Raw genomic sequence first — 144,179 nt, forward strand, 5'->3', positions numbered from 1 at the left:
ACTTGAGACACAGTGCCACTTCCGGCTTTTTTTTCTGCTTATGTGATGCTGAGGAATCAAACCCAGGCCTCATGCATACAAGGCAAGCACTCTACCACTGAGCCACCTGCTCAGCCCCTCAAATTTTTTTCTTTGGCAGTCAGAGAGCTTGACTCAGGGCTTGCCCCTGTTCCTTGAGCCCTTTTTGCTCAAGGCTAGGCCTCTACCACTTTGAACCACAGGTCTACTTCTGGTTTGCTGGTGCTTAACTGGAGAGAAGAGTCTCACAGACTTTCCTTCTCTGTGCTGGCTTTGAATTGGGAATCCAAAGTCTCAGTCCCTGAGTAGCTAGGATTACAGGCTTGAGCCACTAAGGCCTTGCTTGTTTAGATCTGATTCTACAGTGGAGAAATGTAACCACCTTCATCGCAGAACCTGACTCACATTCCCTTAATGCCATTTCTCCAGGTTCACCCATTTCCCTGAACATGCCATCTTCCTCTTTCCGATGGATGAATAGAATTGGATTTTTCCTAATACATGATAGACAGTAGGAGAGTATTTCCAGTGGTCTGAATGCTGGATGGAGAATGTTGAGTTCCCTTGGCAATGAGCAGGCCTCAGTTTCCTAAGCCTGAGCCTCTGGATGAGACTCAGGGAACATACAGGATGAAAGATGCCCATGTGTCTATGGGGGTGATTCTCTTAGCCCAGACTGTGGTTGGGTTTGTGGGTAATTTGTATCTTCTCTCCAATGTCTATTCCTTTCCTGCTTGGGGAACAGGATGAGAGCCACAGACTTGATTCTTAGGCACTTAATTGTGGCCAACTTCCTAAGTCTTCTGTGTAGGGGTGTTCCCCAAACCATGGTGGCTTGGGGCTGGAGAAATTTCTTCAAAGATGGGAATGCAAAATGGTCTTCTATCTTTATCGATAGCACTATCGATCGGTAGCACTTGCTCCCTGAGCATCTTCCTTGCTGTCAGCAGAAGCCAGGGGGACTACAAGTGGGGAGAGCTGAGGAGAAGAGCCCACAAGCACATTGTCCCAAATGTCTATCTCAGCTGGGAGGTCTTCCTGTTGGTGAGCATTGTTTTTCTCATGTACATGACTGGACCCAAAGCACAGTACAACATGATGAGCTTAAACGCCTATCGATACTGTTCTTCCGTGCTTCACGACCCATCTGCTGATGTGCTGTACAAGGCCATGCTCTCGGTGCTTGATGTTCTGTGTCTGGGGCTCATGCTCTGGGCCAGAACCTCCATGCTCTTCATTCTGTACAGACACAAACAGAGAATGCGACACATCCAGAGGACCAGTGTCTCCACCAGAGCCTCTCTCGAGGCCAGAGCTACCATAAGCATCCTCCCCCTGGTGGTTACCTTTGTCTCCTTTTACACCATGTCCTGCATCTATCAGATTTCCTTGTCTGTGATTTACAACCCCAGCCCTGTGTTACACCATATAGGGGTGGTTGCTATGGGCTGTTTCCCATCCATCAGCCCTTTCCTGCTCATGAGCAGACACTCCACTTCCTGCAGCCTCCTCTTCACCTGCACAAAGAAGAAGAAAGTGGTCCTCCCCTGAGGACCACCAAGCTTGCATCTCTGCTGAACTTTGCTTGGCCATTCAACAATCTCCACACCTAGATAAAAGTCATCTGTTGAGAGATAGAGGTGTGCACACATGTCCACACCTGTGCATTTGTGTGCTATATATCTGTGTGTGTGTTCATCTGTCTCTATTGTGCTGGCCCACAAAATTATATGAAAGTGAAAATGGTAGATTTTGAAATAATGCTTATTACATCATGTCAACTTCCTCCAGAGAATCTGCTCCATTAAGTGGTGGTCGTGTCAAGTTCAAGATAAACGTTAAACTCACCTAACATGTTTTCCTAATTCCATTTTAAGTCTTTGATTTTTGTTCTTTCTGTCTTTAATAGTTCCCTATGCAACCAGGCAAATCATTCTTAAAGCCCTTTCTGTTCTGGAGAGGAAAGTAGCTCGAAAGAAAATAGCAGCTGGCTGGTGGTGGTTGATGCCTGTGTTCTGAGTTCCTGAGGAGGCGGGATCTAAGGATCACAGTTCAAACCAGTCTAGGCAGAATTCTCTGAGCCTCTCATCTCCAATAAACCAAAAAAAAGATGGAGGTGGGGATGTGGCTGAAGGTAGAGCACTAACCCTTGAGCAAAAACCCAGGGATAGAAAGGAGGCCACAATTCAAGCACCAGGAGTGGCACAAGAAGGAAAGAGAGAATGAGGGACACAAACAGACAGACAGACAGAGACAGACAGAGAAGAGAGATGGCAAGCCAGCAAAGAAGAAGGAAACAAGAAAGGAAGGAAGGAAGAAAGGGAGGAAGAAAGGAAGGAAGGAAGGAAACAAGGAAAGAAGGAAGGAAGGGAGGAAGGAAACAAGGAAAGAAGGAAGGAAGGGAGGAAGGAAGGAAGGAAGGAAAGAAGGAAGGGAGGAAGGAAGGAAGGAAGGAAAGAAGGAAGGAAGGAAGGGAGGAAGGAAGGAAAGAAGGAAGGAAGGAAGGAAGGAAGGGAGGAAGGAAGGAAGGAAGGAAAGAAGGAAGGAAGGACGGAAGGAAGGAAGGAAGGAAGGAAGGAAGGAAGGAAGGAAAGAAAGGGAGTCCTGGTGTAGCTCTGACTACAAACATCAAGGCTCCTTCCTGACAGTTACTCCCTTAGTCTTGTCTGTGCTTATTTCTTCCACATAATTTATTTTCACATCTCTTTATTTTCCTTGTCGCTTTGTGTTACATATCTCTATACTCTCTGGTAATTCAACAAGGACATTAAGTGTACTTTTGAAAAGCACATTTTTAAATTTAAAGTTTAAAATGTAAATGTAAAGGTTCCTTGAGAAAGTCACTTGCTTGGCTATTGTGTCATTTCCTGCAGTGCTCCTCATGTCCCTTGTTATGATGTCACTTTACCACAGCCTCTGGGGTGCAGGTGGGGCTGCTGTGCTGAATGACAGGAGGAGCCTCCTGTCCAGGGCTCTCCACCCCCACCCTTCTCAGGAATGAATTGCAGGGTGACAGCAAGCCAGAAGTAGCAATGATGTCCCAGAGACAGTCACCAGCCCTGAGTACAAAAGCTCAGGGATAGGACCCAGGCCCTGAGTTCAAGTCTTGGGACGGGCACAGAAAAGTAAAGCAAGCAGATGGCAGGCCTGCCTCCAGGAGCCATCCAGGGACTATGCCAGGTGATGAGTGGACTGTTGGCTCTGAGCCAGGCGCCTCCTCCTGATCCTGAAGTTCCCACAGCCACCCCACCACAGAAAGGCTTGAACCACAGGCCCCACCGTCCCTGCACTCCCTCCCCCCACACTCGCTTTAGGCAGATTCCCTCCATGCCCCATGCCCTTAATCTCGCCCAAAGTCATTCCATCCAGCACAGGCGTGCACTAGGCTCCATGGAGAGCTGTCTGGTGTAATCATTAACCTCATGCACATCTGGTCCTCTCCTGACCCCTGGTGTTCCTGTCCCCAGAGGACCTCCCCGTCTGTGTCACCTTCGAGAGCATGGATGTGGACTTAGCCTCCTGACCTAGGGGCAGAGTGTGTCTTCCACCAGCTCACTGCCTTCTGAGAAGAAGCAGGCTTTCCCTGCCCCCACCCCACTCCCTCTCATCACCTGCTCCCCTGAGGACCCCATGCTCTACCCACCTGACATTTTGTCTTGAGCATGATCCAAATCCAAGACAACCCATGCCCCAAGCTTCCCCTCCCCCACGGCACTCAGCAATGCTCGACGTGCTTTTCCTCTTTTTTTTTCTTTGCTCAGCCATGGGGCTTGAACTCTGGGTCTAGGCTCTGTCTCTCCCTCACCTCCTCAGCTCAAGGTTAGGCTCTGCACCCCACGCACCCCTGCAGTCCACTGGAAGCACAGCCTCCCATCCTCACTCTGACATGAAACCCTGCCTGGACTCATTACTTCTGGAGAGTTCGCACAGTCAGGACATCTCTCTCCATCTTTGTCTCCTCTTTTCTTCCTGAGCACCCTCAGTTCTGCGCCACCATCTTGTACAATCCCTTTGCTGTTCCCTGTGTCCTTGCCACTTGGTGGCCGGACCCCCCGACTCCAGCTCCCCCGCTGCACACCTGCTGGCCAGAACTCATGCTAGCTCCTGACTTGGCTTCATTCACTGCAGCACCTGGAAACTATGCTCAATATGAAGGAGAGATGAGACACGCTCACCTCTCACTCGTGGGGATGACTTGAAGCTCCTGACAAATCCTTCCAGGAAAAATGGGTTGTGACACAAAGGTGCGACTCAGCTTGTGAACCGGCTGGGAGGTCAGCTACCCCCCACACACACCCTGCATCCTAAGCACCCCTTGTGCACCTCCTGAAGGTAGAGCAGGCCACACTGTGGTCACCATCCTCAAAAAACCATCAGTCTGGCGAATTGCTGCCATTCCAATCAAAACAGCAGAATCCAGACCGGCCAAGAAAGTCCTGGGGAGGTTTTGGGAGGAAGTGCTCAGGCCAGGTCAGATCTGGGAGTAACCATTCACTGACACCTAGCACAGGCGCCATCTGACTTGTGTTCCTGGGTCACACCCCAGTCCTGGCATGATGGTGGCCACTATTGTACACTGCACACACCTTACCTTGTCAGGTCCCTGCCAGACTGTATCTACCTTCCCATTGTTTCTACTTCATTAAAATCCCTAACTACTCACTTCTTCTTACAGCTGATAGTGCCTTGGCGGAAAACCTTTAAAGCAGACAGATCCTTGTTATAATGACTTTTTTGGGGTGAGGGGGCAGCAGGAAATCAGTAGTGGGGCTTGAACTCAAAGCCTGGGTGCTGTCACTGAGCTCTTTTCCTCATGGCTAGAACTCTACCACTTTCAGCTCAGGGCCTCTCCCAGTTTTCTGGTAGGGAATTGAAGAGTCTCCTGGACTTTTCTGCCCAGGCTGGCTTTGAACTGTGATCCTCAGATCTCGGCCTCAGTTGCTAGGATGACAGATGCAAGTCACAGGTGTCCAGGGACTTACTCTTCAAATTGTCCAGGACTGGTTGAGCAACACTTGCAATTTTGGGTGGAATGTAACGTGGGCATGGTGCATGATCTTTCAACGTATTGTTGAAATTACTTGCAGGTATGTTATGAAATATTTTACATCTGTGCTCTTCGAGGGAATAGGTGTCTAATCTTGTCTCTAGTCTGTTCTCCTTTTGGTATGAGAGGGAGTTTGGTAGCCTTCTTCCTTTCCTAGTTTTTGAACCTGTCTGAGGAGCATTGGTGGTAACTCTGAACACCTCGTGGAACCTATCAGTGAATCTATTTACTGCTTGATTTCAGATATAGTTAGGTGACTAAAATCATCTTGGATCAAACCTGAGGGCTCCAACATGCAAAGACGTGAATCCATTTCTTATATATTTTCTAATGTGTTGGATGAAGTTTCTAATATACTTCCCAGTGACAACTTGAATTTAAACTGTTATGACATTCTAGTTTTCTTAGTTGATATCTTCACTGTTCTTGGATGAAGGTTTGTCAGTCTTAGCTATCTTACCAAGGAAAGTTCTTACCTTCCCTCATTTTTTTGTCAGTCCTGAGGCTTGAACTCTGGGCCTGAGCACTGTCCCTTAGCTCTTTAGCCCAAGGCGAATACTCTATCACTTGTGCCACAGTCGCCACCTCCAGTTTTCTGGTGGTTTATTGGACATGAGTCTCATGGACTTTCCTGCCTCGGTTGGCTTTGAACCATGACCCTCAGATCTCAGCCTTCTGAGTAGCTAGGATTACAGGCCTGAAACACCAGCGCTCAACTTCTTTCACAGATTTTTTTACATTGTTCTTTTAATCTCCATTTTTTTTCATTTTTACCCTGATTTTTTTGTGTGTATTTGTGTGTGTGCTTACGTGTGTACCTGTCCTAGTGCTTGAACTCAGGGCCTGGGCACTGTTGCTAAGCTTCTTTAGCTCCAGGCTAGTGAGCTACCACTTGAGCCACAGCTCTGCTTTGTACATTCTGGGGATAGTTTATTGATAATAAGCCTCATGGATATTTCTGCTGCCTTTGAACCACAATCCTAAGTTCTTAGCTTCTGGAGTAGCTCTGATTAGTGGTGAGCAGCCATCAGTGCCTGGCTGGCTCTATGCTGATTTTTATGATTATCTCTCTTTACTGAGGAGGGTCCAGTCATGGGGCCTAAACTCTGGGCCTGGGCACTGTCCCTCATCTCTTCAGCTCAAGGCTAGCACTCTACCACTTGGGCCACAGCGCCACTTCTGGCTTTTTTTTCCTGCTTCTGTGGTGCTGAAGAATTGAACCCAGGGCCTCAAGTATACAAGGCAAGTGCTCTACCACTGAGCCACCTTCCCAAACCTTGTGATTATCTTTCTATCCACTGTTCTGGGTTTGCTTTTAGACTGTGCTTCATCGTTGATTGCATTTGAGACACCTGACTGTTTTCATGCCAGGCCCGCACAGCTGTAAATTCTCTGAGATTTTGCTGCATCCTAGAGATTCTCGAAAGTTGTGGTATGGTTTTAATTCTTGAATTTGTAAACTTGTTCCTTCATTTGATCCTTAAGTCTCATGGCTGACTTTGGGCTTGACAGCCTATCACTTCATGAGAGGGGGTCTTAAGCCAACATTCTAACTTGGCCTGGACTTATGGATCCATGGCATCCAGTAGTACTAGTTCATGAAACCAGGGCAGCAGTAGGCATCTGTGTGCTGGCTTGCTGTGTGTCAGAAGAGGGTGACGGTCTTTAGCTCATCAAACTATCTTGAGTTTGATGTCTCCCCTGCTCTCATGGGACAAGCAACTGGGGCTCCCTTTCAGGTCAGTTCCCATTTGCTTGGGACAATTTTCCACCCTGAACTCTCAGTTTTCAGTCTTGTCTGGTGAGGTGTCATCTCTATGCAGTGTTGGTTTATAACTGGGCTGGGCCAGCTCTCTCTCCTGGCTGACAGGCACAGGGTAGAGCCAGGACACTGCTTTACAGTTTGGGCAGGTGTATACAGATTCCGAAAATACTGTCAGCTTTATGCTGTATATCAATTCCCCAACACCAAATAGGTCCAAATTTTTAATATAGTATCTATTGTTGACTACTCCTTTCTATCTTGTAAATTTGTCTGTTCTGCTAAAAAACAACTTTCCATGAAGAACAAAGCCTGGCACCTGCAGGAAAATGGATGGAACTGGAATTCATCATACATCTTGGGAAGGAAAACAAGCCAGACAAGAAACATAAATATGTTTTCACAGGTGGAATCCAGACTTTAAGAGACACAAACCTAGCCGTGTGCCGGTGGCTCACTCCTGTCATCCTAGCTACTCAGAAGGATGAGATATGAAGATCATGGTTCAAAGCCAGCCAGGGCAGGAAAGTCCATGAGACTCTTATCTCCAATAAACCACCAGAAAACCAGAAGTGACTCTTTGACTCAGGTGGTAGAGTGCTGGCCCTCAGCTGAAGAGCTGAAACACAGCAGCCAGGACCAGAGTTCAATCCATACAAGTAACCAAAAAAAAAAAAAAGATATAAAGCTGTAAAGGAGACTCACACTGATGTCCTCTACCACAGGGACCTTGGGCATACTTGCAGTACCCAGTGGGAAACCCAGGCTTTGATAAAATACTATGTACTCATCAAAAAATGGATGATTTTCCCACAGCAGAGGTGTGGCTCAATGAACAGTAAGAGGACTTGAGCAGTAGGAGGATGTGAATATTAGGAGGATGTGAACAGTAGGGCCTCCACAGGCAGCCGTGGTCCTTGGCCAGATCTGCCACAGCAGGCAGCATGCCTAGGGGTCAGAACACCCAGTGTGAGTGTTTAGGACTAAGTCTCCTCACAGAAAACAACAGAGACCAAGGCCCCAAGACATTCCCCCCAACCCCCACTAAGACCTGAGGGCCAACTGTTTCTATACCTTTATTTCTTTGTGAAAAGAGGGAAAAATGGAATAAAATATAAACAGTACAGTTGACACAAATAAACCACTGGGGTGGGGGTGGGGGGGAGGGAAAGAGAGGGAGGTGGGAGGGAGGTAAGGATGGGTTTCCCATCTCAGCAACAAGAGGCAGTTACCTGGATGCTCTCTTCTCTCTCTACAGGGCAGGAGTGGTGCCTTTCTCCTGGCTGCTGTCCATCCCACAGCGTGTCCCTAAGCCTTTGGGAGGGGGCCAGGTGCCGTCTCCCCAGGCAGCACAGCGAATGTGCATGAGGCCAGGTCTGGGATCAGGCCATGCACAGGGAGGGCTGTCAGCAAAACAGTGGGTCCTTGAGGGAGGAGCTCAGGGAGGGCTGAGTAGAGGGTGGGCCAGAGGCCAGGCACTGGAGGCCCAAGCACTGGCTTTTCTTCCAGCATCAGGCAAGAGACAGAACTGGAGGAACAGGAATGGGCCCCACCACCCCACCACCCTCTCCCTATCCAACAGCATGTCTGGCCCCCCGCCCCTGACTGGGCACTGCAACCCTCTGGCCCTCCCGGGCCCCTGCCCAGGCACCACCACCCCTCCCACCTGCCACCACCCGCCCACCACCATCCTGCACCCGACAAGGCCTCCTGGGCAAAGTACTTGATGTCCACATCCTGGTCCTGGGTCAGCTTCTCCAGGACCGGCTTGACCTCGCTCTGCAGGATGCTGGAAGCAGAGGGGAAAGGGCTGGAGCAAGAAGCTGATGGGGCCCACAGCTGGGAAGTAGGTTCAGGTTGGCCACCCCCTGCCGAATTACAACTTGCATCTCCAGATTGCTAGCAATGCTGAGCCACCCTACCCCTCCCTTCCCTTCACACCCCCCTCCCCATAAGGTTCACCACCACCACTGCTGACTCCTCAGTCTACAGTGAAGCCAACACTGGGAGGAAGCAGCAGGGAGCAGTGGCAGCTGAACACAGGGATGCACATCTGGAATCCAAGCCACTGAGGAAGCCCTAGCAATAGTGGGCATGGTGGCACCCGTTATCCTAGTGGTGTGAGCCGCATGCACAGACCAGGCAGCCTGGGCCTACACATGCACTCTGTGAAATATAACCAACGCAAAAAGCGCTGGGGCATGGCTCAAGTGGCAGAATGCTTGCCTAGCAAGGTCAACCCTTTGTATCACCACGAAGGAAGAAACAGTGTAGCTGGAGAGGAGCATAAGAACAGCGAGTCCCAGCTCACCTGTTGTGGAGGATGGGCCCGATCTTCAGCAGGGACTTGGCCACAGTGAAACGGAAGTTGGCGATGGGGTCTCCTGCCATGTGCACAACAGTGGGCAGCATGTGCTTGGTGGTGATGTCCTGCCTGCACATCTCCTACAGAACTTGGCCAAGCACGGGCACACAATCAGTAGTCAGTGCCTGGCACCTGTGCCCAGGTGGCGAGTCTATGCCAACCCTCACTGGCATCAAAATGGCACACACAACTGACCCATCCTCCCCGCAACTATGATTTACAATGAGCTCAACTCTGAACATGCAGCCAATGGTGTGTCTAACACCAGCTCAACCATGCCCAGGCCAAGGGTCTGGGAGGCCTGGAGCATGTCCAGCTCCAGATGTGTACCGCTGGCCCTGGCCCCCAGCCTCTCCACTCCCAAGCCTGGTTTCACGGCATGGCCGTGTTGCCCATCCCCTGGCAAGCTGGCACCTGGGTGCAGGTGTGGTGCAGGCCACACTCATGTTTATGCAGAAGAGGGTGGCCATGCAGTGCAGGTAGTTGGGGTGTCCGGAGATAGCCAGCACCTTGGGGATCATGGTGGCATGTGCCCACTCCTTCCCAAACTTCTCCATAAGCTTCTTGAGGTTGCTGGTGGCTGCCTCACGGATAGCATAGACTGCAAGGGGGACAAGAAGGCCATGGGGGGAGTTTTAAAGTGGGTCATGGCTCAGCGCCAGCTTCCCCAGGGTTCCAACAGTGGGGTGCAAGGCACAGACAGAACAGCTGCATGGCCCCACCCACTGGCTGCCAGCTCCTTCTGGCAGGACTCACCATGGTCCAGCAGCCAAGTTATGCACAATGAGTTGAGTTTCTCGTCAAAGAATTCAACTCCCTGACAGAGGAGAGAGGTGGTGAGGGCTCCGAGGGTGAGGGAGGCCAGCCTGCTTCCTCTCCCCTCCCTGCCCTACCCAGCATGCCCTGGATCATGAAACAGCTGCCCAGCCAGCATGGGCATGTACTCGATGATGGCCAGCTACACCCGCCACTTGGCATCCTCAGCTAGCTCCATGATGGCAGGCAGCAGCGACTGGGACAGCTGCCGGATGCCGATCACCTCATTCACGCAGTCCAGGTTGGAGATGATATTCAGCCGCACTGCACCTCCACCCTGAGCCGCCCTCCTCAAGGTAGGGTCATGGGCACCCACCTTTCACCTTGTGGGAGGCCGGAGCCCTCACCTCTGCCTCACAGTCCTTCATCAGGTTCTGGAAGGCAGGCACCAGTTCTGTTTTGGTGATCTCAGGCCCCACTGTTTTCTGGAGCTGGAAACCCAGAACCAGGGAGAGGCAGGGTGTGTGGAGCAAAAGGGGGTCTGGCAGCCTCTCTCAGCTATTGAGGCCAAAATCTAGGCAGAAGTGGTGCAGGTGTGGAGACTGGGCAGGCTGCTCTTCCCAGAGCCAGCGCTCATCTCCAGCAGTGTGCGTGGAAACCACAGACCTTAGTTCACGTTATCCCAAGTGGGGCTTTCTGTGACCTGATCCAAAAACATGCCCATGAAGAAGAGTCTCCCGCTTTTACATTTATACTACAATATAGTGGGCTGAGACACTAAATGGGCAGGGGAGGTAAGGAGAGACTTCTCAGAAGAGGGAAGAATGGAAAAGAAACACAGGAGGAAATGCTCATCATCTCTGGGCATGAAGGAAGTACAAATCAAAACAACCCTGAGATTCCATCTTAATCCAGTTAGATTGGCCAGCATTGTGAATTAGAAAAAATGCTGGTGGGGATGGAGAGAAAAGGAGCCCTACTGTGCAGCTGGTGGCAATGTGAACAAGTGCAGACACTCAGCAGTCTGCAGGTTCCTCCAAATACTAAACACAGACCTACCACCCACTCCTGGGCATCTTCACTGAGCATCATGACAAGAACACCTGCACACCCATGTTCACTACCACACTACTCACAATAGCCAAGACATGGAAACAGCCCAGATGCCCCACAGTAGATAAGTGGACCCACAAAATGTGGACAATGATACTTTACACAGTCATTAGAAAGAATAAAATAATGTCATTTGCAAGGAAATGGATGGAACTAGAACAAATCATGAGCAGTGAGGTAAGTCAAGACTGGAGATTAATGGTGCACGTTCTCTCTGATATAAGGAAGTTAGATCTAAAATGCACTGGGATATGACAAATGCCACAGGATTCCAGAGACTCACACACAGTCAGACCAAAGGAGAATAGTCTTAGGAGTGAATCACAAAGGCCCAATGCCTAAGCGTCTCTTCATATTTATATAAAACATTACACATACTAAAACAAAACCCAAGATGTGGAAACATACACATATATTTTTTGGTTTTAGCTTTTGATACACTGTGTTCTTTATCTGATAAAAAGTCTGTTTTCATGTTATCTCTGGGAGGGTCTAGGGAGGGAAAAAGGATAGAAAAAAATTGCATCCATGGAGCTCACAGGACATTGATGAAAGTGAACTGCACAACTCGTGAGTAGAGATGGGAGGAAGGGGCTGGGAGGGAATGAGAGAACAGCAGACACTCACTGTACAAAAGGAAATGTCCTCATTCTCTGACTCATGCATGCCATTGTAATCCCTCTGTACATCCCCTCTATACTAACAGTACACATGAATAAAATCGGCTGTGCACAGCAGCTCACACCTACAATCTAGCTAGCTATACAGGAGGCAGAGTTAGAAGAATTGGAGTCCAAAGTTAGCCTAGGCAAAGGTGGAGATCCTAGCTGAAAAATAAATCCAAAGCGTAGGGCGTGCCTCAAGAAGGGGGGCACCTGCCCAGCGAGCACAAGGCCCCAGTTCACAGCCCAAGTTGCCAGGATGAACACATGTCTGGACGAATGTTTGCCTAGTGACTCTGTGTTTTCTTGGTTGCCAGAGATGCCTTACGTTTGCTCCTGATCACCGCTTGCTCCTGACCACCACCAGCGCCAATGGGTCCACACTAAGGGCACACACAAGGGAAGCCCTCCAAGAGCCTCATGCTCTTTTACCAGTGTAACTGGTATGGTGTGCTGGTGGGCAGCCCTGTTTCTACCTCAGCTCCTTGTCTGTCTGCAGCTTCCATCTACCTCAGCTCCTTGTCTGTCTGCAGCTTCCACTCCTGGGAAGGACAAGAGTCTCCCTTGGAGCCCAGGACAGAGAGCTTCACTTTCCCACCTTTCCAGGTCCTTGCCGTGTACAAAGCAGGGCGAGTGACAGCTTTCCAGTGTGAATGTGCACCCCTGACCCTGCCAAGGTCCAGCCCTGGCTTCTCTGCCCACGGACGTCAGGCTGCCCGCTCCCATGCAGGACAGACACGTGTCCCTCTTCCCTTCAGCCTTGGCCCTGCCTGTGCACTGCAGCCCTCATGCACCTCAGTGAACTTGTTGGCCCCCATGTAGTGGACACGCCAGGACTTGTCCTTGGCCACCTGGTGCAGTGTGGGCATCAGCAGGGCCTCCAGGTCCTCCTGGGGCAGGAGGTGGACAATGTTCACACACGCCTCCACCACCAGCAGCTGCAAGGTGTCCTTGGGAGCAGAAGGGGTGCTGAGTGTCCATGGGGCATAAGGGCAGAGGGCCCAGTGGTGGGATGGGGGGAGTAGCCAAGGGGGGGAGGAGGAAGGTCCGAGCAGGGGCCCAACTGCTCATCAGAGGCTAGGTTGGAGAACATGGGGATGATCTCATTCGATGTTGTCCATCTCTAGGACCTTGGTGAACTCCCCTAACTTGGAAGCTGTGGGCCACCACACCATGGGGATGTCATCTGAACAGAGGTTTTAGAAGTACATGGAGATCTAGAGTGGCACTGGGCAGGAAGAACTCAGGAAGCCAGGAGAGATCAGAGGGCGTGGACCCTTGGGTGCCATGGTTGTTGCCCAGGACATAGGAGGCTTCACTCAGGATAGGAGGAAGAGGAGGAGGGGGCCTTCGGCCAGGGCAGCTCAAGGGAGCAGCAGGTAGGGTTACTGCGCATTCAAGCACCCATGGATGGGGAGGAGACTGCCACTGAGGCCCAGCAGGTGAACTGACCCAGGGGACAGGACAGGGGCAGTTGGGAAGGCGGTGGCAAGGGAGCCCCGGACTCACTGTTTTCACAGCGCTGGACTCTCGCGGGTAGCAGACGGAGAAGAGGCTGCAGGCCGAGGTGGGGGAGGTAAACTAGAAGCCCCCGCCAGCTGTTTCACCAGGGGCACGAAATGGGCTTCGAGGTCAGAGGGTGAGTGCTCATGGGAAATGGCCCGCAAGGATTCCACTGCCTTGTCCCTCAAAACTGTCTCCTCCACCGTGGCGAGTGACTCCAGTGGGGGCTGCAAGGGCAGGGCAGGCTGTGACACTGGCGATCTCTGGGATTCTTCCTTTCTGACCTAGAACTCACCACAAGAAGTGCAGCACCCAGGGCTCAGAGCACCACCTCTAGAATCCTGACACTACACTGCTGTCCTTTAAGATGCCAGCCTCACATTTTGCTCTACCCCACGATCATGCTACAGTAATCGCTTACAAAACCAATCCTGCATGTTCTGCTGGCGTGAGGCTGAGGCTCCTGCTTTTCTGTCTGGACAGTATCACCTTTTCCCAAAGGACACTGCACCTGCAATGTGCAACTGGAGAGGCTCCCAGGCAGCAAGTCCAAAGAAGGGACCTACAATCCCTTGTGGCTCTGAGGCTACATGTCTGGATACCCAGCTGGATTCCCCCATGCCAAGCCCCAGTTCTTTTCATCCAGGCAGGCAGAACATTGTCTGATGAGACTGTCCTCCCAGCCAACACTTAGGTGTTAAACAGACTGAATGTTCTCCATGTCTCTAGTACGAGTCACATGACTGTGTCATGACTGTGTCCACCTGGCAGAACCGGAGCCAGGTCTCAGGCTGGGAGTCTCACTCTGGGTATACAACTGCCTTCCAGCAGACTTCTGAGAGGACATCCTGCCTCCACCTTCCTCTTCCTCAGCCTTCCCCTCAACACAGTCCTGCAGTATATAAAGCTTGTCTACCTGCCCCTCAGCCTCTGTACCCCATCATCCAGGGCCCCTGCCATGGGCTTCCCTTATTAAGCAGAAGCCATCTCCAGGCATCCCCACTGCACTGTGCCCCAAAAGTCCCCACCTGTAAGGAAGAGGAAGAGTTCACTTCACATCTTTTCCACTCTAAGGGCCAAGGCGATGGTGGACAGCTTCTTGATGTTGTTGAGGTGAAGCTGAGGAGAGAACAAGGAGGGAGAATGTCAGTAATCCCAGACTCAAGGGAGCTCTACAGTGCTTGGAGCAGACGCTCAGCACACCCACCATGCCCTCCTCTGACCTGAAGTGCTCAGTTCAATAGAAACAATGCACTTTCTGAGTTCATGTAAGATCACACATGCTGCCCACTACTGGCTACTACACCACCTACTCCACTTAGTAGCAGCCGCTTCATAGGATGCACGCTTGCATGCTCTGGGCCAGGCCCTAGACAAGGCACACACACCTGTGACGTCACTGAACCCTCAAAGAAATTGTACAAGGTGGAAAGCTGGCTGACAGCGTCAATCCTGTGAGGCGCATCATAAGGCAGAACCTCTGGCCAGCTCACTGAGGAAAGAGGATGGCTGGCAGAGCAGGGATTTAAACACAAGACTTGTGGCTAATGGTGATGATGAGAGAACAAAGAATAGGATACCATTACTACAAAAACAAAAGTCAGGTATGCTGATGCACACCTGTAATCCCAGTACTCAGCAAACTGATGTGGAAGAATGGTGATTTCAAAACCAGCCTGAGGTACATAGTAAAATCTTTTCTCAAAATAGCAATGACAACAGAGGGGCAACCTCAGCCGTGTTGTGGGCAACACCATGGGTGAACAAGAACCTGAGACTGTACAGGTGGTTCTGGATGCACAGTTTGTGGCTCATTAACTACCTCCAGAATGCAGGCCATAGAACCTGAGATTTGTTTCAGAAGAGGGCCATGGTAACTACTGTGCCCAGCATTTACTTCTCAGAGCCATAGCAGCAGAATCCTGACCAGTGTCTGATGGTATATCCCTAGACACATTACGGAATAGGTCCAGGACCACGTGACAACAGGAGGGCCACAGGGTGCAGGTGGAGGTGCTTCTAGGCCCCCAGCCTGGCCCTGTGAGCACCCCGTCACACCCTTTCTGCTTGATCACACTTTGAAACAGTCTTTCCCATCCAATGAAGTCTGCATTTAAAAAAAGAACAAAACGAGAGGTTTTGGAGAGCTTCCAGAGAGCTGAAGATGTGAGGGTTCATGGAGCGTAGGGGGTGTAGACAAGGCTCTCAGCTCTCGGGGCCTTGCCATACAAATCTTTTCAGTAGCATCCTTTATGGTGAACCCGGGAGGATTCGTCCCCGGTCCTGATTCCTTCGAGCTGATCAGCCCCACATGGGGGCAGAAACACAGGCAAGCAACCTGGGCCTTCACATCTGTAGCAGGGGAAGTTAGGGTGAGAACTGAACCAAATTAGAGGGGCCGGGCTATGTCTGCTGTTGCATAAGGAAATGCTCTGGTGGTAGAGCACCAGCCAATGAGCAAAAGCATCAGATACCAAGTTGAAGTTCTAATCTCAGATTAAAAAAAAAAAAAGAAAGAAAGAAAAAAAAGGAAATGCTTGCTTGCTACTGGGGAGAAATGATCACACTTTTCAGAGCCAAAGCTTTTCTGCTGATTGTGCTGGAAATGTGGAGAAAAATCAGGGAATTTTGTTTGTCTTTACACATGGGCTGTAAGCTATTTCCCAGTCCCAAGCCCGTGCTGGTGAACAGGAAAGTAGTGTCTGTGGGTGAGTGTTTCAACATCCCATGATAAGTTCACTCTGAATTGAGGGTCGGTCCTAGAGCCAACCACAGTGTCCTCCTAAGCACCCAAGCTGGTGAAGAGTCAGTACACAGAGGGCACAGCCTGGGAACAGAGACAGGGGTTGGTTGAGGATACATCCATAAGCCCAAGAAAATCAAGAACCATAACTGGGCCTGAAGTGAGGAGAGGAGCTCAGAGTGGATCCCAATAAAAGCTGTGAATGTAAGCCACTGTGTGAAGCTATTTGTCCCAGCAGCCCCAGAGAACAGGTGCATCAAATTCTCGTCGTGTGTTCACATGAAGGAAAAAGCAGAAGTGAGACCCTCGCTCCCCTGAAGAAACCAAGCTGGGAGCAATGGACACCCGCCTAGGCCAGCATGGGTAGACAGGGCCCTAACCCCAAAGGTCTGATTGTGACTACTGCAGTGGACTGCAAACCTTCCCCTTTTTGCTTCTCCTGCCTAGCTCCAGTGCATGGAAAAAAATGACATCACTGAGACCAGCTAACCCTTGTGGGCACAGAAGGCCTCCTCCCCCAGGGCATGGCAGACCAGCAAGCTGCACTGAGGTGAAGAGTAGGCCCCTCACCCCAGGAAGGCGAAGAATGACTGAGAGCTTCCCTGCAGATGAGCCTCTCATCAAGGCATTATGCATCTCTTTAGGATCACAATGGAACTGATGAACAGTTAGGTAAATAATGCAGCTGGGCTTAGTGATGTGCACCTGAAATGCCAGCAATAAGGAGGCTGAGGCAAGAGGATACTAGGTTCAAGCCTAGCCTGGACTACACAGTTGACCCTGTTCTCAAAAGCAAAAAAGGGACTGGGAAGGTGGCTTAGTGATAGACTGTTTTCCTTGCATGCAGTAGGCCCTGGGTTAGATTCCTCAGCACCACATAAGCAGCAAAGGCTGGAAGTGGCACTGTGGCTCAAATGGAAGAGCCATAGCCTTGAGTTGAAGAGCTGAAGGACAGTGTCCAGGCCAAGTTCAAGCCCCATTACCGACCAAAAAAAAAAGAATAGAAAATGAGGGGCTGTGAAGGTAGATCAGTGGTAGACTCATTGCCTTGCATGCATGATGATAAGGGTTCAATTCCTCAGCATCACCTAAGCAGAAAAAGCCAGAAGTAGTCATGTGGTTCTAGTTGTAGAATGTTAGCCTTGAGCTAAAGAGCTGAAGAACATCACCCTGGCCCAGTGTTTAGGCCCCACAACTGACAGAAAAAAAGCACAATAGAAAATGAAATATGTAGGCATATTGTCAAGAATATGTAGGTCCTTGAACACCATATCTACTGTGGCAATATTTGCCACACCTACTCCAGTGGAGTCTGCTTAGCATGGGAAACCAGATTTCAGACCTGAGAATGGGGCTTCACAGAGACCTATCTCTGAGAATGGGATTTCACTGAAGTCTACATCAGAGAATAGGGCTTCAAAGAGGCCTGCCTCCTGGAAAGGCTGGCAAACCCCTGGGAAAGATGTGTTTCTGTCCCTGCTTTTCTTTTCTTCACTGTATGAGAGTGCCTATTAATCTTTTACTGTTTCTGCTGTTCATTGTATTTACTCATGCTCAACGTTCCCTTATTCAAATCTCTTTCTTAAGAGTGTTGACGACTCCAACATCTGATGAGTGTCTTAAAAATATGACTAACTCACCAGAGTTAAGTGCTACCCTGAAAGCTCCTCTTATGGAGGCTAGTAGACAAGTCATAAGTAAATATAAAAGTATTGGGGGTTTCACGACACCACTTCAGCAGAAGGAATTGTTGGTAAGAGATTTGCAAGAAGCTGTAGGCGGGGCTAGAACAGAAAGAATGTCTGGCAATTGCTGAGATAACTACTTAGGAGAAAGAACTTCCTGTTACTCTCTTTCATTTACTAAGAGACTTGCTAGATCTAGGCCTCCGTGGTGCTTACTATTAAAGAAGGAAAAGGAAAGATCATATGGGACAGTTAAGGCCTCTATAAAAAAAGGTAATGGTTAATTGGTGATAAATATTGAAACCCATTGTATTTCTTAAAAATAGAGATAAGCCGGAAACAAGTGCCTATCAGGCGACCAGCTGGTGACCACCGAAGAATGAAGCCATGCAGCAAGAGTGTGTAACCTTTTGCCCTTTCTCATGAAGACTTTTGCTATAAAAGTTTGTTATCCTCTGCATTAACTTGCACTCAGCATCCACTCCTCTTGTGTGTGAGTTGTCTGTTTGCCATCTCCCCACCTATTCCAGTTCCTCCCCTAGGTGTCCTCCGTTGTCCCGACAGAGCCAGTCGGCGGCAACTATTCACGACAGCCAAGAAACAAACCAGAAGCTCCATGGTGTCTGCAGAGAAATGAGTGACACTGAACAGCAAAGTCAGCCAGGTTCAGAGCAGTGGAGTCGCAGGTTCAACTGTGGAAGAATGCATAAAGAAGATATAGCCTAGTCAGTCAATGCAAGAGTCCCGGGCAGAGGCGGGATCTTGAGATCCCACCCCTCCGGGTGCCTCTGAGGACCTTTCATCAGGATTTTTCTGTCTGAGGCACAGTTCAGTGCCCAGGATGATGAATGTGGACATGGATGTTGATGCTGAAAATCAGATGGAACTGGAGGAAAAAGCATGACATTAATCAAGTGTTGGAACTCCAACACACACTTGAAGATCTCTCACCAAGAGTAGATGCAGTTAAGGAAGAAAACCTGAAGGTAAAATCAGAAGACCAGGTTTTTGGACTATATATAGAAAACCTCATGTCTGCTTCTAGTGTTTTCCAAACAACTGGCATGAAAAGCAAAAGAAAGTAAGGGAGAGAGAGTTCCGGGAAGATGGCGGAGGAGAAGCTGGAATCTGAACAAGCTCTCGCATAGAAAGCAGTTTTAGAGTTCCAGTGAACAGTCCTAAGCCAGAGAATCACACCAAGTGTGCCATCACAGGACAGAGAGTTAGACAAGAGAGGGGAAGCCAAGACAAGGAGACACATCTGAGCGCCTGCCAGCAGCCACCGCGGCGGCGGCAGGGTCACAGCAGCGACTGCAGCCCGCGGCCATACCTGAGCGCTCACACAGAGAGTCCGGGACGAAGGAGCCAGACACAGCAGGAGAGAGGATTCTACTCAACACCAGCAAGAACCGACAAGGAGCGGACATCTTCATCCTGCAGTTTGCAGACAAGAGACGACCCAGAATCCAAGACTTGGCGTGAGTACAAGCCCGACGTCCTCACTCCTTCTCAAGGAGCAGAGGAGGGAAAGCCACCCCTCCCCCCCCAGCACCAGTGATCTCCTTCTTGGATACCGACAAAGCTCGGAGGAGCTGCTAGCTCCAACTCAGGCCTTGGAATAAAACGAGTCATTTAACAGGTCACAAGAACTTAACGGCGAAGTGACCTGCCAGACTCAGCTCCATCCAGGGAAAAGTCACCCAGCTCAGGCGCCAGCCATTGGAGTGGCTTTCCTCACTGGGTAACCAGAGCCAGAGGCTGCCCCTCCTTCTAGCAGCCTCCACAATCAATTGAAAAACAGAAACCCTGAGAATGGCTCCAGGCTGGGCTCTGTGAGTTTTTCACAAAATAGCCACAGCGAAAAGCTACTGTTTGTTGAAAGTCCTCAACTCTACCCAGAACCTAGCCTCATCACCCCTCTTTTGTGATTCTCAAAGCAGATCACCCTCCCATTAAACTAACCTGGGAGGGGGATCTCAAAATCTTGGGTAAAGCCGAGCATTTTTCTGCCGGTTCGAACAAACTGACTTAAGAAACCAATCAAGCCACAGGACCTCAAGCTGACCAGAGACTCCAACAAGAGGCTGGTTACAGACAAAAGGGAGATACAGGATTCTTCCCAACCCTCCCCACCCCAAAAAAATCAAAGAACTTTTTTTTTTCTTCTTTTCTTTTTTCTTTCTTTTTTTGGTACCTTATATATATAAAATTTTTTTTTCCTTTTCTAAAACTTTTATTAATCTTTAATTTTTGCCTTTTTTGAAAAAATAATTGTTTTCCAGTAACTTTTTTTCCCCCTCTTATAATGTTTATTTTAGGAATACGTGAATGTGCGTTTTCTTTCATTTCTTGTCTTCTTTCTCTTTTTCTTTCTTTCTTAAATATCTTTTTGTTTTTTGTCTAGCTCTACTGAACTTCTGATCTTTTTTTTCTCGCTTTCTTATCCTTTTCACCTTTTCCTTTCTTTTGTTCTTCTGTATGTGACTTAACTCTTGTCCTGCACATTCTCAGATAAACCCGTAGTTAACTAGTAGACCCTATCCCCAATTGTGTACACACTTAATCCACAAATTTATTACTCAATCCAAAACCTCTGAGACTTAAATTCCTTAATATCAGTACTACCTCTTTATACCTATATAATATTTTAAGCATTTTTTTAAGTTTTTCACATCTCCTCTATCTCACTCCTGTTTTCTCAATATATTCACATTCCTCTCTAAATAGATGGTCTTTCAATCTCCATAACTATATTAATTTTTACGTTTCTAATTTTTTTCTGGTCTCTTTTTATTTGCTTCCCCTTTCTTCTTTTTCCCTCCCTCTCTACTTGCATCCTACCCAACCTATTTCCTGCATTGAGATTAGGACATAGTTAACTCTCCCTGTGCCTCCCCATACCAATCTATTCTTTTTCTACTCACATCTCTCCCTAACCCTAAAAATTTCTGGTTTTCCAAATTCTTCTCTGCGGTTCGAAGCCCATTAACATATAGTTGTTTGATGTTGAATAGATGTATCTGTTGAACTAGATTGTATCTGTAGAATATTGACTGTATAAATGCAAACGTTGGTTGATGGTTGCCTTAAGATAGTGTTCTAGCACAAAACTGGTGCTATTTTCATCTCAAATGGGCAGAGTAAGCCGGAAAAACACAAGAAAAATGGCAAATCCGGGTATCTCAATTCCCAATCTTGATAATCAGGGGTCAGATCAGATAATGAACAATTCAGAGGAGAGTTCCCAAATAGCTCTACAAACACTGGTGGCAAACATGATAAATGAAAAGTTTGACAACTTACAAAGGACTCTGTATGAGCGTGATAGGGAGAGAGAGGAGGCATCCCAAAAGTTTATACAGGAATATCATAAGCGTGAGGAAGCTACTCAAAAACTGATACAGGATTTGCGTGAACAACTTGAGAATACTCAAAGAGAAAGGGAGGAATGGCGTGAGCAGGCTGAGAACACTCAAAGAGAACTGCAGGAATCTCACGAACACAGGAAAGAGAACTATAGGAATCCCACAAACGGGAGGAAGCTAATCAAAGAGTAATTCAGGAATTGAGAGACCAGGTAGAGAATACACAAAGATCACTAAAGGCATTCATGGAATCCATTAACAAAGAGCTGAAGGAAGTCAGGGAGACCACAAAGGGAATGCTGAATGGAACCCAACAGAAGGAATGGGAGTCCAAAGAAACCATAACCAATCAACTAAGTGATTTGAGAACAAACACTGAACACCAAATTAAGGAAGTAAAGAAATTCATACAAGACCTAAAACAGAGCTTCAACAAAGAACTTGAAGCCATCAAAGCTGACCAATTAGAAGGAAAAGAGATAAAAAACAAAATAGAGAGTCTTGACAGCAGGTTAGACCATGCAGAAGATCGAATCTCAGGGATTGAAGATAGCCTAGATATTATAGAGAAAGAACATACAACCATCCAAGACAAGTCCAAGAAGTATGATAGATCTATCCAACAACTGGAAGACACCATCGGAAGGCCTAATCTAAGGATAATGGGTGTACAAGAGCACCTAGAAACAGAAGTTAAGGTCTAGGAAATTTGTTTAACAGGACCCTAGCAGAGAACTTCTCAAGCATACAAAAAGATAGGCCTATTCAGATACAAGAAGCTTTTAGAACCCCAAATAGACCAGACCAGAATAGGACATCCCACCTTCACATTATAATCCACACAGGATCAACTCAGACCAAGGAAAAGATCCTTAAAGCTGTCAAGGAGAAAAGGGTAATCACCTATAAAGGGAAACCAATTAGAATCACCTCAGATTTCTCAGCAGAGACAATCAAAGCAAGAAGAGCCTGGAATGATGTATACCATGCCCTAAAAACAAAAAACTATCAACCAAGAATACTGTACCCAGCTAAATTCTCCTTCATAAGTGAAGGCCAAATAAAAACCTTCCATAGCAAAGAAAAATTGAAACAATACATCTCCACCAAACCAGCCCTACAAAAGATTCTTAAAGATGTCCTACACATAGAAAACCAACAAGACTGCAACAAAGGCCAAGAAACTGCACCCAAACTGAGAATCCAAGAACCATAGGAAGAACCCAGTTTTTGCAGCCCCCAAGAAGGTGGATAACATGGCAGGAACTCCCAAATACCTCTGAGTCCTATCTCTTAACGTTAATGGACTGAACTCTCCAATTAAAGGACATAGACTGTCTAGTTGGATTAAAAAACAAGACCCTTCTATCTGCTGCCTGCAGGAGTCACATCTTGACTGTAAAAACAAACACATTTTCAATGTTAAAGGCTGGAAGAAAATCTACCAAGCAAACAGCCCCCATAAACAGGCGGGAGTTGCAATCCTAATATCAGATAAAATGGACTTCAAATTAAAAATCGTGAGAAGAGATAAAGAAGGTCGCTACATACTAATTAAAGGATCTCTCCTTCAGGAGAATATTACAGTTCTGAATATCTATTCGCCAAACAATGGAGCACCCGAATTTATCAAAGAAACACTACTTTCCCTCAAATCCCATATAGATCCAAAGACATTAATTGTTGGGGATTTTAACACACCACTCTCCCCACTAGATAGATCAACTCGGCAAAAACTCAACAGAGAAACGTCAGATCTAAACAGCTGCATAGATCAACTAGACTTAACAGACATCTACCGAACATTTCACCCAGCAGCATCAAAATACACGTTTTTCTCAGCAGCACAAGGAACGTTTTCTAAAATAGACCACATTTTAGGCCACAAAGCAAACTTGTCTAAATTCAGAAACATTGAAGTTATACCTTGTATTCTCTCTGACCACAAGGGAATATAATTAGAACTCAACACCAAAAGCCACCAAAGAAAGTCCGGTATCACATGGAGGCTGAACAACACACTGCTGAATCAAGAGTGGGTCATGGAAGAGATTAGAAAGGAAATTCAAATGTTCATGCTATTCAACAAAAATGAACAAACATATTACCAGCTCCTCTGGGACACAGCAAAGGCAGTACTCAGAGACAAGTTTATAGCTCTGAGCTCCTACATCAACAAATTGGAGAGATCTGAAACTAGCAATTTAATGACACATCTAAACCTCCTTGAAAAAGAGCAGCAAGATAAACCCCAATCCAGTAGATGGAAAGAAATAATAAAAATCAAATCAGAATTAAATGAATTAGAATCCAAAAAAAAACTATAGAAAAAATCAACAAAACAAAGAGTTGGTTCTTCGAAAAACTTAACAAAATTGACAGACCCTTAGCAAATCTTATCAGAAAAAGAAGAGAACACACTCAAATGAATAAACTCAGAGATGAGAATGGAAACATCACCACGGAAACAACCAAGATTCAGAACATTATAAGGGAATACTTCTCAAAACTTTATGCTAATAAGTATGAGATCATGACAGAAATGGACATTTTCCTAGCAAATATTGACATGCCCAAACTAAAACAAGGTGAGTTAAACCAGCTTAAAAGGCCCATATCAAGCATTGAAATAGAAACAGCAATAAGAGACCTCCCAGCTAAGAAAAGTTCAGGACCAGATGATTTTACAGCAGAATTTTACAAGGCCTTCAAAGCAGAGCTCACACCAATACTCCTCCAACTCTTCAATGAAATTGAAAGAGAAAGCTCACTACCGAACACATTCTATGAAGCCATCATAACCCTCATCCCAAAACCAGGCAGGGACTCATCAAAGAAAGAGAACTATAGACCCATTTCTTTGATGAACATTGATGCAAAATTTCTTGACAAAATGTTGGCCAATCGACTTCAACAATTTATCCAAAAAATCATACACCATGATCAAACAGGATTCATTTCAGGGATGCATATCTGGTTCAATATACGCCAATCAATTAATATTATTCATCACATCAACAGGAGTAAGAATAAGAACCACATGGTTATCTCAATAGATGCAGAAAAAGCATTCGACAAGACCCAACACCCCTTTATGATGAAGGTTTTGGAAAAATTAGGAATCCATGGAACATTCCTCAATACAATAAAGGCTGTATATGACAAACCTACAGCCAGCATTATACTCAATGGTGAAAACTAAAGCCATTTCCTCTTAACTCAGGAACAAGACAAGGATGCCCACTCTCTCCACTTCTCTTCAATCTAGTATTAGAATGCCTAGCTACAGCAATAAGACAAGATGCAGACATAAAGGGGATCCAAATAGGGAAAGAAGAAATAAAACTCTCCCTCTTTGCAGATGACATGATCTTGTGTTTAAAGACTCCCATAAACTCCACTCCCAAGTTACTCAAGCTGATTCAAAACTTTGGAAAAGTAGCAGGTTATAAAATTAACCCCCCAAAATCAATGGCATTGCCCCATTTGTTATGAAATGGAAAAACTTGGAAAAAATTATATTAAGTGAAGTAAGCCAGGCCCAAATAAACGTAGGTCCCATTGTTTCCCTTATTTGTAATATCTAGTATATGTATGAGTCAAGCGGAAAAGGTCAGATAATGTGATTTCAGGAAAATGAACCCTTAGATGTGTATTTTAATGTTTTTTTCTTTCATGCATGTGTTTCTAACGCATTTATAAGATTATCTCTTTGTTGCTTTGTCTGTCCCTCCCCCACAGCATAACCCCTGCTTTCACTATATTTGATGTCAGTATAACTTGTGGAGGAGATGGGGAAAAACCAGTTGTTTAAGGATACAGGTGGACCTGTTGCAACAATGAGAAGTACAAGTTGTCATGTCCAAAACGAGCTTTACAATGTCATTGCGGGGGGTGGGGTGGAAGGGGGGGAAGGAGAGGATTGGGATTTGGGGGGGAGCGGGGAGGCTGGGAAGGGATGTGAAGGGTAAACAAAGGAGGAGGGTGCAATGTTTGGTAAGAAATGTATGCATTATCCTGCCCATGTAACTGTAACTCCTTTGTACAGTATGTTCACAAATAAAAGAAAATAAAATAAAAAAAAGTAAGGGATTGAGTTCCCTTCTCATTTACGGAATTGCTGCTTCTCTCTCCCTCTCCTCTCCCTTTCCTTCTCTCCATCCCTTCCCCCACCCTCCTTCTCTCTTCTCTTAAAAACTTGGGAAGATTCCAAATGTTACAGTACCTTTGTTTGTGGCTTCATTGAATGTTTATGAAAATAATTTCAAATCTAGGTAATATTAATTGTTTAACGGGAGACTTTCATGAGTCTGTATATTATGTTAGTTTATGAAAATGTGCAGATGTATTGTAGAGACTTTATAATCAGAATTGCATATATTTATGAAACTTGAAAATGAATGTTTTATTGAATTTGCTTTGATATATAGGCTTAGTCTTTTATTACACGCGTACTTAGTAAGATATAGAAGAAAACAACTATGTTGTTAAAATGTGACCAAAATCATGTACTAAATGCACAGCTTTATGTATGTACCTGTTCACCATTGTGTGCCTCGCCTCCATCTGCCTCATCCTCCCCATTTACCTTCTCCTAAGTCAAGATAGTTTCACATTTGTAAAAGTACTTGAGTAGTAATCACCCAAGAGTAATCTGATCTGTAAGCCCTGAAGTTAACCAATACCTTGCCTAAAGTTTGTCAGTTGTACTTTCTAATAACAAGATAGGACTGATGGTTTCATTAACTCATTTTAAAACAGATTTGGGCTATAAAGAGGATTTTAAGTTGAAACTAAATTATGAAATTGAGATCTGCTTAAAAACAAAAAACCAACTTGCTTTTGCATGAATTAACCCACTTACTATCTGAAAAGATAAGAATTTTGGTTATGGGCTTTGAAAGTGTCTCAGTGGTAGAGTGCTTGCCTTGCAGGTATGAGGGCCAGGGTTAGATTCCTCAGCACCACTTAAGCAAAAAGGAAAAAGCCGGAAGTGGCCCTATGGCTGAAGTTGTAGAGCTCTAGCCTTGAGCTGAAGAGCTGAGGGATAGTGCCCAGGCCCAATGACCGGACCCCCCCCCCCTAAAAAAAAGAATTTTGTTATGTATCGATTAGAAGTAGATAGTCTGAGAGGAATACATAGAAATAGGTAATAAATAATGTGATAAAAGTAGCAACCAACTCCAAATGTTTTCACTCCAGATTTGTATTGTCTCTGGCACAAAACAGATCTTCCAGGGAATCTATAAATATGAATATATGAAAATGGGTTAAGTTTGACTGATCTTACATACACCACATGCTATGCTCTTCCAGCTCTAGGGTTTGGTTGCAAGGTTTATTTGTTGTACCTAGTCAATTAACTGTTACCAAATTCCTTGAAGAGTGTACAGGTATTAGAATCATGAATGAGAGAATTTTATATGTATAATAATAGGTAAGCTCAGTATTCTTATCTCACTCTATAAATTTAACTAATTGGTCGGTAGAATTTTAGTCATTCTCATAACAATTTCTAAAAATTTAGTTCATAGATTCCATTTGGTAAAGGAATCAATATCAGAGGTAATATTAAGATATTATACTAGGAAAGGAGATCCACTAATATAGCTTATGGTTATTAGATTTGAACTACTTTAATCATGGGATAATCTTATGTGTTAGTATAAGATTTCATAAATGACTTTAACTATTTGAAGAGGTAATAGTCATGCTGCAAACATCCCTTTTGCATCTCTTTTGTGATTTAATTTTATAAATATTTAAAATTGTGTGGCATTTCTGCTTTGCTGTTTAAGAAAAAGATGTTTCACACACACAAAAAAAAGATGTAGCCTATTTCTATCACAAAGTACGACTAGACCAGGAATAAGAAGGAAATCCTGTCATTTGCTGCCACATCTCTAGAACTACAGATTGCTGTGGAAAATGCAAGAAGGCAGACACAGAAAGGCAAATGCATGTTCTTGAAACAGACAAAACAGAGCAGAGGAATTGTCAGCAAAACCAGAATGGTCCAGGTGAGGAACCTAACACCCCTTGGAGCTCTGACCCGACATGTCTGGATCCCCAGCGGCTCTTGGTCTGACACTCCCACATTTCCCCCATCCACCACCATGTTCTTTCCATCCAGGCAGGCAAAACATTGTTTGATGAGACTGTCCTCACAGCTGACACTTAGGTGTTAAATGGACTGAATGCTCTCCATGTCTCTAGTATGAGTCACATGACTGTGTCCACCTGGCAGAGCCCGAGCCAGGTCTCAGGCTGGGAGTCTCACTCCAGGGTTGCCGTTGCCTTCCAGCAGTCTTCTGAGAGGACATCCTGCCTCCACCTTCCTCTTCCTCAGCCTTCCCCTCCACACAGTCCTGCAGTACATAAAGCTTGTCTACCTGCCCCTCAGCCTCTGTACCCCATCATCCACGGCACCTGCCATGGGCTTTGCTTATTAAGCAGAAGCCATCTCCAGGCACCCCCCACTGCACTGTGCCCCAAGAGTCCCCACCTGTAAGGAAGGTGAGGAGTTTACTTGAGGTCCTTTCCACTACAAGGGCAAAGGCGATGGTGGACAGCTTCTTGATGCTGTTGAGGCGAAGCTGAGGAGAGAATAAGGAGGGAGGATGTCAGTAATCACAGACTCAAGGGAGCTCCACTGTACTGGAAGCAGATGTTCAGCACACCCATCATGCCCTCCTCTGAACTGGAACCCACAGTTCAATAGTAAGAGCGCACGTTCCGAGTTCTCGTAAGATCACACTCGCTGCCCACTACTGGCTACTACACCACCTACTCCACTTAGTAGCAACGGCTGCATCTGGGCCAGGCCCTAAAAAAGGCACAAACATCTGCGACCTCAGTGAACGCTCAAAGCAATTGTACAAGTGGCAAAGCTTGCTCACAGCATCAATCCTGTGAGGTGCAGCACAAGGCGGAACCTCTCACCAACTCAGGAAGCTAAGAAGATGGCTGGTGGAGCAGGCATTTAAACACAAGGCTTGTGGATAACGGTGATGATGACAGAATAAACAATAGTATACTATTACTACAAAAACAAAAGTCAGGTATGCTGATGCACACCTATAATCCCAGTACACAGCAGACAGATGCAAGAATTGTGACTTCAAAACCTGCCTAGGATACATAGTAAGATCATGACAACAGAGTGGCATCCACAGCCATTCTGTGGGCAACACCATGGGTGAATGGGAACCCGAGCCTGTACAGGTGGGTCTGGGTGCACAGTTTCTGGCTCATTAACTCCATCTGGAATGCAGGCCATAGAACCTGAGCTTTGTTTCAGAAGAGGGCCATGTTAACTACTGAGCCCAGCGTTTCCATCTCTTAGCCATCTCAGCATTATCCTTACCAGTGTCTGATGGTAGAACCCAAGGCCTGATATGGGACAGGTTCAGCCATATATGCCAACAGGACAGCCACAGGTTGCAGGTGGAGGTGCTGCTAGGCCCCCAGCCTGGCCCTGTCTGCACCCTATCATGCCCTTTCTGATTGATCACACTTTGACACCGTCTTCCTCATCCAATGAAGTCTGCATAAAAAAAAGAACGAAACATATATTGACATGCCAAAAATAAACTAAGATGAGTTAAACGAACTTAACAGGCCCATATCAAGCATTGAAATAGAAACAGCAATAAGAGATCTCCCAGCTAAGAAAAGTCCAGGACCAGATGGTTTTACAAAGGAATTTTACAAGGCCTACAAATCAGAGCTCACACCAATACTCCTCCAACTCTTCAATGAAATTGAAATATAAAGTTCACTACCGAACACATTCTATGAAGCCATCATAACCCTCATCCCAAAACTAGGCAGGGACTTATCAAAGAAAGAGAACTTTAGACCCATTTCTTTGATGAACATTGATGCAAAACTTCTCAACAAAATTTTGGCCAATCGAATTCAACAATTCATCCAAAAAAACATACACCACAATAAAAAAAACTCATTTCAGGGATGCAAAGCTGGTTCAATATATGCAAATCAATTAATATTATTCATCACATCACCAGGAGCAAGAATAAGAACCACATGGTTATCACAATAGATGCAGAAAATGCATTCGACAAGGTCCAACATCCCTTCATGATGAAGGTTTTGGAAAAATTAGGAATCCATGGAACATTCCTCAATTCAATAAAGGCTGTATATGACAAACCTACAGCCAGCATTATACTTAATGGTGAAAAACTAAAGCCATTTCCTCTTAACTCAGGAACAAGACAAGGATGCCCACTCTCTCCACTTCTCTTCAATCTAGAATTAGAATGCCTCGCTACAGCAATAAGACAAGATGCAAATATCAAGGGGATCCAAATAGGGAAAGAAGAAATAAAACTCTCCCTCTTTGCAGATGATATGATCTTGTATATAAAGAATCCCACAGACTCTACTCCCAAATTACTCAAGCTGATTCAAAACTTTGGAAAAGTAGCAGGGTATAAAATTAACACCCCAAAATCAATGGCTTTTCTGTATGCCAACAATGAGAAAAGTGTGGCTGAAATTAGGAAAGCAACTCCATTCGTAATAGCCCCACAAAAAATAAAATACCTAGGAATTAACTTAACCAAAGAAGTGAAGAACCTCTATGATGAAAACTTTAAAATCTTGAAAAAAGAAATCAAAACAGAATTTAGAAAATGGCAAAACCTCCCATGCTCCTGGTTTGGAAAGATTAACATTGTGAAAATGGCAATATTTCCCAAGGCTATCTAGAAATTCAACACGATACCTATCAAAATTCCAACCTCATTCTTCAAGGAAATAGAGGAGGCAATCCAAAAATTCATATGGAACAATAAAAGACCCCGAATAGCAAAAGCGCTCCTCAATGGAAAGAACACTGCTGGAGGAATATCAATACCAAATTTCAAACTCTACTATAAAGCCATAGTAATCAAAACAGCTTGGTACTGGCATAAGAACAGACCTCAGGACCAATGGAATAGAATTGAAAACCCAGAAATGAACCTACAGACCTATAGCCATCTAATCTTCGATAAGGGAGCTAAAATAATAGAATGGAAGAAAGACAGCCTCTTCAGTAAATGGTGCTGGCAAAATTGGTTAACTACATGTAGAAAACTAAAGCTAGATCCTGATATATCATCATGCACTGGAATCAACTTCAAAAGGATCAAAGACCTCGGAGTCAAAGCAGACACTCTGAAAACATTACAGGATGGAATAGGAGAAACCCTAGGTCTCCTTGGCACAGGCCGAAATTTTCTTAATAGAGACCCGCAAACACAACAAATCAAAGAAAGGTTGGACAAATGGGATTACATGAAGTTGCAGAGCTTCTGCATGGCAAAGGACATAGCTAGCAAGATCAATAGAAAGCACACGGATTGGGAGAAGATCTTCACTAGCCATACAACAGACAAGGGTCTCATATGTAAAATATACTCGGAACTCTAAAAATTAAATCCCCCAACAACATATGCTCAAAGAAACAACTGCCCAATAAATAAGTGGGCGAAAGACTTAAAGAGAAACTTCTCTGAAAAAGAAAGGATGGCGAATAGACACATGAAGAAATGCTCAATCTCCCTAGCAATAAAAGGAATGCAAATGAAAACAATATTGAGATACCACCTCACTCCAGTTAGAACAGCAAAAATCAAGAACTCTAACAACAACAGATGCTGGAGGGGATGTGGACAGAAGGAAACCTTACTTCATTGTTGGTGGGAGTGTAAACTTGTTCAACCACTTTGGAAAGCAGTATGGAGGTTCCTCAAATGATTTCACATAGAGCTCCCCTATGACCCAGCAATCCCACTTTTGGGCATTTACCCAAATGTTTACAAACAAGACCACACTAAAGCTACCAGAACAACTATGTTTATTGCAGCATTATTTTCCATAGCTAAGATATGGAACCAACCTAGATACCCCTCAATAGATGAATGGATCAAGACAATGTGGTATATGGAGGAGATGGGGAAAAACCAGTTGCTTAAGGATACAGGTGGACCTGTTGCAACAATGAGAAGTCCAAGTTGTCATGTCCAAAACGAGCTTTACAACATTGGTGCGGGGAGGGGGGAAGGGGGAGAATGAGAAAGATTGGGATTGGGGGGGAGGAGGGAGGCTGGGAAGGGATGTGAAGGGTAAACAAAGGAGGAGGCTGCAATGCTTGGTAAGAAATGTACGCATTATCCTGCCCATGTAATTGTAACTCCTCTGTACAGTATGTTCACAAATAAAATAAAAAAAGAAAATGTGGTATATATACACAATGGAATTTTATGCCTCCATCAGAAAGAATTACATTGCCCCATTTTTTAGGACATGGAAAAACTTGGAAAAAATTATATTAAGTGAAGTAAGCCAAGACCAAAGAAACATACGTCCCATGGTTTCCCTTATTTGCAATATCTAGTATATGTATGAGTCAAGCAGAAAAGGTCAGATAATGTGATGCTAGGAAAATGAACCCTTAGATATGTATTTTAATCTTTTTTCTTTCATGCATTTGTTTTTTTCTTTTTTTCTTTTTTCTTTTGTTAACACACTGTAGAGAGGGGTTACAATTACATGGGTAGGTTAATGCATACATTTCTTATCAAGCATTGCAGCCTCCTCCTTTGTTTACCCTTCACATCCCTTCCCAGCCTCCCCCCCACGCCCCCATCCAATCCCCCCTACTCCACCTACAACCCCCCCCCCCCGCACCAACATTGTACAGCTTGTTTTCGACATGACAACTTGCACTTCTCATTGTTGCAACAGGTCCACCTGTATCCTTAAACGACTTGTTTTTCCCCATCTCCTCTACAAGTTATACTGACATCAAATATAGTGAAAGCAGGGGTTATGCTGCTGGGGAGGGACATACAAAGCTACAAAGAGATAATCTTATAAATGCGTTAGAAACAAATGCATGCAAGATAAAAAACATTAAAATACATATCTAAGGGTTCATTTTCCTAACATCACATTATCTGACCTTTTCTGCTTGACTCATACATATACTAGATATTGCAAATAAGGGAAACCGTGGGACCTATGTTTCTTTGGGCCTGGCTTACTTCACTTAATATAATTTTTTCCAAGTTTTTCCATTTCCTAACAAATGGGCAATGTCATTCTTTCTGATGGAGGCATAGAATTACATTGTGTATATATACCACATTTTCTTGATCCATTCATCTACTGAGGGGCATCTGGGCTGGTTCCATATCTTAGCTATGGTAAATAATGCTGCAATAAACATAGTTGTGCTGGTAGCAAAGAAAAATTGAAACAATACATCTCCACCAAACCAGCCCTACAAAAGATTCTTAAAGATGTCCTACACATAGAAAACCAACAAGACCACAATAAATGCCAAGAAACTGCACCCAAACTGAGAATCCAAGAACCATAGGAAGAACCCAGTTTTCACAGCCCCCAAGAAGGTGGATAACATGGCAGGAACTCCCTAATACCTCTCAGTCCTATCTCTTAACGTTAACGGACTGAACTCTCCAATTTAACGACATAGACTGTCTAGTTGGATTAAAAAACAAGACCCTTCTATCTGCTGCCTGCAGGAGTCACATCTTGCCCGTAAAAACAAACACATTTTCAATGTTAAAGGCTGGAACAAAATCTACCAAGCAAACGGCCCCCATAAACAGGCGGGAGTTGCAATCCTAATATCAGATAAAATAGACTTCAAATTAAAATTCGTGAGAAGAGATAAAGAATGTCGCTACACACTAATTAAGGGATCTCTCCTTCAGGAGGATATTACAATTCTAAATATCTAATCGTGAACAATGGAGCACCCAAATTTATCCAAGAAACACTACTTTCCCTCAAATCCCATATAGATCCAAAGACATTAATTGTTGGGGATTTTAACACACCACTCTCCCCACTAGATAGATCAACTCGGCAAAAACTCAACAGAGAAACCGCAGATCTAAACAGCTGCATAGATTAACTAGATTTAATAGACATCTACCGAACATTTCACCCAGCAGCATCAGAATACACATTTTTCTCAGCAGCACATGGAACATTTTCTAATAGACCACATTTTAGGCCACAAAGCAAACTTCTCTAAATTCAGAAACATTGAAGTTATACCTTGCATTCTCTCTGACCACAAGGGAATAAAATTAGAACTCAACACCAAAAGCCACCAAAGAAAGTCCGGTAACATATGGAGGCTGAACAACACACTGCTGAATCATGAGTGGGTCATGGAAGAGATTAGAATGGAAATTCAAATGTTCATGCTATTCAACAAAAATGAGCACACAAATTACCAGCTCTTCTGGGACACAGCAAAGGCAGTACTCAGAGACAAGTTTATAGCTCTGAGCTCCTACATCAACAAATTGGAGAGATCTGAAACCAACAATTTAATGACACATCTAAACCTCCTGGAAAAAGAGCAGCAAGATAAACCCCAATCCAGTAGATGGAAAGAAATAATTAAAATTAAATCAGAATTAAATGAATTAGAATAAAAAAAACTAAAGAAAGAATCAACAAAACAAAGAGTTGGTTCTTTGAAAAAATTAACAAAATTGTCATACATTTGTTTCTAATGCATTTATAAGATTATTTCTTTGTTGCTTTGTATGTCCCTCCCCCAAAATATAGCCCCTGCTTTCACTATATTTGATGTTGGTATAATTTGTGGAGGAGATGGGGAAAAACAAGTCGTTTAAGGATACAAGTGGACCTTTTGCAACAATGAGAAGTACAAGTTGTCATGTCAAAAACGAACTTTACATCATTGGTGCGGGGGAGGGGGAGAGTTGGGGGGGGAGGCTGGGAAGGGATTTGAAGGGTAAACAAAGGAGGAGGCTGCAATGCTTGATAAGAAATGTACGCATTATCTTGCCTTGTAATTGTAACCCATCTGTACAGTATGTTAACAAAAAATTAAAATTAAAATAAACAAAAAAGATACAATCATATAGTTTATAAAGAGATGTATATACACTGTAAGAGATTAAGACTAAAGATTGATAAATTTACAAAGAAAAAACAAAAATAAAAAATTGCTTCTTCAAAAAAAAAAAAAAGGAACAGAGAGGATGGGAGATTCCCATGTGTCTATGGGAGTGATCCTCTTAGCCCACACTGTGGTTGGGTTTGTGGGTAATTTGTCTCTTCTCTCCCAGTATCTATTCCTTTCCTTCATGGGGAACAGAATGAGAGCCACAGACTTGATTCTTAGGCACTTAATTGTGGGCAACTTCCTAAGTCTTCTGTGTAGGGGTGTTCCCCAAACCATGGTGGCTTGGTGCTGGAGAAATTTCTTCAATGATGTGGGGTGCAAAATGGTCTTCTATCTTCACCGAGTGTCCAGGGGGGTGTTGATCAGTAGCACTTGCTCCCTGAGCATCTTCCTTGCTCTCAGCATCAGCCAGGAGGACACTAGGTGGGCAGGGCTGAAGGGGAGCCCCACAAGCCCATTGTCTCCACTATCTACCTCAGCTGGGGGGTCTTCCTCCTGCTGATCATTGTTAATCTCATGTTCATGACCGGACCCAAAGCACATGACAACATGATGAGCTTAAAGGCCTATGGATACTGTTCCTCCGTGTGTCATGATCCAGCTGGTGATGTGCTGTACATGGCCATGCTCTCTGTGCCTCATGTTCTCTGTCTGGGACTCATGCTCTGGGCCAGCAGGTACATGCTTTTTGTCCTGTACAGACACAAGCAGAGAATGCTTGTCTCGTGTCTCCACGAGAGCCTCTCTCGAGTCCAGAGCCACCATAATCATCCTCCTCCTGTTGAGCGCCTTTGTATCCTTTTTTACCATGTCCTGCATCTGTCAGACTTGCTTGACTGTCATTTACAACCCCATACCTGTGGTGAACCATATGGCGGCATTTGCTATGGGCTGTTTCCTAGCCCTCAGCCCTTTCCTGCTCATGAGCAGACACTCCACTCCCTGCAGTCTCCTCTTCACCTGCACAAAGAAGAAGAAAGTGATCCTCCCCTGAGGACCACCAAGCTTGCATCTCTGCTGAACTTTGCTTGGCAATTCAACAATCTCCATACCTAGATAAAAGTCATCTGCTGAGAGATAAAGGTGTGCACAGACATCCACACCTGTGCATTTGTGTGCTATATATCTGTGTGTGTGTTCATCTGTCTCTATTGTGCTGGCCCACAAAATTATATGAATGTGGAAATGTGAGATTTTGAAATAATGCTTATTAGGTTATGTCAACTTCCTCCCGAGAATCTGCCTCATTAATTAGTAGTCATGTCAAATTCAAGATAAACTGTTTAAACTCACTTAACATGTTTTTCTAATTCCATTTAGAGACATTTCATTTTTTTCTTTAATACTTCCCTATGCAATGAAGCAAATAATTCTTAAAGCCCTTTCTGTTCTGGAGAAGAAAGTAGTTGGAAAGAAAATAGCAGCTGGGTGTTGGTGGTTGATGCCTGTGTTCTGAGTTCCTGAGGAGGGGGGATCTAAGGTTCACAGTTCAAACCAGTCTAGGCAGAAAACTCTGAGACTCTCATCTCCAATCAACCAATAAAAAAAATAAAGATGGTGGTGGTGCTGTGGCTGAAGTGGTAGAGCATTAGCCTTGAACAAAATCGTCCCAGGGATAGATCGGAGGCCCAGAGTTCAAGCACCAGGAGTGGCACAAAGAAGGAAAGAGAGAATGAGGGACATAGACATAGAGACAAATAGAGGCAGACAGAGAAGAGAGATGGAAGGCCAGCAAAGAAGAAGGAAGTAAGGAAGGAAAGAAGGAAGGAAGGAAGGAAAGATTGAAGGAAGGAAGGAAGAAAGGATGGAAGGAAGGAAGCAAGGAAAGAAGGAAGGAAGGAAGGAAGGAAGGAAGGAAGGAAGGAAGGAAGGAAGGAAGGAAGGAAGGAAGGAAGGAAGGACAGAATCAAGGAAGGAAGCAACGAAGGAAAAAAGGAAGGGAGTCCTGCTGGTGTAGCACTGACCACAAACTTCAAGGCTCCTTCCTGACAGTTACTCTCTTAGTCTTGTCTGTGCTTATTTCTTCCACATAATTTTCACAACTCTTTATTTTCCTTGGCGGCCTATGTTACATATCTCTAGACTCTCTGCTAATTCAAAAAGACATTAAGTGTACTTTTTAAAAGCACATTTTTTAAATGTAAAGTTGTTTTTACAACACAAAGGCTCCTTGAGAAAGTCTCTTGCTTGGCTATTGTGACATTTCCTGCAGTGCTCCTCATGTCCTTTGTTATGAGGTCACTTAACCACAGCCTCTGGGGTGCAGGTCAGGGCTGCTGTGCTGAATGACAGTCATGGCCCTCCGGTCCAGGGATCTCCACTTCCACCCTTTACATCTCAGGAATGAATTTCAGGGTAACAGCAAGCCAGATGTAGCACTGATGCCCCGGGGACAGCTACTAGCCCTGAGCACAAAAGCTCAGGGATGGGCTCCAGGCCCTGAGTTCAAGTCCTGGGACCAGCACAGAAAATGAAAGCAAACAGATGGCAGGCCTGCCTCCAGGAGCCCTCCAGGGACTATGCCGGGTGCTGAGTGGACTGTGGGCTCAGCCAGGCATCTCCTCCTGATCCTGAAGTTCTCACAGCCACCCCCACAACAGAAAGGCTTGATCCACAGGCCCTGCCATCCCTGTACTCCCTCCCCCCACACTCGCTTTAGTGAGATTCCCTCCATGCCCCACGCCCTTAATCCAGCCCTAAGTCATTTCACCCAGCACACGCATGCTGGGGTCTCCTTGGGGAGCTGCTGGTGTCATCATTAACCTCAAGCACACCTGGTCCTCTCCTGACCCCTGGTGTTCCCTTTCCTAGAGGTCTTCCCCATCTGAGTCACCTTGGAGAGCAAGGATGTGGACTTAGCCTCCTGACCTAGAGGCAGCATGCATCCTCCACCAGCTCCCTGCCTTCTGAGGTGATGCAGCCTTTCCCTGCTCCCACCCCACCCCCTCTCAGCACCCACTTCCCAGGAGTACCCCACCCTCAACCCACCTCATACTGTCTTGAGCAAGATCCAAATCCAAGACAAACCACGACCTGTGCTTCCCCTTTCCCACAGCGCTCAGCAATGCTCCAAGTGCTTTTCCTCTTTTTTTTGGTCTGCCATATGGCTTGAACTCTGGACTGAGGTGCTGTCTCTCAGCTCTTCAGCTCAAGGTTAGGTTCTGCACCCCACACACCCCTGAAGTCCTCTGGAAATACTGCCACCCATTGTCATGCTGACATGAAGCCCTGCCTTCTTCTGGAGAGTTCGCACATTCAGGAAGTCTCTCTCCATCTCTGTCTCCTTCCTTCCTGAGCTCCCTCAGTTCTATGCTACCATCTTTAAGAATCCCTTTCCTGTTCCCTGTGTCCTTGCCACGCGGTGGCCAGACCCCCGACTCCTGCTCCCCTGCCCCACACCTGCCGGCCAGAGCGCACAGCCAGCTACTGACTTGGTGTCATTCAAAACAGCACCTGGTGACTATGCTCAATATGAAGGAGGGATGAGAGACGCTCACCTCTCACTCCTGGGGATGACTTGAAGCTCCTGACAAAGCCTTGCAGGAAAAATGGGTTGTGACACAAAGGTGGCACTCAGCCCGTGAACTGGATGGGAGGTCAGCTCCGCCCCCCCCCACTCCCTGCATCCTTAGCTTGGGGGCTCTGGGCCCATCCCTTGTGGACCTCCTATTGGTAGAGCAGTCCACACTGTGGTCGCCATCCTCACAAAACCACCAGCCTAGTGAATAGCAGCCATTGTGATCAAAACAGCGGATCCAGAAGGGCCAAGAAATTCCTGGGGAGGATTTGGGGGGAATCGCTAACGCCAGGTCAGATCTGGGAGTAACCATTGACTGACGCCTAGCACAGGCACCATATGACTTGTGTTCCTGGGTCACACCCGAGTCCTGGTATGATGGTGGCCACTATTGCACACTGCACACACCTTGCATTGTCAGGTCCCTGACAGACTGTATCTATCTTCCCATTGTTTCTACTTCATTAAAATACCTAATTACTCACTTCTTACAGCTGATAGTGCCTTGGCGGAGAAACCTTTAAAGCAAATGGATCCTTGGTATAATGTCAGCATTTGTGTCATCTGAATGAGCCCACACAATCCTAACGCAATGGTCAGGCAACCAGCAAGATTTACTTTCTTCCTGTGAAAAAACACAAACATGTCCTCGACTCCAAGTTAAAACCTTATTGGGCCCGTGCCAATCACCTGTTAAAGAATCCTTCCACTTAACTTGGGCAAAAGCTCTTTGCTCTCTTTTTTTCCCAAAACCGCTGTGCTGCAGAAAGACTGTTACAATCTAAGCTTAAAAAATTTAGTACAAATAAAGCATGAGAAGAATATTCAGAGGAGAGAAGGGGTATACTTCCCTCATTTTAATTGAAAAATTTGGTGTTTTAACAGCCCATTGGCTTGTTTAACAATATGTTATTCTTGAGGAATTTAGGGAATGGGAATATCTGTAGAGTGAAAAATCTGGTAAGATTTACAAAGAGTTTGAAAAGCTTGTCCGACATATTCCGGACCATTATCAGTTTTAATATGCTTATGAAGTGCCATAGTGGCAAAGCACTGTATGGAAAGAGCAATACAATGTTTGCTAGTCTCCCTGGCAAGAGGAGTAGCCATAATAAAATGAGAGTATGTATATAGTAACATGGACAAAGTGAAGCCATCCAAAAAATGGAATCAGGAAGGAGTTTAGTCTGTTTTTTCCACGGTGGATGTGGTCAGGGTAACAATGTAGATTTTCTCCAGGTGACAGTAAGGCTGTAGCAGGAGCAGCAGCAGGGTCTCTCAGTGGCTCCAAGGGACTGTCACACCTCGTGCTGGGCTGTAAATTTCTACACAGACTGGTTAAGGATACAAGTAATATATAAGCTTGTCAGGCTGTGTCCCCACTAGTTTTTAAGACTATTTTGACAATAGCCCAGGATAATCTACCAAGATGACAAACTTTTTAACCAGATAGTTCTTTTAATAGGGCTTATTTTCTAGGCAGATATAGAGGGCTCAGGCCTGTACTACTATTTTCCATGCCTTTTGCTTCTGTCTATTTTGCCACATTTTTTTTTATGACTCTGGTCCCTTGTTCTAAAAAGGGGATTTAAACCATCGCCCACATTTTATAACTTTAGCTTTATAGTACTATCACTTGCAGGTGGTCAGTGGCATTCTCATCTGGCTGCGAGTTCTCCCTGGCAGTCCTTTTATGTTATTGTTAGATCCTCCATGTTTTTCACCCCCCACACCGCCCCCCACTTCTGGATCCAGAGAGGGTGGAGGAAGTGTCAATGAAGGCTAAAAAAAAAGGGGGACAGTTTAAAGTGTAAGTAAAAATGGAGCTAGAGATAAACAGATATTAAAAGGGAGTTTTAGCCAGTCTCCTCCAGGTTCTCGCATCAGGATGAATCTGAGAGAAGAAACATTCCAAGAATTCCAGAATACATACACATGAACACTGAGACAAAAAAAACATTTAAGCATGTGCGTTGTAGACTGTCAGACAGAAAGTGCCTGACTACAGATGGGCCCAAATGTCCCCACTTGTGGATAGTTTACCCTGAATGGGACCCGGGGAACGTCTCCCACCAGCCCAGTCGCCTGTCTTATAGCGCTATTGCCAAGACCTCTTGCCAACCCCATTACAGAACCTGCAGGGTACACAGATACCAGACAATTACAAAGCAGCAATGTTTTAACTTACAGGCCATTTGCATCATAGTGTCCTTGAATCCTTTTTTTCCATTTTTTTTTTTTTTTTTGCTAAGTTTCTAAACTAATGGTTCCTTCCTCCCGGAACATTCTAACTGACTTTGTCTAACTTTCACTCCTTGAGCGTGAAGCACACCCTTGAGAGCCTGCACATACAGCGTGTGGCTGTTAATTGCCCCATAATTTCTTACTCCCGACTATTCTCTCTCCCGCTCTCTATTTTATGTTTCTGGACATCCTCTTACCTTAGTGGAGTCCTCTGCATTGATCCCAGGTTTTCAGGTCCCTGTTCAGGTGCCACTTTCTGGAGACTGCCGGCAACAAAAGGGATTCCTGAATTAGGGGGGTGAGGATGCGGAAAAATAAGGACATAAGACAAAGCATGGGGTCTGGAGGTCTGCAGTTCAAGACTGCAGCAACGTTTATTTTTAACTTTCCCTAACATATATTATTAGAGGTCAACAGGTAACATAAGGTTACATTAGTCCTGAAAAACAAGGAAAATTTCAGTAAAAACAGAATGCAATAAAAACAAGACAAGGTCAACTGGTAGAAATAAAACAAACTCTGCAGATAGAGCAAAGCAATCATGGGTACCTGGTGTTTTGTACGTGCCTTTAAGTGAGCATCGGGGTTAAGATGACCTTTAAACGTTGCTGTCGGCTCCCAACAAGTGACACTGGACATGGTTGTGTGGAGCAAAGTCGGCCAGGTTCAGAGCAGTGGAGACACAGGCCCAAATCTTGATGAATGTATAAAGAAGATGGAGCCTATTTCCATCACAAATACGACTAAACCAGGAACAAGAAGGAAATCCTGTTATTTGCTGCCACATTTGTCGAAGTACAGATCGCTGTGGAAAATGCAAGAAGTCAGACACATAAAGGCAAATGCATGTTTTTGAAACAGACAAGAACAGGGCAAGGAATTGTCAGCAAGATCAGAAGGGTCCAGGTGAGGAATGGAGTCACATACAATGAGGTAGAGGAGAAACCCAGGGTAAGGACTCACTACTGATCCTCTCCTGAGCATAGTGACAAATTCCTGCTTCAAAATCACCACTGATAATGATGAAAATGAGTATGGACTTAGAGATTGAAGTTAACTCATCATTAAGGACCAGGCATGAAAAGAGATCGCTCGTCCCTCTGCTTTCCGGAATATGCATGAAATGCTTACCTCTAATCTCCAAATGAGGTCTCTAGGAATGAAAAGATTTTTTTTTAAATGGCCATTATTGCCAAAGAAATTCCTGCATAGAAATGTCTTATTCTATTTCCTTTCTTTCTTTCTTTTGTTCCAGTCCAGGGGTTTGAAATCTGGGCCTGGATGCTGTTGCTGAGCTTTTTTATTCCAGACTGGACTCTACCACAAGAGAGTGGAGATAAGAATTGGAGATAAGAATCTCATGGGCTTTCTTTACCAGGCTGGCTTTGAACCTTGATTCTCTGATATCAGGCTCCTGAGATTGCATCAGTACAAGGTTCCATTTTTGTTTTCTAACAGCATATATGATGATTAAACATCATATATGAGACTGAGATGAGGAGGGCTGGGAAGGTGACTCAGTGGTAGAGTGCTTGCCTAGCATGCATTCAGCCCTGGGTTCAATTCCTCAGCAGCACATACATAGAAAAAGACAGAAGTGGTGCTGTCCGCTAATGGTAGAGTGCTAGCCTTGAGCAAAAGCAGCTCAGAAACAGTGCCCAAGCCCTGAGTTCAAGTCTCAGAACTAGAAAAAACAGGGAAGGGACACTTTGGGTAAGAAACCTTGGGGACACATGGCTTACACACCGCTGAGGTTGTGTACAGACAGTCATCTCAAGTTGAGCCCCAGTGTCTCCTGTCGGCCTACTGGGATCTAGGAGAGGTAAGCGACTGCACCACTCCCTTGCCCCCTGGAGAAGCAACCACGAGAATGTGAAAAGTGTCTCGATAATTGTCACATGGGGGAAAAGAAAAAGTTTATTGAGAACTTGGCTTGCCACCTCAGGTGTAGGGAAAGTCACCAATCCCGTGGGAGACAACCTCAGCTACCGACCTCCTGGACCCCTATCTAAGGAGCCCTCTGAAGATCTGAACTTCCCTTGTGCATCTCAGAAATGACCCGCCCTGCCATGCACATCCTGAGAGAAGAGGTGAGCCCTTGGGTTCACTGCCACTGGAGAGGCGTAGCATGCAGGACAGACCCCAGGTTCCACACTCTGGGTAAGGGATCACCTTAGGAGCAGGGATTCCAGCTTGAAACCGGTTGCGTCACAAAGAAACAGGGAAGGATAGGAATGGGCTAGGACAGTGAAAAGAACTGGGGTTCTAAGTTCCCCAGCCCCAAGCCCTGTTGGTTTCTATCTTCCTCTCCCTCATAGAGTCTGTCCTGGTTTATGACAAGTGAGGAGGAATCCTTGTTGTCCAGGGGCTGGGGACCATGTGTTCACATCAGCGACTCTAGAATGGCATTTGAACCTAAAATTGAAACTCTCAGTCTCTGTCATCTACCTCCGCTTTCACACCCACCATCCCCACCACAGACATGGTTCACGTTCCTGGTCTTTCTTTTGTGAAATGTGGGCTCCATGTTGAGGAAAGGGTAACACCTGTGACCCACTCCTGCAGCCAGTGTATTGAGGTATAAGTGCATGTTACCCAGGGAATGTGTCATGCATGTTTCTAATTTATTTTTATTCAGTCAGAGAGCTTGAACTTGGGGCTTGCCCATTATCCTTCAGCCCTCTTTGTTCAAGGCTAGGCTTCTACCACTTTGAACCACAGGTGTCCTTCTGGTTTGCTGGTGTTTAACAGGAGAGAAAAGTCTCATTTGCTTTCTTTCTCTGGGCTGGTTTTGTATTGGGAATCCAAGGTCTCAGCCCCTGAGTAGCTAGGATTACAGGCCTTAGCCACTAGGGCCTCTCTTGTTTAGAATCTTAGATCTGATTCTACACAGGAGAAATGTAGCCACCTTCATCTCAGAGCCTGAATCACCTTCCCTTACTGCCATTTCTCCAGGTACACCCATTTTCCTGAACGTGCCATCTTCCTCTTCCAGATGGATGAATAGAATGTATTTTTCCTAATACATGAGAGACAGTAGGACAGTATTTCCAGTGGCTTGAATGCTGGATGGAATATGTTGAGTTCCCTTGCCTCTGTGCAGGCCTCAGTTTCCCAAGCCAGAACCTCTGGATGAGACTCAAGGAACAGAGAGGATGGGAGATGCCCATGTGTCTATGGGGGTGATCCTCTCAGCCCAGACTGTGGTTGGGTTTGTGGGTAATTTGTCTCTTCTCTCCAATTGTCTATTCCTTTCCTGCATGGGGAACAAGATGAGAGCCACAGACTTGATTCTTAGGCACTTAATTGTGGGCAACTTCCTAAGTCTTCTGTGTAGGGGTGTTCCCCAAACCATGGTGGCTTGGGGCTGGTGAATTTCTTCAGTGATATGGAATGCAAAATGATCTTCTATCTTTACCAAGTGAGCAGGGCGTGTCATTCGGTTGCACTTGCTACCTGAGCATCTTCCTTGCTGTCAGCATCAGCCAGGGGGACTCCAAGTGGGCAGGGCTGAAGGGGAGAGCCCACAAACACATTGTCTCCACCGTCTACTTTAGCTGGGGGGAGGGGTCTTCCTCCTGGTGAGCATTGTTTTTCTCATGTTCATGACCGGACCCAAAGCACACAACAACATGATGAGCTTAATGGCCTATGTATACTGTTCCTCAGTGTGTCACGACCCAGCTGCTGATGTGCTGTACGTGGCCATGCTCTCCCTGCCTGATGTTCTGTGTCTTGGGCTCATGCTCTGGGTCAGCACCTCCACGCTCTTGGTCCTGTACAGACACAAGCAGACAATGCAACATATCCAGAGGACCAGTGTCTCCCCCAGAGCCTCTCTTGAGTCCAGAGCTACGATAAGCATCCTCCTCCGGGTGAGCTCCTTTGTCTTTTTTACTCGGCATCCTGCATCTTTCAGATTTGCTTGTTTGTGATTTACAATCCTAGCCCTGTGTTTTACCATTTGGGGGTCTTTGCTATTGGCAGTTTCCAAACCCTCATCCCTTTCCTGCTCATGAGTAGACACTCCACTTCCTGCAACCTCCTCTTCACCTACACAAAGAAGAAGGAAGGGTCCTCCCCTGAGGACCACCAAGCTTGCATCTCTGCTGAACTTTGCTTGGCCATTCAACAATCTTCACACCTAGATAAAAGTTACCTGCTGAGAGATAGAGGTGTGCACAGACGTCCACACCTGCACATTTGTGTGCTATATATCTGTGTGTGTGTTCATCTGTCTCTATTGTGCTGGCCTAAAAAAACTATATGAAAGCGAAAATGTTAGATTTTGAAATAATGCTTATTAGATCATGTCAACTTCCTCCCAGAGAATCTACTCCATTAAGGGGTGGTAGTGTCAAGTTCAACATAAGCTGGTTAAACTCACCTAACAGGTTTTCCTAATTCCATTTTGAGTCTTTGATTTTTTTTTGTTCCTTCTGTCTTTAACAGTTCCCTATGCAATGAATCAAATCATTCTTAAAGCCTTTTCTGTTCTTGGGAATAAAGTAGTTGGAAAGAAATAGCAGCTGGGTGTTGATGGCTGATGGCTGTGTTCTCATTTCCTGAAGAAGCGGGATTTAAGGATCACAGTTCAAAGACAGTCTAGGCAGAATACTCTCTGAGCCTCTCATCTCCAATAAACCACTAAAACATAAAAAGACAGAAATGGTGCTGTGGCTGAAGTTGTAGAGCGCTAACCTTGAGCAAAATCATACCAGGGATAGAATGGAGGCCCAGAGTTCAAGCCCCAGGACTGGCACAAAGAAGGAAAGAGAGAATGAGGGACACACACAGACAGACACAGAGAGAAAGACAGAGGAGAGAGAGGGAAAGCCAGCACATCAGGAAGAAAGGAAGGAAGGAAGGAAGGAAGGAAGGAAGGAAGGAAGGAAGGAAGGAAGGAAGGAAGGAAGGAAGGAAGGAAGGTAGGAACAGATGGAGGGAAGTGAGGCGTACTGCTGGTGTAGCACTGACCACAAACATCAAGGATCTTTCCTGAGAGTTACTCCCTTAGTCTTGTGCTTATTTCTTCCACATAATTTATTTTCACAACTCTTGATTTTCCTTGGCGGTCTATGTTATGTATCTCTAGACTCTCTGCTAATTCAACAAGGACATTAAGTGTACTTTTGCAAAGCATATTTTTTAATCTAAAGTTGTTTTTAAAACACGATGACTCCTTGAGAAAGTCCCTTGCTTGACTATGGTGACATTTTCTGCAGTGCTACTCATGTTCCTTGTTATGAGGTCACTTTACCACAGCCTCTGGGGTGCTGGTGAGGACTGCTGTGCTGAATGACAGGCAGGGCCCTCCGTTCCAGGGCTCTCCACCTCCACCCTTTTCTTCTTGGGAATAAATTGCAGGGTGACAGCAAGCCAGAAGTAGCACTGATGCCCAAGGGACAGTCACCAGCCCTGAGCACAAAAACTTAGGGATAGGACCCAGGCCCTGATTTCAAATCCTGGGACCGGCACAGAAAAGGAAAGCAAGCAGATGGAAGGCCTGCCTCCAGTAGCCATCCAGGGAGTATGCCAGGTGTTGAGTGGACTGTGGGCTCTGTGCCACGCCCCACACTTCCCCTCTCCCACATCGCTCAGCAATGCTCCATGTGCTTTTCCTCTTTTTTATTTTTGGTTGGCTGTGGGGCTTGAACTCTGGGCCTAGGTGCTGTTCTTCAGCTCTTCAGCTCATGGTTAGGCTCTGCATCCCATTCAGCCCTGCAGTCTGCTGGAAGCACAGCCTCCCATCATCATGCTGACATGCAGCCCTGCCTGGACTCGTTACTTCTGGAGAGTTCACACATTCAGGACATCTCTCTCCATCTCTGTCTCCTCCTTTCAACCTCAGCTCTGTGCCACCATCTTGTTTTCTGTCCCTGTGTCCTTGCCATGCAGTGGCCAGACTCCTGACTCCTGCTAACCCGCTGCACACCTGCTGGTTAGAGCTCACAGCCAGCTCCTGACTTGGATTCATTCACAGCAGCACCTGGTTACTATGCTCAATAGGAAGGAGAGATGAGACAACCTGGGCAGGATGAACTCGGAGCCAGGTGAGATTAGAGGGAGTAAACCCTTGGGCGCAATGCTTGCTGCCCAGGGCATAGGAGGCTTCACCCAGGATAGGAGGAAGAAGAGGAGGGGGGCCTTCAGCTACGGCAGCTCAAGGGAGCAGCAGGTAGGTTTACTGTGCATTCACACACCCGTGGGGGTGGGGAGGGGACTACCACTGAGGCCGAGCAGGTGAGCTGTCCCGAGGGGACAGGACAGGGGTGGTGGTGCAGACAGTGGGACAGGAGCCTGGGATTAACTGGCAGAGCTCTGCCTTCACAGTTTCGGACACTCCCTGGTAACAGATGGAGAGGAGGCCTCGGGCAGAGGTGCGAGAGGTGAACCAGTTGCCCCCCGCCAGCCATTTCACCAGCAGCATGAAGTGAACTTCGAGGTCAGAGGGCAAGAGCTCGAGAGAGATGGCCCACAAGGTGTTGGGAGACAACAGTAAAGTTTAAAGGTCATCTTGACCCTGGTGCTTACTTGAAGGCACATACAAGGAGCTGGCTTTCTTGAAAAACACCAGGTGCCCGTGGTTGCTTTGCTATGTCTGCAGAGTTTGTTTTACGTTCTACCAGTTGACCTTGTCCTGTTTTTACTGCACTCTGTTTTTAGTGAAATTTTCCTTGTTTTTTTCTGGACTATTGTAACCTTATGTTACCTCTTGACTTCTAATACTATATATTAGGGAAAGTGAAAAATAAACGATGTTTCAGTCTTTACCTGCAGACCTCCCGACCCCATCTTTTGTCTTATATCTTTATTTTTCCCCATCCTCGTCCCCTAATTCAGGATTCCCTTTGGTTGCTGGCAGTCTCCGTCATGTGGCGCCTGAACTAGGACTTGAAAACCTGGGATCAAGACAGATGACCCCGCTAAGGTAAGAGGACACGTCTGGAAAAAGAGAGTGGGTGATAGTATAATCAGGAGTAAGAAATTATGGGTCAAGGTAACAGCTGCATTTTATATGTGCAGGCTCTTAGGGCATGCTTCAAGCTCGAGGAGTGAAAGTTGGACAGAAGAGTTAGAGTTTCTTTCGCTTTGTCAAGGAAGTATGCCCCTGGTTCCAGGAGGCAGAAGCCATTAGTTTAGAAACTTAGAAAAAAAAAAAGGATTCAGGGACACTATGATGCAAATGGCCTGTAAGTTAAAACATTGCTGCTTTGTAATTGTCTGGTATCTGTGTAATCTGCAGGTTCTGTATTGGGGTTGGCAAGTCTTGGCGGACGTGCTATAAGACAGCCAACTGGGCAGGTGGGAGCTGTCCCCCGGATCCCCATCAGGGTAAACTATCCACTAGTACAGATATTTGGGCCCATCTCTAGTCCAGCACTTTCTGTCTGACAGTCTACATCATGCATGCTGTAAATGTGTTTTGTCTCAATGTTTGTGTGTATGTATTTTGGAATTCTTGGAATGTTTCTTTCTCAGATTCATCCTGATGGGAGATCCCGGAGGAGGCTGGCTAACACCCCCTCAATATCTGTCTCTCTCTAGCTCCTTTTTTGTTACTTACACTTTAAACTAACCCCCGTTTCTACCTTTCACTGCCACCTCCTTCACCCTCTCTGGATCCAGAAATAGGGGAGTGGTGGGGGGTGAAAAACCTGGAGGTTCTAACAATATCTTAAAAGGGCCAGCAGGGAGAACTTGCAGCCAGATGAAACTGCCACTGACCACCTACAAGTGACACCAGCAAGATCTTAGCCTAGGACCTTACCCCAGGGGGTCTGAGTATGGGGGGGAGGGAACATGTCAGGCTGAAGGGAAGGTAGTTAGGGATTTCTTTCTCTTGCCCCAAGATGACTGGGAATTCTCCTGCACCTTGGAAGGACCCTGGGTCAACCTTAGCAGGAATCTAAAAGAAAAATCCTCCGGAGGTGAGTAGAGGGGATTCCAGTCCCCTGGTAAGTGGATTTGAGTCCCACTTGTGAGATGTCGTGCCATTCAGTGAGACTTGATTTTGTCTTTGTGGCCACTTGTCTATCTTGTTTACTTCAGTGTGTTTTCTGCTATGTTTTCTGAGGTAGGGATAAACCGGGGGCCCATTAGCCCCCAACTCAGCCTTTGGTTGTTGTCTTGTCTAGTTCTGTTTTACTTTTAAATGTACGTACAACTGATTTTGATTTTTGCACGCTTTAAGATCTATGTGTGTTTTGTATGTGTTTGTGAACATGTTCAAGATAAAAATTATTAGCATAGGGCTGGGAAGGTGGCTCAGTGGTAGAGCGCTCGCCTTGCATGCTTAAGGCCCTGGGTTCGATTCCTCAGCACCACATAAGCAGATAAAAAAAGCCGGAAGTGCCACTGTGGCTCAAGTGGTAGAGTGCTAGCCTTAAGCTGAAGAGCTGAGGGACAGCACTGAGGCCCCACGACTGGACCCCCCCCCAAAAAAAAAAAAAAACAAAAAAATTATTAGCATGCTGTAAAAATTGGGTAAGTTTAAGTTTAAAATTCAAAAGGTTATGAGGTTTGGACATTACCAAAAATTTTAAAGAATTTTCACCTTGTTTTAAATGACTTTTTAAGGATTCTTTAACTTAGAAAATTAAAAATAGTCTTAAAAATTAGTGGGGCCACAGCCTGTTAAGCGCGTATGTATTACTTGTATCCTTAACAGTCTGTGTAGAAATTTACAGCCCAGCAAGATGTGTGACAGTCCCTTGGAGCCACTAAGAGACCTTGTTGTTGCTGCTGCTGCTACAGACTGACAGTCACCTGGAGGAAATCTACATTCTTACCCTGACCACATCCACCGTGGAAAAAGTAGACTAAACTCCTGCCTGATTCCATGTTACCATAAAACTACTCTAATTTTATTATGGCTACTCCTCTTGCCGGGGAGACCAGCAAACATTCTATTGCTCCTTCCCTACACTGCTTTGCCACTATGGGACTTCCTAAACATATTAAAACTTATAATGGTCGGGAATATGTCGGACAAGCTTTTCAAACTTTTTGTAAATCTTTCCAGATTTTTCACTCTACAGATATTCCCTATATTCCTTAAGAACAAGATATTGTTAAACAAGCCAATGGACTGTTAAAACACCCACTTTTTAAATTAAAATGGAGGAAATATACCCTTTCCCTCATGTTAATATGCTTCTCATGCTTTATTTGTGCTAAATTTTTAAGCTTAGATTGTAATGCCCTTTCTGCAGCACAGCAGTTTTGGGAAAAAAGAGAGCAAAGAGCTTTTGCCCAATTTAAGTGGAAAGATCCTTTAACAGATGATTGGCACCGGCCCCGATCCAGTTTTAACTTGGAGTTGAGGACATGTTTGTATTTTTTTGCAGGAAGAACATAAATCGCGCTGGTTGCCTGAGCATTGCGTGAGGATTGTGGATGCTCATTCAGATGACACAAATGCTGACACATAGAGCTTACATGCCAGATCCTCTGATTGTGCACCCTACAACTTGGGAGGGAGTTGAAGTACTCATTCACGTCAATAGATCAGCATACAGTACAACCCCCTATCCCTTCATCCAGCACACCAAGATGGGAGATATCTCAGCTGACCTAATCCAGGATTCCATTTTGTTGCTGGCAGGCTCTGGCAACAAGGACTCCACCGCCTTGGCCCGCACCACTGTTTCCTCCACCGTGGCCAGCGACTCCAGTGGGGGCTGCAGGGGCGGGGCAGGGGGCGGCACTGATGTTCTGCTCATCCCTCCAGCCCTGAGGCCATCCCCCTGGACAGCACCCCGCCCCCTTCCCAACATGGCTCCATGGCTCCTGTCTTTGCCATGGGGATGGTACAGGGACCCCACAGGCCACTCACCAGCAGGCAGTGCACATTCTCTGTGCCCCCACCAGGCCGGTTAAGGTTCCCAGCTGCTCAGCCAGGGACAGAAGGACCTCATCCTCATCATAGATGGTGTCTGTAGGGGCAGGGCACTCCCATCACACCTACTCTATGCCCTGGCAACCTGGGATCCCGTCCCCAAGATGCGCAAGCTTGCTGTCAGTACCCAGACTTTTCCAATATGGCCAGCACAGAGAACAAGATACGAGCTGGGGGTGGGTGGGGGAGCGCTGCATGACAGGGCCACTCTGCACGCCTCAGGGAGGAGAGACTGAGTCCCATCCTGTGCAACACTATGTCAAGCAGATTTCCTGTTCAGGTACATATTATACTCTCAGCACAGTTCTCTGCCAAAAATCCTTTCTCTCTGTTCAGACTCGGTTCAGCTACTGCCTCCTGGAGGCTTTGCAGGCTGTATCCCCCACCCCAGCCTGACCCTACCACCGGCCCATGTGCCAGCTCCCACCCGAAGACAGAGCCAAGCCCAGCCACAGTCTCAGGCCTCAGGGCTGGCCAGGGCAGGCTGGTGCACCACTGATCTCTGGGATTCTTCCTTTCTGACTAGGACTTGCCACAGGAAGTGCAGCACCCAGTGCTCAGAGCACCACCTCCAGAACCGCAATACTACACTGCTGTCCTTTAAGATGCCAGCCTGGCATTTTGCTCTATCCCACAATCATGCTTCAGTAATTGCTCACAAAACCAATCCTGCATGCTCTGCATGCGTGAGGCAGAGGCTTCTGCTTTGCTGTCTGGACAGCACAACCTTTCCCAAAAGACACGGCACCTGCCACATGCAACTGGAAAGGCTCCCGGTCAATATAGTCAATTTGGCCTAGAAACCCCTCCAAGGAGAGAGCAAGACGAGCATTGACTTGATTGAGCCACTCAACGTCTGCCACCCGAAAAAGAAAAACAATTTAGTGAGGATCCAAGCCATAATGCCTTTGGGCTTGGGTCCTTCACTTGACAATAGCAAGTTGGTCTGCAAGTTGGTCTGCCTGAGAGTACACCCAAGGTGTGCCCAGGCAGGGAATTGTGAACACAGTCTTATGGCTCCCCCCTTTGAGTTACAACTGCAGAAAGCAGTGTAATACCTGCAAACAACCAAAGGGAAATGGGCTCAAAAATAGAATACCTGCTCAGGGAAACTTCATCCAGGGCTTCTTGGGACTGCAAAAATATTGCCTGATGGCTGTCTGTAATTGTAATAAATTCATGGGGCATCCTGTCTTTTAGTAGGGCAAATAAGGGCACAAGACTATCTTTAGGGGCAGGAACCTATGGCAACAGCCAATTCATTTCCCCTAAAAGGCTCTGAAGTTGGGTTAAGGTCAGAGAGGCTGGAATATCCAGCAAAGGCTTAAGGGCCTGACCTGAGTCAAGGTAAGGTGGGTTCCAAGCACCTTAAAAGGAGGTACCTTTTGAATTTTATTGAGGGCTATTGTAACACCCCTCCCCCCGTTTTTTAAATATGGTGAGAACCTGGGCCAGAAGGCTCTTGAGCGGGCCCGGGTTTTGGTGCCCCAGGATTATATCATCCATGTAGGCATAGGCAAGGGATGTATCTGAACAAAGCATAGGACCTAAAAGTGTGGCCAAGTATTGTTGGCAAAAGGCCGGGCTAGATTAGATGGAGAAAGCAAACTTCTTGCAGTCATCTGGATGCAGGGGGATATTTAAAAAAAAATCTCGAGTATCAATCACATCCAAGGTATATTCTGAAGGTATAGCAGGAGTCCAGGGCCTGGTCTTAGGGGAGATCCTAATAGCTCCATCCTTTCATTTACCTTACTTAGATCTTGAGCATATGCCAAGCCCCAGAGGCTTTTTGAATAACAAATAGGGGTGTGTTCCAAGGAATCACAGAAGGCAGTATGTGCCCAAGGTTTTTCTGTTCCTCCACCACAAGGTGGAGGACTACAAGTTTAAGTTTGATCAATGGTCACTGCTCCACCCAGATAGGGCTTCCTGGCTTCCACCTAATGAGAGGTACTGGGGGTGGGGGAGTGGCCTTTAGGATTGGGGGTGCACCCGAGCGGGTCCCCTATGTTCTTCTCTGTAATTGTGAAAGTTAAAAAAATCCTTTTCCTTAATTCCCTCTAGATCCTGTTTAAGCCTTTGTGCTTCTACCCCATCCAGGATATCATCATAGGATACTCCATGGTCTGTAGTGACCACGGCATCCATTTGTCTTAGCATGTTTTGCCCTAGTAAATTGTCACTGAGGTTCTTTGCCACTAAAGTGTGTATCTTTTCCTGCTCTCCATCTGGGCTAGTCCTTTTCACAAGGGTGACCATCTCTTTGGACAGGGAGTTGCCCCCTACCCCCAATATCGGGGGCCCAGGTGCAAGCTTCTAGTCCAAGGGCACTTCCTCCTTCCTGAGTAAGGTTCGATCTGTCCCAGTGTCAATTAAGCAGTGAAACTGCTTCCCGCCTATGTTATGAGAATACTCATTATAGGGCTCAATGCCTCCACCAGGGGGATGGTCCAATGCACCTAGGTCATCCTGCCACGAGGCTGCCTGGGCCTTGCAGCAGAGGGGGTCCCTCCTTGAGTTAACAGGGCTGGAGAATGCCTCTACCCTAGTTTAAAGGCTTTCCATCTAAATCAAACTTGGATCGACAATCCTTTTTCCAATGGTATCCCTTCCTGCACCAGGAGCAGGGTGTAGGGGCGGTTTGCCACCCCCCTCCGGTGGTTGGTGGGGGTTTGTTGTAAAGAGTCCCTCTTAAAGTGCCCTCCTGCTGGCATTTAAAACAAATCCCTCTTCCCAATGGTATTGGGGTTCCTTGGCCCTGGGCTGCAGTTGATGGGTAATAGCCTCAGTCATTGCAGATGTCTGAGCCTATAAGGCTAAAGCTAGTGATTGGGACTGGTGATGTTGCGTTCCCACATTCTGCGAGTCTACCATCCATCTGCTCAGGGATCTCTCTCTCAATCCTGCACAGGCCATGTGGCAGTCTGCATTCATCCCTTCCCAGACCAGCAGCTTTACAAACAGATCTCGGAGGTTCCCTGCTGGCAGATTGCAGTTAATACTCTATTGGACTTGGTCTACAAACTCAGCTAGAGGCTCACCAGGTTTTTGTCTCACTCCTGCTCTGGGGAACTCAGTAGGCCCGTCATCCAGTTTGTACCATGCAGCAAGTCCTGCCTGCCTCGCCTGGTCACAGTACGGATCAGGTATTGTGGCCTGTTGGATGCCAGTGGAATGCCCTTCCCGTGTCTCTGTTAACATGGCATAAGTAATAAGTATCTCCAGTTGACCCTGCCAGTTATTCACCACCCGCACTTTGCCTTCCTCCTTAAAGAAAGCACACCATTTAATAAACTGAGAACTGGTGAGGATGGCTTTGGCCACACCAAGCCAGTCCTTAGGGACACACGGGTGATAAGCAATGTCCTGTAATAGGGTCTGGGCCCAAGGAGAGTTCGGGCCATCTTCCACCACTGCCTTGTGGCGCTCTTTAAGGTCCTTAGCTTCCCATGGATAACATTCCAAGGGCCTGTTAGCTCCTGGTGCCAGATTGACCAGATACGCTTGGGGAAACAAATGCTATGGCCTAAGGTCCGGGTTCCCAGGTGGCCCTTCCTTTGCAGGGTAGGCCTCCGAGTATGATACTTCCCCAGCCCTCGGCCCCTCCGTGGAAGGTTGGTAGGGTTCCAGGTCTTGCAGGTCCCTCTCACAGGTCTCGTAGGGTGACGTACCTCCCCTCCAATCAGGGGAATAGGGAGGGGGCCTACTACCATCAGGGGCACCTGAGTCAGAGGGAGTAACTTTCACCCTTGTTTTGACTTCCACTGTGCATATTTCAGTGCATTCTTGGTCGAATTTGACCCATTCCTTTTCCTTCCCACTTCCCATGTCCTCCTTTACTCCCTAAGGCTTCACATTGCCTCCTCCTCCTTCTGTGAGATTTAGTATTACCCATACTAAGGGTTTCACTTAGCCTGAGAGACTACTTAGCCTCGGCAGGCATCTTTTCCTTTCATGCCCCAAGTTGGGTGCCAGATGTCAGGTCTTTGTCTATTCCTCGAAGACGGACAGGATCCGAGGAAAGGTAAGTGCGGCAGCTCGCCTGGTCCCCAGCCTCCCTTTGCCTGGGAGACAATCAGACACAGTGGAGAGTCAAGTCTAGCAGGAAAACTCGTTTATTAACACACAGCCTGCCATTTTTAAAGCAAAAAATAATGGGCGGCATGGCAGGGGAGGAAAAGGAACCAATCACTGTCAAGTTGACACCCTATCATGCACCTAAGCTTCCCTGGTCTGGATATGCAATAAACGTAAAGCAAATCGGGCTCTGCCCACTCAACTACCTCTCTCAGCGCCATCTTTGCTGCCCATGTACTCTACACACAGCCGTGCTGTGGGCAAAATCATGGGTGAACGGGAACCAGAGACTGTACAGGTGGGACAGGACTATACAGGTGGATCTGGGTGCTCAGTTTCTGGCTCATTAACTCCCTCTGGAACGCAGGCCATAGAACATGAGCTTTGTTTCAGAGGATGGCCATGGTAACTACTGCATCCAGCTTTTCCATCTCAGAGCCATCACAGCAGAATCCTGACCAGTGTCTGACAGTACATTCCTTTACCAGTTTTGGGATGGGGCCTGCCCCATGTGCCAACAGGAGGGCCACAGAGTGCAGGCAGAGGCTCAGCTAGGCCCCCTGCCTGGCCCTGTCAGCACCATGTCACACCCTTTCTGCTTGATCACATTTTGACAGTCTTCCTCATCCAATGAAGTCTGTATATTAAAAAAACAAAAAGAAATAACCAGGGTTTGGAGAGCTTCCTGAGAGCTGAAAATGTTAGGGTTCATGGAGCGTAGGGTGTAGACAAGGCACTCAGCTCCCAAGTGCCTTGCCATACAAATCTTTTCAGTGGCATCCTTTATGGTGAACCTGTGAAGATTTGTCCCCGGTCCTGATTCCTTTGAGCTGATCAGCCCCACGTGGGGGCAGAGTCAGAAACACAGGCAAGCAACCTAGGCCTTCACATACACACAAGGGGAATTTAAGGGGAGAAGTGAACCGAATTAGAGGAGCCGGGCTGAGTCTGCTGTTCCATGAAAATGCTCAGGGTGGGAGTTATGACTCAGGTGGTAGAAAGCCTGCCAATGAGCAAAATCATCACATACCTACTTCAAGTCCTAGTCTCAGACTAAAAAAAAAAAAAAAGGAAATGCTTGCTTGCTACTGGGGAGAAATACTCAAATATTCAGGGCCATAGCTTTTCTGTTGACTGCGGTGGAAATGTGAAGAAAAGTCAGGGAATATCGTTTTTCTTTGTACATGGTCTGTAAGCTATTTCCCAGTCCCAAGCCAGTGCTGGTGAATAGGAAAGTAGTGTCTGTGGGTGAGTGTTTCAACATCCCATGATGAGTTTACTCTGAATTAAGGGTGGGTCCTAGAGCCAACCACAGTGTCCTCCTAAGCACCCCAGCTGGAGAACCTCAGTACACAGAGGGCAGAGTCTAGGAAGAGAGGCAGGGGTTGGCTGAGGATACATTCATAAACCCAAGAAAATCAAGAAGCATAACTGGGCCTGAAGTGAGGAGAGGAGTGCAGAGTAGATCCCCATAGAAGCTGCAAATGTAAGCCACTAGGTGAGGCTATTTGTCACAACAACCCCAGAGAACAGGTGCATCAAATTCTCGTAGTGTGTGCACATGAAGGGAGAAAACAGCAGTGAGACACTCCCCTGCAGAAACCAGGCTGGGAGCAAGGGACACCAGCCTAGGCCAGCCTGGGAAGACAGTGTCCTAACCTCAAGGCTCCAACTGTGACCACAGCATCAGACTGCAAACCCTCCCCTGTGTGCTTCTCCTGCCTAGCTCCAGTGCACAGAGCACAATGACATCATGTGTGCTGAGTGCAGTGACATCACTGAGACCAGCTAACCCTGGTGGGCACAGAAGGCCTCATTTCCCAAAGCTTGGCAGACCAAGAAGCTGCATTGAGGTGAAGAATGTTTCTATGCCCCAGGAAGCCTAGAGTGACTGAAAACTTCCCTGCAGATGAGCCTCTCATCAAGGCATTATGCATCTCTTTGGGATCACAATGGAACTGATGAACAGTTAGGTAAAAAATGCAGCTGGGCTTAGTGATGTACACCTGAAATTCCTGCACTGAGGAGGCTGAGGCATACTAGGTTCAAGGCTAGCCTGTACTACACAGTGGAGACCCTTTCTTCAAAAGCAAATGATGATCTGGTAAGGTGGCTCAGTGATAGACTGCTTGCCTTGTATGCAGCAGGCCCTGGGTTTGATTCTTCAGCACCACATAAGCAGCAAAGGCTGGAAGTGGCAATGTGGTTCAAATGGTAGAGCACTAGCCTTGAGCTGAAGAGCTGAGGGACAGTGCCCAGGCTGAGTTCAAGCCCCATGACCAAACAAACAAACAAAAAAAGAATAGAAAATGAGGGGCTTGGAAGGTAGTTCAGTGGTAGACTGATTGCCTTGCATGCATGATGACCAGGGTTCAATTCCTCAGCATCACCTAAGCAGAAAAAGCCAGAAGTGTTGCTGTGGCTCAAGTGGTAGAGTGTTAGCCTTGAGCTGAAGGGCTGAAGAACATCACCCAGGCCCAGATTTCAGACCCTACAGCTGACCGAAAAAAAAAAGACAATAGAAAATTAAATATTTAGGCATATTCTCAAGAATATATAGGTCCTTGAACACCATATCTATTGTGGCACTATTCGCCACAGCCAAAAAACAACCCAGAAGCTCCATGGTGTCTGCAGAGAAATGAGTGACACTGGACATGTTTGTGTGGAACAAAGTCAGCCTGGTTCAGAACAGTGGAGTCAAAGGCCCAACTGTGGATGAATGCATAAAGAAGATGTAGCCTGGTCAGTCAGTGCTGGAGTCCCCGGCCAGATGTTTGTTCTTGGGATCCTGCCCCTCCTGGTGCCTCTGAGGACCCTTCATCTGGATTTTTCAGTCTGAGGCACAGTTCAGTGCCCAGGATGATGAACGTTGACATGGATGTTGATGCTGAAAATCAGATGGAACTGGAGGAAAAAAACACGACTTATTAATCAAGTGCTGGAACTCCAACGCACACTTAAAGATATCTCAGCAAGAGTAGATGCAGTTAAGGAAGAAAACCTGAAGCTAAAATCAGAAAACCAAGTTCTTGGACAATATATAGAAAACCTCATTTCTGCTTCTAGTGTTTTACAAACAACTGATGCAAAAAGAAAAAGAAAGTAACGGTTTGAGTTCCCTTCTCCTTTATGGAATTGCTGCTTCTCTCTCCCTCTCTCTCTCTCTCGCTTTCCTTCTCTCTGTCCCTTCTGCCTCCCTCCCTCTCTCTCCCTTTTAAAACTTGGGTACATTCCAAATGTTATAGTACCTTTGTTTGTGGCTTCACTGAATGTTTATTAAAATAATTTCATATCTAGCCAAAATTATCTACTTAACAGGAGACTTCCATGAGTCTGTGTATTATGTTAGTCTAAGAAAATATGCAGATGTATTGTACAGACTTTATAATTAGAATTGCATATGTTTTTGAAACTTGAAGATGAATGTTTTATTTAATTTGCTTTGATATATAGGCTTAGTCTTTTACTACACACTTACTTAGTAAGATATACAAGAAAGTAACCATGCTGTGAAAATGTGACCAAAATCATATACTTAATGCACAGCATTATGTATGTACCTGTTCACCATTGTGTGCCTCTCCTCCATCTGCCTCATCCTCCCCATTCACCTTCTCCTAAGTCAAGATAGTTTCACATTTGTAAAAGTACTTTGAGTAGTAATCACCCAACAGTAATCTGATCTGTAAGTCCTGAAGTTAACCAAAACCTTGCCTAAAGTTTATCAGTTGTACTTTCTAATAATAAGATAGTACTGATGGTTTCTCTTTAATCATTTGAAAACAGATTTGGGCTATAAAGAGGATTTTTAAGTTGAAACTAAATTTTCAAATTGAGATCTGTTTAAAAACAAAGAACCAACTTGTTTTGCACCAAATAACCCACTTACTATCTGAAAAGATAAGAATTTTGGTTATGGGCTGTGAAGGTGACTCAGTGGTAGAGTGCTTATGTTGCATGTATGAGACCCTGGGTTTGATTCCTCAGCACCACATAAGAAAAAGAAAAGCCAGAAGTGGCACTATGGCTCAAGTTATAGAAGGCTAGCCTTAAGCTGAAGAGCTGAGGGACAGCGCCCAGGCCTAGAGTTCAGGCCCCATAAACAGACCCCACGCCCCCCACCCTCCCAAAAAAAAAATGGTTTTATATCCATTAGAAGTAGAAAGTCTGGGATGAATAAATAGAAATAGGTAAAAAAATGATGTGATAAAAGTAGGTACTACCTCCAAATGTTTTCACTCCAGATTTGTATTGTCTCTGGCAAAGAACAGATCTTCCAGGGAATATATATCTAAATACATGAAATTTGGTTAAGTTTGACTGATCTTCCAAACGCCACATTCTATGCTGTTCCAGTTTTAGGGTTTGGTTGCAAGGTTTATTTGTTGTACCTAGTCAATTAACTGTTACCAAATTCTTTGAAGAGTGTACTGGTATTAGAATCATGAATGAGAGAATTTTATATGTATAATATTTGGTAAGCTCAGTATTTTTATCTCACTCTGTAAATTCAACTAATTGGTTGGTAGAATTTTAGTCATTCTCATAACAATTTCTAAAAATTTAGTTCATAGATTCCATTTGGTAAACTAAACAATATCTCCTCCCGTCTTTGTTTGAAGAAGCCAACCTGCCTGTCTTAGGTTGGGTGGATCACCTTGTCTGCTTACCGGTCATTGGGCACTTTTTCAGAGCGAGGCTGAAGGCCCTGTCTTAGGTTGGTCACACTGGCACCCCCTATTACCCATCTCTGGCTGCAGTTCCTCTCGGGGGGGAGTTTATTTATATGGAGCTTGATCTTATGTAGCTGGCTGGCTAAACTCTCAAGAGAGTTTTGCAGTGTACGTATAATACAAGGAAGGCATCGAAAAGCCATCAGTAAAAGCATTCCCAGGCCAAGGAATGACATTAGCAATCCTTTGACATAAGTCAGGGAAGGGATATAGCATTGAAATTGTTTAAACAGTTTTTTTTTTAGCAGTTTTTGCCACTTTAGAGTCCAGAGGCTGGGACTATGTAGTATTATGAGCCAGCTGATTAAGATAATGGGCTGTTTGTATGTTTTGTGTCACAGCAGCTTCTGCTGCAGAGGCACCTAACAAAATAAAGGCCAAAACATCAGCTACAAGTAGCCCAACAAATCGATGAGGGCACATTAGTTCTTTCAATTGTCTTAACACCTGAATGCCAGAATTTTTATACCAAGTTTTAGAAATAATTAAAGGAAGCATAACAAAAGATGGTTGCCTAAAAATAAGTATGGATTTAGTTATGCCACTATACAAGCAATTAGTAAAAGAACAATTAGAACAGATGACATTAAAATAATTAGCTCCTTCATGGCCAATAGACACATGACAACATCCCTAGCCATAAAAGGAATGCAAATCAAAACAACATTGAGATATCACCTCACTCCAGTTAGAATGGCAAAAATCAAGAACTCTAACAACAACAGATGCTGGAGGGGATGTGGACAGAAAGGAACCTTACTTCATTGTTGGTGGGAATGTAAACTGGTTCAACCACTTTGGAAAGCAGTATGGAGGTTCCTCAAAAGACTTCACATACAACTCCCCTATGACTAAGCAATCCCACTTTTGGGCATTTACCCAAATGTTTACAAACAAGACCACACTAAAGCTACTAGCACAACTATGTTTATTGCAGCATTATTTACCATAGCTAAGATATGGAACCAACCCAGATGCCCCTCAGTAGATGAATGGATCAAGAAAATGTGGTATATATACACAATGTAATTCTATGCCTCCATCAGAAAGAATGACATTTCCCCATTTGTTAGGAAATGGAAAAACTTGGAAAAAAATTATATTAAGTGAAGTAAGCCAGGCCCAAAGAAGCATAAGTCCCATGGTTTCCCTTATTTGTAATATCTAGCATATGTATGAGTCAAGCGGAAAAGGTCAGATAATGTGATGTCAGGAAAATGAACCCTTAGATATGTATTTTAATGTTTTTTTCTTTCATGCATGTGTTTCTAATGCAATTATAAGATTATCTCTTTGTTGCTTTGTATGTCCCTCCCCCACAGTATAACCCCTGCTTTCACTATATTTTGATGTCAGTATAACTTGTGGAGGAGATGGGGAAAAACCAGTTGTTTAAGGATACAGGTGGACCTGTTGCAACAATGAGAAGTACAAGTTGTCATGTCCAAAACGAGCTTTACAACGTCGGTGGGGGGGGGGAAGGGGGGAAGGAGAAGGATTGGGATTGGGGGTGAAGGGGGAGGCTGGGAAGGGATGTGAAGGGTAAACAAAGGAGGAGGCTGCAATGCTTGGTAAGAAATGTACACATAATCCTGCCCATGTAATTGTAACTCCTCTGTACAGTATGTTCACAAATAAAATTAAATTAAATTAAAAAAATTAGCTCCTTCAGAGCTATTAAATGGTCCATACATAATGACATGGGGTGGTGATACACAACTCATAATATATTTGAAAAAGGATTAATTGGGCCAGGTTATGTTGTTGAGTGCAGCCTCCAGCATCCAAACATGATGTTGAGGATGCCCATTCATCCACCACAGTCCAAGATTGTACTTATTAGTAAGATTAGCTCCAGACCAGTCCATTAATTGAGAGTTAGTTCCAGAAATATTGGTAACAAATTGCTGTACATGGCTGTACCTTATTGGATGAGGCTCTCCTGTAGATAATACTATTTGTGAAGAATTAATGCAACGGGGTATCATATACGATGGGGAAGAATTTGCATGCACTGGGTGTTCAGTTGGTAAAGATGTCATCTGTATATTGTACATTTGATTTTTGTCTGGGATTCAAATGTTATGAGTCATGGATAGCATTATAATACAGCCAATAATGAAGACTGTAGAGCTGGTGGTAAAGCAAAAAGGAATTCCAATGTCTGAAGCTGAGATATTTCCCATCTTGCTGTGCTGGATGAAGATATCTGGGGCTGTATTGTATGCTGATCTATTGACGTGAATGAGTACTTCAACTCCCTCCCAAGTTGTAGGGTGCTAAATCGGGGTATCTGGCATGTAAGCCCAATGTGTCAGCGTTTGTGTCATCTGAATGAGCCTCCACAATCCTAATGCAATGCTAAGGCAACCAGAGGAATTTATTTTCTTTCTGCAAAAAAACACAAACATGTCCTTGAAACCATGTTAAAACCGGATCGGGCCCATGCCAATCACCTGTGAAAGGATCCTTTACTTAACTTGGGCAAAAGCTCTTTGCTCTCTTTCTTTTTTTTTTTTTTTTTTTTTTCAAAATCCGCTGTGCTGCAGAAAGGCCATTACATTCTAAGCTTAAAAAATTTTGTACAAATAAAGTGTGAGAAGAATATTAACAGGAGAGAAGGTGTATTATTCTCCCCTTTTAATTTAAAAATTTGGTGTTTTAATAGCCAGGTGGATTGTTTAACAATTTCTTGTCCTTGTGGAATATAGGGAATACCTGTAGAGTGAAAAATCTGGTAAGATTTATAAAACGTTTGAAAAGCTTGTCCAACATATTCCGGACCATTATTAGTTTTAATATGTTTAGGAAGTCCCATAGTGGCAAAGCAATGTAGGGAATGAGCAATACAATGTTTGCTAGTCTCCTCAGTAAGAGGAGTAGCCATAAGAAAATTAGAGAGTAGGTATATGGTAACATGGACAAAGTGAAGCCATCCAAAAAAATGGAATCAGACAGGAATTTAGTGTACTTTTTCCATGTTGGAGGTGGTCAGGGTAAAGATGTAGATGTCCTCCAGGTGACTGTCAGGCTGTAGCAGCAGCAGCAGCAGCAGCAGGGTCTCTCAGTGGCTCCAAGGGACTGTCACACCTCTTTCAGGGCTAAAAATTTCTACACAGACTGGTTAAGGATACAAGTAATACATGGACTTGGCAGGCTGTGGCCCCACTAGTTTTTAAGACTGTTTAGACGATAACCCAAACAAATTACCAAGATAACAACCTTTTTAACTAGATAGTTTTTTTAAATAAGGCTGACTTTTTTAGGCAGATATAGAGGGCTCAGGCCTGTACTACTATTTTTCAGGTCTTTTTTTGGTCTATTTTGTCACTTTTTTTTTTTATGACTTTGGTCCCTTGTTCAAAAAAGGGGATGATAGGTGAAGATTCATCTTCTGTAACTTCTTCAATCTGACTCAGAGGTGTTGATCCTACCTAACCAGGAACCTATAAACTTAGTATACTTTACAAAGAGGTTACCGGGTTAGATGTCATTACGAACAATATTTTAACTTTTGGCAAATGCACAGACTTTTTTTTGGCTACAGCAGTGTAGCTTGTTTAGCACTTTGGTTTGTAAAAGCATCTTTAGGAATGTAACCTCTAGTGACCCTAACAATGCCTAGGTCACCTGTGCAGGCCTTTAGACAGATGTTAATAGAAACACACTCTTAGGTTTACAAAATTTTTTCTTGAGCAGATAAACTTTATGTAGCTGATATTAGCTCAAAAGTTATTTCCAATTAGGGCTTTTGGTACATATGAGGGTTGGGATTTAAACCATCCCCCACATTTTATAACTTTAGCTTTTTAGTACTATCACAAGTTTCTGTCCCTACAAAGTAGATACTCATGGATATTAGGCATGTTTACAAACTATCTTCCCATGACCTCCTGGCTCTGACAAATTTTTGAAGGGCCATGCACAAATGACTCTAGGATTTGACATTTTTGTCATCCAAGCAGTGGATTCCTGTCTCTGGATGCTCCTCCATTGCTCTTGTCCCAGGAATGTCTTCTCTACACTGGGTTAAATGTCTTATCTGTATTTTCCTTAGCTGGTTGTTGGACATGAATGCGGGCCTGAGTGCTGTCCCTCATCTCTACAACTCAAGGCAAGCACTGTTCCACTATGAGGCCCAAAGCAACTCTTCTGAGTAGTGGGGACAGTCTCAGAGGGACCTTTTTCTGCAGGGGCTGGCTTTGAACCAGTTTGCAGATCAATGAGTCTTATAAAAGGCCACTTTATTCCAATTAAAAGCAACAAGGTGGTCAACATAGAAGTAGCTTTTCAGCATGCTCTTACCTGAAACTTATTAAGAGCCAAAGTTACATCTGACAAACTTGTAAGAATCCTCTGTGCTTTGCTCTGGGCTTGTTGGAAACTTAAAAAACCTCTAAGAGCAAACTGGAATATCAATTAAGCAATTATTTTGGTAATCCTAATTATTCCACGTTGAGGCAAATGTTAAGAATAATTTTACTTTTAAACTTTATATCCAGAAATCCATTAGTTTTTTTAAGCCTCCTATTAATCTCTTTCATTATTTTATATTTTAGTTTTTAGTTACATTAAAAAAATTCCTTAAAAACTTGAGGGCAAGTGTCGCAACTTGTCTCTAGGCTGCTTGTTTTAAAACAGGTACACATTAAAACTTTTAAACTCAAATGACAATTTTTCCTTAAAGCAAGAATTACAATCACCATCCTTGTACCAGGAAGCTAGACTTAATACCTTTATGACTTTTAAAAATATATCCTAATTGTAGAACATCATTGAAAGCAAGTCACATTATACCAATACATTTTTAACCTTCTTTTTAAGTCCAAGGGGCAGTTTAGCAATCCTAATCAGACCATCACATCACTAATATTTACTATCATATTTCTAGTATTTATTTTTAGAGAAAAAGGACAGAACAAAGATGGGCCATTTGGCCCCTCCTGTGGAATAGGCATGCAACTAATCTCACTCTTTAGAGTTAGATGAACTGAGTTTGTGCCGCTTGTCCTCTTTCACCATGCGTGGAGTCCTCCCATGGCCCGTCCCACCATGTATGACCAGCCGAACTTCACTTTTGCCAGTTTACTCCTTACCCCGAAAGACAGGTCTTTTGTTGGCTTTTAAGTTTTTTCCTTTTCTTTTTTTTTTTTTAATTGTATTTTATTTTATTTGAGAACATACTGTACAGGGGGGCTACAATTACATGGACAGGATAATGCATACATTTCTTACCAAGCATTGCAGCCTCCTCCTTTGTTTACCCTTCACTTCCCTTCCCCGCCTCCCCCCTCCCCCCACCCAATTTTACCCCCCTTCCCCCACCCAATTATACCCCCCTCCCCCCCCCACACCGACATTGTAAAGCTGGTTTTGACATGACATGACATCTCATTGTTGCAACAGGTCCACCTGAATCCTTAAACGACTTGTTTGTCCCCATCTCATCTCTTGGTTTTTGAATGAAAATACACACTTTTAGACAGACAGAACGGGGAATGTCTTTGACAGTGTTAAACAAACTTTTATATTTAAACTTTTATTATTTATCCCCAAATTTTAGCCAATGGAACTAAATTCCAAACAGCCAATGCATTTTTGTTAAGCCAGATAAATAGATTACAGTGTAAACAGCCTTATGCATTTTAAAATATCAGATTTTTTAATTTTTTAAGTTAAAGAATCCTTTAAAAATAATTTAAAACTATGTGAAAATTCTTTAAAATTTTTGGTGATGTCCATACGTCATAACCTTTTAAATTTTAAACTTCAACTGACCCAATTGTTACATGCCACGCCGACCCCAGTAGAGTCTACTTAGCATGGGAAACCATCTATCAGACCATGATAGGGGCCTCGAGACCTATCTCTGAGTTTTGGGACTTCACTGAAGTCTACCTCAGAGAATGGGGCTTTACAGAAACCTATCTCCAAGTTTTGGGACTTCACCGAAGTCTACCTCGGAGAATAGGGCTTCTAAGAGGCCTACTCCTGGGAAAAGGCTGGAAAAACCCCTGGGAAAAGATGTGTTTCTGCCTATCTTTTCCTCATAAGAGTGCCTATTAATCTTTTACTGTTTCTACTGCTCATTGTACTTACTTATTGTCAACGTTCCCTTATTCAAAGCTCTTTCTTAAGAGTGTTGACGTCTCCAATATCTGATGAGTGTCTTAAAAATATGACTAACTAACCAGAGTTAAGTGCTACCCTGAAACCCCTCTTATGGAGGCTAGTAGACAAGCCATAAGCAAATATAAAAGTATTGGGGGTTTCACAAAGTCACTTCAGCAGAAGGAATTGTTTGTAAGAGATTTACAAAAAGTTGTAGGCGTGGCTAGAACAGAAAGAATGTATGGCAATTGCTGAGATAACTACTTAGGAGAAAGAACTTCCTGTTACTCTCTTTCATTTGTTAAGAGACTTGCTAGATCTAGGCCTCCATGGTGCTTACTATTAAAGAAGAAACAGGAAAGATCTTAATGGGACAGTTAAGGCCTTTATAGAAAAAAGTAGTGGTTAATTGGTGACAATCATCGAAACCAATTGTATTTCTTAAAAATAGAGGTAAAGCCGGAAACAAGTGCCTATCAGGCGACCAGTTGGTGACCACCCAAGGATGAAGCCCTGCAGCAAGGTTGTGTAACCTTTTGCCCTTTCAGGCGACCAGCTGGTGACCGCCCAAGAATGAAGCCCTGCAGCAAGATTATGTAACCTTTTGCCCTTTCTTATGGAGACTTTTTGCTATAAAAGTTTGTTATCCTCTGCATTAAATCGCACTCAGCACTCAGCACTCAGCATCCACTCCTAATGTGTGTGAGTTGTCTGTTTGCCATCTCCCCATCCTATTCCAGGTTCCTCCCCTAGGTATCCTCCATCATCCCGATAGAACCCGGTCCGCGGCAGGTGGTGCCCAATGTGGGGCTCGAAGCGGGACAGGAAGCAGTCTCTTCAGTCAAGGAACCTTGGGAGGTAAGCATCTCTCTCATTTCTTTTCACCTGGAATAGTAGTCAGAAGCTCGTTGGGGTGCTGCAGGCCCCTCAGTTGTGGCTGAGAAAGATAACGAGTAAATCATGGGGAGTTCATCCTCTAAGAATAAGGATAGTTTGTCTCTATTTTAAAACATATACTCCACAGCAGCAGTGGGAGAACAAACTAATCCTTGGTTCCCGCAGGAAAAAGGAAACCATTGAAAAAGTGAATGTAAATCTAAGTTCCATAAAGACGGAACTCCTCCTTCGAGAGGAAACAAAAAAACAGAAAAAGGGAACCATTGGAAAAGTGAATGTAAATCTAAGTTCCATAAAGACGGAACTCCTCCTTCGAGAGGAAACAAACAAACAAAAAAAAAATGGAAAAAGGAAACCAATGAAAAAGTGAATGTAAATCTAAGTTCCATAAAGAGGGAACTCCTCTTCAAGAGGAAACAAAAAACGGACAGAGGGGCAACCAGCCCCTCCCCAAGAGAATAAGAAACAGTTAGATCATTTGATACAATTTTCATATTTCAGGAATGGTGAAAGCCTGCAGGTGTGGTCTTGGGGCTGGCGGAGAATCTTGGCGGATGAGCTATAAGACTGCCAGCGGGGCCAGTGGGAGACGTCCCCTGGAACCCCTGGGTGGGGCTGTCCTCGAAATAGGGTAGAGGGGGTTCTAGTCCCCTGGTAAGTGGTGAGATGTCACCCCATTCACTGAGACCTGATTTTGTCTTTGTGGCCACTTGTTTGTCTTGTTTAGTGTGTGTGTTCGTTTTATGTTTTCTGAGGTAGGGAAGATTTGGGTGAGTGTGGCAGGCTCACTCAGCAAACTCTGGTTTCAGCTTGCTGAATGAGAACAGTACAGAGATTCAAAAGACTAATTAGTGAATTGCCTTGCTAGATAAGCAAGCTCTGGGAAAATGAAGCCCAACAAAGGTACCTAGTTTAAAAGAAATACTATCTTAAATTTTTGTTTGAAAACTTTAAATAATGTACGTACAACTGATTTTGATTTTTGCGTGCTTTAAGATCTGTGTGTTTTGTGTGTGTCTGTGAACGTGTTCAAAGATAAAAAATTGTCAGCATGCTGTAACAATTGGGTGAGTTTAAATTTAAAATTCAAAAGATTATGAGGTTTGGACATTACCAAAAAATTTTAAAAATCTTCACATTGTTTTAAATGGCTTTTTAAAAGGTTCTTTAACCTGTAAATTAGAAAATCTGGTATTTTAAAAACTAATATTTTAAAATGCATAAGACTGTTTATACTGTAATCAAGTTATCTGGCTTAACAAAAATGCATTGGCAGTTCGGGATTTAATTCCCTTGGCTAAAATTTGGGATAAATATTAAAAATTTAAATGTAAAGGTTAGTTTAACACTGTCAAAGATGTTACCTGTTCTGTCTATCTAAAACTGTATTTCATTTGAGAACCAAGAGAAGAGACGGGGAAAAACTTAGAAACCAACAGAAGACCTATCTTTAGGGGTGAAGGGTGAACAAGCAGAAGTGCAGTTCAGCCGGTCATGCATGGTAGGACAGGCCCTGGGAGGAGTCCACGCATGGTGAGGCAAGCTGGCACAAACGCAGTTCATCTAACCCTAAAGAGTCGGATTGAGTGTGTGCCCATTCCATAGAAGGGGCTGAGTGGCCCATCTTTGTTCTCTCTTTTCCCTGCAGATAGACACTGAAAACATGATGGTTAAAATGAGTGGTGTGATGATCTGATTAGTACTGGAAAAACGTCTCCTTGGATGTGTTAACATTAAAATTAGGAAGGCCTTAAAAAGAGGGCAAAAAGTTATTTGTATAATGTGGCTTACTTTCAATTATGTTCTACAATTAGGATGTTTTTAAAAGTTATAAAGATGTTAAATCTAGCTTTGTGGTATAGTAAAGGTGACTGTAATTCTTGCATTAAGGAAAATTGTCATTTAAGTTTAAAATTTTTAATGTGTGTCTGTTTTAAAACAAGCAGCCAAGAGACAATGAGTGACACTTGGCCTCAAGATTTCAAGGGATCTTTTCAAAATGCAAATGAAAACTAAAGTATAAAATATTAAAGGTGATTAATAAGAGGTTTAAAAAAATAGGGAATGGATTTTTGGATATAAAGTTTAAATGTAAAATCATTCTTGACATTGGCCTCAATGTGCAAAAAAATAAAAAATAAAAAAAGAGAAAAAGAAAAAATTAGGATTACCAAAATAATTGCTATTCTAGTTTGCTCTTATAGGTTTTTTAAGTTTCCAGCAAAGTCCAGAGCAAAGCACAGAGGATTCTTACAAGTTTGTCAGATGTAACTTTGACTCTTAATAAGTGTCAGGTAAGTGCATGCTTAAAAGCTACTTCTATGTTGACCACCTTGTTGCTTTTAATTGGAGTAAAGTGGCCTTTTGTAAGACTCATTGATCTGCAAACTGGTTCAAAGCCAGCCCGGGCACAAAAAGGTCCCTGTGAGACTGTCACCTCTACTCAGCCAACAGAGTACTGAAAGAGCAAGCAGAGATACTTTGGGACTCACAGTGGCAGAGTACTAGCCCTGGACTGAAGAGTTAAGGAACAGCATTCAAGCCCCGAGTCTGGGACTCAAAGTGGCAGAGTGCTAGCCTTGAGCTGTAGAGTGAGGGACAGTGCTCAGGCCCCGAGTTCAAGTCCAGCAACCAGGTAAGGAAAATGCCAATGAGGCATTTATCCAGTGTAGAGAAGACACTCCCGGGACAAAAACAATGGAGGAGCATCCAGAGGCAGTAAGCCACTGCTTGGATGGCAAAAATGTCAGATCCTAGAGTCATTTGTGCATGGCCCTTCAAAACTGGTCAGAGCCGGGAGGTCATAGGAAGATAGTTTGGAAGCATGCCTAATGTTCATGACTACCTTGTAAGGGACAGGAACTTGCCAGTCCTCTGTGATAGTAAAAAGCTAATGTTATAAAATGTGGGAGATAGTTTAAATCTTAACCCCTTTATGTGCCAAAAGCTCTAATTGGCAGTAACTATTGAGCTGACACTAGTTACATGAAATTCATCTGCCCAGGAATAAGTTTGTAAACCTGAGAGAGTGTTTCTATTGATATCTGTCTTAGGCATTATTTGGGATCATTAGAGATCACATTCCTAAGCCATCTAAAAAGATGCTTTTTGCAAACTAGAGTGCTATAGAAGCTACACTGCTGTAGCCAGAGAAAAGGTCTGTGCAGTTGTCAAAAGTTAAATATTGTTGTTAATGACATCTAACCCTGATAGCCTCTTTGTAAAATAGGCTAAGGTTATAGGTTCCTGGCTAGGTAAGATCAATGCCCCTAAAGTCAGCTTGAAGAAGTTACAGAAGATTGACCTTAGCCCTTCTACCCCCATTTTAAGAGCAAGGGTCCAGAGTCAGTTTTGGAAAAATGAGGCTAAATAGATAAAATAAATTTTTAAAGGCATAAAGAATAGTGTTAACAGCTGTAGGTGTGCAAGTGTGGAGACTGCATCTGTCAGAGATGGTTACAAGACTAAGCCTTCTGTGTCTATTTATAAAAAAAAAAAAAAAAAAAAAAAAAAGGGGCAAATGCCACGCCGACCCCAGTAGAGTCTGCTTAGCATGGGAAACCATCTATCAGACCATGATAGGGGCCTCGAGACCTATCTCTGAGTTTTGGGACTTCACTGAAGTCTACCTCAGAGAATGGGGCTTTACAGAAACCTATCTCCAAGTTTTGGGACTTCACCGAAGTCTACCTCGGAGAATAGGGCTTCTAAGAGGCCTACTCCTGGGAAAAGGCTGGAAAAACCCCTGGGAAAAGATGTGTTTCTGCCTATCTTTTCCTCATAAGAGTGCCTATTAATCTTTTACTGTTTCTACTGCTCATTGTACTTACTCATTGTCAACGTTCCCTTATTCAAAGCTCTTTCTTAAGAGTGTTGACGTCTCCAATATCTGATGAGTGTCTTAAAAATATGACTAACTCACCAGAGTTAAGTGCTACCCTGAAACCCCTCTTATGGAGGCTAGTAGACAAGCCATAAGCAAATATAAAAGTATTGGGGGTTTCACAAAGTCACTTCAGCAGAAGGAATTGTTTGTAAGAGATTTACAAAAAGTTGTAGGCGTGGCTAGAACAGAAAGAATGTATGGCAATTGCTGAGATAACTACTTAGGAGAAAGAACTTCCTGTTACTCTCTTTCATTTGTTAAGAGACTTGCTAGATCTAGGCCTCCATGGTGCTTACTATTAAAGAAGAAACAGGAAAGATCTTATTGGGACAGTTAAGGCCTCTATAGAAAAAAGTAGTGGTTAATTGGTGACAATCATCGAAACCAATTGTATTTCTTAAAAATAGAGGTAAAACCGGAAACAAGTGCCTATCAGGCGACCAGTTGGTGACCACCCAAGGATGAAGCCCTGCAGCAAGGTTGTGTAACCTTTTGCCCTTTCAGGCGACCAGCTGGTGACCGCCCAAGAATGAAGCCCTGCAGCAAGATTATGTAACCTTTTGCCCTTTCTTATGGAGACTTTTTGCTATAAAAGTTTGTTATCCTCTGCATTAAATCGCACTCAGCACTCAGCACTCAGCACTCAGCATCCACTCCTAATGTGTGTGAGTTGTCTGTTTGCCATCTCCCCATCCTATTCCAGGTTCCTCCCCTAGGTATCCTCCATCGTCCGGACAGAACCTGGTCCACAGCAGTTACAGCATGCCGATAATCCTTATCTAAAACATGTTCACAAACATACAAATCACACACAGATCTTAAAGCATGCAAAAATCAAAATCAGTTGTAAGTACATTTATAACCAATAGCCAATATTATACTTAATGGGGAAAAGCTACAACCAATTCTCCTAAAATCAGGACCAAGGCAAAGATGCCCACTGTCTCCACTCCTCTTCAATATAGTCCTGGAACACTTAGCCAGGGCAATAAGGCAAGGAAAATACATTAAAGGGATCCACATAGGGAAAGAACTTAAACTATCCTTTTTTGCAGACCACATGATACTATACCTTCACGATCCCAAAAACTCCATCCCCAAACTCTTAGAAATCATAAATCACTTCGGCAAAATAGCAGGATACAAAATAAACCCACAAAAATCAGTGCCTTCCTGTACACTGACAATGTACAAGAAGAGAGGGAAATAAAGGGAGCAACCCCATTCACAATAACCTCCCAAAAAATAAAATATTTGGAATTAACCTAACCAAAGATGTAAAAGAACTATTTAATGAAAACTACAAAAAGTTAAAGAAAGAAATTGCAGAAGACACTAGGAAATGGAAAGACCTCCCATGCTCTTGGTTAGGCTGACTTAATATAGTAAAGATGGTAATATTTCAAAAATTAATATACAAATTCAATACAATTCCTATTAAAATCCCAATGATGTACATCATTGAAATACAGAAAACAGTCCAAAAATTCATATGGAACAACAAAAGACCTAGAATAACCAAAACAATTCTAGGGGATAAAGACAATATGGGAGGGCTATCCATGCCGAACTTCAAACTCTACTACAGAGCTATAATAACAAAGACAGCATGGTACTGGCACAAAAACAGACCCAAAGACCAATGGAACAGAATAGAAGATCCAGAAATAAATCCACAGGCCTACATCCAGCTGATATTTGACAAAGGAGCCAAAGACATACAATGGAAGAAACACAGCCTCTTCAATCGCTGGTGCTGGGAAAACTGGGCGGTCACATGCAGAAAACTAAAAGTGGACCCCAGCCTATCACCATGCACCAACATCAACTCAAAATGGATTAAAGACCTTAATATCAAACCTGAATCTCTGAAACTACTGCAGGACAGAGGAGGAGAGACATTTGAACTAATTAATAGGCACAGGAAGGTACTTCCTGAACAGAGACCCAGGGTCACAACAAATTCGAGAGACACTCGACAAATGGGACTACCTTAAAATAAAAAGCTTCTGCACAGCCAAATCTATCGCAACCAAGGTAGAAAGACAACCAACTAATTGGGAAAAAATAGTTACCAGCAATATATCAGACAAGGGGTTAACATCCTGTATATACAGGGAACTCAAGAAACTAATCCCTCCCAAACCTAACAAACCAATTACTAAATGGGCAAGAGAACTAAAGAGGGCCTTCTCAAATGAAGAAATAAAAATGGCAAAGAAACACATGAGGAAATGTTCATCATCCCTGGTGGTGAAGGAAATGCAACCCTGAGATAAAGAGAACCCTGAGATACCACCTTACCCCAGTCAGAATGTCCTACATCCACAAATCAGCCAATGACAAATGCTGGAGGGGATGTGGAGAAAGAGGAACCCTTATTACACTGCTGGTGGGAATTTACACTTATACCACCACTTTGGAAAGCAGTCTGGAGGGTCCTTAGAAAGCTAAAATTGACCTCCCTTACGACCCAGTCATACCACTTCTAGGCATCTACCCTGAACAACAGGAACCAATAAACAAGGACACATGCACCTCCATGTTTATTGCAGCACTGTTCACAATAGCTAGGATATGGAAACAACCCAGATGCCCCACCACAGATGAATGGATCCAAAAATTGTGGTATCAATGCACAATGGAATATTATTCAGCCATTAGAAATGACAAAAATAATGGCATTTGCAGGGAAATGGATGGAGCTATAAGGAATCATGTTGAGCGGGGTAAGCCAAGAACAGAGAGACAAATGGTACATGGTCTTCCTGATAAGTGGATGCTAAATCCAAAATGTTAGGTGATAAGACAAAACTAACAAGACTTAAGAAACAAAGAACTCCCACTCATCTGGTCGAACCACTACTAAATATCCCCATGCTGCTGATCACATGTATGGTGTATAACATGTATAAACCGATATATGTTATAGACTGTGATAGACAATTTGCTCCAGGAAAGTTAGAATGAACTTGTGACTTTAAATGAGCATCACTATTCCACAATACTGTGAAATTCGGGAAATTATGTAATCACTTAATCACAATCAAAAAAAAAAGAACCTCAGGGAAGGTAGGGAGGGAAAAGATTCTGGGGGGAAAACAATGGAGGGGGTAAAAATGCTCAATAGAAAGTGTACTCATTACCTTACTCATGTAACTGTAAATCTCTGTATAGTATCTTTACAATAAAAAATATATATATATAATAATAAATAAAAAATAATAAAATCAGTTATACGTACATTTAAAACTGGTACCAATTCTAAAACAGAACTAGACAAGACAACAACCAAAGGCTGAGTTGGGGGCTAATGGGCCCCCAGTTTATCCCTACCTCAGAAAACATAAAACAGAAAACATACCTAAGTAAACAAGACAAACAAGTGGCCACAAAGACAAAATTAAGTCTCAGTGAATGGGGCAACATCTCACCACCATTCACAATTGGCATTCAAAGCCACTTACCAGGAGACTCGAACTCCTCTACTCACCTCTGGAGGATTTTTCTTTTAGATTCCTGCAAACATTGACCCAGGGGCCTTCCAAGGTGGAGGAGAATTCTCAGTCATCTTGGGGCAAGGGAAATAAGTCCCTAGTGGCCGTCCTCTCAGCCTGACAGGTCCCCCCCCCCATACTCAGACCCCCTGGGCCAAGGCTTGAGGCTAAGATCTTGCTGGTGTCACTTGCAGGTGGTCAGTGGCATTCTCATCCGGCTGCGAGTTCTTCCTGCCAGCCCTTTTAAGTTATTGTTAGATCCTCCAGTTTATTCACTCTGCACCTTCCCCCTACTATTGGATCCAGAGAGGGTGAAGGAAGTGTCAATGAAGGGTAGAAAACAGGGGTCAGTTTAAAGTGTAAGTAAAAAAGATCTAGAGAGAAACAGATATTATTAAAAGTGGGTTTTAGCCAGTCTCCTCTGGGCTCTCCCATCAGGATGAATCTGAGAGAAGAAACATTCCAAGAATTCCAGAATACATACACACAAACACTGAGACCAAACACATTTACAACATACACGTTGTAGACTGTCAAACAGAAAGTGCCAGAAACAGATGGGCCCAATTGTCCACACTAGTGGATAGTTTACCCTGATGGGGACCCGGGGGACGTCTCCCACCAGCCTAGTCGCTTGTCTTATAGAGCTTCTGCCAAGACCTCTTGCCAACCCCAATACAGAACCTGCAGGCTACACAGATACCAGACAATTACAAAGCAGCAATGTTTTAACATACAGGCCATTTGCATCATAGTGTCCTTGAATCGTTTTTTCCATTTTTTTTTGGCTAAGTTTCTTTTTTTTTTTAATTTATTTTATTTTATTTGTGAACATACTGTACAGAGGGGTTACAATTACATGGGCAGGATAATGCATACATTTCTTACCAAGCATTGCAGCTTCCTCCTTTGTTTATTCTTCACATCCCTTCCCAGCCTCCCCCCTCCCTCCCCAGTCCCAATCCTTCCCCCCCCCCGCACCAACATTGTACAGCTCGTTTTCGACATGACAACTTGTGCTTCTCATTGTTGCAACAGGTCCACCTGTATCCTTAAATGATTTGTTTTTCCCCATCTCCTCCACAAGTTATACTGACATCAAATATAGTAAAAGCAGGGGTTATACTGTGGGGGAGGGACATACAAAGCAACAAAGAAATAATCTTATAAATGCATTAGAAACACATGCAAGAAAGAAAAAAAACATTAAAATACATATCTAAGGGTTCATTTTGCTAACATCACATTATCTGACCTTTTTTTTTTTTTTTTGCTAAGTTTCTAAACTAATGGTTCCTTCCTCCCGGAACCAGGGGCATACTTCCTCAACAAAGTGAAAGAAACATTCAACTGACTATGTCTAACTTTCACTCCTGGAGCGTGAAGCATACCATTGAAAGCCTGCACATACAGTGTGCAGCTGTTAATTGCCCCATAGTTTCTTACTCACGCCTATACTCTCTCCTGCTGTCTATTTTAAGTTTCTGGAAGGCCTCTTATCTTAGCGGGGTCCTCTGCCTTGATCCCAGGTTTTCAGGTCCCTGTAAGGATGCCACTTGCCAGAGCCTGCCGGCAACGAAAAGGAATCCTGAATTATGGGGCAAGGATGCAGAAAAATAAAGACATAACACAAAGGATGGGGTCTGGAGGTCTGCAGCTCAAGAATGCAGCAACATTTATTTTTAACTTTCCCTAACATATACTATTAGAAGTCAAGAGGTAACATAAGGTTACAATAGTCCAGAAAAACAAGGAACATTTCAGTAAAAACAGAGTGCAGTAAAAACAAGACAAGGTTAACTGGTAGAAAGTAAAACAAACTCTGCAGACATAGCAATGCAATCCCAAAACCTGGTGTTTTGTACGTGCCTTCAAGTGAGCACTGGGGTCAAGATGACCTTTAAACATTCCTGTCGGCTCCCAACAAGTGACACTGGACATGGTCATCTGGAGCAAAGTTGGCCAGGTTGAGAGCAGTGGAGTCAGAGGTCCACTTGTGAATGAATGCATAAAGAAGATGTAGCCTATTTCCATCACAAATTATGACTAAGCCAGGAACAAGAAGGAAATCCTGTCATTTGCTGCCACACCTGTGGAACTACTGATTGCTGTGGAAAATGCAAGAAGTCAGACACAGATAGGCAAATGCATGTTCTTGAAACAGACAAGAACAGGGCAAGGAATTGTCAGCAAGACCAGAACAGTCCAGGTGAGGAATGGAGTCACATGCAATGGGGTAGACGAGAAACCCAGGGTCAGGAGTCACTACAGATCCTCTCCTGAGCACAGTGACAAATTCCTGCTTCAAAATCACCACTGATAATGATGAAAATGAGTATGAACTTAGAGATTGAAGTTAACTCCTCATTAACGACCAGGCATAAAAAGAGATCACTCCTCACCATGCTTTCAGGAATATGCATCAAATGCTTACCTCTAATCTCCAAATGAGATCTCTAGGGATGAACTCCCGGGCACCTGGTGTTTTTTAAGTAAGCCAGCTCCTTGTACGTGCCTTCAACTGAGCACAGTTGACATTAGAGCTTTACTGTCGGCTCTCAACAAATATCAGAGGTAATAATAAGATATTATACTAGGAAATGAGATCCACTAATATACCTTACAGTTACTAGATTTGAACTACTTTAATCACGGGATAATCTTATGTGTTAGTATATGATTTCATAAATGACTTTAACTATATGAAGATGTAATAGTAACTGAAGAGGTTCAGGGCACTGGAGTCATAGGCCCAACTGTGGATGAATGCATAAAGAAGATGTAGCCTATTGAGTCGATCCTGGAGTCCTTGGCCAGAGGCATGATCTTGAGATCCCGTCCCCCCGGGTGCCTCTGAGGACCTGTCATCAGGATTTTTCTGTATGAGGCCCAGTTCAGTGCCCAGGATGATGAACGCTGAGATGATTGTTGATGCTGAAAATCAGGTGGAACTGGAGGAAAAGCACGACATTAATCAAGTGTTGGAACTCCAACACACACTTGAAGATCTCTCAGCAAGAGTAGATGCAGTTAAGGAAGAAAACTGAAGCTAAAATCAGAATACCAAGTTTTTGGACAATATATAGAAAACCTCCTGTCTGCTTCTAGTGTTTTACAAACAACTGATGCAAAAAGAAAAAGAAAGTAAGGGATTGAGTTCCCTTCTCATTTACGGAATTGCTGCTTCTCTCTCCCTCTCTCTCTCTCCCTTTCCTTCTCTCCATCCCTTCCCCCACCATCCCTCTATCCCCCCTTTAAAACTTTGGAAGATTCCAATGATTACAGTACCTTTGTTTGTGGCTTCATTGAATGTTTATTAAAATAATTTCATATCTAGCCAAAATTATCTACTTAACAGGAGACTTCCATGAGTCTGTGTATTATGTTAGTCTAAGAAAATATGCAGATGTATTGTACAGACTTTATAATTAGAATTGCATATATTTATGAAACTTGAAGATGAATGTTTTATTTAATTTTCTTTGATATATAGGCTTATTCTTTTACTACACACTTACTTAGTAAGATATACAAGAAAATAACCATGTTGTGAAATTGTGATGAAAATCATGTACTGAATGCTCAGCTTTATGTATGCACCTGTTCACCATTGTGTGCCTCTCCTCCATCTGCCTCATCCTCTCCATTTACCTTCTCCTAAGTCAAGATAGTTTCACATTTGTAAAAGTGCTTTGAGTAGTAATCACCCGACAGTAATCTGATCTGTAAGTCCTGAAGTTAACCAAAACCTTGCCTAAAGTTTGTCAGTTGTACTTTCTAATAATAAGATAGGAGTGATGGTTTCTCTTTAACCATTCAAAAACAGATTTGGGCTATAAAGAGGATTTTAAGTTGAAACTAAATTATCAAATTGAGATCTGTTGAAAAACAAAAAACCAACTTGCTTGTGCACCAAATAACCCAATTGCTATCTGAAAAGATAAGAATTTTAGTTATGGGCTTTGAAGGTGGCTCAGTGGTAGAGTGCTTGCCTTGCATGTATGAGCCCTGGGTTCGATTCCTCAGCACCACAATTGCAAAAAGAAAAAAGCTGGAGGTGGCACTATGGCACAAGTGGTAGAGCAATAGCCTTGAGCTGAAGAGCTGAGGGACAGCGTCTAGGCCTACAGTTCAGCCCCAGGACTGGACCCCCCCCCCAAAAAAAAGAATTTTTGTTATGTATCGATTAGAAGTAGATAGACTGAGAGGAATACATAGAAATAGGTAAAAAATAATGTGATAAAAGTAGCAACAAACTCTAAATGTTTTCACTCCAGATTTATATTGTTTCTGGCACAGAACAGATCTTCTAGGGAATATATATCTAGATATATGAAATTTGGTTAAGTTTTGCTGATCTTACATACACCACATGCTATGCTATTCGAGCTCTAGGGTTTGGTTGCAAGGTTTATTTGTTGTACCTAGTCAATTAACTGTTACCAAATTCCTTGAAGAGTGTACTGGTATTAGAATCATGAATGAGAGAATTTTATATGTATAATAATTGGTAAGCTCAGTATTTTTATCTCACTCTGTAAAGGCAACTAATTGGTTGGTAGAATTTTAGTCATTCTCATAACAATTTCTAAAAATTTAGTTCATAAATTCCATTTGGTAAAGAAATCAATATCAGAGGTAATATTAAGATATTATACGAGGAAACGATATCCACTAATATAGCTTATGGTTATTAAATTTGAACTACTTTAATCATGGGATAATCTTATGTGTTAGTATAAGGTTTCATAAATGACTTTAACTATATGAAGATGTAATTGTCACACTGCAAATATTTTGCATCCTTTTTGTGACCTAATTTTACAAATATTTAAAATTGTGTTGCATTTCTGCTTTGTTGTTTAAAAAAAGATGTTTCACACACACACAAAAGGAAGATGTAACCTATTTCCATCATAAAGTAAGACTAGGCCAGGAACAAGAAGGAAATCCTGTCATTTGCTGCCACATCTCTAGAACTACAGATCGCTGTGGAAAATCCAAGAAGTCAGACACAGAAAGGCAAATGCATGTTCATGAAACAGACAAGAACAGCGCAGAAAAATTTTCAGCAAGACCGAAATAGTCCAGGTAAGGAATGGAGTCACATGAAATGAGGTAGACCTGAAACCCAAGGTGAGGAGTCACTCCTGAGTACAGTGACAAATTTCTGCTTCAAAATCATCAGTGATAGCCATGAAAATGAGTAGGGAATTAGATAATGAAGCTACCTCCTCAGAAAGGACCAGGCATGAAAAGAGATCACTCATCACCCTGCTTTCAGGAATATTAAGGAATTGCTTAACTCTAATCTCCAAATGGGGTCACTATGGATGAAAACATTTTTAGAAAAATATGGCCATTATTGCCAAAGAATCTTCTGCACACAAATGTCTCATTCTATTTTCTTTGTTTTTGTGTGCCAGTACAGGTGTTTAAACTCTGGACCCGGGTGGTTTTGCTGAGCTCTTTTATTCCAGACTGGCACTCTACCACCAGAGAATAGAGATAAGAATTTGAGATGAGAATCTCATGGGCTTTCTTCACCAGGCTGGCTTTGAACCTTGATTCTCTGATATCAGTCTCCTGAGATTGCATCACTACAGTGTTCCATTTTTGTTTTCTAACAGCATATATGATGATCAAACAAAAGGAGACTGAGATGAGGAGGGCTGGGAAGTTGGCTCAGTGGTAGAGTGTTTGCCTAGCATGCATGAAGCCCTGGGTTCAATTCCTCAGCAGCACATGCATAGAAAAAGCCAGAAGTGGAGCTGTGGCGCCAATGGTAGAGTGCTAGCCTTGAGCAAAAGCAGCTCAGGAACAGTACCCAAGCCCTGAGTTCAAGTCTCAGAACTGGAAAAAAAAAGGCAAGGGACACTTTGGGTAAGAAACCCAGGCCCAAAGTTCAGGCCCCATGACCGGACCCAAAAAAAAACTTTACTGTTGGCTCCTTTGTCTTTGTTTAAAGAAGCAAACCCGTCTATCTTAGGTTGGGTGGATCACCTTGTCTGCATTACCTGTCATCGGAAACTTCTTCTGAGTGAAGCTGCAGGCCCTGTCTTAGGTTAGTCAGACTGGCACCCCCTGTTACCCATCTCTGGCAGCAGTTCCTCTGGGGGGGGGGAGGAGTGGATTACTAAACTCATAAGAGAGTTTGGATTGCATGTATAATACAAGGAAGGCATAGAAAAACCATCAGCAAAAGCATTCCCAGGCCAAGCAATGACATTAGCAATCTTTAAATGTAAGTTAGGGAAGGAATATAGCGTTGAAATTGTTTAAACAGTTTTTTTTTTAGCAGTTTTTGCCACTTTAGAATCTAGAGGTAGGGCTTGTGTAGTATTATGAGCAAGCTGATTAAGATAATGGGCAGTTTGTACATTTTGTGTTAGCACTACAGCAGCTGCTGCTGCGGAGGCAGCTAACGAAATAAAGGCCAAAACATCAGCTACAAGTAGCCCAACAAATAGACGAGGGGGCATTAGTTCTTACAATGGTCTTAACACCTGAATGCTGGAATCTTCATACCAACTTTCAGAAATATTTACAGTAAGCATAACAAAAGATGGTTGTCTAACAATAAGTATGGATTCAGTTATGCCGCTATAGGAGCAATTAGTAAAAGAACAATTAGAGCAGGTAACATTAAAATAATTAGATCCAACAGAAATATTAAACAGTCCACACATAATGACATGGGGTGGTGATACACAACTCATAATTATTTTTTTAAGAATGAATTGGACCAGGTTATGTTGTTGAGTGAAGCCACCAGCATCCAAACATGATGTAGAGGATGCTCATTCATCCACCACAGTCCAAGATTGTACTTATTAGTAAGATTAGCTCCAGACCAGTCCATTAATTGAGAGTTAGTTCCAGAAATATTGGTAACAAATGGCTGTACATGCCTGCACCTTATTGGATGAGGCTCTCCTGTAGAAACTACTATTTGTGAAGAATTAATGCAACGGGGTATCATATAGGATGGAGTAGAATTTGCATGAACTGGGTATGCAGTTGGCAAAGATGTCATCTGAATATTGTAGATCTAATTTTGTGTCCGGATCAAAATTTTAGGAGTCATGGATTGCATTATAATACAGCCTGGAATGGAGCCTTAGAGCTGGTGGTAAAGCAAAAAGGAGTTCCAATATCTGAAGCTGAGATATTTCCCATCTTGGTGTGTTGGATGAAGGGATAGGGGTTTGTACTGTGTGCTGATCTATTGACGTGAATGAGTACTTCAACTCCCTCCCATGTTGCAGGATGCACAATCGGGGGATCCGGCAAGTAAGCCCAATGTGTCAACATTTGTGTCATCTGAATGAGCCTCCACAATCATAACACAAAGCTCAGGCAACCAGCGGGATTCATTTTCTTCCTGTGAAAAAACACAAACATGTCCTCGACCTCAAGTTAAAACCAGATCGAGGCCCAAGCCAATCACCTATTAAAGGATCCTTCCACTTAACTTGGGCAAAAGCTCTTTGCTCTCTTTTTTCCCAAAACCGCTGTGCTGCAGAAAGGACATTCCAATCTAAGCTTAAAAAATTTAGTACAAATAAAGCATGAGAAGAATATTAACAGGAGAGAAGGGGTAAAATTCCCCCATTTTAATTTAAAAATTGGCTGTTTTAACAGCCCATTGGCTTGTTTAACAATTTCTTGTCCTTGAGGAATATAGGGAATAGCTGTAAAGTGAAAAATCTGGTAAGATTTACAAAGAGTTTGAAAAGCTTGTCTGACATATCCCGGACCATTTTCAGTTTTAATAAGTTTAGGAAGTCCCATAGTGGCAAAGCAATGTTGGAAAGGAGCAATACAATGTTTGCCAGTCTCCCTGGCAAGAGGAGTAGCCATAATAAAATTAGAGTAGGTATATGGTAACATGGACAAAGCAAAGCCATCCAAAAAATGGAATGAGGCATGAGTTTAGTCTATTTTTTCCATGATGGAGGTGGTCTGGGTAAGAATGTAGATTTCCTCCAGGTGACTGTCAGGCTGTAGCATTAGCAGCAGCAAGGTCTCTCAGTGGCTCCAAGGGACTGTCACACCTCATGCTGGACTGTGAATTTCTACACAGACTGGTTAAGGATACAAGTAATACATAGGCTTGGCAGGCTCTGGCCCCACTAGTGTTTAAGACTATTTTGACAATAGCCCAGGACAATTTACTAACGTGACAATCATTTTAACTAGATAGTTCTTTTAATAGGGCTGATTTTCTAGGCAGATAGGGCTCAGGCCTGTACTACTATTTTCCATGCCTTTTGCTTCTGTCTATTTTGCCACGTTTTCTTTTATGACTCTGGTCCCTTGTTCTAAAAAGTGGATGATGGGCAAAGATTCATCTTCTGTAACTTATTCAAGCTGACTCAGGGGTGTTGAACCTACCTACCCAGAACCTATAACCTTAGTCCATTTTACAAAGATTTTACCAAGGTTAGATGTCATTAAGGGCAATATTTTAATTTTTGACAAATGCACAGTCTTTTTCTCGGGCTACAGCAGTGTAGCTTGTTTAGCACTGTGTTTTGTAAAAGCATCTTTAGTAATGTGACCTCTAGTGACCCTAACAATGCCTAAGTCACCTGTGCAGGCCTTTAAACAGATGTTAATAGAAACACACTCTCAGGTTTACAAACTTTTTCCCTGAACAGAGAAATTTCATGTAGCTGGTGTTAGCTCAAAAGTTACTGCCAATTAGGCCTTTTGGCACATACAGGGGTTGGGATTTAAACCATCCCCCATATTTTATAACTTTAGCTTTTTAGTACTATCACAGATTACTAACAAGTTTCTGTCCCTACAAGGTAGATAGTCATGGATATTAGGCATGATTACAATCTATCTTCCCATAACCTCCTGGCTCAGACCAATTTTTGAAGCGCCATGCACAAATTACTCTAGAATCTGACATTTCTGCCATCCAAGCACAGCTTATTCCTCTAGATTGCTCTTTTCCCAGGAGTGTCTTCTGTACACTGGGATAAATGCCTCATTTGCATTTCTCTTAGCTGGTCACTGGACTTGAACTCAGGGCCTGAATGCTGTCCCTCAGCTCTACAGCTCAAGGCTAGCACTCTGCCACTTTGAGTCCCAAATCAACTCTTCTGAGTAGCGGTGACATTTTTGTTAAGCCAGGTAACTTGATTATAGTGTAAACAGCCTTATGCATTTTAAAATACCAGATTTCTTAATTTTTTAAGTTAAAGAATTCTTAAAAAGTCATTTAAAGCAATGTGCAAATTCTTAAAAATTTTTTGTGATGTCTAAACCACATAACCCTTTAAAATTTAAACTTAAACTCACCTAATTGTTACAGCATGCTGATAATCCTTATCTTTAACATGTTGACAAAAAACATAGAAAACACACAGATCTTAAAGCATGCAAAAATCAAAATCAGTTGTACGTACATTTTAAACTGGTACCAAATCTAAAACAGAAGTAGACAAGACAACAACCAAAGGCTGAGTTGGGGGATAATGGGCCCCCATTTTATCCCTACCTCAGAAAACATAGAACAGAAAACACACCAAAGTATACAGGACAAACAAGTAGCCACAAAGGCAAAATCAGGTCTCAGTGAATGGGGCAATATCTCACCACCATTCACAATTGGGACTCAAATCCACTTACCAGGGGACTGGAAATCCCTCTACTTACCTCCGGAGGATTTTTTTTATAGATTCCTTCAAACATTGACCCATGGGCCTTCTAAGGTAGAGGAGAATTCCCAGTCATCTTGGGGCAAGGGAAAGAAGTCCTTAATGGCCGCCCCCTTCAGAAGGACAGGTTCTCCCCCATACTCAGACCCCTGAGGCAAGGCCCTAGGCTAAGATGTTGCTGGTGTCACTTGCAGGTGGTCAGTGGCATTCTCATCCAGCTGTGAGTTCTCCCTGCCGGCCCTTTTAAGTTATTCTTAGATCCTCCAGGTGTTTCATCCCCCAGCAGTCCTCCTACTTCTGGATCCAGAGAGGGTGGAGGAACTCTCAATGAAGGGGAGAAAAGGGGGGTCAGTTTAAAGTGAAGTAAAATGAGCTAGAGAGAAACAGATATTAAAAGGGGTTTTAACTCAGTCTCCTCTGGACTCTCGCATCAGGATGAATCTGAGAGAAGGAACATTCCAAGAATTCCAGAATACATACACACAAACATTGAGACAAAAAAACATTTAAGCATGTGTGTTGTAGACTGTCAGACAGAAAGTGCCGGACTACAGATGGGCCCAAATGTCCCCACTAGTGAATAGTTTACCCTCATGAGGATCCGGGGGATGGCTCCCACCGGCCCAGTCTGCTTTCTTATTGACCTTCTTCCAAGACCTCTTGCGAACCCCAATACAGAACCTGCAGGCTACACAGATACCAGACAATTACAAAGCAACAATGTTTTAACTTACAGGCCATTTGCATCCTAGGGTCCTTGAATCCTTTTTTCCATTTTTTTTTTGCTAAGTTTCTAAACTAATGGTTCCTTCCTCCCGGAACCAGGGGCATACTTACTCAACAAAGTGAAAGAAACATTCAACTGACTACGTCTAACTTTCAGTCCTCAAGCGTGAAGCATACCCTTGAGAGCCTGCACATACAGCGTGCGGCTGTTAATTGCCCCATAGTTTCTTACTCCTGAATATACTCTCTCCTGCTCTCTATTTTAAGTTTCTGGACGTAATCTTACCTTAGCGTGGTCCTCTACCTTGATCCCAGGTTTTCAGGGTCCTGTTCGGGCATCACTTGCCGGATCCTACTGGCAATGAAAAGGAATCCTGAATTAAGGGGCGAGGATGCGGAAAAATAATGACATAAGATGAAGGATGGGGTCGGGGGGGTCTGCAGCTCAAGATTGCAGCAACATTTATTTTTAACTTTCCCTAACATATACTATTAGAATCAAGAGGTAACATAAGGTTACAATAGTCCAGAAAAACAAGGAACATTTCAGTAAAAACAGAGTGTAGTAAAAACAAGACAAGGTCAACTGGTAGAAAGTAAAACAAAATCTGCAAACATAGCAAAGCAATCCCGGGCACCTGGTGTTTTGTATGTGCCTTCAAGTGAGCATCAGGGTCAAGATGACCTTTAAACTTTGCTGTCGGCTCCCAACAAGTGACACTGGACATGGTCATCTGGAGCAAAGTCAGGCAGGTTCAGAGCACTGGAGTGACAGGCCCATCTCTGGATGAATGCATAAAGAAGATGTAGCCTATTTCCATCACAAATTATGACTAAGCCAGGAACAAGAAGGAAATCCTGTCATCTGCTGCCACATCTGTGCAAGTACAGATCGCTGCGGAAAATGCAAGAAGTCAGACAAAGAAAGGCAAATGCATGTTCTTGAAACAGACAAGAACAGGGCAAGGAATTGTCAGCAAGACCGGAATAGTCCAGGTATGGAATGGAGTCACATGCAATGAGGTAGACCAGAAATCCAGGGTGAGGAGTCACTACTGATCCTCTCTTGAGCATAGTGACAAATTCCTGCTTCAAAATCACCACTGATAATGATGAAAATGAGTATGAACTTAGAGATTGAAGTTAACTCCTCATTAACGACCAGGCATGAAAAGAGATCGCTCGTCCCCCTGCTTTCAGGAATATGCATGAAATGCTTACCTCTAATCTCCAAATGGGGTCTCTAGGGATGAAAATATTTTTAGAAAAAAATGGCCATTATTGCCAAAGATATTCCTGCACAGAAATGTCTCATTCTATTTCCTTTCTTTTGTGCCAGTCCAGGGATTTGAACTTTGGACGTGGATGCTGTTGGTTAGTTTTGTTCCAGGCTGGCACTCCATCACCAGAGAGTGGAGATAAGAATTGGAGATAAGAATCTCATGGGCTTTCTTCCCTAGGCTGGCTTTGAACCTTGATTCTCTGATATCAGGCTCCTGAGATTGCATCAGGAAAGGGTTCCATTTTTGTTTTCTAACAACATTTATGATGATAAAACAAAAGTAGACTGAGATGAGGAGGGCTGGGAAGGTGGCTCAGTGGTAGAGTGCTTGCCTAGCATGCATGAAGCCCTAGGTTCAATTCCTCAGCAGCACATTCATAGAAAAAGCCTTAAGTGGTTCTGTCATGACAATGGTAGAGTGCTAGCCTTAAGCAAAAGCATCTCAGGAGCAGTGCCCAAACCCTGAGTTCAAGTCTCAGGGAAAAAAAAGGAAGGGACACTTTGGGTAAGAAACTTTGGGGACACATGGCTTTCACACCGCTTAGGTTGTGTACAGACAGTCATTTCCCGTTGGGCCTCAGTGTCTCCTGCTGGCCTACTGGGATCCAGGAGAGATAAGCGATTGGAACACTCCCTTCCCCCCTGGAGAAGCATTCATGAGAAAGTGAAAAGTGTCTTGATAATTGTCACATGGGGGAAAAGAAAAAGTTTACTGAGAACTTGGCTTGCCACACCAGGTGAAGGGAAAATCACCGCTCCCACGGGAGATGACCTCAGCTGCCGCCCTCCTGGACTCCTAACTAAGGAGCCCGCTGCAGCTCTGAAGTGCCCATGTGCATCTCAGAAACGACCGCCCTGCCATGCACATCCTGAGAGAAGAGGCGAGCACTTGTGTTCACTGCCACTGGAGAGGCGCAGCCTGCACAGAGACCCCAGGTTCCACACTCTGGGTAAGGGATCACCTTAGGAGCAGGGATTCTAGATTCAACTCTGTTACATGACAAAGCCACAGGGAAGCTAGGAATGGGCTAGCACAGTGAAAAGAACTGGGGTTCTTGGCCCCTTACCCCCAAGCGCTGTTGGTTCCTAAGTACTTCTCCCTCACAGAGTCTGTCCTGGTTTATGACAAGTGAGGAGGAATCCTGATTGTCCAGGGGCTGGGGACAATGTGCTCACATTAGCGATTCTAGAATGGCATTTGAATCTATAAATTGTCCCTTCTCAATCTCTGCCATTCACCTCCTCCTTCACCCGCACCATCCCTATCGCAGATCTGGTTCATCTTCCTGGTATTTTTTCTGTGAAATGTGGGCTCTGTATTGAGGAAAGTTGACACCTGTGATCCATTCATACGCCCAGCATATTGAGGTATAAGTGCATGTGATCCCGGGAACGTGTCACTCATGTTGCAATTTTTCTTTTTTGGGTCCAGTCGTGGGCCTGAACTCTGGGCCTGGTCGCTGTCGCTCAGCTCTTCAGCTCAATGTTAGCGCTCTACCACTTGAGCCACAGCACCACTTCCAGATTTTTTTCTGCTTATTTGGTGCTGAGGAATCAAACCCAGGGCCTCATGCATGCAAGGCAAGCGCTCTACCACTGAGCCACCTTCTCAGCCCCTCAAATTTTTCTTTAGTCAGTCAGAGAGCTTGAATTCAGGGCTTGCCCATGTTCCTTCAGCCCTTTTTGCTCAAAGCTAGGCCTCTCCCACTTTGAGCCACAGGTCTACTTCCGGTTTGCTGGTGCTTAACTGGAGAGAAGAGTCTCACAGACTTTCCTTCTCTGGGCTAACTTTGAATTGGGAATCAAAATTCTTGGCCCCTGAATAGCTAAGATTACATGCTTGAGCCACTAGGGCCTTGCTTGTTTAGATCTGATTCTACGGATGAGAAATGCAGCCGCCTTCATCTCAGAACCTGACTCACTTTCCCTTAATGCCATTTCTCCAGGTTCACCATTTCCCTGAACATGCCATCTTCTTCTTCCCAATGGATGAATAGAATGGGATTTTTCCTAATACATGAGAGACAGTAGGAGAGTATTTCTAGTGGTCTAAATGCTGGATGGAGAATGTTGAGTTCCCTTGGCACCATGCAGGCTTCAGTTTCCCAATCCAGAGCCTCTGGATGAGACTCAAGGAACAGAGAGGATGGCAGATGCCCATGTGTCTATGGGGGTGATCCTCTTAGCCCAGACTGTGGTTGGTTTTGTGGGTAATTTGTATCTTCTCTCCAATTGTCTATACTTTTCATGCATGGGGAACAGGATGAGAGCCACAGACTTGATTCTTAGGCACTTAATTGTGGCAAACTTCCTAAGTCTTCTGTGTAGGGGTGTTCCCCAAACCATGGTGGCTTGGGGCTGGAGAAATTTCTTCAATGATGTGGGGTGCAAAATGGTCTTCTATCTTTACCGAGTGTGCAGGGGTGTGTCGATCGGTAGCACTTGCTCCCTGAGCATCTTCATTGCTATCAGCATCAGACAGGGGGACTCCAGGTGGGCAGGGCTGAGGTGGAGAGCCCACAAGCACATTGTCTCGAATGTCTATCTCAGCTGGGGGGTCTTCCTCTTGGTGAGCATTGTTTTTCTCATGTACATGACCAGACCCAAAGCACACTACAACATGACACACTTAAACGCCTATGGATACTGTTCTTCGGTGCTTCACGACCCTGTTGCTGATGTGCTGTATGTGGCCATGCTCTTGGTGCCTGATGTTCTCTGTCTGGGGCTAATGCTCTGGGTCAGTACCTCCACGCTCTTTGTTCTGTACAGACACAAACAGAGAATGCGACACATCCAGAGGACCAGTGTCTCCACCAGAGCCTTTCTCGAGTCCAGAGCTACCATAAGCATCCTCCTCCTGGTGATTACCTTTGTCTCCTTTTACACCATGTCCTGCATCTATCAGATTTCCTTGTCTGTGATTTACAACCCCAGCCCTGTGTTGCACCATATAGGGGTGTTTGCTATGAGCTGTTTCCCAGCCCTCAGCCCTTTCCTGCTCATGAGCGGACACTACACTTCCTGCAGCCTCTTCTTCACCTGCACAAAGAAGAAGAAAGTGGTCCTCCCCTGAGGACCACCAAGCTTGCATCTTTGCTGAACTTTGCTTGGCCATTCAAAAATCTCCACACCTAGATAAAAGTCATCTGCTGAGAGATAGAAGTGTGCACACATGTCCACACCTGCGCATTTGTGTGCTCTATATCTCTGTGTGTGTTCTTCTGTCTCTATTGTGCTGGCGCACAAAACTATATGAAAGTGAAAATGTTAGATTTTGAAATAATGCTTATTAGATCATGTCAACTTCCTCCAGAGAATCTGCTCCATTAAGTGGTGGTCGTGTCAAGTTCAAGATAAACTGGTTAAACTCACCTAACATATTTTCCTAATTCCATTTTGAGTCTTTGATTTTTTGTTCCTTCTTCCTTTAATAGTTCCTCATGCAATGAAACAAATAATTCTTAAAGCCCTTTCTGTTCTGGAGAGGAAAGAAGTTGGAAAGAACATAGTAGCTGGGTGTTGGTGGTTGATGCCTGTGTTCTGAGTTCCTGAGGAGGCAGGATCTAAGGATCACATTTCAAACCAGTCTAGGCAGAACACTCTCTGAGACTCTCATCTCTAGTAAACCAATAAAAAAAAGATGGAGGTGGGGCTGTGTCTGAGGTGGTAGAGCATTAGCCTTGAGCAAAATCATCCCAGGGATAGAATGGAGGCCCAGAGTTCAAGCCCCAGGACTGGCACAAAGAAGGAAAGAGAGAATGAGGGACACACACAGACAGACAGATAGAGACAGACAGAGAAGAGAGATGGCAAGCCAGCAAAGAAGAAGGAAGAAAGGAAGTTAAGAAGGAAGGAAGGAAGGAAGGAAGGAAGGGAGTCCTGCTTGTGTAGCTCTGATCACAAACATCCTTCTGATGGCTCCTTCCTGAGATTACTCCCTTAGTCTTGTCTGTGCTTATTTCTTCCACATAATTTATTTTCACAACTCTTATTTTCCTTGGCGGTCTATGTTACATATCTCTAGAATCTGAGCTAATTCAACAAGGATATTAAGTATAATTTTGAAAAGCACATTTTTTAATATAAATTTGTTTTTCAAACACCAAGGCTCCTTGAGAAAGTCCCTTGCTTGGCTATTGTGACATTTCCTGTAGTGCTCCTCATGTCCCTTGGTATGAGGTCACTTTACCACAGCCTCTGGGGTACAGGTCAGTGCTGCTGTGCTGAATGACAGGAGGAGCCTCCTGTCCTTGGCACTCCACCTCCACCCTTCTCTTCTCAGGAATGAATTGCAGGGTGACAGCAAGCCAGAAGTAGCTCTGATGTCCAGGGGACAGTCACCAGCCCTGAGCACAAAAGCTTAGGGACATGTCCCAGGCCCTGAGTTCAAGTCCTGGAATTGGCACAGAAAAGGAAAGCAATCAGATGGCAGGCCTGCCTCCAGGAGCCATCCAGGGACTATGCCTGTTGTTGAGTGGACTGTGAGCTCTGAGCCAGGCGCCTCCTCCTGATCCTAAAATTCTCACAGCCACCCCACCACAGAAAGGCTTGAACCACAGGCCCCAATGTTCCTGCACTGCCTCCCCCCACACTTGCTTCAGCCAGATTCCCTCCACACCCCACATCATTAATCCATCCCAAAGTCATTCCACCCAGCACACGTGCTCTGGGCTCCATGGGGAGCTGTCTGGTGTCATCATTAACCTTACCCACACCTGGTCCTCTCCTGACCCTGGTGTTCCGGTCCCCAGAGATCGTCCCCGTCTGTATCACCTTCGAGAGCGTGTATGTGGACATAGCCTCCTGGCCTAGGGGCAGTGCTCATCCTCCACCAGCTCCCTGCCTTGTGCAGGGACACAGGCTTTCCCTGCCCCCACCACACCCCCTCTCAGCACCCGCTTCCCAGGAGCACCCCACCCTCCATCCACATGACACTGTCTTGAGCATGATCCAAATCCAAGACAACCCACACCCCGCGCTTCCCTCCCCCACAGCACTCAGCAATGCTCCATGAGCTTTTCCTCTTTTTTTTTCTTTGCTCAGTCATGGGGCTTGAACTCTGGGCCTAGGCTCTGTCTCTCCCTCACCTCTTCATTTCAAGGTTAGGTTCTGCACCCCACACACCACTGCAGTCTGCTGAAAGCACAGCCTCCCGTAGTCATGCTGACATGCAGCCCTGGCTGGACTCGTTACTTCTGGAGAGTTCACACATTCAGGATGTGTGTCTCCATATCTGTCTCCTCCGTTCTTCCTGAGCACCCTCAGTTCTGCGCCACCATCTTGTACAATCCCTTTCCTGTTCCCTGTGTCCTTTCAACTCCGTGGCCGGACCCCCCCAACTCCTGGTCTCCCGCACCACACCTGCCGGCCAGAGCTCACAGCCAGCTCCTGACTTGGCTTCATTCACTGCAGCACCTGGTAACTATGCTCAATATGAAGGAGGGATGAGACACTCTCACCTCTCACTCCTGGGGATGACTTGAAGCTCCTGACAAATCCTTCCAGGAAAAATGGGTGTGACACAAAGGTGCAACTCAGCCTGTGAACTGGCTGGGAGGTTAGCAAGCCCCCCCCCTGCATCCTTAGCTTAGGGGCTACAGCCACACTCCTTGTGCACCTCCTGCTGGTACAGCAGGCCACACTGTGGTCGCCAATCTCAAAAAACCACATGTCTGGTGAATCGCTGCCATTGTGATCCAAACAGCAAAATCCAGAGGGGCAAGAAAGTCCTGGGGAGGTTTTGGGGGGAAGCCCTCACGCCAGGTCAGATCTGGGAGTAACCATTGACTGACTGCTAGGACAGGTGCCATATAACTTGTGTTCCTGGGTCACACCCGAGTCCTGGCATGATGGTGGCCACTATTGTACACTGCATACACCTTGCCTTGTCAGGTCCCTACCAGACTGTATCTACCTTCCCATTGTTTCTACCTCATTAAAATCCCTAACTACTCACTTCTTACAGCTGAGAATGCCTTGGCAGAGAAACCTTTAAAGCAGATGGATCCTTGTTATAATGAATTTTGGGGGGGATAGGGGCAGCAGAAAATCATTAGTGGGGCTTGAACTCAGAGCCTGGGTGCTGTCCCTGAGCTCTTTTACTCATGGCTAGTGCTCTACCACTTGGAGCTTAGTGCCACTTCCAGTTTCCTGGGGCCCCTGCACCCTGGGATCCCAGCCCCAAGATGCACAAGCTAGCTGTCAGTACCCAGAGTTTTCCCATATGGCCAGCACAAAGAAAAAGATATGAGCTGGGGGTGGGTGGCAGAACACTGTGTGACAGGGCCACTCTACACCCCTCAGGGAGGGGAGACTGAGTCCCATCCTATGCAACACAGTGGTATGCAGATTTCCTGCTCAGGTACAGCTTACACTCTCAGCACTGTTCTCTGCCAAAAATCCTTTTCTATCTGTTCAGACTCGGTTCAGCTACTGCCTTCTGGAGTCTTTGCAGGCTGTCCCTCCCCCAGCCTCCCCACAACCACAGGCCCCTGTGCCCGGCTCCCACCCGAAGACAGTGACAAGCCCAGCCACAGTCTCAGGACTCAGGCCTAGGCAGGCCAGGGTGGGGAACCAGCGTTCTCGGGGATTCTTCCTTTCTGACCTAGGACTCACCACAGGAAGAGAAGCACCCAGGGCTCAGAGCACCACATACAGAACTGTGACACTACACTGCTGTCCTTTAAGATGCCAGCCTGGCATTTTGCTCTAACCCACAATCATGCTGCAGTAATCACTCACACAACCAATCCTGCATGTTCTGCATGCATGAGGCCGAGACTTCTGCTTTTCTGTGTGGACAGCACCTCGTTTTTCGGCCTGCATATGCGACTGGAGAGGCTTCCAGGCAACAAGTCCAGAGAAGAAGGAACCTAACGTCCATTGGGACTCTGACCCCAACTGTCTGGATCCCCCGGCGGTTCTTGGTCTGAAGCTCCCACATTCCCCCCATCCCAAGCCCCAGTTCTTTCCATCCAGGCAGACAGAACATTCTCTGATGAGACTGTCCTTACAGCCAAGAGTTATGTGTTAAATGGACTGAATGCTCTCCATGTGTCTAGTAAGAGTCACACGACTGTTTCCACCTTGCAGAGCCCAAGGCAGGTCTCAGGCTGGGAGTCTCACTCCAGGGCTGTGGCTGCCTTCCCGCAGACTTCCAAGAGGACATCCTGCCTCCACCTTCCTCTTCCTCAGCCTTCCCCTCAACACAGTCCTGCAGTACATAAAGCTTGTCTACCTGCCCCTCAGCCTCTGTACCCCATCATCCAGGGCCCCTGCCGTGGGCTTCTCTTATTAAGTAGAAGCCATCTCCAGGCATCCCCACTGCACTGGGCCCCAAAAGTCCCCACCTGTAAGGAAGGGGAGGAGTTCACTTCACATCCTTTCCACTCCAAGGGCCAAGGCGATGGTGGACAGCTTCTTGATGCTGTTGAGGTGAAGCTGAGGAGAGAACAAGAAGGGAGAATGTCAGTAATCCCAGACTAAGGGAGCTCCACAGTGCTGGGAGCAGACGCTCAGCACACCCACCATGCCCTCCTCTGACCTGGATCCCACAGTTCAATAGAAACAACGCACTTTCCAAGTTCACATAAGATCACACACACTGCCCACTACTGGCTACTACACCACATACTCCACTTAGTAGCAGCCGCTGCATAGCATGCACACATGCATGCTTGGGGCCAGGCCCTAGACAAGGCACACACACCTGCAAACTCACTGAACCCTCAAAGCAATCATACAAGGTGTGAAGCTGGCTGACAGTGTCAATCCTGTGAGGTGCAGCACAAGGCAGAGACTCTGGCCAGCTCACGGAGCTAAGAGGATGGCTGGTGGAACAGGCATTTAAACACAAGACTTGTGGCTAATGGTGATGATGAGAGAAAAAACACTAGGATACTATTACTACAAAAACAAAAGTCAGGTATGCTGATGCACACCTATAATCCCAGTACTCAGCAGACTGATGTGGAAGAATCGTAACTTCAAACCAGCCTGGCTTACATAGTAAGATCTTTTCTCAAAATAGCAAAGACTACATAAGGGGATCCACAGCCGTGCTGTGGGTAACACCATGGGTGAACGGGAACCCGAGACTGTTCATTGGGTCTGCGTGCACAGTTTCTGGCTCATTAACTCCCTCCGGAGTGCAGGCCATAGAATCTGAGATTTGTTTCAGAAGAGGGCCATGATAACTACTGGACCCAGACTTTCCATTTCAGAGCCATCACAGCAGAATACTGACCAATGTCTGATGGTACATCCCAAGACTCGTAACGGGATGGGTCCAGCCCCATGTGCCAACAAGAGGGCCAAAGGGTGCAGGCAGAGGCATTGCTAGGACCCCAACCTGGCCCTGTCAGCACCCTGTCACTCCCTTTCTGCTTGATCACACTTTGACACAGTCTTCCCCATCCAATGAAGTCTGTATGGAAAAAAAAGAACAAAATGAGAGGGTTTGGAGAGCTTCCAGATAGCTGAAGATGTGAGGGTTCGTGGAGCATAGGGGGTGTAGACTCTTGGGGCTCTTGGCTCCCAGGGCCTTGTCATACAAATCTTTTCAGTAGCATCCTTTATGGTGAACCCATGAGGATTTGTCTCCAGTCCTGATTTTTTTGAGGTAATCAGGCCCACGTGGGAGCAGAGTCAGAAACACAGGCAAGCAACCTGGGCCTTCACATCCTCAGCAGTGGAAGTTAGGATGAGAACTGAACAAAGTAGAGGGGCCGGGCTGTGTCTGCTGTTGCATAAGGAAATGCTCGGGGTCGGAGGTATGGCTCTGGTGATAGAGCACCAGACAATGAGCAAAAGCATCACATACCAAGTGGAAGTTCTAGTTTCACATTAAAAAAAAAAAAACAAGAAAGAAAAAAAGAAAATGCTTGCTTTCTACTGGGGAGAAATGATCACGCTTTTTAGGGCCAAAGTTTTTCTGTTGACTGTGATGGAAATGTGGAGAAAAATCAGGGAATTTTGTTTGTCTTTACACATGGGCTGTAAGCTATTTCCCAGTCCTGAACCAGTGCTGGTGAACAGGAAAGTAGTGTCTATGGGTGACTGTTTCAACATCCCATGATGAGTTCACTCTGAATTGAGAGTGGGTCCTATAGACAACCCCAGTGTCTTCCTAAGCACCCCAGCTGGAGAAAACACAGTACACAGTGGGCACAGCCTGGGGATAGAGGCAGGGAGAGGCTGAGGATACATCCATAAGCCCAAGGATATCAAGAACCATAACTGGGCCTGAAGTGAGGAGAGGAGTGCAGAGTGGATCCCCATAGAAACTGTGAATGTAAGCCTCTGGGTGAGGCTATTTGTTCCAGCAGCCCCAGAGAACAGGTGCATCAAATTCTCGAAGTGTGTTCACATGAAGGGAGAAGCAGCAGTGAGACCCTCCCTCCCCTGAAGAAACCAGGCTGGGAGCAAGGGACATCCGCCTAGGCCAGCATGGGTAGACAGGGTCCTAACCCCAAAGCTCCGATTGTGACCACTGCAGTGGACTGCAAACTCTCCCCTGTGTGCCTCTCCTGCCTAGCTCCAGTGCTTAGAGGATAATGATGTCACGTGTGCTGAGTGCAGTGACATCACTGAGATGAGCTAACCCTGGTGGGCACAGAAGTCCTCCTCCCCCAGGGCATGGCAGAGCAGGAAGCTGCACTGAGGTGAAGAGAAGGCCCCACACCCCAGGAAGGCAAAGAGTGACTGAGAGCTTCCCTGTAGATGATCCTCTCATCAAGGCATTTAAGCATCTCTTTGGGATCACAATGGAACTGATGAACAGTTAGGTAAAAAATGCAGCTGGGCTTAATGACATGCACCTGAAATTCCAGCACTAAGGAGGCTGAGGCAAGAGGATACTAGGGTCAAGGCTATCTTGGACTACACAGTTGAGACCCTGTCTTCAAAAGCAAAAAAGGGACTGGGAACGTGGCTCAGTGATAGACTGTTTGCCTTGCATGCAGGAGGCCCTGTGTTCGATTCCTCAGCACCACATATGCAGCAAAGGCTGGAAATGGCACTGTGGCTCAAATGGTAGAGCCATAGCCTTGAGTTGAAGAGCTCAGGGACACTACCCAGGCCGAGTTCAAGCCCCATCACTGAGCACAAAAAAAAGAATAGAAAATGAGGGGCTGGGAAGGTAGCTCAGTGATAGACTGATTGCCTTGCATGCATGATGACGAGGATTCAATTCCTCAGCATCACCTAAGCAGAAAAAGCCAGAAGTAGTGCTGTGGCTCAAGTTGTAGAGTGTTAGCCTTGAGCTGAGGAGCTGAAGAACATCACCCTGGCCCAGAGTTTAGACCCCACAACCGACAGAAAAAAAGCAATGGAAAATGAAATATGTAGGCATATTGTCAAGAATATGTAGGTCCTTGAACACCATATCTACTGCCGCACTATTCACCACAGCAAAGAAACAACCCAGAAGCTCCATGGTGTCTGGAGAGAAATGTGTGAAACGAGATCTACTAATATAGCTTATGGTTATTAGATTTGAACTACTTTAATTATGGGATAATCTTATGTGTAAGTATAAGATTTCATAAATGACTTTAACTATATGAAGATGTAATAGTCACACTGCAAATATTTTGCATCCGTGTTGTGACCTAATTTTACAAATATTTAAAATTGTGTTGCATTTCGGCTTTGCTGTTTAATAAAAAGATGTTTCACACACAAAAAAAGAAGATGTAGTCTATTTCCATCACAAAGTCCGACTAGGCCAGGAACAAGAAGGAAATCCTGTCATCTGCTGCCACATCTCTAGAACTACAGATCGCTGTGGAAAATGCAAGAAGTCAGACACAGAAAGGCAAATTCATGTTCTTGAAACAGACAAGAACAGGGCAGAGGAATTGTCAGCAAGACCAGAAGGGTCCAGGTGAGGAATGGAGTCATATTGAATGAGGTAGACCAGAAATCCAGGGTGAGGAGTCACTACTGATCCTCTCCTGAGCACAGTGACAAATTTCTGCTTCAAAATCACCACTGATAATGATGAAAATGAGTAGGGCATTAGAGAATGAAGCTACCTCCTCAGAAACGACCAGGCATGAAAAGAGATCACCCTGCTTTCAGGAATATGCATGAACTGTTTACCTCTCATCTCCAAATGGGTTCTCTAGAGATGAAAACATTTTTAGAAAAAAATGGCCATTATTGCTAAAGAAATTCCTGCACAGAAATGTCTCATTCTATTTCCTTTCTTTCTTTCTTTTGTACCAGTCCAGGGGTTTGAACTCTGGGCCTGGATGCTGTTGCTGAGCTCTTTTATTCCAGACTGGCACTCTACCACCAGAGAGTGGAGATAAGAATTGGAGATAAGAATCTCATTTTCTTTCTTCACCAGGCTGGCTTTGAACCTTGATTCTCTGATATCAGGCTCCTGAGTTTGCATCAGTACAGGGATCCATTTTTCTTTTTTAATAGCATATATGATGATAAAACATCATATATGAGACTGAGATGAGGAGGGCTGGGAAGGTAGCTCAGTGGTAGAGTGCTTGCCTAGCATGCATGAAGCACTGGGTTCAATTCCTTAGCTGCTCTTACATAGAAAAAGTCAGAAGTGGTTCTGTGGCACCTATGGTAGACTGCTAGCCTTGAGCCAAAGCAGCTCAGGAATAGTGCCCAAGCCCTAAGTTCAAGTCTCTGAACTGGAAAAAAAAAGAGAAGGGGCACTTTGTGTAAGAAACTTTGGGGACACATGGCTTACAGACTGCTGAGGTTGTTAACAGACAGTCATCTCAAGTTGGGCCTCAGTGTCTCCTGCTAGCCTACTGGGATCCAGGAGAGGTAAGTGACTGCACCACTCCCCTGCCCCCTAGAGAATCACCCATGAGAAAGTGAAAAGTGTCTTGATAATTGTCACATGGGGGGAAAGAAAAAATTTACTGAGAACTTGACTTGCCACCCCAGATGAAGGGAAAATCACCGCTCCCACGGGAGACGACCTCAGCTGCCGCCCTCCTGGACCCCTATCTAAGGAGACCTATGCAGCTCTGAAGTGTCCATGTGCATCTCAGAAATGACCTGCCCTGCCATACAAATCCTGAGAGAAGAGGTGAGCACTTGTGTTCACTGCCACTGGAGAGGCGCAGCCTGCAGAAGAGACCCCAGGTTCCACACTCTGCATAAGGGATCATCTTAGGAGGAGGGATTCTGCATTGAACCTGGATGCATGACAAAGTCACTGGGAAGGATAGGAATGTGCTAGGACAGTGAAAAAAAACTGGAGTTCTAGGCCTCCCACACCCAAGCCCTGTTGGTTCCTCACTTCCTCTTCCTCACTGAGTCTGTCCTGGTTTATGACAATTGAGGAGGAATCCTGATTGTCCAGGGGCTGGGGACCATGTGTTCACATCAGCAACTCTAGAATGGCATTTGAACCTAAAATTGCCCCCTCTCTTTCTCTGTCATCCATCTCCTCCTTCATCCGCACCATGCAGACCTGCTTCATCTTCCTGGTATTTCTTCTGTGAAATATGGGCTCCGTATTCAGGAAAGGGAGACACTTGGGACCCTGTCTATTTTAGTCTGCTATGATTGACAGGCCCAGCCACCACTGCACCCTGCCCAGCATTGCACCCCTCCCCACTCCACTCTGTTCCAACCACACTGGCTTTCTACTTCCTTCAATATGCCAAGTAGGGCTGTGTGCAGAGTCTTCAGTCAGGCGAGGACCCCACAAGGCAATATTTGGGGTCCTTCGAGCCTGGTGTGGTGCTGGGTGCAGACCTCAGAGGGTCCCCTCTTCCAAGAGGTCAAAAGTGGTGCTGGACTGAGGTGGACAGGAAGCAGAATTTTGTGGGCAAAAAGAGAAACATTAATAATTATTTTCTCTGTGTATTAGTACAGTTTACCAGAAGCGTGTCTTAAGTATCTGGAGCAATTTTTTTAAGAGTTAAAGAATATATATATATATATATATATATATATATATATATATATATATATATATATATATATATATATATATATTTGTTGGATGGAACTATTAAGACAGTGTAACATTGCAGTTGACTATTGTACTTGAGGGGCTCATTGCCCTGAGTTCAAATCCTGGCTCTCCTAATTGGTTGAGTGTGACCGTGGGCAAATTTCACATTTCGGTAGGCCTCAATGTTCACATCTATAACCTGGGCATCTTCAAGGTCCTGGATGAGCCCATGCCTAGCCTGAATGCTGGGGATGGACAGTCCTCAGCCTTACACTACCCCTCCTCTGTGAGCCCTGCTGGGCCCAGGCTCTTCCTCCTCTCCTGCAACCACAAGTCTCTGCTGCCTTGTCCAACTCTGTGTCTCTAACAAGAGTGCCCAGCAGAAAGGCCTGTATTCTTGTCATCTGTGCTCTTGGAACAAGCTCAGAGCCTGCTGGAGGGAATGGGGCCAGTAAATCAGACATGTTTACATGCGTGTCCCTCAATGCACAAGTACGTGCCTGTGTGTGTGTGCACATGCATGGGAATATGCGTAGAAATGCACACAGGAGTATACATGTAAATGAATGCACGCTGCACACGTGCTGTGGACATGGATATGTCTCTAAGGCATGCATGAATGAGCCTGTATGCACACAGGTCCCCACAGAGACTTAGGCAGTGGTGTGCTGGAAAAGTTCTAATGACTAGCTCTCCATTGAAAAATATCCCTAGCCTGTAATCCCAGCCTCTCAGGAGGCCAAGATCTGAGGATCATGGTTCAAAGCCAGAGTAGGCAGGAAAGTATGAGACTCATCTCCAAAAAGCCAGAAGTGGTATGACTGTAGTGATAGACCTGCCTTGAGTGAAAAAGCTAAGAGACAGTGCCCAAGACCTGAGTTCAGGCCTCAGGATGGGTACACACACACACACACACATACACACACACACACACACACACACACACACACACACACACACACACACACACACACACACACACATAATTTGTCCATTTCTGTGAGCCATCCACCATGGCTACCCCAGGTACCAAGGCATGGCCACTGAACCACAGGAGTCCTGTGGTTGTCCCACAGGAGATAATCTGTAGGAGCTGGCCAGCACACCTGGGGACTGGGAGGTGTGTGTGTGTGTGTGTGTGTGTGTGTGTGTGTGTGTGTGTGTGTGTGTGTGTGTGACAGTGAGTAGCTCATGGCTAAGCTCCTGCTGTAGCCAGCTTAGGAGTAGTCTGCAGGCTAGCTGGGGATGCTTCTTTGCAGAGCTGGTACATCAGTGAAGCAGAAGGTGATTGGCCACAGGCCAGCTCTCTCCATCTCCCTTGGAAGCCTGTCCAAGCTGATGCTCCTTGTTAGGCCAGATGAGACATTCCCTGAGACATCGCCTGACCTCACCCTTACACAGACCAATGCTCAGGAAGGCCAGAGAGGTGGGGGGAGGCAGAGGAGGAAGAGGAGGGAGCAGGGAGTTAGGCAGAGGAGAAGAAGAGCTGGACAGACTGGGGCTCTGAGCTTTCCCAAAGACATTTCTCTGGTCCCATCATAGCCTCCAGCTAGAGTTTTCTTCTATAAAGGACAGGTCTTCTGGACTCACAACTTTTTATATGTCCCTCTGGAGTCAGAGAGTTGGGCTATGAATATTGGGCTCTCCATTCAAAAGCCAGAGAGAGAGAGAAGAGGTAGAGAGAGAGAGACAGAGAGAGAGACAGAGAGAGAGAGAGACAGAGAGAGAGAGAGAGAGAGACAGAGAGAGAGAGAGACAGAGAGAGAGAGAGAGAGAGAGAGAGAGAGAGAGAGAGAGAGAGAGAGAGGCAGACAGACAGACAGATAGGCAGGCAAGCAGGCAGACAGGCAGACAGACAGACACAGAATTGCTTCAAATGGGATGCTGGGAGTTGCAAAAAGCAATTAAAGAAATCCATTGAAATGAAGACCAAGCTATACAAAAAAATCTTTATTTTATGTACTAGGATTGTTTTCTGTTTGTTTGTTTTTCAGGTTTCTGCTTTTTAAATTTTTTTTTCTGTTAACAGTCTGAAAAAAAAAAAAGATCCACCAAGAAAATAAAATGGAAGTTGTTTCCATGAACTGCTTGGAGCTGAATACAAGCCATCACCCACCATAGGAAGCCGTGCCCTGGGGGGGGGGTCTCTACGGGTCCCTTTCTTCCCAGCCCCCTAGCCCTTTCTGCCACCCCATGTACCAGAGGCCTTCTTGAGGTAGCCCCTGGCCCAGGACTCACAGCCTGGGAAGATGGGTGCTCACTGCACAGACACGGCCCGTGTTCAGGGGATTGAACTGCTTTCTGGACAGTCAGGGCACTTGCTTGCTAGCTTTCCTTGCTTCTCTTTTTCTCCCTAGGTTTTTGATGGTCAGGTGTAGAAGCTAGTGGGAAAGGGATCACATTTGAGTGGGGAGAGATAGATTGCCATTTCTGCCCAGTCCAAGAGAAGCTCAGTAGCCTCCACACTTAATTGACCCCTGTGCCCTGGGGCCTCAGGCCCTCCCCTGCCCTCTGGCCCACGCTGGTGCTGTCTTGCGCTGGGGCTGTCGTGGGGCTCCAGCTTCTGCTGACCTTAGTGAATGAACTTTCCTCTTGACAAAAGACAGGCAGGACAGTGGGGAGTGGGCCTTGTGAATGTGTCTCTTCAACTTGGCCTGGACCTCAGGACCCTCCAGGCAGGTGGGTGCCCAGAGAGTGATAACAAAGAAAGGCTGGGGTGCATCCAGCCTGGGCCTCACCATCATAGGACTGGCTCTAAGGCTGGTTGAAAAGTTCTGGCTTGGGAAAGTGGTTGGATTGTATTGTCTGAACTGGCCCTTGTCACTTTGGCAAAGGAAGGGGAGAAACCAGGGGTGTCCATGCATACTTGTCTGGGGTGCAATTTTAACTGCAAAGTGGCCTCCCCTCTGGGGACCCACTCTGCGAAAACTCTCTCCACTCCACGAAGGGCATCCTTCACTCCTCCCAGCAAACCTTAGAGGGACCTCTTTCTCACTGATCCCAAAGACAGCGGGGAACCCTGGTGGCTGACCTCTTTGCTAAAGGAAGTTGCTTCCAATGTCTGTGATGGGCTTATAGCATTTAAGAGAGGACACAACATGCAGAGCAGCTCAGGGAACTCCTGTGTCCTCTCCTTCTGTGGAGTGGCAGGATACAGTGGCTCATGTGTGTTTTTGCTTTGACACTGAATGTAGGGCAGGGGCTGGGGAGCACAGTGAGGAGGCATGTGGGGTGTGTGAATGTGTGTGTGTATGAGAGAGAGAAGAAAGGAGAGTAAAAGAAAAGAGAGAAAGAAGAGGAGAGAAGAGAGGAGGGGAGGGGAGGCAAAGACAGGAAAAGTGAGGAGAGGAGAGAAAGAAGAGAAGAAGAGAAGAGAAGAGAAGAGAAGAGAAGAGAAGAGAAGAGAAGAGAAGAGAAGAGAAGAGAAGAGAAGAGAAGAGAAGAGAAGAGAAGAGAAGAGAAGAGAAGAGAAGAGAAGAAACTGGTGGCTTGGGAAGTGTTCTCAATGTCATTGAAATTACTGGCAGCTGTTTTGGTCATCTCAGGCATCTTCCTCCAGGCAAGTGGCAGATATTAAAAGTCATAAAAACACAAGAAGGGGCCTTTGGAGCCTGTCTGGGTCTGTCCACATGCTTACACAGAGAGAAGCTTATACAGAAAGGCCACATGGCAAGAAAGTCTAGAATCCAGACCCAGATTCTAGCTGGTGCCCTTCCATACATGTGACTGGTGCACGTGCGTGTGTTGGCATGGTGTAGTGGCAGGCACAGGGGGCATCGTGTGGAATATTGTCATCCATGGCTTTGCAGGGTGCAGACCAGACCAGTTCCTCAGAGCCACACCCCTGGTTGCGTGAGGGGTGACAGCAAGCCATGAGCACTGGCCTTAGAAGACTGTGGATGTGTGTGTGTGTGTGTGTGTGTGTGTGTGTGTGTGTGTGTGTGTGTGATGGGGACCAGGAGTGGGGTGTGGGGTCTCCTCTTTCCACAGCAGTGCCTTCCTGCTAGCAGGAACCCCCCTGGAGCTCTTGGGGCCTTTTTCCTGTCCCTCCAGCTCTACACCCAGCTCCCGTCTCTCACAATGATTTTTCAAAAATGGATTTATATATATATATATATATATATATATATATATATATATATATTCTGTTTTTGTCTTTACAAGTTCCCTGCTAAATTTTAAGTCCCCCACCCCACCCCGTTTTTTTGTTTGTTTTCACAGTTTAAAGTTGGAAAAGAATTAAAAGAAAAATACTATCTGATTTTCTTGCAAGTAAATCCACTTATATATTTACATTTATTTATAGTCTGTGGTTTTTTTATTTAAAAAGAAAACACCACTTGTTTTCCCTTTTTTTTCTTTTGTAAAAAGAAACCTTTTTGCAATGTCATTGTTGGACCTGCTGGGTCCCCAAAGGGGGCATCAGTGAGTCCAAGGACCCCCCACCTCGCAAAAGCTCAAAGAGCCCCTTCCCACGAGTCTGGGAGCCTATGAGTCGGGGGGGGGGGTCTATCATCGCCCCAAGGTCATCAGTGCCTTGAGGTGAGGGGTGAGAATGGAAAGCTGCTTTATATCCCCTGGGGGCTGGGCATTCCCTAACCCAAAGAACAGGAGTTTGGGGGATAGTGACCCCATAAGGCTCCCTCTGAGCATTCCAGGGGAAGCCCCTTCTTCCCCCTCCCCTCCAGCAGTCTTCCCTCCCCCTTCCCTTCCCTCAAGGAAGTCATCACAGTGGGCTAAGGAATGGGAACCTGGGGCTAAGCAGCCCCAAGCCCACCTCACCTCTAGGCACCTAATGGACAGGGTGGGTCCAAGGGCTCAGGTCACCTGGAGGCCAATTGCCCCATTGGTGCTGGGCGGAGCAGGCTCTGGAGCCAATCAGCTTCCCCGGGAGTCCCAGGCCTGCCAGTGACCACGCCCCCTGGCCCTGAGTCTCCACACCCTATTCGCCCAGGGAGGCAGGGCCTTCTGGGGCTAAAGGGAACAGATTACTTTTTTATTTTAAGACTTACCCCGTGTTGAAAGAAAAAAAGGAACATAAAAACACGAATGAATAATAAGGACATCCTTCTTCTGCTCCATCCTCACTACTTTATCTGTTGTTATTTGTTATTATTATTTTTTGCTTTACTGTTATCTTGGTTCCGGAAGTCCTCCTGCTGCCCAGTCTTCTCACGTATTTCTCTGGCTGTTCATGGCCTGGCAGCCTTAGACATTGTGCTTGTTTTTCCTTAGCCTAAAAAGCCCTTCCTGGGGGTTTGTGCAACACCCACCACTCCCTCACCACTCCCTCCTTCATCTCAGCCTATTGTTACTTTGGCCATGAACATCTGGCTGGTCTTTGTCTTTTGCACTCAGTTCCCAGATCCAGGAGGCAGCACTAAGCAATGACAATGGCTAATGTGGACTGAGTGCATCCTGGGTTGCAGGCTGGAGCAGAGAACTGTCTTATTCTAATTCAGTCTCTCACCCGAGGGGTACTGGGACCATTATTGAGGAAGCCTAGGACCAGGGTGGCTCAGGGGAGTGGGAAGCAGCAGGGCTGCAGCTCAGCCTGCTATAGTACTTTTCTCTCCTGTCTCCTAATGGATACGATCAGGACACTTATCTCCCAACACTCACCCTCCTGCACACTCTCCCCTCACTGCCTTCTTATCTCCAGCAGGTGGTCCGGTGTGCATCTCCACCTGTCCTTTGGCTGGTGGCACCTGACTTGGGAGAGCGTGATTCTTTGTCAGCTTGTTCTTGTCCTCAGGTGTGTGTGTGTGTGTGTGTGTGTGTGTGTGTGTGTGTGTGTGGTCTGAGGCACCAGCCCCTCCTTTTCCCCACAGGAAGAACTGTGGCTGAGACAGAAACCAGGTCTGGTCTTTACCCAGACCTCCAATTCCAAGGTGTTTCTATGCAGAGGGGAGACCCCATCTCACACTGTAGTTCTGCACTGTGAGTGTCCCCAAGAATGTATTTCTAGGCCCCGTATAAGGTATGTGTTTAATATATGACCGTGGAAAGGAACCAAATTGGTCTGATTCTCTTCCCTCAGGCTAAATTATACTGGGACATCTAAGGAATCCCAGCTCCTATCTCCTGGACACAAAAAACACACCACAAAGAGACCCACAGCACACAGGACTGTGTCTAAATACATATTTGGACAGAGACTCATGTGGGCTCACAGGCACCCAAGGACACAGAACACAGCACTGACATGGGGCACACAGAGACAGAGGGGACCACAAGAGTGGTCCCTGACTACCCCCTCTATGCTTCACCTTTATCTTCAATCTTTGGTAGCCAAATAAGAGATAGGGACAGCCAATGGGTCCACCACACTGGGTGAGACAGTGACCACTATTTGTTACTGGGGGAGCTGGCAGTAGGTGGGATGGGACCTGCAGCACCACACCTTCACTGGACCTATGTATTGTAGGACTAAAGTGGTAACAGGGATGCATGAGGCTCCTGGGCTCTGACTCAGGCTATGGATTTCTCAGACACTCTTAGGGCTGGAGAGAAACAACTTTGATTTATCCATCTATCCAACTATGTACTCCTTTACTCATCCACCCATCCACCCACCCATCCATCCATCCATCCATCCATCCATCCATCCATCCATCCATCCATCCACCCACCCACCTATCCACCCATCCATCCATCCATCCATCCATCCATCCATCCATCTATCCATCCATCCATCCATCCATCTGCCCACCCACCCACCCACCCATCCATCCACTTATCTATCCATCTATCCATCCAGCCAGGTGTTGAGGACATTTTCCTTCTTCTAGGACCTTAGGAAACACAGGATGACATCTGAGGCTCAAGAATTGAGCCCCATTTACTTGGCCACTCTAGCCTATGAACACAGGTCTCCTGTCCAGACTTGCCCTGTGTCATCCTCTGCCCTCCCTCTTTTTCTTCACCTCTTGATGGTGAAACAAGACACAGGAGTCATCCCTGGACATCTTATTCAGTCTCTTTCCTGGGCCTCCTCAGCTTCTTGACCTTTCACCTTGGGTGTCCTGGGGCTCAGTGTCTGGGCCCCCTCTTTCTTCCCATACTGCTCCCTCAGTGGTCATCAACCCTCATGGCTTTAAACTATCACTCACAGGTTGACAGTTCCAGAGCCCCTTCCTCTGCCCTGGCACCCCTCAGCCAGGCCTGCACGGAGTGCCAGACACATTCCAACTCCTTCTGTAGGCATTTCTCACCCAGAATGGCCCACACGGAGCCTGGTCTCAACTTGCTGTCGTACTCAGGCACAAGCTTGGAATCATCCAGACCCCACCTTTTCCCAGGAACCTTCCAGACCACACTGTCCCTTGTAAGAATTTCTTAGCCCTTTACTGCCACTGCCCACCATCTCTTGTCTCGATCATGCCCATAGCAGGCTCCTGACTTCTCTACTTGCCCTCATCCTGGTTTGGTCTCTTACAAACACAGCAACCAGAAGGTCCTGTCCAAAGGTAAGTTGGTGGCCCTCAATCTCAGCCACTCTCTCTCCAAGACCTTGCCACAGCCCACAGGGTTGCCAGGGCCTCTCTTCACTGTGGTTTGCCCACTCCATTCTCAGTGCCCTCAGTCCTGTGCCTCAAACATTCCTGGTATGGACCTACACCAGGATCTTTGCATTTGCCAGTCCATCCTAGAACATTCATTCCGCAAATAGCCACGTGGCTACTTATTACTTTGAATCTTTGCTCAGACTTCTCAGTGAGGCCTTTCTTGATCCCATTCCTGATGTGGAATTTCTTCACTTTCTAGAAACTCTGGGATGCAGCAAAAGCTTCTCTGAGGGAATTTACAGCTGTGCGGGCCTGGCATGAAAACAGTCAGGTGTCTTAAAAGCAATCAACTATGAAGCACAGTCTAAAAGCAAACCCAGAACAGTGGATAGAAAGATAATCATAAGGACTGGGAAGGTGGCTCAGTGGTAGAGCACTTGCCTTGTATGCCTGAGGCCCTGGGTTCAATTCCTCAGCACCACATAAGCAGGAAAAAAAAGCCGGAAGTGGCGCTGTGGCTCAAGTGGTAGAGTACTAGCCTTGAGCTGAAGAGATGAGGGACAGTGCCCAGGCCCAGAGTTCAGGCCCCACGACTGGACCCCCCCCCCAGAAAAGAAAAATAATCATAAAATCTGCATAGAGCCAGCTAGGCACTGATGGCTGCTCACCACTAATCAGAGCTACTCCAGAATCTCAGATCTTAGGATAGTGGTTCAAAGGCAGCAGAAATGTAAATTAGGCTTATTATTAATAAACTATCCCAAGAATGTACAAAGCAGAGCTTTGTGGTAGCACACTAGCGTGGAGCTAAAGAAACTTAGCAACTGCCTAGGCCCTTAGTTCAAGTCCTAGAACAGGCACACACATAGACACATACACAAAAATAATGGTAAAAATGAAAAAATGGAGATTAAAAAAACAATGTAAAAAATCAGTGAAAGAAGCTGAACACTGGTGTCTCACACCTGTAATCCTAGCTACTCAGGAGGCTCAGATCTGATGATCATGGTTCAAAGCCAGCCGAGGCAGGAAAGTCCATGAGACTCATCTCCAATAAACCACCAGAAAACTGGAAGTGGCACTGTGGCTCAACTGATAGAATATTCGCCTTGAGCTGAAGAGCTGAGGGACAGTGCTCAGGCCCAAAGTTCAAGCCTCAGGACTGACAAAAAAAATCAGGGAAGATAAGAACTTTCCTTGGGAAGATAGCTAAGACTGACAAGCCTTCATGCAAGAACAGTGAAGACATCAACTAAGAAAACTAGAATATCATAACAGTTTAAATCCTAGTTGTCACTGGGAAGTATATTAGAAACTTAATCCAACACATTAAAAAACATACAAGAAATGGATTCACTTCATTGTATGTTGGACCCCTCAGGTTTGATCCAAGATGATTTTAGTCAGCTAACTATATCTGTAATCAAGGAGTAAATAGATTCACTGAATGTTCCACCAGGTGTTCAGACTTACCACCAATGCCCCTCAGACAGGTAAAAAAACCAGGAAAGGAAGAAGGCTACCAAACTCCCTCTCATACCAAAATGAGAACAGACTAGAGACAAGATTGGACACCTATTTCCTTGAAGAGCACAGATGTAAAATATTTCATAACATACCTGCAAGTAATTTCAACAATGCACTGAAAGATCATGCACCATGCCTATGTTACATTCTACCCATATTTGCAAGTGTGGCTCAACCAGTCCTTGACAATTTGAAGAGTAAGACCCTGGACACCTGTGGCTTGCACCTGTCATCCTAGCTACTGAGCCTGAGATCTGAGGATCACAGTTCAAAGCCAGCCTGCACAGAAAAGTCCAGGAGGCTTTTCAATTCCCTACCAGAAAACTGGAAGTGGCACTAAGCTCCATGTGGTAGAGCGCTAGCCATGAGGAAAAGAGCTCAGGGACAGCACCCAGGCTCTGAGTTAAAGACCCACCACTGATTTCCTGCTGTCCCACCTCCCCCGAAAAAAGTCTTTTTTTTCTTTTTTTTTTTTTTGTCAGTCGTGGGGCTTGAACTCTGGGCCTGGGCGCTGTCCCTTAGCCCTTCAGCTCAAGGTTAGCACTCTACCACTTGAGCCACAGCGCCACTTCCGTTTTTCTGGTGGTTTATTGGAGATAGGAGTCTCACGGTCTCTCCTGCCTGGGCTGGCTTTGAACCGCGATCCTCAGATCTCAGCCTCCTGAGTAGCTAGGATTACAGGAGTCAGCCACCAGCGCTAGGCAGAAAAAAAGTCTTTATACCAAGGATCCATCCGTTTTAAAGCTTTCTCCGCCAAGGCACTATCAGATGTAAGAAGTGAGTAGCTAGGTATTTTAATGAAGTAGAAGCAATGGGAAGGTATATACAGTCTGGCACTGACCTGACAAGGCAAGGTGTGTGAAGTGTGCAATAGTGGCCACCATCAGGCCAGGACTCTGGTGTGACCTATGAACACAAGTCAGATGGTGCCTGTCCTAGGCGTCAGTCAATGGTTACTCCCAGATCTGACCTGGCATGAGTGCTTCTCCACAAAACCTCCCCAAGGCTTTCATGGCCCTTCTGGATTCTGGTGTTTTGATCCCAATGGCAGGGATTTGCCTGGTGGTTTTGTGAGGATGGTGACCACAGTGTGGCCTGCTCTACCATCAGGAGGTGCACAAGGGATAGGACCAGAGCCCCCAAGCTAAGGATGCAGGGTATTGGGGGCAGCTGACCTCCCAGCCAGTTCAAGGGCTTAGTCCCACCATTGTGTCACAACCCATTTTTCCTGAAAGGCTTTGTCAGGAGTTTCAAGTCATCCCCAGGAGTGAGAGGTGAGCGTGTCTCATCCCTCCTTCATATTGAGCATAGTCACCAGGTGCTGCTGTGAATGAAGTCAAGTCAGGAGCTGGCTGTGAGCTCTGGCGGGCAGGTGTGCAGCGGGGGAGCAGGAGTCGGGGGTCAGGCCACTGCGTGGCAAGGACACAGGGAACAGGAAAGGGATTGTACAAGATGGTGGTGCAGAACTGAGGATGCTCAGGAACAAAAGAGGAGACAAGGATGGAGAGAGATGTCCTGAATGTGCGAACTCTCCAGAAGTAAGGAGTCCAGGCAGGGCTGCATGTCAGGATGATGATGGGTGGCTGTGCTTTCAGCAGACTGCAGGGGTGTGTAGGGTGCAGAGCCCAACCTTGAGCTGAAGATCTGAGGGAGAGCGCCTAGGTCCCGAGTTCAAGCCCCACAGCAGACCAAAAAAAAAAAAAGAGGAAAAGCGCGTGGAGCATTGCTGAGCACTGTGAGGAAGGGGAAGCAAGGGGCGTGGGTTGTCTTGGATTTGGATCATGCTTAAGACAGTGTGAGGTGAGTGGAGGGTGGGGTGCTCCTGGGGAGCGGGTGCTTAGAGGGGTGCGGTGGGGGCAGGGAAAGCCTGCATCCCCTCAGAAGTCAGGGAGCTGGTGGAGGACGCTCACTGCCCTTAGGTCAGGAGGCTAGGTCCACATCCCTGCTCTCCAACGTGACTCAGATGGGGAGGACCTCTGGGGACGGGAACACCAGGGGTCAGGAGAGGACCAGGTGTGCGTGAGGTTAATGATGACACCAGACAGCTCCCCAAGGAGACCCCAGCACGCATGTGCTGGGTGGAATGATTTTGGGCTGGATTAAGGGCGTGGGGCGTGGAGGGAATCTGACTAAAGCGAGTGTCGGGGGAGGGAGTGCAGGGACAGCATGGTCTGTGGTTCAAGCCTTTTTGTTGGGGGGTGGCTGTAGGACCTTCAGGATCAGGAAGAGGCGCCTGGCTCAGACCCCACGGTGCACTCAACACCTAGCATATTCCCAGAATGGCTCCTGGAGGCAGGCCTGCAATCTGCTTGCTTTCCTTTTCTGTGCCGGTCCTAGGACTTGAAATCAGGGCCTGGGGCCTGTTCCTGAGCTTTTGTGATCAAGGCTGGTGACTGTCCCCGGGGCATCAGTGCTACTTCTGGCTTGCTATCACCTTGAAATTCATTCCTGAGAAGAAAAGGGTGGAGGTGGAGATCCCTGGACCGGAGGTCCCTGGCTATCATTCAGCACAGCAGCCTTGACTGGCCCCCCCAGAGACTGTGGTAAAGGGACCTCATAGAAAGGGACATGAGCAGCACTGCAGGAAATTTCACAATAGCCAAGCAAGAGATTTTCTCAAGGAGCCTTCATGTTTTAAAAAAACTTTACATTAAAAAAAATGTGCTTTTCAAAAGTATACTTAATGTACTTGTTGAATTAGCAGACAGTCTAGAGATATGTAATATAGACCACCTAGGAAAATAAAGAGTTGTTAAAATAAATTATGTGGAAGAAATGAGCACGGACAAGACTAAGGGAGTAACTGTCAGGAAGGAGCCTTGATGTTTGTGGTCAGAGCTACACCAGCAGGACTGCCTTTATTCCTTTCTTCTTTCCTTCCTTCCTTCTTTCCATCCTTCCTTTCCTTCCTTCCTTCCTTCCTTCTTGCCTTCTTCTTTGCTGGCTTTCCATATCTCTTCTCTGTCTGTCTCTATTTGTCTGTATATCTGTGTCCCTCATTCTCTCTTTGCTTCTTTGTGCAGTCCTGAGGCTTGAACTCTGGGCCTCCATTCTATACCTGGGACGATTTTGCTCAAGGCTTACACCCTACCACTTCAGCCTCAGCACCACCAACATCTTTTTTTTTTACTGGTTTATTGGAGATGAAAGTCTCAGAGTTTTCTGCCTAGACTGGTTTAAACTGTGATCCTTAGATCCTACCTCCTCAGGAACTCAAAACACAGGCATCAACCACCAACACCCAGCTGCTATTTTCTTTCTAACTACTTTTTTCTCCAGAACAGAAAGGCCTTTCAGAATGACTTGCTTTGTTGCATAGGGAACTATTAAAGAAAGAAAGAAAAGAAACAAAAGACTCTAAATGGAATTAGGAAAACATGTTAAGTGAGTTTAACCAGTTTATCTTGAATTTGGCATGATTACCAATTAATGGGGCAGATCATCTAGAGGAAGTTAACATGACCTAAAAAACATGTCAATATCTCACATTTCCACTTTCATATAGTTTTGTAGGCTAGCAAAATAGAGACAGATGAGCACACACACAGATATATAGCACACAAATGCACAGGTGTGGACGTGTGTGCACACCTCTTTCTCTCAGCAGATGACATTTATCTAGGTGTGCAGATTGTTGAATGGACAAGCAAAGTTCAGCAGAGATGTAAGCTTGGTGGTCCTCAAGGGAGGATCACTTTCATCTTCTTGGTGCAGGTGAAGAGGAGGCTGCAGGGAGTGGAGTGTCCGCTCATGAGCAGGAAAGGAATGAGGGCTGGGAAACAGCCCATAGCAAACACCGAGATATGGTGCAGCACAGGGCTGGGGTGGTAAATCACAGTCCAGCAAGTCTGACAGATGCAGGACACAGTTTAAAAGGAGACAAAGGCGCTCAACAAGAGGAAGATGATTATGGTAGCTCTGGACTTGAGAGAGGCTCTGGTGGAGACACTGATACTCTGTATGTGTCGCATTCTCAGCTTGTGTCTGTACAGGACAAAGAGCATGGAGGTGCTATCCCAGAGCATGAGTCCCAGACACAGAACATCAGGCACTGAGAGCATGGCCACGTTCAGCACATTAGCACCTGGATCCTGACGCATGGAAGGACAGTATCCATAGGCCTTTAAGCTTGTCATGTTATCCTGTGCTTTGGGCCTGGTCATAAACATAAGACAAAGAATGCTCACCAGGAGGAAGACCCCCCAGCTGAGGTAGAGGACTTGTGGGCTCTCCCTTCAGCCCTGCCCACCTGGAGTCCCCCTGGCTGATGCTGATAGCAAGGAAGATGCTCAGGGAGCAAGTGCTACCAATTGACACCCCCCTGCACACTGGGAAAAGATAGAAGACCATTTTGCACTCCATATCATTGAAGAAATTTCTCCAACCCCAAGCCACTATGGTTTGGGGAACACCCCTACACAGAAGACTTAGGAAGTTGGCCACAATTAAGTGCCTAAGAATCAAGTCTGTGGCTCTCATCCTGTTCCCCATGCAGGAAAGGAATGGATAATGGGAGAGAAGAGACAAATTACCTACAAACCCAACCACAGTCTGGGCTAAGAGGATCACCCCCATAGACATATGGGAATCTCCCATCCTCTCTGTTCCTTGAGTCTCATTCAGGGGCTCTGGCTTGGCAAACTGAGGCCTTCATGGTGCCAAGGGAACTCAACATTCTGCATCCAGCATTCACACCACTGGAAATACTCTACTACTGTCTCTCATGTATTAGGAAATATGCAATTCTATTCATCCATCGGGAAGTGGAAGATGGCATGTTCAGGGAAATGGGTGAACCTGGAGAAATGGCATTAAGGGAAGGTGAGTCTGGTTCTGAAGTGAAGGCAGCTGCATTTCTCCTCTGTAGAATCATATCTAAGATTCTAAACAAGCAAGGCCCTAGTAGCTCAAGACTGTAATCCTAGCTACTCAGAAGCTGAGACCTTGAATTCCCAATTCAAAGCCAGCCCAGAGAAGGATAGTCTCTGAGAATCTTCTCTCAAGTTAAGCAGCAGCAAACTGAAAGTAGATCTGTGGCTCAAAGTGGTAGAGGCCTAGCCTTGAGCAAAAAGGGATCAAGGAACATGGGCAAGACTCAAGTTCAAGCTCTCTGACTGACTAAACAAAGAAACTTGAAACATACCTGACACATTCCCGGGGTCACATGCACTTACACTTCAATACCCTGGCTGCAGGAGTGGGTCCCAGGTATCACCCTTTCCTCAACACAGAGCCCACATTTCACAGAAGAAATACCAGGAAGATGAATCAGGTCTGCATTAGGGATGTTGGGGGTTAAGAAAGAGGTGGATGTCAGAGACAGAGAGGGGGCAATTTTAGGGTCAAATCCCATTCTAGAGTCACTTATGTGAACATATCTTCCACAGTCCATGGACAATCAGGATTCCTCCTCACTTGACATAAACCAGGACAGACTCTGTGAGGGGAGTCGAAGTTAGGAAAAAACAGGACTTGGGGGTGAGGGGCCTGGAACTCCTGTTCTTTTCACTGTCCTAGCCCATTCCTATCCTTCCCTGTTTCTATGTTATGCAACCGGGTTCAATCAAGAATCCCTCTTCTTGTTTGATTATCTCTGCTGAGAAATCTGAGGTGATTCTAATTGGTTTCCCTTTATAGGTGATTACCCTTTTCTCCTTGACAGCTGTAAGGATCTTTTCCTTGGTCTGAGTTGATCCTGTGTGGATTAAAATGTGAAGGTGGGATGTCCTATTCTGATCTGGTCTATTTGGGGTTCTAAAAGCTTCTTGTATCTGAATAGGCCTATCTTTTTGTATGTTTGAGAAGTTCTCTGCTAGGGTCCTGTTAAACAAATTTCCTAGACCATTAACTTCTGTTTCTAGGTGCTCCTGTACACCCATTATCCTTAGATTAGGCCTTCCGATGGTATCGTCCAGTTGTTGGATAGATCTATCATACTTCTTGGACTTGTCTTGGATGGTTGTATGTTCTTTCTCTATAATATCTAGGCTGTCTTCAGTCCCTGAGATTCGATCTTCTGCATGGTCGAACCTGCTGTCAAGACTCTCTACTTTGTTTTTTTATCTCTTTTCCTTCTAATTGGTCAGCTTTGATGGCTTCAAGTTCTTTGTTGAAGCTCTGTTTTAGGTCTTGTATGAATTTCTTTACTTCCTTGATTTGGTGTTCAGTGTTTGTTCTCAAATCACTTAGTTGATTGGTTATGGTTTCTTTGGACTCCCATTCCTTCTGTTGGGTTCCATTCAGCATTCCCTTTGTGGTTTCCCTGACTTCCTTCAGCAATTTGTTAATGTATTCCATGAATGCCTTTAGTGATCTTTGTGTATTCTCTACCTGGTCTCTCAATTCCTGTATTACTCTTTGATTAGCTTCCTCCCGTTCCTGGGATTCCTGTAGTTCTCTTTCCTCCCATTTGTGAGATTCCTGCAGTTCTCTTTGAGTGTTCTCAGCCTGCTCACGCCATTCCTCCCTTTCTTTTTGAGTATTCTCAAGTTGTTCACGCAAATCCTGTATCAATTTTTGAGTAGCTTCCTCACGCTTATGATATTCCTGTATAAGCTTTTGGGATGTCTCCTCTCTCTCCCTTTCATGCTCATACAGAGTCCTTTGTAAGTTGTCAAACTTCTCATTTATCATGTTTGCCAGCAGTGTTGGTTGAGCTATTTGGGAACTCTCCTCTGGATTATTCATTATCTGTTCTGTCCCCTGATTATCAAGATTGGGAATTGAGATATCTGGATTTCCCATTTTTCTTGTTTTTTTTCAGCTTACTCTGCCCATTTGAGATGAAAATAGCCCCAGTTTTGTGCTAGAGCACTATCTTAAGGCAACCATCAATCAAAGTTTGCATTTGGACAGTCAATAGTCTACAGATACAATCTAGTTCAACAGATACATCTATTCAACATCAAACAACTATATGTTAATGGGCTTGGAACCGCAGAGATGAATTTGGAAAACCAGAAATTATTAGGATTAGGGAGAGATGTGGGTAGAAAATAGGAATAGATTGGTGTGGGGAGGAACAGGGAGAGTTAAATATGTCCTAATCCCAATGCAGGTAATAGGTTGGGTAGGATGCAAGTAGAGAGAGAGAGAAAAAGAAGAAAGGGAAAGTGAAATGAAAAGAGACCAGAAAAAAATACAAACCTAAAAACAAATATTATTATGGAGATTAAAAGACCATCTATTTAGAGAGGAATGTGAGTATATTAAGAGAAGGGAAGGGACATAGAGGAGAAGTGAAAAACTTTAAAAAATGCTTAAAATATTATATAGGTTTAATGAGGTAGTACTGCTATTAAGGAATTTAAGTCACAGAGATTTTGAATTGAGTAATAAATTTGTGGATTAATTGTGTACCCAATGGGGGATAGGGTCTACTAGTTAACTACGGGTTTTTCTGAGGATGTGCAGGACAAGAGACAATCAAAGAAAGAAGAGCCTGGAATGATGTATGCCATGCCATAAAAACAAACAACTATCAACCGAGAATACTGTACCCAGCTAAACTCTCCTTCATAACTGAAGGCCAAATAAAAAGCTTCCATAGCAAAGAAAAATTGAAACAATACATCTCCACCAAACCAGCCTTACAAAAGATTCTTAAAGATGTCCTACACATAGAAAACCAACAAGACTGCAATAAAGGCCAAGAAACTACACCCAAATGGAGAATCCAAGAACCATAGGAAGAACCCAGTTTTTGCAGCCCCCAAGAAGGTTGATAACATGGCAGGAACTCCCAAATACCTCTCAGTCCTGTCTCTTAACGTTAACGGACTGAACTCTCCAATTAAGCGACATAGACTGTCTAGTTGGATTAAAAAACAAGACCCTTCTATCTGCTGCCTGCATGAGTCACATCTTGCCCGCAAAAACAAACACATTTTCAATGTTAAAGGCTGGAACAAAATCTACCAAGCAAACAGCCCCCATAAACAGGCGGGAGTTGCAATCCTAATATCAGATAAAATAGACTTCAAATTAAAATTCGTGAGAAGAGATAAAGAAGGTCACTACATGCTAATTAAAGGATCTCTCCTTCAGGAGGATATTACAATTCTAAATATCTATTTGCCAAACAATGGAGCACCCAAATTTATCAAAGAAACACTACTTTCCCTCAAATCCTATATAGATCCAAAGACATTAATTGTTGGGGTTTTTAACACACCACTCTCCCCACTAGATAAATCAACTCAGCAAAAACTCAACAGAGAAACCGCAGATCTAAACAGCTGAATAGATCAACTAGACTTAACAGACATCTACCGAAAATTTCACCCAGCAGCATTAGAATATACGTTTTTCTCAGCAGCACATGGAACGTTTTCTAAAATGGACCACATTTTAGGCCACAAAGCAAACTTCTCTAAATTCAGAAACAGTGAAGTTATACCTTGCATCCTCTCTGACCACACGGGAATAAAATTAGAACTAAACACCAAAAACCACCAAAGAAAGTCCGGTATCACATGAAGGCTGAACAACACACTGCTGAATCTCGAGTGGGTCATGGAAGAGATTAGAAAGGAAATTCAAATGTTCATGCTATTCAAAAAAATGAACACACAAATTACCATCTCCTCTGGGACACAGGAAAGGCAGTATTCAGAGGCAAGTTTATAGCTCTGAGCTCCTACATCAACAAATTGGAGAGATCTGAAACTAACAATTTAATGAGACATCTAAACCTCCTTGAAAAGGAGCTGCAAGATAAACCCCAATCCAGTAGACTGAAAGAAATAATCAAAATTAAATCAGAAATAAATGAATTAGAATCCCAAAAAACAATAGAAAGAATCAACAAAACAGAGTCGGTTCTTTGAAAAACGTAACAAAATTGACAGACCCTTAGCAAATCTTATCAGAAAAAGAAGAGAACACATGCAAATAAATAAACTCAGATATGAGAATGGAAACATCACCACGGAAACAACCAAGATTCAGAACATTATAAGGGAACACTTCTCAAAACTTTATGCTAATAAATTTGAGAACTTGACAGAAATGGACCTTTTCCTAGCAAATATTGGCATGCCAAAACTAAACCAAGATGAGTTAAACAATCTTAACAGGCCCATATCAAGCACTGAAATAGAAACAGCAATAAGAGACCTCGCAGCTAAAAAAGTCCAGGACCACATGGTTTTACAGCGGAATTTTACAAGGCCTTCAAAGCAGAGCTCACACCAATACTCCTCCAACTCTTCAATGAAATTGAAAGAGAAAGCTCACTACTGAACACATTCTATGAAGCCATCATAACCCTCATCCCAAAACCAGGCAGGGACTCATCAAAGAAAGAGAACTATAGACCCATTTCTTTGATGAATATTGATGCAAAACTTCTCAACAAAATTTTGGCCAATCAACTTCAACAATTCATCCAAAAAATCATACACCATGATGAGACATGATTCATTTCAGGGATGCAAAGCTGGTTCTATATACGCAAATCAATTAATTTTATTCATCAAATCAACAGGAGCAAGAATAAGAACCACATGGTTATCTCAATAGATGCAGAAAAAGCATTCGACAAGATCCAACAACCCTTCATGATGAAGTTTTGGAAAAATTAGTAATCCATGAAACATTCCTCAATACAATAAGGGCTATATATGATAAACCTCCAGCCAGCATTATACTCAATGCTGAAAAATTAATGCCATTTCCTCTTAACTCAGGAACAAGAGAAGGATGCCCACTCTCTCCACTTCTCTTCAATCTAGTATTAGAATGCCTAGCTACAGCAATAAGACAAGATGCAGACATAAAGGGGATCCAAATAGGGAAAGAAGAAATAAAACTCTCCCTCTTTGCAGATGACATGATCTTGTATTTAAAGAATCCCATAGACTCCACTCCCAAATTACTCAAGCTGATTCAAAACTTTGGCAAAGTAGCAGGTTATAAAATTAACCCCCCAAAATCAATGGCTTTTCTGTATGCCAACAATGAGAAAAGTGTGACTGAAATTAGGAAAGCAATTCCATTTGTAATAGCCCCACAAAAAATAAAATACCTAGGAATTAACTTAACTAAAGAAGTGAAGGACCTCTATGATGAAAACTTTAAAACCTTGAAAAAGGAAATCAACAGAGAACTAAAAAAATGGCAAAGCCTCCCATACTCCTGGATTGGAAAGATTAACATCGTGAAAATGGCAATACTTCCCAAGGCTATCTACAAATTCAACGCAATACCTTTCAAAATTCCAACCACATTCTTCAAGGAAATAGAAGAGACAATCCAAAAATTCATATGGAACAATAAAGGACCCCGAATAGCAAAAACGCTCCTCAATGGAAAGAATACTGCTGGAGGAATATCAATACTAAACTTCAAACTCTACTATAAAGCCATAGTAATCAAAACAGCTTGGTATTGGCATAAGAACAGACCTCAGGACCAATGCAATAGAATTGAAAACCCAGAAATGAACCTACAGACCTATAGCCATCTAATCTTCAATAAGGGAGCTAAAACAATAAAATGGAAGAAAGACAGCCTCTTCAGTAAATGGTGCTGGCAAAATTGGTTAACTACATGTAGAAAACTAAAGCTAGATCCTTATATATCACCCTGCACCAGAATCAACTCCAAATTGATCAAAGACCTTGAACTCAAAGCAGACACTCTGAAAACATTACAGGATGGAATAGGAGAAACCCTAGGTCTCCTTGGCTCAGGTCGAAATTTTTTGAATAGAGACCCGGAAACAACAAATCAAAGAAAGGTTGGACAAATGGGATTGCATAAAGTTGCAGAGATTCTGCAGGGCAAATGACATAGCTAGCAAGATCAATAGAAAGCCCACGGATTGGGAGAAGATCTTTACTAGCCATACAATGGACAAGGGTCTCATATCTAAAATATACTTGGAACTCAAAAAATTATACCCCCAACAGCAAATCCTCAAAGAAACAACTGCCCAATAAGTAAGTGGGCGAAAGACTTAAAGAGAAACTTCTCTGAAGTAGAAAGAAGGATGGCCAATAGACACATGAAGAAATGTTCAACATCCCTAGCCATAAAAGAAATGCAAATCAAAACAACATTGAGATATCACCTCAGCCCTGTTAGAACGGCAAAAATCAAGAACCCTAACAACAACAGATGCTGGAGGGGATGTGGAGAGAAAGGAACCTTACTTCATTGTTGGTGGGAATGTAAACTTGTTCAACCACTTTGGAAAGCAGTATGGAGGTTCCTCAAAAGACTTCACATACAACTCCCCTATGACCCAGCAATCCCACATTTGGGCATTTACCCAAATGTTTACAAACAAGACCACACTAAAGCTACCAGCACAACTATGTTTATTGCAGCATTATTTACCATAGCTAAGATATGGAACCAACCCAGATGCCCCTCAGTAGATGAATGGATCAAGAAAATGTGGTATATATACACAATGGAATTCTATGCCTCCATCAGAAAGAATGACACTGCCCCATTTGTTATGAAATGGAAAAACTTGGAAAAAATTATATTAAGTGAAGTAAGCCAGACCCAAAGAAATATAGGTCCCATCATTTCCCTTATTTGTAATATCTAGTATATTTATGATTCAAGCAGAAAAGGTTAGATAATGTGATGTCAGGAAAATGAACCCTTAGATATGTATTTTAATGTTTTTTTCTTTCATGCATGTGTTTCTAACGCATTTATAAGATTATCTCTTTGTTGCTTTGTATGTACCTCCCCCACAGTATAACCCCTGCTTTCACTATATTTGATGTCTGTATAACTTGTGGAGGAGATGGGGGAAAACCAGTTGTTTAAGGATACAGGTGGACCTGTTGCAACAATGAGAAGTACAAGTTGTCATTTCCAAAACGAGCTTTACAACGTCGGTGTGTGGGGGGGGAAAGGGGGGGAAGGAGAAGAATTGGGATTGGGGGGAGGGGGGAGGCTGGGAAGGGATGTGAAGGGTAAACCATAAGAAGAGGCTGCAATGCTTGGTAAGAAATGTCCGCATTATCCTGCCCATGAAATTGTAACCCCTCTGTACAGTATATTCACAAATAAAATTAAATTAAATTGAAAAAAAAGAAATGTACTCATTGCCTTAGGCTTGCAACTGGAAACCATCTGTACAGCGTCTTTACAATAAAATGAACTTTAAAAAAAAAAAAAAAAAAAGAATCCCTGATCCTAAGGTGATACCTTACCCAGTGTGTATCTTGAGTCTCTCCTGCAGGCTGCGCCTCTCCAGTGGCAGTGAACACAAGTGCTCACCTCTTCTCTCAGGATGTGCATGGCAGGGTGGGTCATTTCTGAGATGCACATGGGCACTTCAGAGCTACAGAGGGCTCCTTAGATAGGGCTCCAGGAGGGCCGCAGCTGAGGTTGTCTCCTGCAGGAGCGGTGATTTTCCCTTCACCTGGGGTGCCAAGTTCTCAGTAAACTTTTTCTTTTCCCCCATTTGACAATTATCAAGATACTTTTCACTTTTATATGGGTGCTTTTCTAGGGGTCAGGAGAGTGTGCAGTCGCTTACCTCTCCTGGATCCCAGTAGGCCAGCAGGAGACACTGATGCTCAACTTGAGATGACTGTCTGTAAATAACCTAAGCGGTGTGTAAGCCATGTGTCCCCAAAGTTTCTTACCCAAAGTGTCCCTTCCTTTTTTTTCCGGTTCTGAGACTTTTCAGGGATTGGGCACTGTTCTTGAGCTGCTTTTGCTCAAGGCTAGCACTCTACCATTGATGCCACAGCACCACTTCTGGCTTTTTCTATTTAGGTGCTGCTGAGGAATTGAACCCAGGGCTTCATGCATGCTAGGCAAGCACTCTACCACTGAGCCACCTTCCCAGCCCTCCTCAACTCAGTCTCCTTTTGTTTTATCATCATATATGCTCTTAGAAAATAATAATGGAACCCTGTACTGATGCAAACTCAGGAGCCTGATATTAGAGAATCAAAGTTCAAAGCTAGCCTAGTGAAGAAAGCCCATGAGATTCTTATCTGCCATTCTTATCTCCACTCTCTGGTGGTAGAGTGCCAGTCTGGAATAAAAGAGCTCATCATCAGCATCCAGGCCCAGAATTCAAACCCCTGGACTGACACCAAAAAAGAAAGAAAATAGAATGAGACATTTCTGTACAGGAGTTTCTTCTTGTTCCTGGCCTAGTCATAGTTTATGATGGAAATAGGCTACATCTTTTTTTTGTGTGTGAAACAACATTTTATTAAACAGCAAAGCAGAAATGCAACACAATTTTAAATATTTGTACACTTAAGTCACAAAAGGGATTCAAAATATTTGCAGTATGACTATTACATCTTCATATAGTTAAAGTCATTTATGAAATCATATACTAACACATAAAATTATCCAATGATTAAAGTAGTTCGAATCTAGTAATCGTAAGCTATATTAGTGGATCTCATTTCCTAGTATAATATGTTAATATTACCTCTGATATTTTTGGGGGGCCGACAGTAAAGCTCTAAGGTCATCTTGACCCCTGTGCTCACTTGAAGGCACATACAAGGAAAAATTGTCATTTGAGTTCAAAAGTTTTAATGTGTATCTGGTTTAAAACAAACAGCCAAGAGACAATGAATGACACATGGCCTCGACATTTTAAGGGATTTTTTTTAATGTAACAAAAAACTAAAATATAAAAGAATAAAAGAGATTAATAGGAGGCTTAAAAATTATTAATGGATTACTGGATATAAAGTTTAAAAGTAAAATTGTTCTTAACATTTGCTTCAAAGTAAAAAAATTAGGATTACCAAAATAATTGCTATTCCAGTTTTTTCTTATAGGTTTTTTTAAGTTTCCAGCAAGCCAAGAACAAATCACAGAGGATTCTTATAAGTTTGTCAGATGTAACTTTGGCTCTTAAAAAGTTTCAGGTAAGAGTATGCTTAAAAGTTACTTCTATGTTGACCACCTCGTTGCTTTTAATTGGCGTAAAGTGGCTTTTTATAAGACTCATAGATCTGCAAAGTGGTTCAAAGCCAGCCCGGGCAGAAAAAGGTCCCTGTGAGACTGTCACCTCTACTCATCCAGCAGAGTGCTGGAAGAGCAAACAGAGTTGCTTTGGGACTCATAGTGGCAGAGTGCTAGCCTTTAGTTGTAGAGCTGAGGGACAGCACTCAGGCCCGAGTTCCTGTCCAGCAACCACCTAAGGCAAATACAGATAAGACAGTTATCCCAGTGTAGAGAAGACATTCCTGGGACAAGAGCATTGGAGGAGCATCCAGAGGCAGTAAGCCACTGCTTGCATGACAAAAATGTCAAATCCTAGAGTCATTTGTGCATGGCCCTTCAAATATTGGTCAGAGCAAGGAGGTCATGGGAAGATAGGTTGTAAGCCTGCCTAATATCCATGACTATCTACATTGTAGGGACAGAAACTTGTGATAGTACTAAAAATCTAAAGTTATAAAATGTGGGGTATAGTTTAAATCCCAACCCCTGTATGTGCCAAAAGCCCTAATTGGCAATAGCTTTTAAGCTAACATCAGCTTTAAAGTTTATCTGCTCAAGAAAAAGTTTGTAAACCTAAGAGTTTGTTTCTATTAACATCTGTATAAAGGCCTGAACAGGTGACTTAGACATTGTTAGGGTCACTAGAGGTCACATTCCTAAAAGTGCTTTTACAAACCAAAGGGCTAAACAAGCTACACTGCTGTAATAATAATAAAAAAAAGTCTGTGCATTTGTCAAAAGTTAAAATATTGTTCTTAATGACATCTAACCCTGGTAACCTCTTTGTAAAATGGACTAAGGTTATAGGTTCCTGGGTAGGTAGGATCAACACCCCTGAGTCAGTTTGAAGAAGTTACAGATGAATCTTTGCCCATCATCCCCTTTTTTGAACAAGGGACCAAAGTCATAAAAAAAATGTGACAAAATAGACAAAAAAACACATGGAAAATAGTAGTACAGGCCTGAGCCCTCTATATCTGCCTAAAAAAGTCAGGATTATTTTACAAAAAACTATCTAATTAAAAAGGTTGTCATCTTGGTAATTTGTCCTGGGTTATTGTCTACATAGTCTTAAAAACTAGTGGGGACACAGCCAGCCAAGCCTATGTATTACTTGTATCCATAACCAGTCTGTGTAGAAATTTACAGCCCTGCAAGAGGTGTGACAGTCCCTTGGAGCCACTGAGAGACCCTCCTGCTGCTGCTGATACAGCCTGACACTCACCTGGAGGAAATCTACATCGTTCCCCTGACCACCTCCACCGTGGAAAAAGTAGACTAAACTCCTGCCTGATTCCATTTTTTTGGATGGCTTCGCTTTGTCCATACCATATACCTACTCTAATTTTATTATGGATACTCCTTTTGCTGGGAAGACTAGCAAATATTGTATTGCTCATTCCCTACACTGCTTTGCCAATATGGACTTCCTACACATATTAAAACTGATAATGGGGAGTTCCGGGAAGATGGCGGAGGAGAAGTTGGAATCTGAACAAGCTCTCGCATAGAAAGCAGTTTTAGAGTTCCAGTGAACAGTCCTAAGCCAGAGAATCACACCAAGTGTGCCATCACAGGACAGAGAGTTAGTCAAGAGAGGGGAAGCCAAGGAGACACATCTGAGTGCTTGCCAGCAGCTGCCACGGTGGCGGCAGCAGGGTCACGGCTGCAACCACAGCCGCAGGGTCATACCTGAGACACAGAGAGTCCAGGACGAAGGAGCCAGACACAGCAGACGAGCGGATTCTACTCAACACCAACAAGAACCGACAAGGAGCAGACATCTTCATCCTGCAGTTTGCAGACCAGAGACGACCCAGGATCCAAGACTCGGCGTGAGTAGAAGCCCGATGTCCTCACTCCTTCTCAGGGAGCAGAGGAGGGAAGGCCACCCCTCCCCCCCAGCTCCGGTGATCTCCATCTGGGATACCGACAAAGCTCAGAGGAGCTGCTAGCTCCAGCTCAGGCCTTGGAATAAAACGAGTCATTTAGCAGGTCACAAGAACTTAACGGTGAAGTGACGTGCCAGACTCAGCTCCATCCAGGGAAAAGTCACCCAGCTCAGGTGCCAGCCATTGGAGTGGCTTTCCTTGCTGGGTAACCAGAGCCAGAGGCTGCCCCTCCCCCTAGCAGCCACCACAATCAATTGAAAAATAGAAACCCTGAGAATGGCTCCAGGCTGGGCGCTATGAGTTTTTTTCACAAAATAGCCCCAGGGAAAAGCTACTGTTTGTTGAAAGGCCTCAACTCTACCCAGAACCTAGCCTCATCACTGCATCCCCCTCTTTTGTGATTCTCAAAGCAGATCACCCTCCCAGTAAACTAACCTGGGAGGGGGATCTCAAAATCTTGGGTAAAGCAGAGCATTTTTCTGCCTGTTCCAACAAACTGACTTAAGAAACCAATCAAGCCACAGGACCTCAAGCTGACCAGAGATTCCAACAAGAGGCTGGTTACAGACAAAAGGGAGATACAGGATTCTTCCCACCCCTCCCCCCCCCAAAAAATCAAACAACTTTTTTTTTCTTCTTCTTCATTTCTTTTTGTTTTGTTTTGTTTTGTTGTTTTTTGTTTTTTGTTACCTTATATATATATAAAAAAAATTTTCCTTTTCTAAAACTTTTATTAATCTTTAATTTTTGCCTCTTCTGAAAAAATAATTGTTTTCCAGTAACCTTTTTTTTCTCCTCTTATAATTTTTATTTTAGGAATACGTGAATGTGCGTTTTTCTTTCTTTTCTTAACTTCTTTCTCTTTTTCTTTCTTTCTTAATTATCTTTTTGGTTTTAGTCTAGCTCTACTGAACTTCTGATCTTTTCTTCTCCCTTTCCTATCCTTTCCACCTTTTCCTAACTTTTGTTCTTCTTTATGTAACTTAACCCTTGTCCTGCACATCCTCAGATAAACCCGTAGTTAACTAGTAGACCCTATCCCCCATTGTGTACAAACTTAATCCACAAATTTATTACTCAATTCAAAACCTCTGAGACTTAAATTCATTAATAGCAGTACTACCTCTTTATACCTATATAATATTTTAAGCATTTTTTAAAGTTTTTCACATCTCAAGGTTGCAGACCTTCTGCAGGGTAAATGACATAGCTAGCAAGATCAATAGAAAGCCCACGGATTGGGAGAAGATCTTTACTAGCCATACAATGGACAAGGGTCTCATATCTAAAATATACTTGGAACTCAAAAAATTAAACCCCCCAACAACAAATCCTCAAAAAAACAACTGCCCAATAAATAAGTGGGCGAAAGACTTAAAGAGAATCTTCTCTGAAGAAGAAAGAAGGATGGCCAATAGACACATGAAGAAATGTTCAACATCCCTAGCCATAAAAGAAATGCAAATCAAAACAACATTGAGATATCACCTCAGCCCTGTTAGAACGGCAAAAACCAAGAACTCTAACAACAACAGATGCTGGAGGGGATGTGGAGAGAAAGGAACCTTACTTCATTGTTGGTGGGAATGTAAACTTGTTCAACCACTTTGGAAAGCAGTATGGAGGTTCCTCAGAAGACTTCACATAGATCTCCCCTATGACTAAGCAATCCCACTTTTGGGCATTTACCCAAATGTTTACAAACAAGACCACACTAAAGCTACTAGCACAACTATGTTTATTGCAGCATTATTTACCATAGCTAAGATATGGAACCAACCCAGATGCCCCTCAGTAGATGAATGGATCAAGAAAATGTGGTATATATACACAATGGAATTCTATGCCTCCATCAGAAAGAATGACATTTCCCCATTTGTTAGGAAATGGAAAGGCTTGAAAAAAATTATATTAAGTGAAGTAAGCCAGGCCCAAAGAAACATAGGTCTCATGGTTTCCCTTATTTGCAATATCTAGTATAGGTATGAGTCAAGCGGAAAAGGTCAGATAATGTGATGTTAGGAAAACGAACCCTTAAATATGTATTTTAATGTTTTCATTTCTTTCATGCATGTGTTTCTAATGTATTTATAAGATCATTTCTTTCTTGCTTTGTATGTCACTCCCCCACAGTGTAACCCCGCTTTCACTATATTTGATGTCAGTATAACATGTGGAGGAGATAGGGACAAACAAGTCGTTTAAGGATTCAGGTGGACCTGTTGCAACAATGAGAAGTACAAAATGTCATGTCAAAACCAGCTTTTCATTGTCGGTGTGTGTGGGGGGAGAGGGGGTATGATTGGGTGTGGGGAAGAGGGGAGGCTGGGAAGGGAGGTGTAGAGTAAACACAGGAGGAGGCTACAATGTTTGGTAAGAAATGTATGCATTATCCTGCCCATGTAATTGTAACCCCTCTGTACAGTATGTTCTCAAATAAAATAAAATAAAATTAAAAAAAAAACTGATCATGGTCCGGGATATGTTGGATAGGCTTTTCAAACATTTTATAAATCTTACCAGATTTTTCACTCTACAGGTATTCCCTATATTCCTCAAGGACAAGAAATTGTTAAACAAGCCAACTGGCTATTAAAACACCAAAATTTTAAATTAAAAGGGGGGAATTATACCTCTTCTCTCCTGTTAATATTCTTCTCACACTTTATTTGTACTAAATTTTTTAAGCTTAGACTGTAATGGCCTTTTCACAGCACAGCGATTTTTGGGGAAAAAACAAAAAGAGAGATCAAAGAGCAAAGAACTTTTGCCCAAGTTAAGTGGAAGAATCCTTTAACAGGAGACTGGCACGGGCCTGATCTGGTTTTAACATGGGGTCAAGGACATGTTTGTGTTATTTTGCAGGAAGAAAGTAAATCCTGCTGGTTCCCTGAGCATTGCGTTAGGATTGTGGAGGCTCAATCAGATGACACAAACGCTGACACATTGGGCTTACATGCCGGATCCCCCGATTGTGCACCCTACAACTTGGGAGGGAGTTGAAGAACTCATTCACGTCAATAGATCAGCATACAATACAGCCCCGGATCCCTTTATCCAGCACAGCAAGATGGGAAATATCTCAGCTTCAGACATTGGAATTCCTTTTTGCTTTACCACCAGCTCTAAAGCCTCCATTCCAGCCTGTATTATAATGCTATCCATGACTCATAAAATTTGGATCATGGACAAAAATCAAATGTACAATATACAGATGACATCTTTCTCAACTGAACACCCAGTTCATGCAAATTCTTCTCCATCCGATATGATACCCCATTGCATTAACTCTTCACAAATAGTAGTATCTACAGGAGAGCCTCATCCAATAAGGTGCAGGCATGTACAACCATTTGTTACCAATATTTCTGGAACTAACTCTCAATTAATGGATTGGTCTGGAGCTAATCTTACTAACAGGTACAATCTTGGACTGTGGTGGATGATTGGGCATCCTCAACATCATGTTTGGATGCTGGTGGCTGCACTCAACAACATAACCTGGCCCAATTAATCACTTTTTAAAATATTATGAGTTGTGTATCACCGCCCAATATCATTATGTATTTATTGACTGTTTAATATCTGTGTAGCAGCTAAATATTTTAATGTCAACTGTTCTAATTGTTCTTTTACTAATTGCTTGTATAGCGGCATAACTAAATCCATACTTATTGTTAGGCAACCATCTTTTGTTATGCTTTCTGTAACTATTTCTAAAACTTGGTATAAAAATTCTGGCTGACATTGCCCCATTTGTTAGGAAATGGAAAAAGTTGGAAAAAATTATATTAAGTGAAGTAAGCCAGACCCAAAGAATTATAGGTCCCATGGTTTCCCTTATTTGCAATATCTAGTATATGTATGAGTCAAGCAGAAAAGGTCAGATAATGTGATGTTAGGAAAATGAACCCTTAGATATGTATTTTAATGTTTTTTTCTTTCATGCATTTGTTTCTAACACATTTATAAGATTATCTCTTTGTTGCTTTGTATGTCCCTCCTCCACAGTATAACCCCTGCTTTCACTATATTTGATGTCAGTATAACTTGTAGAGGACCTGTTGCAACAATGAGAAGTACAAGTTGTCATGTCAAAAACCAGCTTTACAATGTTGGTGCACAGTCAACAGAAAAGTTGTGGCTCTGAAAATTTGAGCATTTCTCCCCTGTAGCAAGCACGCATTTCCTTTTTTTATAATGTGAGACTAGGAATTGAAGTAGTTATCTGATGCTTTTGCTCACTGGCAGGTGCTCTACCACCTGAGTCATAACTCCCACCCCGAGCACTTCCTCATGGAACAGCAGACACAGCCCGGCCCCTCTAATTCAGTTCACTCCTCACCCTAACTTCCCCTGCTGCAGATGTGAAGGCCAAGGTTGCTTGCCTATGTTTCTGACTCTGCCCCCACGTGGAACTGATCAGCTCAAAGGAATCAGGACCAGGGACAAATCCTCACAGGTTCACCATAATGGATGCTACTGAAAAGATTTGTAGGGCAAGGCCCATGGGAGCTGAGTGCCTTGTCTACACCCACTATGCTCCTCGAACCCTCACATCTTCAGCTTTCTGGAATATCTCAAAACCTCTCATATTGTACTTTTTAATGCAGATTTCATTGGATAGGGAAGACTGTGTCAAACTGTGATCAAGCAGAAAGGTGTGACAGGGTGCTGACTGGGCCAGGCCTAGCAGAGCCTCTGCCTGCACTCTGTGGCCCTCCTGTTGGCACGTGGGGCTGGACCCTTCCTGAAACTGGTAAAGGGATGTACTGTCAGACACTGGTCAGGATTCTGCTGTGATGGCTCTTTGATGGAAAAGCAGGATGCAGTAGTTACCAAGGCTGTCCTCTGAAACAAAGCTCAGGTTCTATGGCCTGCATTCCAGAGGGAGTTAATGAGCCAGAAACTGAGCACCCAAATCTACCTGTACAGTCCAGTCCCACCTGTACATACTTGGGTTCCCATTCACCCATGGTGATGCCCACAGCACGGCTGTGTGTAGAGCACATGGGCAGCAAAGATGGCTCTGAGAGAGGTAGTTGAGTGGGCAGAGCCTGATTTGATTTACGTTTATTGCAGAATCAGACCGTGGAAGCTTAGGTGCATGATAGGGTGTGAACTTGACGGTGATTGGTTCCTTTTCCTCCCCTGCCATGCCACCCGCTCTTTTTTGCTTTAAAAAGGGCTTGCTGTGTGTTAATAAACGAGTTTTCCTGCTTGACTTGACTCTCCACTGTGTCTGATTGTCTCCCAGGCAAAGGGAAGCTGGGGAATGGGCGAGCTGCCGCACTTACCTTTTGTCGGACCCCATCCGTCTACGAGGAACAGACAAAGAACCAACATCTGGCACCCAACTTGGGGCATGAAAGGAAAAGATGCCTGCCGAGGCTAAGCAGTCTCTCAGGGTAAGTGAAATCCTTAGTATGGGTAAAGTTATCTCACAGAAGACGGAGAAGGAGACAACATTAGGCCTTAGGGAGTAAAGGAGGACTTAGGAAGTGGGAAGGAAAAGTAATGGGTCAAATTTGACCAAGAATGCACTGAATCGTGCACAGTGGAAGTCAAAACAAGGGTGAAAGTTACCCCCTCTGACTCAAGTGTCCCTGACTGTCCCTGACTGTCGTAGGCCTCCTATATATTCCCCCAATTGGAGGAGAGGTACATCACCCTAAGCAACCTGCGAGAGGGACCTGCAAGACCTGGACCACTACCAACTTTCCACGAAGGGGCCGAGGACTGGGGAAGTGACCTACTCAGAGGCCTACCTGGAAAGGAAGGGCCATCTGGGAGCCTGGACCCTAGGCCACAGGATTTGCTTTCCGAAGCAGATCCAGTCAATCTGGCACCAGGAGCTAACAGACACTTGGAATGGTATCCATGGGAAGCTAAGGACCTTAAAGAGGTCCACAAGGCATTGGTGGAGATGGCCCGAACTCTCTGGCCCAGACCCTATTACAGGACATTGCTTATCACCTGTGTGTCCCTACAGAATGGCTGGATGTGGCCAAAGCCATCCTCACCAGTTCTCACTTTATTAAATGATGTGCTTTCATTAAGGAGGAATGTAGAGTGTGGGCAGAAAATAACTGGCAGGGTCAACCCAATATACCTATTACTTATGCCATGTTAACTGAGAGGTGGGAAGGGCACTCCACTGGCATCCAAACGGCCACAATACCTGGTCCATACTGTGACCAGGTGAGGCAGGCAGGACCTGCCCCATGGTACAAACTGGATGATGGGCCTACTGACTTCCCCAGAGCAGGAGTGAGACAAAAACCTGGTGAGTCACTAGCTGAGCTTGTAGACTGAGTCCAACATAGTATTAACTGCAAGCTGCCAGCAGGGAACCTCTGAGATCAGTTTGTAAAGCTGCTGGTCTGGGAAGGGATGAATGCAGAACACCGCATGGCCTGCGGGGATTGAGAGAGTTCACTGAGCAGATGGGTGGTGGCCTCACAGGATGTGGAAACACAGCAGCACCAGTCCCAATCACTAGCTTTAGCCTTACAGGCTCAGATATCGGCAATGACTGAGGCAATTACCCATCACCTGCAGCCCAGGGCCAAGGAACCCCAATACCATTGGGGAGAGGGACTTGTTTTAAATGCAGGTAGGAGGGGCACTTTAAGAGGGAATCTTTACAATAATCCCCGACCAACAGGACCTGGGGACGGGAGGGGGTGGCAAACTGTCCCGTCCACCCTGCCCCAGGTGCAGGAAGTGGTACCATTGGGAAAAGGATTGTCAATCCAAGTTTGATTTAGATGGAAAGCCTTTAAACTAGGGTAGGAGTATTCTCCAGCCCCATTAACACAAGGAGGAACACCCTCTGCTGCGAGGCCCAGGCAGCCTCGTTGCAGGATGACCCAGGCCCATTGGACCGCCCCCCTGGTGGAGGGACTCCTCCGTATAATGAGTATTCTCATAACATAGGTGGGAAGCAGTTTCACTGATTAATTGACACTGGGGCAGATGGAACCGTACTCAGGGAGGAGGAAGTGCCCTTGGACTGAAGCTTGCACCTGGGCCCCCAATATTTGGGGTAGGGGGCAACTCCCAGTCCAAAGAGATGGTCACCCTTATGAAATGAACTACCCAGATGGAGAGCAGGGAAAGATACTCCCTTTAGTGACAAAGAACCTCACTACCAATTTACTAGGTCAAAACATGCTAAGACAAATGGATGCTGTGGTCACTACAGACCATGGAACATCCTATGATGATATCCTGAATGGGGAAGAAGCACAAAGGCTTAAACAGGATCTAGAGGGAATTAAGGAAAAGGATTTTTTTAACTTTCATAATTACAGAGAAGAACATAGGGGACCCCCTCTGGTGCACACCCAATCCTAAAGGCCACTCCCCCAACCCCAGTACCTCCCATTAGGTGGAAGCCAGGAAGCCCTATCTGGGTGGAGCAGTGGCCATTGACCTAACCTAAACTTGTAGCCCTCCACCTTCTGGTGGAGGAACAGAAAAACCTTGGGCACATACTCCCTTCTCTGAGTCCTTGGAACACGCCCCTATATGTTATTCAAAAAGCCTCTGGGGCTTAGCATATGTTCCAAGATCTAAGTAAGGTAAATGAAAGGATGGAGCTAGTAAGACCTCCCCTAAGAGGCAGGCCCTGGACTCCTGCTATACCTTCAGAATATACCTTGGTTGTGATTGATATTCAAGTTTTATTTTTAAATATCCACCTGCATCCAGATGAGTGTGAGAAGTTTGCATTCTCCATCCCTTCTAGCCCGGGCTTTTGCCAACAATACGTGGCCACACTTTTAGGGCCTATGCTTGGTTCAGATATGTCCCTTGCCTTTGCCTACATGGATGATATAATCCTGGGGCACAAAGACCCGGGCTGCCTGGAGGGCCTTCTGGCCCAGGTTCTTGCCATATTAAAAAGGGGAGTTTTACCATAGCCCTCAATAAAATTCAAAAGGTACCTCCTTTGAAGGTGCTTGGAACCCACCTTACCTTGTCTCAGGCCAGGCCTTAAGGCTTTGCTGGATATTCCAGCCTCTCTGACCTTAACCCAACTTCAGAGCCTTTTAGGGAAATCATCTGGCTGTTGCCATGGGTTCCTGTCCCTAAAGATAGTCTTGTGCCCTTATTTGCCCTACTAAAGACAGGATGCCCCATGAGCTTATTACAATTACAGACAGCCATTGGGCAATATTCTTGCAGTTCCAAGAAGCCCTGGATGCAGTTTCTCTGAGGAGGTATTCTATTTTTGAGCCCATGTTCCTTTAGTTGTTTGCAGGTGTTACACTGATTTCTGCTGTTTTAATTTAAAGGGTGAGCCATTAGAGTGGGTTCACACTCCCCTAGGGGGCACACCTCGGGTGTACTCTCAGGCACACCAACTTGCTATTGTCAAGTGAAGGACCCAAGCCCAAAGACATTATGGCTTGGATCCTCACTAAATTGTTTTTCTTTTTCGGGTGGCAGACGTTGAGTGGCTTAATCGAGCCAATGCTAGTCTTGCTCTCTCCTTGGAGGGGTTTCTAGGCCAAATTGACTGCATTGACCGGGAACCTTTCCAGTTGCATGTGGCAGGCACCGTGTCTTTTGGGAAAGGTAGTGCTGTCCAGACAGCAAAGCAAAAGCCTTGGCCTCATTCCTTCAGAACATGCAGGATTGGTTTTGTGAGGAGTTACTGCAGCATGATTGTGGGCTAGAGCACAATGCCAGGCTGGCATCTTAAAGGACAGCAGTATAGTGTCGTAGTTCTGGAGGTGGTGCTCTGAGCACTGGGTACTGTGCTTCCTGTGGCAAGTCCTATGTCAGAAAGGAAGAATCCCAGAGATCGGTGGTGCCTTGGCCTGCCTTGTCCAGCCCTGAGGTCTGAGACTATGGCTGGGCTTGGCACTGTCTTCAGGTGGGAGCCGGGCACAGGGGCCAGTGGTTGTGGGCAGGCTGGGGTAGGGACAGCCTGCAAAGCCTCCAGGAGGCAGTAGCTAAACCGAGTCTGAACAGAGAGAAAGGATTTTTGGCAGAGAACAGTGCTGAGAGTATAAGCTGTACCTGAACAGGAAATCTGCTTGCCACAGTGTTGCACAGGATAGGACTCAGTCTCCCCTTCTGACGGGTACAGAGTGACCCTGTCATGCAGCGTTCTCCCACCCACCCCCAGCTCCTATCTTGTTACCTGTGCGGGCCATATGGGAAAACTCTGGGTACTGATTGCAAGCTTGGGTAACTTGGGGCCGAGATCCCAGGGTGCCGGGGCCCAGGGTAGGCTGTGATGGGAAAATGCCCTGCCCCTACAGACACCATCTACAATGAGGATGAGGTCCTTCTGGCCCTAGCTGAGCAGCTAAGAACCATCACCAGCCTGGTGGGGGGCCCAGAGAATGTGCACTGCCTGCTGGTGAGTGGCATGTAGGGTTCTTGTTCCCATCCCCAGGGCAAAGACAGGAGCCATGGAGCCGTGTTGGGAGTGGGACGGGGTGCTGTCCTGGGGTATGGCCTCAGGGCTGGAGGGCTGAGCAGAACATCAGTGCCACCCCAATGACCCACCCCTGCAGCCCCCACTGGAGTCACTGGCCACGGTGGAGGAGATGGTGGTGCAGGACAAGGCGGTGGAGTCCTTGTTGACAGAGCCTTGCGGCAACAAAAGGGAATCCTGAATTAGGGAAGCCATCCGAAATATGGAATCAGGTAGGAGTTTAGTCTACTTTTTCCATGAGGAGGTGGTCAGGGTAATGATGTAGTTTTCCTCCAGGTGATTGTCAGGCTGTAGCAGCAGCTGCAGCAGGGTCTCTCAGTGGCTCCAAGGGACTGTCACACCTCTTGCTGGGCTGTACATTTCTACACAGACTGGTTAAGGATACAAGTAATACATAGGCTTGGCAGGGTGTGTCCCCACTAGTTTTTAAGACTGTTCAGACAATAGCCCAGGACAAATTACCAAGATGACAACCTTTTTAACTAGATAATTTTTTTTTAATTAGGCTGATTTTTTAGGCAGATATAGAGGGCTCTGTCCTGCACTAGTATTTTCCGTGTCTTTTTTTTTTTTTTGTCTATTTTGTCACATTTTTTTTATGACTCTGGTCCCTTGTTTTATTTATTTATTTTTTGGTCCAGTCATGGGCCTGAACTCTGGGCCTGGAGGCTGTCCCTCAGCTCTTCAGCTCAAGGTTAGCATTCTACCACTTGAGCCACAATGCCACTTCCCCTTTTTTCTTTTTGCTTATGTGATGCTGAGGAATCAAACCCAGGGCCTTAAGCATGCAAGGCAAGCACTCTACCACTGAGCCACCTTCCCAGCCCCAGTCCCTTGTTTTAAAAAGGGGATGATGGGCAAAGAATCATCTTCTGTAACTTCTTCAAGCTGACTCAGGAGGGTTGATCCTATCTACCCAGGAACCTATAACCTTAGTCTATTTTACAAAGAGGTTTACCAGGGTTAGATGTCATTAAGAAAAATATTTTAACTTTTGATAAATGCCGGACTTTTTTTTTTTTAGCTACAGCAGTGTAGCTTGTTTAGCACTTTGGTTTGTTAAAGCATCTTTAGGAGGACCTCTAGTGACACTAACAATGCCTTAGTTATCTGTGCAGGCCTTTAGACAGATGTTAATAGAAACACACTCTCAGGTTTACAAACTTTTTTCTTGAGCAGATAAATTTTATGTAGTGGGAGTTAGATCAAAAGTACTGCCTATTAGGGCTTTGGGCACATACAGGGGTTTGGATTTAAACCATCGCCCACATTTTATAACTTTAGCTTTTAAGTACTATTACAGATTACTGACAAGTTTCTGTCCCTACATGGTAGATAGTCATGGACTTTAGGCATGCTTACAAACTATCTTCCCATGACCTCCTGGCTCTGACCAATTTTTGAAGGGTCATGCACAAATGACTCTGGGATCTGACATTTCTGTCATCTAAGCAGTGGCTTACTGCCTCTAGAGATTCCTCCATTCCTCTTGTCCCAGGAATGTCTTCTCTACACTGGGATAAATGCCTCATTTGTATTTCCCTTAGCTGGTCGCTGGACTTGAACTCGGGGCCTGAGTGTTGTCCCTCAGCTCTACAACTCAAGGCTAGCACTCTGTCACTATGAGTCCCAAAGCAACTCTGTTTGCTCTTTCAGCATTCTGCTGGCTGAGTAGAGGTGACAGTCACACAAGGACCTTTTTCTGCCCGGGCTGGCTTTGAACCAGTTTGCAGATCAATGAGTCTTATAAAAAGCCACTTTACTCCAAATGAAAGCAACAAGGTGGTCAACATAAAAGCTTTTAAGCATGGTCTGAACTGGAAATTATTAAGAGCTAAAGTTACATTTGACAAACTTATAAGACTCCTCTCTGCTTTGTTCTTGGCTTGCTGGAAACTTAAAAAACCTATAAGTGCAAACTGGAATAGCAATTAAGCAATTATTTTCAAAATCTTAATTTTTCCACTTTGAGACAAATGTTAAGAACAATTTTACTTTTAAACTTTATACCCAGAAATCCATTCTTATTTTTTAAGCCTCCTATTAATCTATTTTATTATTTTATATTTCAGTTTTTAGTTACAATTTAAAAAAACCGTTAAAATCTTGAGGCCAAGTGTCACTTATTGTCTCTTGGCTGCTTGTTTTAAAACTGATACACATTAAAACTTTTAAATCAAATTACAATTTTTCCTTAATTCAAGAATTACAATCACCATCACTGTACCAAGAAGTTAAACTTAACACATTTATGACTTTTAAAAACATATCCTAATTGTAGAACATCATTGAAAGCAAGTCATATTATACAAATACATTTTTAACCTTCTTTTTAAGTCCAAGGGGCAGTTTTAGCAATACTAAGCAGATGATCACATCACTAATTTTTACCATCATGTTTCTAGTATTTCTCTGTAAAGAAAAAGGACAAAACAAAGCTGGGCCACTTGACCCCTCCTATGGAATAGGCAAGCACCTAGTCTCACTCTTTAGGGTAAGATGAACTGTGTTTGTGCCAGCTTGTCCTCTTTTACCATGTGTGGACTCCTCCTATGGCCCGTCCCACCATGTATGACCAGCTGAACTGCACTTTTGCCTGTTTACCCCTTGTCCCTAAAGATAGGTCTTTTGTTGGCTTTTAAGTTTTTTCCTTTTCTTATCTCTTGGTTTTTGAATGAAAATACACAGTTTTAGACAGACAGAACGGGGAATGTCTTTGACAGTGTTAAACAAATTTTTATTTTTAAACTTTTAATATTTATCCTCAAATTTTAGCCAAGAGAACTAATTTCCAAACAGCCAAGGCATTTTTGTTGAGCCAGATAAATTGATTACAGTGTAAACAGACTTATGCATTTTAAAATACCAGAATTTTTAATTTTCTAAGTTAAAAAATCGTTAAAAAGTCATTTAAAACAAGGGGAAAATTCTTAAAAATTTTTGGTAATGTCCAAACCTCATAACCTTTTGAATTTTAAACTTAAACTTACCCAATTGTTATAGCATGCTGATAATTTTTTCTTCGAACATGTTAACAAACACAAACAAAATGCACACAGATTTTAAAGCGTAAAAAAATCAAACTCAGTTGTATGTACATTTAACTGGTATCAATTCTAAAACAGAACTAGACAAGACAACAACCAAAGGCTGAGTTGTGGGCTAATAGGCCCCCAGTTTATCCTTACCTCAGAAAACAAAGCAGAAAATATACTGAAGTGAACAAGACAGACAAGTGGCCACAAAGACAAAATCAGGTCTCAGTGAATGGAGCGACATCTCACCACAATTCACAAGTGGGACTCAAATCCACTTACCAGGGGAATCGAATCCCCTTTACACACCTCCGGAGGATTTTTCTTTTAGATTCCTGCAAACATTGACCCAGGGGCCTTCCAAGGTGGAGGAGAATTCCCAGTCATCTTGGGGCAAGTGAAAAAAGTCCCTAGCAGCCGTCCCCTCAGACTGACAGGTTCTCCCCCATACTCAGACCCCCTGGGCCAAGGCCCGAGGCTAAGACCTTGCTGGTGTCACTTGCAGGTGGTCAGTGGCAGTTTCATCAGGCTGTGAATTCTCCCTGCCAGACCTTTTAAGTTATTTTTAGATCCTCCAAGTTTTTCACCCCTCACCACTCCCCTACTTCTGGATCCAGAGAGAGTGGAGGAGGTGGCAGTGAAAGGGAGAAAAAGGGTTCAGTTTAAAGTGTAAGTAACAAAGAAGGAGCTAGAGAGAAACATATATTGAGGGGGTGTTAGCCAGCCTACTCTGGGCTCTCCCATGAGGATGAATCTGAGAGAAGAAATGTTCCAAGAATTCCAAAATACATACACACAAACATTGAGACAAAACATATTTACAGCATGCACGTTGTAGACTGTCAGACAGAAAGTGCCAGACTAAGGACGGGCCCAAATGTCCCCACTAGTGGATAGTTTACCCTGATGGGGATCCGAGGGACGTCTCCCACTGGCCCAGTTGGCTGCCTTATAGTGCGTCCACTAAGACTCTTGCCAACCCCAACACAGAACCTGCAGGCTATACAGATACCAGACAATTACAAAGCAGCAATGTTTTAACTTACAAGCCATTTGCATCATAGTGTCCCTAAATCCTTTTGTTCTTTTTTTTTTTTTTGCTAAGTTTCTAAACTAAAGATTCCTTACTCTGATAACCAGGGGCATACTTCCTTGACAAAGCAAAAGAAACTCTCTAACTGACTCTGTCCAACTTTCACTCCTCGAGCTTGAAGCATGCCCTAAAGAGCCTGCACATATAATGTGCAGCTGTTACCTTGCCCCATAATGTCTTACTCCTGACTATACTATCACCCGCTCTCTTTCTCCAACACGTCCTCTTACATGAGCAGGGGCCTCTGCCTTGATGCCAGGTTTTCAGGTCCCTGTTCAGGTGTCACTTCCTGGAGCCTGCAGGCAACGAAAGGGAATCCTGAATTAGGGGGCAAGGATGCAGAAAAATAAAGACATAAGGCAAAGGATGTAGTTGGGAGGTCTGCAGCTCAAGACTGCAACACCATTTATTTTTAACTTTCCCTAATACATATAATTATGTATTAGGGTCAAGAGGTAACATAGAAGTCAAGAGGTAACATAAGGTTACAATAGTCCAGAAAAACAAGGAAAATTTCAGTAAAAACAGAGTGCAGTAAAGACAGGACAAGGTCAACTGGTAGAATGTAAAACAAACTCTGCAGACATAGCAAAGCAATTCCAGGCACCTGGTGTTTTTCAAGAAAGCCAGCTCCTTGTATGTGCCTTCAAGTGAGCACCAGGGTCAAGATGATCTTTAAACTTTACTGTCGGCTCCCAACACTTTCTGGGCCATCTCCCACGAGCTCTAGCCCTCTGACCTCAAAGTCCACTTCATACTGCTGGTGAAACGGCTGGTGGGGGGCAAGTGGTTCACCTCCCACACCTCTGCATGTGGCGTCTTCTCCATCTGCTACCCAGGAGTGTCCAGCACTGTGAAGGCAGAGCTCCGCCAGTGAGTCCCGGGCTCCCGTGCCACCACATGCCCCACCACCCCTGTCCTGCCCCCTCGGAACAGCTCACCTGCTGAGCCTCAGTGGCAGTCCCCTCCCCCCCACAGGATTGTGAATGCCCATTAACCCTACCTGCTGCTCCCTTGACCTGCCATGGCAGAAGGCCCCCCTCTTCCTCTTCCTATTATCCTTCATGAAGCCTCCTATGTTCTAGGCAGCAAGCATGGCACCCAGGGGTCCACCCCCTCTGATCTCTTCTGGCTCTGAGTTCATCCTGCCCAGCATGTCTCATCCCTCCTTCATATTGACCATAGTCACCAGGTGCCACTGTGAATGAAGCCAAGTCAGGAGCTTGCTGTGAGCTCAGACCCGCAGGTGTGCGTCGGGTTAACAGGAGTCGGGGGTCTGGACACCACATGACAAGGACAGAGTGGACAGGAAACAATATGGTAGCGCAGAACTGAGGGTGCTCCGGAAGAAAGGAGGAAACAAATATGGAGAGAGACGTCCTGAATGTGCGAACTCTCCAGAAGTAACGAGTCCAGGGAGGGCTGCATGTCAGCATGAAAACGGAAGGCTGTGCTTCCAGTGGACTGCAGGAGTGCATGGGGTGCAGAGCCTAACCTTGTGCTGAAGAGCTGAGGGACAGGGCCTAGGCCCAGAGCTCAAGCCCCACGGCCAACCAAAAAAAAAAAAAAAAAGAGGAAAAGCACATGGAGCATTGCTGAGCACTGTGGGGGAGGGGAAGCATGGGGCGTGGGTTGTCTTGGATTTGAATCATGCTCAAGACACAGTGTGAGGTGGGTGAAGGGTGGGGTGCTCCTGGGGAGCTGGTGTGGAGAGGGGGTGGGGTGGGGGCAGGGAAAGCCTGCATCCCCTCAGAAGCCAGGGAGCTGGTGGAGGATGCACGCTGCCCCTAGGTTACGAGGCTAAGTCCACATTCAAGCCCTCCAAGGTAACACAGACAGGGAAGACCTCTGGGGACGGGAACACCAGGGGTCAGGAGAGGACCAGGTGTGTGTGATGTTAATAATGACACCAGACAGCTCCCCAAGGAGACCCCAGCATGTGTGTGCTGGGTGGAATGACTTTTGGCTGCATAAGGGCATGGGCGTGGAGGGAATCTGACTAAAGCCAGTGTGAGGGGAGGGAGTGCAAGGACAGCAGGGCCTGTGGTTCAAGCCTTTCTGTGGTGGGGTGGCTGTGGGAACTTCAGGATCAGGAAGATGCACCTGGCTCAGAGCCCATAGTCACTCATCACCTGGCATAGTCCCTGGATGGCTCGTGGAGGCAGGCCTGCCATCTGCTTGCTTTCCTTTTCTGTGCCCGTCCCAAGACTTGAACTCAGGGCCTGGGGCATGTCCCTGAGCTTTTGTGTTCAGGGCTGGTGACTGTCTCCAGGGCATCAGTGCTACTTCTGGCTTGCTGTCACCCTGAAATTCATTCCTGAGAAGAAAAGGGTAGAGGTAGAGAGCCCTGGACCAGAGGCCCTCCTGTCATTAAGCACAGCAGCCCTGACCTGCACCCCAGATGCTGTGGTAAGGTGACCTCATAAAAAGGGACATGAGGAGCACTGCAGGAAATGTCACAATAGCCAAGCAAGGGACTTTCTCAAGGAGCCTTCCTGTTGCAAAAATAACTTTACATTAAAAAATGTGCTTTTTCAAAAGTACACTTAATGTCCTTGTTGAATTAGCAGAAAGTCTAGAGATATGTAACATAGACCACACAGGAAAAGAAACAGTTGTGAAAATAAATTATGTATAAGAAATAAACACGAACAAGACTAAGGGAGTAACTGTCAGGAAGGGGCCTTGCTGTTTGTGGTCAGTGCTACACCAGCAGGACTTCCTTCCTTCCTTCCTTCCTTCCTTCCTTCCTTCCTTCCTTCCTCCCTTCCTTCCTTCCTTTCTTCCTTTCTTTCTTTCTTTCTTTTTTCCTTTCTTCCTTCCTCTTTGCTTCCTTCTCCTTCCTCCTTCTTTCCTTCTTTCCTACCTACCTTCCTTTGTTTCTTCCTTCCTTCCTTCCTTCCTTCTTTGCTGGCTTTCCCTCGCTCTCCTCGGTCTGTCTCTATCTGTCTATCTGTGTCCCTCATTCTCTCTTTCCTTCTTTGTGCCAATCGTGGGGCTTGAACTCTGGCCTCACTTCTATCCCTCGGACGATTTTGCTCAAAGGTAGTGCTCTATCACTTCAGCCAGAGCACCACCTCCATCTTTTTTTTTTCTTTTATTGGTTTATTGGAGAAAAGAGTCTCAGAGAGTTTTCTGCCTAGGCTCGTTTTGAACTGTGATTCTTATATCCCGCCTCCTCAGGAAATCAGAACACAGCCATCAACCACCACCATCCAGCTGCTATTTTCCTTCCAACTACTTTATTCTCCAGAACAGAAAAGGCTTTAAGAATGATTTGCTTCATTGCATAGGGAACTATTAAAGAGAGAAAGAAAAAATCAAAAGACTCATAATAGAATTAGGAAAACATGTTAGGTGAGTTTAACCAGTTTATCTTAAACTTGACACCACCAACAGGTAATGGGGCAGATACTCTGGAAGAAGTTGACATGATCTAATAAGCATTATTTCAAAATCTAACATTTCCACTTTCATATAATTTTGTGGGCCAGCACAATAGAGACAGATGAACACACACAGAGATATATAGCACACAAATGTGCATGTGTGGCCATGTGTGAACACCTCTACCTCTCAGTAGATGACTTTTATCTAGGTGTGGAGATTGTTGAATGGCCAAGCAAAGTTCAGCAGAGATGCAAGCTTGGTGGTCCTCAGGGGAGGACCTCTTTCTTCTTTGTGCAGGTGAAGACGAGGCTGCAGGGAGTGGAGTGTCCGCTCAAGAGCAGGAAAGGGCTGAGGGCTGGGAAACAGCCCATAGCAAATGCTGCCATATGGTGTAGCACAGGGCTGGGGTTGAAAATCACAGACATGCAAATGTGACAGATGAAGGACACGGTATAAAAGGACACAAAGGCGCTCACCAGGAGGAGGACGCTTATGATGGCTCTGGACTCGAGAGAGGCTCTGGTGGAGACACTCGTCCTCTGGATGTGTCGCATTTTCTGCTTGTGTCTGTACAGGACAAAAAGCATGGAGGTGCTGGCCCAGAGCATGAGCCCAAGACACAGAACATCAGGCACCGAGAGTATGGCCATGTACAGTACATCAGCAGCTGGATCATGACGCACGGAAGAACAGTATCCATAGGACTTTAAGCCTGTCATGTTGGCATGTGCTTTGGGTCCAGTCATGGACATAAGGAAAATAATGCACACCAGGAGGAAGATCCCCCAGCTGAGGTAGACAGTGGAGACAATGTGCTTGTGGGCTCTCCCCTTCAGGCCTGCCCACCTGGAGTCCCCCTGGCTGATGCTGACAGCAAGAAAGATGCTGAGGGAGCAAGTGCTACCCATCGACACCCCCCTGCTCACTCGGCAAAGATAGAAGACCATTTTGCACCCCACATCATTGAAGAAAATTCTCCAGCCCCAAGCAGCCATGGTTTGGGGAACACCCCTAAACAGAAGAGTTAGGAAGTTGGCCACAATTAAGTGCCTAAGAATCAAGTCTGTGGCTCTCATCCTGTTCCCCATGCAGGAAAGGAATAGATAATGTGAGAGAAGAGACAAATTACCCACAAACCCAACCACAGTCTGGCCTAAGAGGATCACCCCCATAGGCACATGGGTATCTCCCATTCTCTCTGTTCCTTGAGTCTCATTCAGAGGCTCTGGCCTGGGAAACTGAGGCCTGCATGGTTCCAAGGGAACTCAACATTCTCCATCCAGCATTCAGACCAGGGGCAATACTTTCCTAATATATCTCATGTATTAGGAAAAATCCAATTCTATTCATCCATCGGGAAGAGGAAGATGGCATGTTCATGGAAATGGGTGAGCCTGGAGAAATGGCATTAAAGGAAGGTGAGTCAGGTTCTGAGATGAAGACGGCTACATTTCTCCTCTGTAGAATCAGATCTAAGATTCTAAACAAGCAAGGCTCTAGTGGTTCAAGCCTGTAATCCTAGGTACTCAGGGGCTGAGACCTTGGATTCCCAATTCAAAGCCAGCCCAGAGAAGGAAAGTCTCTGAGACACTTCTCTCCAGTACCAGCAAACCAGAAGTAGACCTGTGGCTCAAAGTGGTAGAGGCCTAGCCTTGAATAAAATGGCTTCAAGGCAAGACTCAAGTTCAAGCTGTCTGACTAACTAAAGGAAGAAACTTGAAACATGGGTGACACATTCCCAGGGTCACTTGCATTTATACCTCAATACACTGGCTGCGGGTGTGGGTCCTAGGTGTCACACTTTCCTCAACACCGAGCCCATATTTCACAGAAGAAATACCAGGAAGATGAACCAGGTCTGTGGTGGGGATGGGGCGGGCGAAGGAAGAGGTGGATGACACAGAACAAGAGGGGCAATTTTAGGTTCAAATACCATTCCAGAGTCACTGCTGTGAACACATCGTCCCCAACCATTGGACAATCAGGATTCCTCCTCACTTCTCATATACCACGACAGACTCTGTTAGGAAGAAGAAGTGAAGAACCAACAAGCTTGGGAGTGGGTACCTAGTACCCCAGTTTTTTTCACTGTCCTAGCCTATTCCTATCCTTTCCTGTGGCTTTGTTATGTATCCAGGATCAATGCAGAATCCCTGATCCTAAGGTGTTTCCTTACCCAGAGTGTGGAAACTGGGTCTCTCTTGCAGGCTGCGCCTTTCCAGTGGCAGTGAACACAAGTGCACGCCTCTTCTCTCAGGATGTGCGTGGCAGGGCGAGTCATTTCTGAGATTCACATGGGCACTTCAGAGCATCAGAGGGCTCCTTAAATAGGGGTCTAGGTGGGCAGCAGCTGTAGTCATCTCCCGCGGGAGTGGTGATTTTCCCTTCACCTGGGGTGGCAAGCCAAGTTCTCAGTAAACTTTTTCTTTTCCCCCATGTGACAATTATCAAGACACTTTTCAATTTCATGTGGGTGCTTCTCCAGGGGACAGGGGAGGGGTGCAGTCGCTTAATTCTCCTGGATCCCAGTAGGATGGCAGGAGACACTAAGGCCTGAAGTGAGATGACTGTAAACAACCTCAGTGGTGTGTAAGCCATGTGTCCCCAAAGATTCTTACCCAAAGTGTCTCTTCCCTTTTTTTCCAGTTCTGAGACTTGAATTCAGGGTTTGGGCACTGTTCCTGAGCTGCTTTTGCTCAAGGCTAGCACTGTACCATTGGCGCCACAGCACCATTTCTTCCTTTTTCTATGTGTGTGCTGCTGAGGAATTGAACCCATGGCTTCATGCATGCTAGGCAAGCACTCTACCGCTGAGCCACCTTCCCAGCCTTCCTTATCTCAGTCTCCTTTTGTTTTATCATCCTATCTGCTGTTAGAAAAGAAAAATGGAACCCTGTACTGACGCAATCTCAGGAGCCTGATATCAGAGAATCACGGTTCAAAGCCAGCCTCATTAAGAAAGCCCATGAGATTCTTATCTCTAATTCTTATCTCCACTCTCTGGTGGTAGAGTGCCTGTCTGGAATAAAAGAGCTCAGCAACAGCATCCAGGTCCAGAGTTCAAACCGCTGGACTGGCACAAAAGAAAGAAAGAGAATAGAATGAGACCTTTCTCTACAGGAGTTTCTTTGGCAATAATGGCCATTTTTTTCTTCAAATGTTTTCATCCCTAGAGACCCCATTTGGAGATTAGAGGTAAGCATTTCATCCATATTCCTGAAAGCAGGTTGATCTCTTTCATGCCTGGTCGTTTCTGAGGAGGTAGCTTCATTCTCTCATTCCCTACTCATTTTCATCGTTAGCAGTGGTGATTTTGAAGCAGAAATTTGTCACTGTGCTCAGGAGAGGATCAGCAGTCACTCCTCACCCTGGGTTTCTGGTCTACCTCATTGCATGGACTCCATTCCTCACCTGGACCCTTCTGGTCTTGCTGACAATTCCTCTGCCTTGTTCTTGTCTGTTTCAAGAACATGCATTTGTCTTTCTGTGTCTGACTTATTGCATTTCCCACAGCAATCTGTAGTTCTACACATGTGGCAGCAAATGACAGGATTTCCTTCTTGTTCCTGGCCTAGTCCTTCTTTGTGATGAAACTAAGCTACATCTTTTGTGTGTGTGTGAAACATCTTTTTCTTAAACAGCAAAGCAGAAATGCAACACAATTTTAAATATTTGTAAAATTAGGTCACAAATGGGATGGAAAAGGGATGTTTGCAGTATGACTATTACATCTTCATATAGTTAAAGTCATTTATGAAATCTTACACTAACACTTAGATTATCCCATGATAAAAGTAGTTCAAATCTAATAACCAAAAGCTATATTAGTGGATCTGGTTTCCTAGTATAATATCTTAATATTACCGCTGATATTGATTCCTTTACCAAATGGAATCTATGAACTAGATTTTAAGAAATTGTTATGAGAATGCCTAAAATTCTACCAACCAATTAGTTGCCTTTACAGAGTGAGATAAAAATACTGAGCTTACCACTTATTATACAAATAAAATTCTCTCACTCATGATTCTAATACCAGTATACTCTTCAAGGAATTTGGTAACAGTTAATTGACTAGGTACAACAAATACACCTTGCACCCAAATCCTAGATTTGGAACAGCATAGCATGTGGTGTATGTAAGATCAGTCAAACTTAACCCATTTTCATGTATTTATATATATATATATATATATATATATATATATATATATATATATATATATATATTCACTGGAAGATATGTTCTGTGCCACAGACAATACAAATCTGGAGTGAAAACATTTGGAGTTGGCTGCTACATTTATCACATTATTTATTACCTATTTATATGTATTCCTCCCAGACTTTCTACTTCTAATCGATACATAAGCAAAATTCTTTTTTTTTAGAGGAGGGGTTCCGGTCATTGGGCCTGAACTCTAGGCCTGGGCACTGTCCCTCAGCTCTTCAGCTCAAGGCTAACGCTTTACAACTTGAGCCATAGCACCACTTCTGGCTTTTTTTCTTTTTGCTTATGTGGTGCTGAGGAATTGAACCCAGGGCCTCATACATGCAAGGCAAGTACTCTACCACTGAGCCACCTTCACAGCCCATAACCAAAATTCTTATCTTTTCAGATAGCAAGTAGGTTATTTGGTGCAAAGTAAGCCAGCCCCAAAGAAACTTAGGTCCCATGGTTTCCCTTATTTGTAATATCTAGTAGATGTATGAGTCAAGTGGAAAAGGTCAGATAATGTGATGTCAGGAAAATGAACCCTTAGATATGTATTTTAATGTTTTTTTCTTTTATGCATGTGTTTCTAACCCATTTATAAGAT

At 44.8% G+C, this 144,179-nt stretch overlaps 2 protein-coding genes and 2 pseudogenes across 2 annotated transcripts; 2 read left to right on the top strand and 2 right to left on the bottom strand.

The window, feature by feature from the left end:
• Positions 1-1,154: 1,154 nt before the first annotated feature.
• On the bottom strand, positions 1,155-92,858 carry LOC138812428 (serine/threonine-protein phosphatase 2A 65 kDa regulatory subunit A alpha isoform-like; annotated as a pseudogene).
• Positions 56,612-56,858, top strand: LOC138812509 (short coiled-coil protein B pseudogene; annotated as a pseudogene).
• Positions 86,951-87,634, top strand: LOC138812382 (vomeronasal type-1 receptor 4-like). The gene has a single exon (XM_070000336.1). It carries the CDS (start codon positions 86,951-86,953, stop codon positions 87,632-87,634), a length of 684 nt encoding a protein of 227 aa, XP_069856437.1.
• A 17,361-nt stretch (positions 92,859-110,219) lies between the features above and the next one.
• Positions 110,220-111,018, bottom strand: LOC138812429 (vomeronasal type-1 receptor 4-like). Its single transcript, XM_070000376.1, has 3 exons — positions 110,789-111,018; positions 110,487-110,694; positions 110,220-110,387 (listed from the first exon to the last, which is right to left on the bottom strand). Exons 1-3 carry the CDS (start codon positions 111,016-111,018, stop codon positions 110,220-110,222), a joined length of 606 nt encoding a protein of 201 aa, XP_069856477.1.
• Positions 111,019-144,179: the final 33,161 nt, after the last annotated feature.

Source organism: Dipodomys merriami, unplaced genomic scaffold, assembly GCF_024711535.1.
Source record: "Dipodomys merriami isolate MVZ:Mamm:240054 unplaced genomic scaffold, mDipMer1.0.p SCAF_57, whole genome shotgun sequence".
NCBI lineage: Eukaryota > Metazoa > Chordata > Mammalia > Rodentia > Heteromyidae > Dipodomys > Dipodomys merriami.

Bases quoted from the DNA above. Each gene is read 5' to 3' on its own strand.
- LOC138812382 (XM_070000336.1), top strand. From the start codon at position 86,951: ATGGTCTTCTATCTTTACCGAGTGTGCAGGGGTGTGTCGATCGGTAGC.
- LOC138812429 (XM_070000376.1), bottom strand. From the start codon at position 111,018: ATGAGAGCCACAGACTTGATTCTTAGGCACTTAATTGTGGCCAACTTC. The intron at 110,695-110,788 runs GTGGGCAGGGCT...GTTTATGACCAG, and splicing joins ATCAGCCAGGGGGACTCCAG to GCCCAAAGCACAGGATAACA. The intron at 110,388-110,486 runs GTCTCCACCAGA...TGCATCTGTCAG, and splicing joins GACACATACAGAGTATCAGT to ACTTGCTGGACTGTGATTTA.